The sequence below is a fragment of the Canis lupus genome, chromosome 38 (genome assembly GCF_003254725.2).
Source record: "Canis lupus dingo isolate Sandy chromosome 38, ASM325472v2, whole genome shotgun sequence".
In the NCBI taxonomy this organism is placed as follows: Eukaryota; Metazoa; Chordata; class Mammalia; order Carnivora; family Canidae; genus Canis; species Canis lupus.
Genome location: NC_064280.1, coordinates 17,566,130 through 17,710,308, shown reverse-complemented (window position 1 = coordinate 17,710,308; position 144,179 = coordinate 17,566,130). Strand labels below are relative to the sequence as shown.

General features: G+C 41.0%; 2 protein-coding genes and 1 long non-coding RNA gene across 9 annotated transcripts; 2 read left to right on the top strand and 1 right to left on the bottom strand.

The window, feature by feature from the left end:
- The first annotated feature begins 51,900 nt into the window (after nt 1–51,900).
- Nucleotides 51,901–54,893, top strand: LOC112642885 (uncharacterized). Its single transcript, XR_003125482.3, has 4 exons — nt 51,901–51,953; nt 52,473–52,571; nt 52,709–52,838; nt 54,711–54,893. It is a non-coding gene; the product is annotated as an uncharacterized LOC112642885 (long non-coding RNA).
- A 19,064-nt stretch (nt 54,894–73,957) lies between these two features.
- On the bottom strand, nt 73,958–143,946 carry FAM177B (family with sequence similarity 177 member B). 7 transcript variants are annotated; one of them, XR_007409145.1, is made up of 13 exons: nt 143,670–143,942; nt 138,215–138,549; nt 137,833–137,899; nt 135,503–135,600; nt 134,633–135,206; nt 132,948–133,065; nt 113,048–113,302; nt 109,271–109,368; nt 89,001–89,074; nt 85,282–85,432; nt 84,680–84,885; nt 81,399–81,505; nt 73,958–75,298 (listed from the first exon to the last, which is right to left on the bottom strand). XR_007409145.1 is itself a non-coding variant. In XM_025420931.3 (5 exons), the coding sequence occupies exons 2-5, from the start codon at nt 138,383–138,385 to the stop codon at nt 132,889–132,891; spliced, it is 513 nt and encodes a 170-aa protein (XP_025276716.3). In that variant the 5' UTR covers nt 138,386–138,549; nt 143,670–143,946; the 3' UTR covers nt 131,313–132,888. The 7 variants fall into 7 exon arrangements, 2 of the variants coding, with proteins under 2 accessions (XP_025276716.3, XP_025276714.3); XR_007409146.1 differs by lacking the exon at nt 132,948–133,065; XR_007409147.1 differs by lacking the exons at nt 113,048–113,302; nt 132,948–133,065.
- On the top strand, nt 80,995–95,561 carry LOC112642836 (flavin-containing monooxygenase 5-like). The gene is made up of 8 exons (XM_049106900.1): nt 80,995–81,129; nt 84,542–84,730; nt 85,363–85,525; nt 88,764–88,906; nt 89,811–90,010; nt 91,618–91,970; nt 93,769–93,841; nt 95,196–95,561. Exons 1-8 carry the CDS (start codon nt 80,995–80,997, stop codon nt 95,545–95,547), a joined length of 1,608 nt encoding a protein of 535 aa, XP_048962857.1. The 3' UTR covers nt 95,548–95,561.
- Nucleotides 143,947–144,179: the final 233 nt, after the last annotated feature.

Genomic DNA, 144,179 nt, shown 5'->3' with positions numbered 1-144,179 from the left:
CAATACAGCTGATAAACAATGGAATAAATGCTAAGAGCCATGGTCTTGTAGCTGGAAACCTTTGCTCTGGCCCCTCAGTGTTTTGTCTATGAATTGGAAAGACCTGATCCACTTTACGCAGAGAGAATAGTTACCAGATAGTGTACGTGACAGCATTTTGCCAACCAGTCACAGCACAAATGCTTATTGGGCAACTAACACATGGCAGCCAATGGCAATCAGTCACTGGAGGTTGCTTCTTTTAATTCCTATAAACCTCATGGTGGATAACCCCATGCCCTGTGCCCTCTCTTCTGAACCTGCACTTGGGATGGAAGGGTTTATCTTATACCATAGTTCCTGGGAAGTTCCACCCTGACTCACCGTATTATTATCAGACAAAGCACTTTCTCATTTTCCCATCTAGCAAATGAAGGCAAAGATAACTTGTCTGGGAAAGCTCCAGGACAAAAGTCCTATCTGGACCCCAAGCATTATTCAGGAAAAAAAAAATCCGATATGGATGTGAGTGGAGTGTTGATTTTTAGCAGCTCTTAACAAGTGCGCTGGTGGGTGAGCAACACCCAAGGAAAAGCAATCCACACAGACATTTTTTTAAAGATTTTTTAAAAAAATGTATATTTTTTTTTTCGAAGTGGCAAGGGCTTTTATTCATTTTTAAATGTTATTTGTTTGTGGACTAAGTAATACACTAACAGCATTCACATTTCCAAAGATAAAGGGGTGTGAAGAGAAAATCTCTTTCCCAGTTGTTTCGTTTCTGGAGACAACTAATGACTGCAGTTTTTGGTTTATTGTTTACTTTACAATAGGTCATGGAAACCCCTTCACATCAGTATATAAAGGGCTTCCTTGTCTTTTTTTAACAGCTACATAATGCTCTGCTATGGGGATGTAGCCCAATTTAACAAATTTCGTATTGGTAAGCATTTAGATTATTTCCAATCTTTTGCTATTACAGAAAATTATGTATTAAATAACTTAGTACACACATTATTTCACACATGCTTGAGCACACATATAGGATGACTTGAAATTGTTGCATTAAAATACAGGCCCATGTATGATTTTGATGTATATTGCCAGATTGCCCATGATGGTGTTGAACAATTTAACCTCTCATTAGTAAAATTGGAGTGACGTAAACCATGCTTGTTTCAACAGCGAATTTAACTTGATTTTGCCCAATCGGACAGGTGAAAATGTTATCTTTATATGAGTGAACTAGAACTTCCTTCATTTTATTTCTTTTTCTGAAAACTCTCTCTTTTTTCCTGTTGATATTTTTCATATTAATCTGTAGGAACCCTTTACGTGTTATCTGAATTGCAATTTTTTCCTAAAGTTTGTTTTTTGTCTTTCAACTTTGCCAGTGTTTTGTTGTTGTTTGGCCATACGGAAGTACTGGATTTTATGTATATACCAATCTTTTTTTTATGGATTCTGGCTTTTATTTTATATTTCAGAGCCTACCCTATTCTGAAATTATATTTAAAAATTACCTAACAATTTATTCTTCCATGCTCAGAATTTTCTTTCCCTTTCTTATTTCTAAAAATGTTATCCATCTGGAATTTATCATGACAGAAGGTGAAAGGTTTGAATCCAACTGTAATATTTTCTCCCCAGAGCTTCTCAATTGCTTGAACACCATTTATTGAATGGGCATCTCTCTCCACCGATAAGAGATACCGTTTTAGCTTATACTAAATTTCTTTTTTTTTTTGTAACCTTTAGTGGCTCCTCATCTCTTTTATTTTTTTCCCTCTTTTTTTTTATTGGTGTTCAATTAAAAATGTATTTATTAATGAGAGATACAAAGAAAGAGAGAGAGGCAGAGGGAGAAGCAGGCTCCATGCAGTGGGACTCCATCCCGGGTCTCCAGGATCAGGCCCTGGGCTGAAGGCAGTGCTAAACCGCTGAGCCACCCAGGCTGCCCCACACAGACATTAGAACCACTTGAGATGCAGAGAGGAGACCAGGCCTCACCTGACTGTGGGGAAGGGTGCTTGCTACCGTTGTAGGCCCTGAAACCATTACATCCAAGGGAAGTGGTCCCCCAGGGCTTTCCTGGGGCAAGGGTTGGCACCAGCTAAAGCCAGGAAGAAGCGAGTCTGCTGGGATGCCCTGAGGATGCTGAGCGACACTCTGTCCAGATAGCAGATGGGCGTGTAGAGCAGAGCAGGGGACGCAGACTGGATCCTGCAGCCAGAACACAGTCTTGGCCTCACCCCGCCAGGCGATGCTGTTAGAAGGAGAGGAGCCCAGCATTCATCCCCCTGATCCATAATATGCCTTTTCTCGAACACACAAGCATGGCTGTATTTACATGACCCGGAGCACCAAGAGCTCTCGAGACTTGAAACCCCATTATTACAAGGGCCCTGGCTGCATGCCAGACTACAGACCTGAGGTTTTCTCTTGCAGCCTCACACCTCAGTGAGGGAGGAAGGGGCCCACGACTTATAAGGAGCACTGTTCTGGCTTTGGGGTGCTCCTGCTGGGAAGCAGGAAGCATCAGAAATGCTAGGAATACAGTGTGGAGGGAGGGGTGGGTAAGAGAGCATGGCCTGGGAACCAAGATGCTATGTCTGGAGAAGGCTATCATCTCAAGAGGGAAAGCCTGGAGCTGGAGTTCTGGCTGCTGACATCATTAGCCATGTGACCTGGCACAGGTCAGCTCCTCTCTGGGAGGCCGGTGTCCAGGTCCAGCGTTCTGGCCTCGGAGGGTGCCCGTGTCCCTGGAGCACTTTGCCAAGTGCAGACCGCTGTTGACACATCAGGAATGAGGCTGTGCTGCCAACAGTGGTGAAGTGGCCAAAAGAAGCAGGCCCCCAGCATCTCTGCACCTGGGTCCCTACCGGCACAGTGTGGATGTGTGATTACTTTTGAGGGGTGAATGATGGAAATCACTGAGCTGCAGGGGACCAGAGCGGTGACAGGGTTCGGCTGCCCTGGAAGAACGAATGACCGAGAGCGAGTCGAGCCTGCCCCACGTCCAGGCAGATGATACATGAAGCCCGAAAACGTTCAAGTATGCTCTAGATCCATATTTTTCTAAAATTCAATGCTATATAGGTCTCTTTTATTTATTTATTTTTAAAGATTTTATTTATTTATTCACGAGAGACACAGAGAAAGAGGCAGAGACACAGGCAGAGGGAGAAGCAAGCTCCATGCAGAAGCCCGATGGGGGACTCCAGGATCACGCCCTGAGCCAAAGGCAGAGGCTCAACCGCTGAGTTACTCAGGCATCCGATACAGGTGTCTTTTAGAGGAAGAAAACTTTCTGTGGATCCATAGGACCAACTTAAATTATGATTTTGCATGTGGTTATTTATTTAAATTTAATCTGCCAACATACAGTACATCACTACTTTCAGATGTAGTGTTCAATAACTCATCAGTTGCATGTAACGCCCAGTGCTCATCACATCGTGTGTCCTCCTTAATGCCTGTCACCCAGTTACCCCATCCCCCCACCCGCCTCCCTTCTTCAGCGACCCTCAGTCTGTTTCCCAGAGTTGAGGTTGGGCTATGGGGTCGGAGGCTGGAGCAGAAGACTTTTGCAACGATGTGCAAAAAGGATGATGGTGGTTCAGACCAGCATGGCAGCAGCAGAGGTAAAGAGAGTACTCAGTCTCCACAAATGTGTTGAAGAGCCAAAGGATTTCCCCTTGGTTTAAATGTGGAGTGTGAGAGAAAGAGAAGAGCTCAGAGGCTCTGGTTTGAGCAATTGAATGGATCTAGCTGGTTTCCCCCAACTGAAATAGAGGGACAAGCGGGCAGGGAGGTTTTTTGGAGATTAGGAGTTCAGCTCAGTGTGGGTGGCCCATTGGCAGGGTGATCATACAATTTATTGTCCAAACTAGGATACTTTTGAGTATGGAAGAGAAAGGAGACAATATGAACAATCATGGTGGAACAACAGGAATCATCTGGACTGAGCCAGTCCGACCAAGATATGTAGCCATCCTACCCAACATCCAAGTAGAAATGTTGAGTAGGCAGTGGGCTGATGTTCGGGAGAGAGGTCTGGGCTAGAGTTATACATTTAGGGGTTGTCAACTTAAATATGATAGTTAAAGTTCTGTGATTGGGTGAGATCACTAGGGGAGTGAGTATAAACGAAGAAGAGAAGAAGACCAAGGAGTAGAGTCAGAGGCATTGACAACGTAAGGACAGGGACACTCCCACTTTGAGAGGTCAATGAGAAGAGGAGGAACCAGCAAAACCTACATATGTGAACACAGAGTTCAAGGGGCAGGATTAGGGTCATGAGGTTTTCTTCAGAAAAAAAAAATGTTTTGAATGCTTAAATTAATATGTTTTAGATTATCATCAAAATATAAAGGGAAAATTTTTAAAATCACTTACATTCTCAAGAATATTCCTGGATCCCTGGTTTGAGAGACTGTCACATTAATCAGGAGCAGGTACCCATGGCACAGATGGCTACTACTGGTCCCCAGGCAACTACTGTTTGCCTTAGTATATTAAGATTACCATGTGATCTTCTTGGGTCCTGAAAATAATCCCTCATTTAGGCAAAGAAAGACAGTCACATCCCATTTTATAGATGTCAGAACTGAAACACTGAGTGAACCTCCTGGTCTTACTTCTTTAAGTGCAGGTATCTGCCTCTTGAAAATCAGTTTTTAGATCTGTCTGTTTTTTCTTCTTCACACTGGCCTTTTACATACTTCCTTTAAAAGAAAAATGTTCAAGATTTCAAGACTCTACTTCTGCCCCCATCCTTTTTAAATTTCTTGTTCCTACCCCATGTAAGACTTCTAAACTAAAAGTTCTCATCCCCAGGACCCTCCAGACTCAAGAAGCTGGGATATCTCCTACCCCTCTCACCTCAAAAAGATTCTCTTCTAAGAATTTCTGTTATGTGACCAATTTTTGAGTAGGAGCCACTTTCTCTGTGGAACTGATAGCTCTCCAAACTGAGCCCATTTTCAGTGGATTAGCCTATAACTCTGGATATGGGTCCTCTTGCTAATGAAGAACAGAAGATTCAGGATGAAAAGATGGTTGGGTTCTCCATCTTACTGCCCAGGGGAGTGCTGTGTCTTCATGGAGGATGCTGTGGGTTGAGAGACAAAAAGGCCTGGGCTCTCGGGATTTGTGTCAACCACATTCCTGAAGGCATCCATTTCCCAATACTCTGGTTTGGAGTTCAGGCCAAGATCCATCTTGCTGTGGAGTCTACTAGGGATTCTTTAGGAAATAATGAAAAATCAAAAGTGTATGAGGTTTGGATTCGAATGATTTGCAACTGAGATTTTTGTTTACCTATTTACTAGCTGTGTATCCTTAGACGGATAACACAATCCCTTCCTACCTCAGTCTGTTTGCCTATAAAAATGGGTATTACAAATAAAACTTCACGGCATTATGGGAACAAATGGGACCAGTGTGAAAGGCACCTAATGATTAAACATTATACAAGTGTCAGCTGTCATTATTGTTGTTGTTATCAGATTTAATATATTGAGCAAACATGAGTAGATTAGTCATGACCAGAGGTCTAGAAGCAGCTGGAGAAATGGAGAGGAGCAGAGTTCCAGGACTTTTTCTCTTCTGTCATCACAGAGATGCTAACCTAATAGAAGGATTCTTCAAGTCAGTAATTTCAATTTCCATCACTGCTGATAAATACAGGGATTTCCTTTGATTCTCTGAGTTATATTATCTCCTTTACCCCAAGTCTGAACCTGGTTGACTTATCATTTGCTTAGATGGTGCCTTTCTTCAGAAAGCTCCATTTATTCATTTATTTATTCAATAAAGGTTTGTGGAGTTTCTGCTCTGTGCTACACAGTGTGGGGCACACAAAACCTAATCACACTTGGACACTCCCCTCAAGGATCTAATGGTCATGTGGCAAAGATAGCTAATGTAGGTCATTATGGCAACAATGATACAGGCCTATCAAGGGCACTGTAACAAGGGCACCAATGATAGGGCATGGGGACGGGGGTGGGGAAACAGTGCTATTTTGGCTAAAGGACTTCAGAAAACTTTCACTAAGAAGATGAAATGGGACCTGACAGCAGGCAGATCAAGGGGTAGAGGGACAGCATTTTCAGCCCAGGAGGGTAGGTTGAAACAAGACAGCGGAGGTCAGAGGTTCAGGGAAATGGAAAGCAGAGCAGTATCGCTGAAATTTTGTGTGTGTGTGTGTGTGTGTGTGTGTGTGCCCATGGGAGGGTGGCTGGGGAGGGAGACAGAGAGAGAGAGAGAGAGAGAGAGAGATTGAACATGGGAAGGAGAAAAGGCTGATTGACAATATCCTTATTAAATAAATGGATAGCAGAGACAAAATGTCTTTCCCCTTTCACATCTTGGCTTTTCCTGAGACTGATGATTTATCTACTTTTGCACACTTCATTCTAGTGCTGCTGGCTATAGGCCAAGCACTGTGCTGAATGCTAAGGATTAAAAAACAAGAATAAGACACTGGTGATAACAAGGACACTCAAAATCTTGACTTCAAGCACGAAGTTCTCTCCTTTCAGCTAATTTACTCAAGTATTAACCTTTGACCCCATTAAGATCACCAGTCCATTGGCCATACCAGGGTTTCCACTGATCTGACTGACCTTCAGCTGTTCATTTCCTCTTCACCTGAATTCCATATTCTGGTGTTGCTGCCACTCCTTTATAAAAACTTAACTTCTGGGACACCTGGGTGGCTCAGCCTTTGAGCATCTGCCTTCAGTTCAGGTCCTGATCCCAGGGTCCTGGGATTGAGTCCCACATCAGGCTCCCTTCTCCCTCTGTGTCTCTCATGAATAAATAAATAAATAAATAAATAAATAAATAAATAAATAAATAAAATCTTTTTTTAAAAAAACCCTTAACTTACTCCCCATCCTCTATGCTAATCAGCTGGCAAAGTGCCACCTTGGTTAAAACCAACTGTTCATCTACTCTACACCCTTAGTGGAGAAGCTGAGCATCATTAAAAGGAAGGAAAGGAGGGAGGAAGGAAGGAAGGAAGGAAGGAAGGAAGGAAGGAAGGAAGGAAGGAAGGAAGGAAGGAAGGAAGGAAGGAAGGAGAAAGAGAAGAAAAATACACATACAACTCTGTTTGCTCAACTTCTTCCAATTTATGACCATAAATCTCAAAAGAATACCCTACATTGGCCAGACAATCCAGCTACATTTTTCTAAATGTAGAAATTCACCTTCCTACTTTCTGAGATTACTATTTTATGCCTTCCTTTTTTCCCTCCAATTTCTGCCACCATCCCCCAGCTGACGATCTTGCTTCAAAGATATCTTTGGTAGAAAAAAAACGAGGTCATTCTCAAACAGATGATTCTTCCAGACTACTGTGTCTGTGGCCATGGATGCTGCCTCCCTGCCCTGTCACAATGGAGGACACACAGCTGCTCTATCTCTCCTTCTATGCTTTGTTCCCAATGCTTCTTATCTTCTCAAGAGGTTTGAGAGAAAAGAGGACAGAGAATTATATAAGTTTTCTAGTTTCAGAGCAGATCAATGTGATATTTTTCCAATATGGTCCCCCACTCCCGCCCCTTGGAAGAAGGCTCTATGACTTTAAATAAGTGACTGAGCCTCTGAGTCTCAGCTTGCTTGTCCATACAGCGGGCCACATCTTCTGATTTATGACAGTACGCTGTACAGGTATTCATCTCCAATGACTCAAAATAAGAACTTTGGATGAAAGGACTATTTAAAGAGGTGTGGGCAGAGTTCAAGCGACAGACGAGGTGAGGCATCTCTGGTGAGGCATCCAGAGATTAGCCACAGTGGGAGGCAGCTATGTCCCCAAGGACTCGAAGAGCTGGTGTCCCTGGAGCTGGAGAGGCAGCCAGGAGGCAGGGCAGTGCAGGGGAGCTGCAGCCCTGGAAGTGGGAAGCTAAGCAGGGGGAGCTAAGCTCTGTCCTTGCACCCCTCCGGTCCCCTGAGGCTGACTGTTGGCCAATCCAGCAGAAGCCAGAGGGAAGGGAGCCTGGGCAAGGTGGTACAGAGTCAGCCTCTGGGGGGCAGAGAGTGGGTGGCTCAGAGGTGAGCCCACAGCCTGCAGGCCCCTGAACCCAAACTGCCAGGACAACTTTGAGATTATTGATTTAGTTCACAGACTATGATGTGGGTTCAGGGAAGGATATCCAAACAACTCTCAACTTCTTATTTTTCTATTGCTCATCTTAAAGCCATACCTTTCCCTTTCTTTCCTCCTCTCTTTTCCTTTTTTTTTTTTTTTCTTTTTTTTTTGAAAGAGAGCCTGGTTGTTGACTAATTGTCAGCATGGAGCATGCATTTGATGCTCTCCTTGGAGATTCTCATCTTTGCAGTCAATCAGCAGGCTTCACTCCCAACAATATTAGCATCCAAGATGGTGAGATAAACAAGCTCATTAAAAAGCAAGTTGTTACACGCAGCAAACACCTTAGACTAATAAAACTTGGCATCCTCTGTGGTACACCCAGGGAAACAGTATTAACAGCCTTGATAGCAGTCTGCATTTAAGAGAAAAGCCCAGAAGGTAGCTAGTTGATCCTGTAGAATTATTCAGGCAGCCTCATCCATGTATGGCACCATGGGGAAATGCTGGGCCTGTGAGCTCAGAGGTACAATGTTTAGATAGCACACTTACAGGAGGAGATTTTCACTCAGTTAGGGAGACTTTTGCATTCATTTAACAAACATCAATGGGGTATCCATGACATGCACACTGCTGGCTACTGAACACATAAGCTGTTGTCCCAGCCATGAGGGGCTCACATTCCTCTGGGTAGCATAAGCTGTTGGTAAACAGACCCAGGATCTAGGGAGTTAGCAATGATAGAGAGTTTCCCAGAACGAGCCTATGGGACACAAAGAAGGAATAATTAGCCCAATTAGGGCTGGATACAGGGTGAGAACAACTCTTTGGGTCCTGTAGCTTTTTTATTTATTTCAAAGAACAGTTACTACAACTCGCATGGGAAGTTATGTCTAAGAGCTTGATGGCCTGGTCTTTCCTTTCACCTGGAGACTAAATGAACTTATGGGCACCATATTTTGCTAGAGACCATGTAACTTGATGCAACTTAGAAGATGGTCCCCACCCCCAGGCCTAGAACCATCCCTGAAGTAGTGGAAAGCCTTGGCATGCATATGGCATCCATGCTGGTGCTGACTGGGATGTCATGTACTGAACTAGAGAAGTTGGGAGAAGTTAGGAGTCCAGGGAGAGCAGGACACAGAGGACTAATTGGGCTCAAGAGAGAAGTGGGTTGAAATGATTAAGATGAGATTGGTTGTTTTCTATTAAACTAGTCTGATTGAGGAGAAATTTTGGAGGTGCAAGGTCTCCCTGGGCCTTTCAGGGAAAGCTTGGACCTGTCTGATCTTGGCAAAGAGTCCCTGAGTAGCCTGTCCATCTCTGAAAAGCTGAGTGTTGGAGGGAGGAATCTAACCTTTCTTGAGTCCATATGATATGCTCTACAACTCTGATTGGTGTTTAGCTTATCTAATGTTCCCATAACCCCATGAAAGTAGATGTTTTGTTTTGTTTTGTTTTGGTTTTTTCTTTTAAATCTCACCTTGAAAGGAATTGGAGGTTCCAGGGGGCATACAGAACTGGACCAAATCACAGAGGAGGTAAGAGGAGGTTTTTGAGTCAATACCTAATTGATCCTCCTTGCCCCATATCCTACAGATTCTGAGCCAGGTCTGGGTAACATTTTGGCTCAGCATTTGCTCTAAGGTGGCCGTGTTCCCATGATATCCTTGGCATATCATTTGATTGGTCAGAAAAGAATGATAATGAGCCAGCATATTATTGAGCTGGCCTGCCCCAGTCTGTGTGTAGGTTCTTAGGGGACTCCTGAGACAGACCATGGAATACCCATGGGAAGCTACTTGAGGAAAGAACAGCAAATCCGCAAGTCTCAGAGTCAATGTAGAAGGAAAGGGTTGTGAAACAGCCACATTTTTGTGTGATTATCATTGCAAAATATATTGATCTCTGAAGAAAGCAGAGATTTTGGCTAATTTTTCTAGAAAACATTCTTTTTCACTTGTATCTTCCTAAACTGGGGTTCCTTCTATTAATCTCTATTGAGGTCATGAGATTAAATCTTTTGTAATAGGCACTGGATCATCTAAAAAAGAAATTATTGGATCTTTTGAGAGAGGCATCGTGTCTGTTTTTCTGTATCCATAGCATTGTGTACCATTCCTGATCGACTCCCAGTAAGTATTTACTAAATTAATGAATTCCAGAACCATTAACTAGAAAAGGCTATCGGTACCATGTATGAGTTCACAAATGGTTTAGGGTGGGAAGAACAAGATTAGTGGAATCTAAGGTAAATTGTCACTGATGCAAACAGACACATGGCATTGCTAGAGGTCCCTCATGTCTCCCCTTTCTACCCTCTTCACTTTCAATGGACCCCAAGTGGAGGGAGGGAGACAAACATGGAAAAAGACTCTGATAAAAGGCAGGAAGTGTATTTCTCTATTTACTTAAGCCTTCATGATTTTTTTCATCAGTATTTTGTAATTTTTAGCACACAGACTCCGTACATGTTTTGTTCAACTTATACCTAAGAATTTCACTGTTTTTGTAGTGATTATAATTGGCATTGTGTTTTTATTTCAGTTTCATATGTTTGTTGTTGGTACATAGAAACACTATTGACTTCTCTTATGTTGATCTTGTATTCTGTGATCTTGCTGAACTCCTCTATTAGCTCTAGGAGTGTTTTGGTGTATCACTTGGGACTTTCTGTATATCTAATCCTGTGATCTATAAATAGAGTTTTAATTCTTCCTTTCCAATCTGTAGGCCTCTCTAGGAGTCATAAGAGTCAGATATGTTTTCCTTATTCCTGATCTTAGGGAGAAAGCACTCAGCCTTTCATCGTTATATACTATCTTAATTGTAGGTGTGTTTTATAGATTTGATTTATCAAGTTCAGTAAGCTTCCTTCCACTCATAGTTCACAGGGAATTTTTATTATAAACAAGTAATAAATTTTGTCAAATGTTTTTCTGCATCTACTGAGATAACCACATGATTTTTCTTCCTTAGTCTATTAATATGGTGGACCATATTGCTTGATTTTTTGAATGATGCGCCAGTTTTGCATTCCTGGGGTAAATTCCACTGGTCATGATATATCGTCCTTCATTTATCACTGGAATTGATTTGATACTATTTTGTTGAGGGTTTTTGTGTGTATGTGTGTGTGTGTGTGTGCCAGATCACGAGATATATTAATCTGTTTTCTTAAAATATTTTTGTCTGGTTTTGATATCAGTATAATGCTGGCCTCATAATATGAGATGGAATATTTCTCACCTCTTCAAATTTCTGGAAAGGATTATATGGAATTAGTATAATATCTTCCCTAAATGTTTGGTAGGATTCATTGAGTAAACCACCTAGGCCTGGAGGTTTTTTTGTTATAAAGGTCTAACTATACATTCTATTTCTTTAATAGAGTAAGAATTGTTCAGGTTATTTATTTTGAATGAGTTTTGCATTTTTCAAATAATTGCTTCATTTCTGCTAAGGATTCAAAATTATGGATATGAAGTTATCACAATCTTCCCTTATTATTCTTTTAGTGTACATGGTATCTGTAGTGACGTCATCCCTTTCACTCCTGATATTTGCAATTTGTGTTGTCTTTTTATCTCGTGCAGCCTGGCTACAAGTTTGTCAATTTTGTTCATCTTTTTAAGAACTAGTGTTTAGTTTCATTGATACTTTCTGTTGGTTTTCTCATTTCAGTTTCATTGACTTCTGCTTTTGTCTCTATTGTTTCCCTCTTTTTTGCTTTGGGTTCGATTTGATCCTTTTTTTCCCTGCTTTTTTAAAATATAAGCTTATATAATTTGAAACTTTTCTTCTTTTCTATATAACTATTTTTTAAAATATTTTATTTATTTATTCATGAGAGACACAGAGAGACAGAGCAAGAGAGGCAGAGACACAGGCAGAGGGAGAAGCAGGCTCCATGCAGGGAGCCTGATATGGGACTCGATCCTGGGACTCAAGGATCATGCCCCTGGGCTGAAGGCAGCGCTAAACCACTGAGCCACCCAGGCTGCCCCATCCCACACATTTTGATGGGTTGTTTTCTCTTACAGCTCTTGCTGTTTATCCTTGTTGCCCAGTTCCACAATGGAGGCTACACTTGGCTCAAAGGTGAGCGAAAGAGGACAGATATCCCCAAAATCTCCCCTTGCCAGTTATTCTTCACCCTTTGACATCCCAACTCAATTTGCATGCTAATGTGAACTCTCAAAGTCCTCAAGCAGTTGGGTTTTTGTTTTTTTGTTTTCTGTTTTGTTTTGCTTTGTTTTAATAATAAATTTATTTTTTATTGGTGTTCAATTTGCCAACATACAGAATAACACCCAGTCTTCATCCTGTCAAGTGCCCCCCTCAGTGCCCGTCACCCGTTCACCCCCACCCCCTGCCCTCCTCCCCTTCTACCACCCCTAGTTCATTTCCCAGAGTTAGGAGTCTTCATGTTATTTCTCCATGCTAATGTGAATTCTCAAAGTCCTCAAGCAGTTGGGTTTTTTCACTGCGTTTAGAGTTTTTCACTATAATCAGTGGGATATGGGCTGTGGAAGGCTAACTTCATCTTCACTTTGGCCAGCATCCTGTCTGATTCTGAGCTTCCGTCAGATACCTAGTACAAAGCTACAGGTTGAAAGATACTCATCCATATGGAACTAAACCTATGCACTAACTGCCCTACCACCACCACAATTACCACCTGAGGGAAGGGGCAGGGAGTGGCATGTGGAAGATGTCTTCTGTTCCCAAAGGAAAGAAACTGCCTCTCATGCTTTCTAAAGGAATAGAAATCCTCAGGCTGCTTTCAGACTAGAAGAATGATGCAAAGGTGGCATCTGCCCCACAAATATCACAGCTGAGAAGCTCTGGTCAGCAAGCGAAGAGAGAAGTAGGCAGAGAAGTCTCTCTGAATAAACACTAAGTGTCCTTTGTGGATACTCCAATCCAAATGATATCTCTCCTTCTTTCATTCTTTTGCTATCCTTCCCCTCTATTTCCTTCTCTTTATTACTCTGCCCATGCTTAGACAGTGGTCTCAAAATTTTAATTATATATCTCTATAATTAAAAGCAATTTTTAAGGGTGCCTGGGAGGCTTGGTCAGTTAAGCAGCGTCTGTGTTTGGATCAGGTCATGATCCCAGGGCCCTGGGATGGAGCCCTTTGTGGGGCTCTGTGTGCAGCAGGAAGCCTGCTTCTCCCTCTCCCTCTGCCCCTCCCCCTGCTCTGTTCTCTGTCTCTCAAATAAATAAATAAAATCTTTAAAAGATATTTAGAAAGAAAAAAGTAATTTTGAGCACTCATTCCCCAACACATACACAAATTATCTAATTATAACAAAACCATCTACAATGCTTGCTATATGTTAGGCACTTCCCTAAGCCTAGGTTAGTAGATAGATCGCTGTTAATATATCAAACAAAAATGAATAAAATTAACTTTTGCTTTAATTGTCTTAGATGAAAAGTACATATTTATAGAAATTCTAATATTTTCTTCTCATACCCCTGTGGGGCATCTTGCACACCTTGAGGTTATATGCACGCCCCACATTTGTGACCACTATTTAATCTACCCACTTAGAGCCAAGCAATGATCAGCCTTTGTATTGTTCCCCAGGTACCTGCTATGTTCCAGATACCTTTGTTTCACGTACAAGGAAACTAAGATTCAGAAAGAAATTTCATGACATGCTAATAAATTACTGGTACCTTTGTGGTCACACTGATAATAAATGGTACCTCTGGGGCTTCATCCTCCAGCCATCCAGTTCTCTTTTACCCCAATTCCCCAGAAATGGGATTTTCTTCAGCTAATCAGGATCCTCTTAAGAAAGAAATAGGAGGTGGTGGCAAGACAGGGGACCTACAGTTGCGGGTATTCCAGGGGTCTCCCTCATAGAAGGTAGAAGCTCCAGATCCCCTGGAGGGTCAGGAATCTCAGATCAAAGGAGGAAATTACGTTCTCCCTCCCTTTCCCTGAAGTCCCCGTCTCTACCTTCCTTCCCAGTGTGGCACCAGAGGGACAAGTGGCTTCTCCCATCACTCACCGCCTCTTCCTCTCCCCTCTGCCTTTCTGACAACACCTATCAGCTCTCACCAGCCTCCTCAATTCCAAGCTGTTCCTTGCAAATTCACTAATGAAATTCCAGTTTCTTTTGTAATTGTATTTTAACATGGTTCATGCTCTGATACCAACCTTAAATCAAACTCTTTGCAGAAAGACTATCACAGGGTGACAAGTTCCTTTCTGCATGCCTCATTACTGAAACATTTATTCAGGGCTTCCTGGATGCTATGAATGGCTGCCTCTGAGTGCTGCAATGACTTAATCCACTACAACCAAAGGATTTTAATTTCCTCCCCTGGGCTCCCCATTTTGGTTTCCTGCCTGAGTTTGTCCCTCATTTTGGATGCACAGCTCTGGTGGGACAGTGGGGCTTCACTTGGGTCTAGAGCCTGTAGAGGGCCTACTCCCGTCCCAGAGCCTGGGGCACAGATCATAAAAGCAGCCTTCAGCCCTGAGCCTCAGTGGTTTGTCCGGATTCTGGCCAGCTTGTTTTCTCATCGTGGTATGTGCTCTCTCCACAATGAAGTAGAAAATGTTAAAGTAAGCTCTCAGAGACAGGAAGGCATGATGGTAGCTTCAATATTCTTAAAAGCCCTGGCAAGAGATCTACATCCAAGATACTTTCCAAATATTTGTTTAGCAGTTGAGAAATATGGTGGACTCATTCTGACATGAACACAGGGCCATGAGGGTGAAGCTGCATGAAGACACAAGTATGACCTGAAGAGGACATGAGAAGCAGCAAATTCTGGACAGGGACATTTGTTTGGGTTTCTCAAGGGGGGAAAATATGACTCAGAAGATAAGCATAATGGGATTTTTCTTTTCATTCCAGAATTAGCAGCTGGGACTCGAAGAAGACATGGAAGATCAAGGGTCCACACATGGTTATTTCAAGATTTTATTTACTTATTTTGAGAGAGAAAGAGAGACAGAGAAAACAAGCAAGAGGGAAGAGCAGAGGGAGAAGGAGAAGCAGGGAGCCCGATGGATGTGGGGCTCGATTCCAGGACCCTGGAACCATAACCTGAGCCGAAGGCAGACACCTAACTGACACCCAGGCACCCCAAGGAGGTACACATTCTAACAAGAGTCAGAAATAATTAGAGCCAGACAGCTTTGAAGGCTTCATAAGAGGTAAGCTGTCTTTGCTCAACTGTTACATGTTCATTGAACAATTTGACCTGAAAGACACAGGAACATCAAACAAGATTATTTCTTTTTTTTTTTTTACAAGATTATTTCTAACAACTGTCTTCAACTCTCCTCTGCTCAGTCCTCCTTTCCCTCCCTTTACCAATGCCTCAGGCAAACCCCATAGTTTTCCAGTTATTTTCAGTTATAACAAAGTCCAATGTAAGAGGCCCATCCTTTGCTCCAGCTTGGCCCCGACCTACAGTCCCAACAACCAGGAGGGAGAAGAACCTTCGTCTCTCTCCCTCTCCTCCCTCTCCTAGTTGCAGCTTAATGAGGATTGGGATTGAGAGGCAGGAATAAGAGAGAGGACAAGGGTCCTCCTAGGTTGCTGGCCATTGCCCATAGAAAAACCTTGGAGGTGGTGAGTTTGGAGACAGACCAAACCATAAGAGATATCCAGAATTCAATTGGATGCCAATTAATTAACCCATTTGATTAGCTCTTACAGATGTAAGAATTTTGTGGCCTAAGAGGAAGAGCTAGGCAGGAGTGCATATAAGTATCTCAAGGGCTAAGTAAATACAAGTGTAGTCAAGTAAAGAAGCAGCTGGGGTGGGAGGTGGGGGGATTCAGACATCCCTCAGTGGCCTGGGACCTGGATGGTAGGGGCTCAGATGGTTATGTTCTTCCTGAAGCCTGATCACCTTCCCCCTTAACAATTGAGAAGGCATCCTCCAAAGTTGTTGGATGATTCAATTATTATCTAGTGAGGAAGCACATTTTTAGCCTTGAGCACATTCACAAGTATACCAATGTTCATGAAAATTAAACCCATAGTACAATATTTTTAATAAGGAATCTATACATATTTGTATTCCAGGTATTTTCACTGTTTAAAAGAATCTGGCCCAGAAGACTACATGGTCAGGGGTGCTTGGCTGGCTCAGTTGGTGGAGCTTGTGACTCTTGATCTTGGGGTTGTGAGTTCAAACCCCATGTTGGGTAAAGAGATTACTTAAAAATAAAATCTTAGAAAAAATAGTAGGTCAATCTTGTGATTCTAATTCAAAGCAGTTAATTGAGTAATTAATTTGAGCTTGAAACTTTAGGAATCTTATTAGGTATCATATTTGTATTAGAGTATTTAAGAAGTCTTAATTTTTACCTTTATTATAAGCTTAATTTATTAGATCTGTCAGTGTTACTCAAGTACATAGGGAAGAAGCATTTTTGTTAAGTCAAACATCTGGGAAAATTAAGTGTATTTAATAATTTAACATATAAATGCAACTTAAAATATTAGAAGAAGTTAGACTAAGTTTGTAAATGAGACCTAATGTTAATCAAAGGCCTTTTAAAAAGCTATTGTTAATGATTGCTAGAACTATAAATAGAATAATAAGATCTGTAAGCTGAATTTAAATGTTGCACAAAGAGCTGGATTTTTTTAATAAATGGAATATTAATTTCGAAGTCAAAGTAACCTCTGAATAATCTTTCCTGTGCACCCAATCTGCCCTTGACAGCCGTCTGTCAGAGTCCTCGGCTGGCTGTGGCTTCTCCTCGGGCTTACACTGACTGTCCCCAAAAGCCCTGTCTGTGTGCAGCAGGCCTGAATGCAGTCCCTTGGGAGTGGGGTGGGTGAGGGGCCTGCCCACCCCTTAGCTCTCCATACTCTGATCCAGCATCTTCCAAGAACGTCCTGCAGTTCCGGCTCCTAGGGCTGTCTGAGCTGCAGCTCTGCCCTCTTAGTTGGGGTAACAGCAAGTTTCCTCTTCAAACCTTCCTCCTTCTCCAGCATCTGCATGCGACCTATGGTGGAAACACAGGCTGCTCTACCAACTTGACCTACCTTGATATTCATCCTTCTCTCTCTTCTTCCCCCCTCTCCCAGGTACCCACTATTTCAACAAATTATCTTCTTGGGGTGCTCTCACTGAGTTTGATGTAGAGAAATAACCCACAAGCTTGTGACTCATGACTTCGGTGATTGTCTCAATTCCTTTCTACCATCCCCCAGGCTTTTCAGTAGACTAACAGGAATGCGTGGGTACTCGATGGTTTCCATTAGGCAGAACTGGACGCCACAAACCACTTGTTTAGAGCACACAGGTTGGTGGTGGCTCCTGTACAAGCACATCTGGTGTCTGGACCCTAAAATGAGACCAGGCTGCCAAAAAATGTTTAGATGCAAACAGCAGGACTTCTTTTTCAAGCATCTCTGGAATGGCCTTACTACTACTCAGAAGCAACATTTGGAACCTGTTGCTGTCACGGAACATTCTCTCTCACTTTGCCTTACCAGCTCTCACTTGAGTTCCGAGCCACAGCTGGGTACCTGGCTGTGAGGATGCTATGCACAAGGACTCTGAGAAAGCTGCTTTCCTTTTATTCCAGATTCTGCTTGTACCTTCTAAGAGCATAAACTTGAGTTCCCCTACGCCCACTTCCCCCAAGACGACCAGGCTCTATTGCAACAGCCGTGGTGGTCAGTATAAAAGCAACGTAGCTAATGACACATATATTTATTGAGCGTGTATTCAATAACAGTGTTAAAAATGCTTTGCATGTGTTAACTCATTCGGTTCTTATAACCACTGCACTTCTATGAAGTAGGTACTGTGATTACCCCCCCATTTTGTAGAGGAGGAAACTGAGGCACAGAGGAGTAAGTAACTGGCCCAAGGTCTCACAGCTTGGCCAGGACTGGAGTCAGGATCTGACTCTGCCAAGTTCCCTAGATCTCGCAGTTGTCATACTTTTTCATACACCCCTGGTCTCAGAAATAACTAGGCTTTCTTAGAACTAAGGTGCCTGCAGAGAATCAGCTTGGCTCAAACATCATCAGAGAATTCCATATTCACTGGAATCAACCAATAAGAATAAAGCAAATTTTCTTCATTTTACAACCATAATGCTCCCCACAATAAAAAGATTCCCTCCGAGTGCACTGAATATGGCATTTAATTTGCCAAGTCTAATTTTCCAACAGATTTTCCAGAAAAGGTCTCCTAGTAGAAGAAACTCTCTTGCTTTGCAGAGAGGAAACTCTAGGGTGAGGTCCCACAGTGAGGTGCTATTGGTAGAGTCAAAAAGGGAATCAAGTTTAGATTCAACCCAAGTTCATTGACTTGTGGATGCATTTAGTAAATCCTCACCAACCACAAAGACAGGAGGGAAGACATTTAAATATGCTATCTTTTGGTAAACAAACAAACAAACGATCCCAGGACATTATGATGTCTGGTTCATTTAAAATCTAATTCTTTCTCTAATATTCCATGTAGGCAAGGCAAGAATTTTGTGAAGTTAATTAGTTCAAGTGCAATGCCAAGTCATAGAGTAGAATTTTCACTTTCACTGCGTTAGTCCTTTCCCACTGCTTTAGAGCAGAAGTTAAAGAAACATGAACCAATAGTTTGTCAAAACCCAAGAGATGTTACCAATTGTATTTAAAAGCATGGCAGTCAGAAGCTGTCAGGGGCACCTGGGTGGCTCAGTCGGTTAAGCATCTGACTTCATTTTTGCTCAGCTCATGATTTCAGGGTTCTGGGATAGAGCCCCACGTTGCCACGTCGGGCTCTGTGCTGATGGTGGAGTCTGCTTGAGATTCTCTCCCTTTGCCCTTCCTCCACCTCAAAAAAAAAAAAAAAAGAGAGGGGGAAACTGTCTCTGGCACAGTAAAAATTCCACAGCATGGTCAGGAAGTCTAGGGTGTTGGAGAAAGGAAGGAGAAGGGCTGGATCCAGGGAGTGCTAAGAAAGCAGTTTTGGTTAGAAGGTGGTGGTTGTTGAATGAGGGGAATTGGAGGAAATTTATTTTTACTTCTGACAAAAAATGTGACGATTGAGTGCATAGTGCCTGTGTTGAAATGTGAATAGAGTAGGTTAGCACAGACTCTGAAGCTGGTTTTTTAGATTTGGGGTTTTTTTTAACTGAGATATAATTGACAATACATTATGAAGCTTAAGGTGTACAACATGTTGATTTGATACATTTGTGTACCGCAATATGATTACCACCATGGCATAGCTAACACCTCTATCATGTCACACAATTATTATATCCTTTTTGTGAAGAGAACAATTAAGATCTAGTGTCTTAGGGGGTCCCTGGGTGGCTCAGTGGTTTAGCTCCTGCCTTCGGCCCAGGGTGTGATCCTGGAGACCCAGGATCGAGTCCCGCGTCGGGCTCCCTGCATGGAATCTGCTTCTCTCACTGCCTTGTCTCTGCCCCTCTCATTCTCTCTATCTCTCTCTGTGTCTCTCATGAATAAATAAAAAACCTAAAAACAAAATCTAGTGTCTTAGCAACTTTGAGGTTTATAATTATATAATCACTATATATTGCATATTAACCTAATATTTATATTATGTAAGATATGTATTAATGATAATACATTTGATCCTTGAACAACGCAGAGGTTGGGGTGCCAACCCCCACACAAAAATCCACATATAACCTTGATTCCCCCCAAACTGAACTACTAGTAGCCTATCTTTTCACTGGAAGCCTTACCAATAACATAGTCGGTAAATATATATTTTAGATGTCATATGTATTATATGCTGTATTCTTACAATAAAGTAGGGCTAGAGAAAAGAAATGGTATTATGAAAATCATAAGGAAGAAAAAAATACATTTTTTTCATCTTTATGGATTGTCAAAATTTATTGGAAGTAGTAAAGAATACTGGCTCAGGACAATAGCTATTTACTTATCAGTACAGAAGTATTTTAATATTTTTTATATTTGGAAATTTTATTTTTTTAATTTAAGTTCAATTAATTAACATATAGTGTATTGTTAGTTTCAGAAGTAGAGGTCAGTGATTCATCAGTTGCATATAACACCCAGTGCTCTTTCCATCACATACCTTCCTTAATACCCGTCACCCAGTGACCCCCCTCCCCATCTCCTCCCCTCCAATAACCCTCAGTTTGTTTCCTATGATTCGGTCTCTTATGATTTGTCTCCCTATTTTCATCTTGTTTATTTTTCCCTCTCTTCCCCTATGATCCTCCGTTCTGTTTCTTAAATTTCACATATGAGTGAGATCATAAAGTAATTGTCTTTCTCTGACTGACTTATTTCATCTAGCATAATACCCTCTAGTTCCAACCATGTCGTTGCAAATGGCAAGATTTCTTTCTTTCTTTCTTTTTTTTTTTTTTTTGATGGCTGAGAGGTAGTCCATTGTGTATATATATCACATCTTCTTTTTCATTCATCTGTCAATGGACATCTGGGCTCTCTTTAACAAATGATGTTGGGAAAAGTGGACAGCCACGTGCAGAAGAATGAAACTGGATTATTTTCTTACACCATCCACAAAAAATAGACTCAAAATGGATGAAAGACCTAAATATGAGACAGGAATCTGTCAAAATCCTAGAGGGGAACACCTAGGGGAATACAGGCAGCAACCTCTGCGACTTCAGCTGCAGCAACTTCTTGCTAGACACATCTCCAAAGGCAAGGGAAACAAAGGCAAGAATGATCTATTGGGACTTCATTTAGATGAAAAGTTTCTGCACAGCAAAGGAAGCAGTTGACAAAACCAAAAGACAACTGACAGAATGGGAGAAGATATTTGCAAATGTCTTACCAAATAAGGGGCTAGTATCCAAATCTATAACTAACTTACCAAACTTAACACCCAAAGAACAAATACATAATCAAGAAATGGGCAGAAGACATGAACAGACATTTCTCCAAAGAAGACATACAAATGACACATGAAAATGCTCAACATCACTCAGCATCAGGGAAATGCAAATCTAAACCACAATGAGATACCACCTCACACGGTCAGAATGGCTAAAGCGAACAAGTCAGGAAATGAAAGATGTTGGCGAGGATGCAGAGAAAGGGGAACCCCCTTACACTGTTGATGGGGATGCAAGCTGGTGCAGCCACTCTGGAAAACAGTATGGAGGTTCTTCAGAAAGTTGAAAATAGAGCAACCCTACGACCTAGCAATTACACTATTACTGGGTATTTACCCCAAATATATAAATGTAGTGATCCGAAGGGGCACTTGCACCCCAATGTTTATAGCAGCAATATCCACAATAGCCAAACTATGGGAAAAGTATATTTATAGTGGTGTACTGTATTTATTGAAAAGAAAAACCTGCCTAGAGGTGGACCTGGGCAATTCAAGCAGGTGTTGCTCAAGAGCCAACTCCAATTGCATTACTGTTACAGTCAGTATTGTTGACTATAATCTCTATGAGTAGTTCTCCAGGATGGATTCCTGGATTTGAATCCTGACCCCTCCACTTATTAGCTGCGTGATCTTGGGCAAATCTTTGGACATTTCTGCCTACATTTTCTAATTGTACATTATATATAACCTTTTAGGGTTATTGGGGAAATTAAATAGGCTAATGCATATAAAGTGCTTACAACAGTGCTTGGCATAGAGTAAACAGTATGTAAATAGGTAACTTTTATTATTGTTAAAGATAGATTTTTTAAAAGATTGATTGATTGATTGATTGATTTGACAGAGCAAGATAGCTTAACCAGGGCAAGCAGCAGAAGGAGGGGAAGAAACAGGCTTCCCACTGAGTAGGGAGCCTGGTGTGGGCTCTATCCCAGGACCCGGGGATCAGGACCTGAGCCAAAGGCAGACACTTAACCCACTGAGCCACCAAGTGCCCCAAAGATATATTTTTTTAATCAGGGTGGTATTGCCTTTGAAAATCTCCAGCAGTGACATACATTCTGGTCCATTGCACATTTTGGAATGGTCCATCCAAAAGTGCAGGCATGCGCTAATGCTGGTTGATGGCCTAAGGTCCAGTGCAGCTCTGGGACTTGAGACTTTTGGGGCTTCTCTTTCTTGGGGCTTCAAGGTGCGGCTTAGAGACAAATGCTTCAGTCACTCAAGACTATGGCGCCCTCTAGTGCCTGATGAAGGCTGATGCTCTCATGTGCTCCCCAGCGCCTCTGAACCATCTGAGCAGCCCTGAGCAGAGCATCGCCCCACCCTCCAGGGCTGCTGGGAAAACCCTGCTGCCTTATCTAAGATCCACCCCTTGGAATCACTTAGAGACCTCACTGTACATCTTCCATCTGCGACTCTTCACCACCAGCAGCTGCAGTGGCTGGTTAGAGGCTCCCTGTCTGCGACCCGCTTTCCACCACCAAGTTCTTTCTCTGCATGGTTGGCAGGGTGGGAGAGGGGCACGGTGGTCATGTGCCAGCCAGTAAGGGATATGCCCAAGGCAAATGCTGCAATAAAACAAAGTCCATAATTGCTCAGGTGAAGACGCCAGTGTATTTAAGTGGGAAATGCGAGTGAAGAGCACCCTGTGGGAGTTTAGAAAGGAAGAGATCTAGGAGGTCACTCCTCTTTCAAGTCATTGTATAAGGTTACATGAAGGAGGCGGCATTGCAAGAATGTTTGGATGGTTGGAGAAAGAACTGTTCGATGTAGGGTGAGTGGGAGAGGGTGGGAGGTAGAGCCTGAGGTGTAGGTAGGCTGAGAGAGAATGAATGGAACCTTCTTTGAAGTGGTGAACATCATGCTTCCTCAATACTCTCTTTATTTCTTCCCTCTGCTGGTCCTCATGGCATTAGAGATGACAGGGAAAACGGGGTGGGTTAGGGGAGAGAATGAAAGCTCCCTTTATCCTTGTTACTCTCCTAGGGTGGAAGTATGGGAGAGGCAGACACAACCAACTTTGATCAGAGTAAGGTTCTTGAGTGGGCGAGTGTGGTCTCTTCCAGCCTGAGTATTTTCCCTGAATGTTTCTCCTTCTTGTGAACAACAACCACTGGTCACCCAAAGGGATGTGCCTGCTGCTTGCCCCCCATATACCTAGATACAAGGTGCAGTGTAAGGCAGCAAAAGCAGCACACAACTGAAGCTTTATCTGGGCCCCTCGACTAAGAATGGTGACGCCAACAAGCCTACCTTTCCTTCTTCACTGCCATCTTGGCAATGTCCACCAACGCCATGGGAAGCACTGAATTATCTTGTGCGTGCTTGTGTGTGTATGTTTGAGGGGAGGATGCACGTTAACACTTACCATATATCATTAATTCTAAGATGCAGGAGGTTTTTTTATTCATGTGTATTCACATCCCAACTCTGAACTTGAGATGCTTCTTACATGTGACATTGTATTTCATCATTTAATTGATGTTATTTTTTATTGCTTCAGTAATATATAAATTTATAATAAAATTGAAATCCATCTTATAATTACTGACATCTTGATGATTATAACTGATGAAATCTCGTAATAAGGAAGTATCTCTCCACCTACATAAGCCCCAAATCCCTTCCGGAAGCTGCTCTTCCCAATGCCACCCAACAATTTCTTTATTTTATTTTATTTTATTTATTTTATTTTATTTTATTTTTATTTGTTTTACTTATAAATTTATTTTTTATTGGTGTTCAATTTGCCAACATATAGAATAACACCCAGTGCTCATCCCATCAAGTGCCCACCTCGGTGCCCGTCACCTAGTCACCCCCACCCCCCGACAATTTCCAGTGCAAATGTTATTCTTCTGGACGACTGTAACTCAGCTCTAAGGCATTAATCTTTTTAGTGGATGTCAGGGTGGTCTGCCCAGATGGCTTCCCCCAGCACTGAAGCACTTGCAAATGTTGGTCGGCAGCTCTCAGATGAACAGAGCAGTGTCCCCACTGGGGCCAAGCCATATCTAGTGACTGGTTGATGTGGGGATAACTTTAAAGGACCATCCAACTCCAGAACTTCCTGTAGGATTGGCTAGGGGCTTTATTACAACTGCTCTGCAGTTCAACTTCTCCCTTTGACCATGATGCTTCCTTTACTCCCTCACGTGTGATCACGGCAAGAGCATTTTCCTGCATGCTCAGTTTCATCCCAGACCTCTACTTCTCAGGGAAACTAACCTGCAAACAGTTGGTACCAGGAGTATCCTGAGAAACTCTACTATGGGATTTCAGAACTGGATCACCTGCTCATGGATGGAAACGGGATAAGGGTCTGGGTTATTATAACAGGTAAGCCCTACTCACTAACAGAGGCACAAATCAAGGGTGAAGGATCTCTAGAAGGGGCTGAGGGGATGCATGGAAGAGGAAGATGATGAATGGAGACTGTAGCTTCAAGACAAATTGCGGTGGCAGGGCCTGTGGTTTATGGCACTAACCTTCCTCTAAAAAGTTTCTATCAGAAGAGACCTGACAAAATCCTGGTGGAGCTTTTCTCAGAACGTAATATATGAAGCAAGGGAGTACAGACAGCAGAAGAAATGGACTGTGTACCATGCAGCAGCCCTCAGTACCCCCACCCAGGACCAAAGCACTTGTTTTCCCAGCTTCTGGGGATGCTGGTAGCCAACAGCTCTCAATGAATCCCTCTGGAATCCTTGTCCCCAACTGAATGGGTCTTGCCCAGGGTTAACCACGAGATCAGACCGCCTTCCACGATTGTTCACTGTTTCCCAAATGCCTCTCCTCCTTCTGACCCAGAAACCTTGTAGGGGCCAGATTTAGCTAGACTAGGTCCTTATTAAACAGAAAATGTTATTAATTTTAGGCTTTAAAGTGGGCTTGACAAAAATAGTGTATCATCATGGTCAAGAGCAGAAGTTTAGGGACACCTGGGTGGCTCAGTCGTTGGGTGCCTGCCTTCAGCTCAGGTCATGATCCCGGGATCTGGGATCAAGTCCCGCATCAGGCTCTTTGCGAGGAGCCTGCTTCTCCCTCTGCCTGTGTCTCTGTCTCTGTCTCTCAGTCTGTGTCTCTCATGGATAAATAAATAAATCTTTAAAAATAAAAAAGAGCAGAAGTTTAGAACAGGCTGCACTGGGTTTGAAGTCACTTTACTTTTCTGTGCCACAATCTCCTGTCTGAAAATGAGGCTGATAATAATGCTTTTATCTCATGGGGATGTTAGAAGTTTCAACTTTGACCATGTATGAATCATAATCTCTAGACATGCAATAAGCAATCAGTCTAGGATTGATATCATCATCATCATCATTATTAGCTATCTTATCTAAATTATTAAGCTCTGTCTTCTACTTCTCCAGGCTGGGCTACACAGAGTCTGTATCTTTCTCTGGAGAGCCAAGTGAAGTGTCTTAAGCCTCTCAGTAGTAAGTTCTCTGTAAAGTATTTTAAAAATTCTTATTTTGTCAAAGGACTCCATTAAGATAGTTAAAAGTCAGCCCATGGGATGGAAGAAAATATTTACAATACTTACATCTGACAAATGACTCAGATCGGATAAAGAACACCTACAAATTAGTAAAGAAAAAAAGTCATTTCAATAGAAAAATGGGGGATCCCTGGGTGGCGCAGTGGTTTAGCGCCTGCCTTTGGCCCAGGGCGCGATCCTGGAGACCCGGGATCGAATCCCACGTCAGGCTCCCGGTGCATGGAGCCTGCTTCTCCCTCTGCCTGTGTCTCTGCCTCTCTCTCTCTCTCTCTCTCTGTGACCATCATAAATAAATAAAAATTAAAAAAAAATTCAATAGAAAAATGGGCAAAAGATCTAAACAGAACACACCCCCTGAAATAGCTAACATAGAAGACCCTAAGTGTTGGGAAGATGTGAAGCAAATGGAGCTCTGTTTAGTGCTGAAGTTAATGTCAAACAGTGTTTTCATTCTGGAAAGCTGTAAGCATCTACTCAAGCTGAGCACATATACCCCCAGTGACCCAGCAGTTCCATCCATAAGCATAAACCAAAAGTGATGGGTGCTTATTTTCACCCAAAATTTTTTAAGAATCCTCATAGCAGTACTTTGCATAATAGTCCCCTCAAAAGGGAAAAAATGGAAATTGGCCAAATACTCATCAACATTCGATAGGGTAAGCACCTTATGGTATATTCACACAATAAAACTCTACACCGCAATGAGAATGAATAACCAAAAAGCACATAGAACAACAAATCTCATAAACCTCATGTTGAGGGGAAAAAGTCAGACACAAAACATACATGCTATAGAATGCAATTTTTATGAAGTACATATTATACAGAGTGAAATGGTGGCCACCTTGGAGGTTCTCATGACCTACAAGGAGCAAGGTATTGGCTTCTGGGTGCCAGTAATGTAGTTGTTGTTTGAATCTGGTGTTAGTTACATAGATATGTTGCATTTGTGAAAATTCATTGAGTTTTATATCTACATGCACTTTTATGTATTTATTTGGACCTCAATAAGCATCACGTATACATATCTAACTTCTTCCAGGATGCTCATGCATTGGCAGAGACAAGGTGGACACCAAGTTATATTTAAATGCCACCATCCTCCTCCTCCTCATCATCATCACCAGAGAAAGCGATCTGAGAGTTTGGTGTGCGTGGACAGGAATATCATACAAAAAGGAAATAGAAAGTTTAGAGGAAAGATTTGGGATTTGTCCTTGAACTTAGGGCTTTGTTCTAATTTCTTAGGCCCACCAGGATTTCTCTAGGCCTCAGAGCACTGAGCCAAGGGCTTATTTTGGCGGCTGTCACTGACATATGCAAACAGGCTAAAAGCTTTCCCCTGGCTTCCTAATGTGTTAACAAAGCTGACTTATAAGCAGCAATTTATTTTTATCAACATTTGAAGCTTGATAGTGCAGATGATGTTAATGATGACAGCATATTGATGAGCCAAATTAGAGACTAGGCCTGGGTGTGAGTTGGAAAGGAAGAGGCACCTGGAGAACGGGGCTGGCCGACGATGACTCCTGCTGTAGTAGAGTCCCTCCCTTCCCCATTTTGCTGTCTTCATCCTGCATCAATATCCCTTAGCCACTGCCTACCAAGGACCAGCTACTGCTCTTCTTCCCTGTCTCCAAGATTTCTGCTTCCTGCAACTCCTAATCTACATCCAAAAAATGACTTGTCTCTAATGGCGATTGTCAGTGGCCAAAAGCTAAAGCAGCAGCCCTTGGAAACAAGATGCAGGGGCCTTGCATCAACCCACAGATTCTGCAACATACGCATGGCGTCCACAGCTACCTGGGCATCACCACACTTTTACTTATGTTATCTTCCTGGCTATGATCAAGGACGTGGACTGTCTCAAAAATTTATTTCTAAAAAGTGTATTGCTAAAAGAAAGATTCTTTCAACACATTTTTTTTTTTAGGATCCAAGGGTTAGGCCAGAAAAACACAGGTCATTCCTTCTATTTTGAGCCCAGGTCCTGAAGGCAGCTACTTTTGTGTGAAAATCAGAACAAAGTGTGCCATTGGTAGCCTCATGACCCTATTGGATTTCCCAAAAGCAGCCACCAGAGTGCTTCAAAGGTCACTTTGAAAATGATTAATTCACTAAAGGATATTCCTAATGAAGAGCTCATGATAATTCTTTATTTATAAGAAGGAGAAATTTATTAGAAAGTTCTTTTTCTATATGAAGTCATGGTCTCAAATGTATCTGACTTGGGAAAACATCACAGATGCCATCACTCCGGCAACTTTCCTTCAAAAGTGTTCTTACCCATAAGCTTATCCCCCCAAACTCACCACTGGCTTTTTATGATATTCATCAGAACTTTTGTTTTTCTTTTCCATGCATGGCCAGAAAAGCAGAGGATTTTAAGGAAACATACTCAGTCTTTTGAATTTAGCCCCATGAGTGAGTGGCCTCTTACTCATATATTTGGTGAATGAGATGCAAGAGAGGTAATATGGCAAGAGCATGGCTGAGGTATCTGGAGGCCTCATCCTCGTTCTCCTCTCATAAGCCATGTGATATTGGGTTGGTTACTTCACTCCCCTGGACTCTAGTCTCCCCCTTTGAAAAACAGGGAAAATTCTTCTACCTTCACATTTTTGAGACCCTCATAAGGTATACGAAAGTGATTTATAGGGGTGCGTGGATGGCTCAGTCAGTTGGGTCAGGTCATGGTCTCAGGATCCTGGGATTGAGCCCTGTGTTGGGCTCCCTGCTTGGTGGGGAGTCTTCTTCTCCACCCCTCCTTACCCCTCCCACCTGCTCATGCTCTTGCTCTCACTCTCAAATAAATAAATAAATAAAATATTTTAAAAAATAATTTATAAACTGTAAAATGCTAGCCAAATAAAGAAGGACCGTTAAAATTTTCATGCTTTTCTTACCAGGCTCTAATTCCTCCACTATCACTTCTGTCTCCATCACTTCCCGGGGAGTAAAACTGATTATAGCTTAGAGAAAAGGCCAGCACCAGGAAATTTTCATCTTAATCCTTCTGCTCAATTTCCACTAAGGGTCATTCATCAATATTAAAGTTTGAATTTTAATTTTAAACACCATAGTTCCAGGGAAAAGGAAAGGTCTCTTTTGTCTTTAATTCTGCTTATTTGAGAGCAGACACTGGGCCACCCACTAGTAATGGGAATTCAGGAATCTATATTCTTGGAGTCATGTTTTTCCCTTGACAACCCAAACATCCATTAACACAGGCCTCCTGGTCTCAATGACTGCAGAGACTCGAAGCGAGGCTTATGTGATGTAATCGCTAAGTGATATTCTTTGAAACTTTCATGGCTATGAATTCCCTCTATTTCAGGATGCTGTGTGCTGTTGTGATGTAACATTTATTTTAATGGCCCCGGAGATGCACTGAGCAATAGTGCAGCAAATTAACACCATCTTCTGGCTTGCCTGAGACTGTAAAAGGCAATTTGAACCACATTTGGTGTTTATAATTATTTTGTAATCCAATTTGCAGAATTGCAACAATTATTGGGTATGTAGATAACATATAAATCTTAATAAGAGATTTTGGTTCCTTTTAGAAGACCCACATACTTACTTGGGCAATGGAAGAAGAAAGAAGGAGGAATATTTATCTGACTGTCCCTGATGTGATCCTCTCTAGGTTATCAGGGATAAGCAGCAGAAAAATTCATGACAGTGAATGAGAAAGAGGAGAGATACTCTATTATTTACTCCTGTCAGGGATAAAAAGTTCACCATAGAGACAGAGGCTCACTTCGGTCATTGGGATGTATAAACATTTTACCCATTGCAGACTGTACTTGGCCTTCTGAAACCTTATATTAACTGAAGTCTACCCCAGAACAGCCTGTGATGGGGAGCTATCTTCAGAAATGGTTTTACTTTCAGTGGCTGCCCATGCCGACCTGGTGGGGCAGCCAGATAAAAGCACCCGATTACTTTCTTCACATGGAGGGCAGTTGGCCCGTAGAATTGCTTAATACTGCAGCTACCTTTGCACAAGCAGGAAATATATCTTTGTGGCACTAAGCCTTGGAGACTGGGGGAGTCATTTATTATAGCAGCATAACTGGATTAGTCTGCTCGACTGCCATAACAAAATATAGACTGAGTAGCATAATAAGCAAGAGAAATTTATTTGCTCACAGTTCCAGAGTCTGGGAAGTCCAAGATCAAAGTGCTGGCTGATTCATTTCCTGGCAGGTGGCCACCTTCTCTCTGTGTCCTCACATGAGAGAGAGAGACAGAGCCAGCTCTCTGGTGCCTCTTCTTATAAGGGCGCTAATCCCGTCATAAGGACCCCATCCTCATGAATTCCTTGAAGCTCAGTCACCTCCCAAGGGCCCCTTCTTCAAATACCGTATGAGCATCAACACATGACTCTAGGGGAATCACAATTCAGTCCAAAACAATAATCTCACTTATCCTGCTTGATTCCATAAGGATTTGGGGATTTCTTAGCATCTTCATACCCTCTTATTAGGGTATATGAAAATTTCAACAGCAGTTTTACCTCTGCACATGCTACTCTGTCTTCCTTTGCTGTGATGGAAATGACCTCAGTGGAACCTCTGGCATTATACTCAATGAAGCATATCATTAACTATCTGCTAAGGTTTCTAAGGCTCCTAATGTCCCACTCTCTGAATATTTCTTTTTTTTTTCTGTGTTCCAGTTTTTATGGTTTTGCAGCAGAATGCCTGACATGAAACATAATTGCAAATATTCGGTTGTGCAAAAGAGAACAGTGCTTAAGTACAAATAGAGACATGACTCTTTTTTTTAAATAAATACTTAAACACAACCCGGGTCCCACAAGCACCTGGACTCTACGGTCTGTTGCAATTCTGCAACACCTGGACTCTACGGACTCATGGGCTGAGCTGCCAGCCCATGGACCCTCGAAGGCATCATGATTGCCCTCCCCCCTCTCTGAATATTTCTACCACATTTTCTCCTAAGAGGAGAAAGACTAACTAGGTTCTAGTCTGAGTGGAGGAAAGCCAGCATTTGCATGTCCAACCAGTTTACATTCTCCTTGTCTCCCTCTTCTCTCTATAATCAACTAAGATGAGTAAAATAGGCTTTCCGCTGTCTCCTCCGATCTAGCAAGATTTCCCTAAATCACATACTTCTCACTTCCAAGACTTTGCTCTCTTCCCTTGGGCCACAGGGTAGGTGCAGGGAGAGAAACCTTCTTATTGATAAGAGCAAATAGAAATGTGATATCCATGTTTCCATTGTATGCTTGTACCGGCTTATTTCATGAATGTGATCTTCACTATTAAGTGATGAGGTACGTCAGAGGAGGGATTGGGTCCGTTTTCCTCACATTGTATCCCTAGACTAGTTCATACCCTCACACAGAAAAGGAGAGCTTTTCCTTAAGAATGGAAATGGGTCCACACTGGGCAGGTGCCCGAGACCTCCAGCTGCCTTCTATTGATCTAACACATCCTTCAGACCTTTGGCCAAGGCTTGGTTCAAATACTATTCCCCCCGTCACCCCTTTAGCTAGAACAAAAAATACATAACAACTGGTGTGATAACACTCATCTCATTCTACCTTAACTTGTTTCTATGACTATTTCCTCAGCTAGTTGTGGAGGGTAGACCTCCTGCATTATTAAGCTTTGTTTATCCCTCCCTGTCCTTACTATCCTCAATGGTGCCTAGCTCATTGACTAGTCAGTGTTGGGTAAACATCTGTTGAATTAAAATGAATTCCCACTGTCATTTTCTCTCTAATTTCTTAAAAATAGAAACTATAGAACCCCATACTGTTTCTACATGATTTTTTGTGTGTCTATCAACATCATCTTTGATCTGTTTGCCAACCTGACATCTGAGGATGTCTAGCATAGTTCTAGCACAGAAAAGGCTCAAACAATATTGTGTTGATAAATGGATAATGAGGTCTATAGGGGAAGAAGAAATTTGCCTGGAGTCCCACAGTGGCAATTGGAAGCTACACTTCTTGTATGTCATTTAATTCTGGATCCACGCTTCCTCCTCACTCAGCGTTCTTTAGTTTAGCAAACATTCATTTAACTTAGTGGAATAGAGAATAATGCAATATGGACAGAGTTACAAGATTGGTTCTGTATGAACACCTGGCCTGGCTCTATCCCACAGCCAGAGACTGGATCACGCACCATACCCATCTATCATATAAAGGCAAGATCCAGTTACAAGGGTTCAGACAAGAAAGTGGCAACTCTCAGTGGATGAACCACAGATGATATGTCCACAGCATTACTTCTGTAAAAGAAGCAATCTTCTTCCCACTAAATGTGCTGAATTCACAAGAGGAGCATTGGCTGAAAATCCATTCCATGACCTACTGACTAGCCTCAGAGTGGCTAAATCCCTGCTAGTACTCTGGAAGCTCAGTGCTCATACCTACATGTGTGCTATCAAAAGAGCCTCCCACTTGTCCCTATGAAAATGCTGACACCATTCTCCAAACCATTCTCCATACTGACTCTAGAATTTTCCTTGAAAAACAGACAAGCAACCACAAAGATTTCATGAATTTGATTATGAAAGTAGCTCTATTCATGAGGGGAAAATGCAGGATTCCAGAGTGGGGAGGAAACATCAGGGGGCCTAATTTAGTCTCTCAATTCAGGGTATAAATCATACTCCTTGATTCTCTTTCTAGTGGGAACTCTCTAGTGAAAGGAAGTCCTCCTTTCCATCTTTGGATGCATGTGGCTGATCAAAGAATCTTTCTTGAGGAGTGGGTATGATACACAGAAAATGTAAGCACGTAGACCATTTCGGTCCCATCAGCAATTAACAAGATAACATTGAACATAACCACACATGGGGAATTTCCAAATAATTAGTGGAAACAGTTTACAAAAACTTCAGCTTAGAAATTCCTTTCCCATGAACAACGAGGCACCCTTACAAGGTTTGCCTTCCTGCATGAGCACAGGACATAACATTCAGCATCTCTTTCAGGTAGGCATCAAAGAAGAGCCATGTCTCCTTACACACAGATGTATGTATAATAATAGAAATAGAAACTTCTAGAGTCAGGACACCTGGGTGGCTCCGTGGTTGAGCATCTGCCTTTGGCTCAGGGCATGATCCTGGGGTTCTGGGATTGAGTCCTGCATCAGGCTCCCTAGAGGGAGCCTGCTTCTCCCTCTGCCTGTGTCTCTGCCTCTCTCTGTGTGTCTCTCATGAATAAATAAGATCTTAAAAAAATAAAAAGAAACTTCTAGAATCAAAGAACCATGGATTATTGGCATAATGAGACATAAAGCCTAACTCTGAGTAATTATGAACAGAAAGAGAACTTTCTGCCCCTGGTCTATCAAACCTGATACAAGACAGACACAGACTGGCATAGAAATGAGGGATGCAGGAGGATAACAATAGGATACAGAGAAGAGAATTTCCAGGCCAGACCAACATGGAAACAAGCCCTTTGGCAAAATCTGACCAAGATTTCACCAGCTGTGGTGCCTGTATCTAGCAAATGTTTATTGGGTACCTACTATGTGCCGGGAACTATTTCTAGGGCCTGAGGATTCAGCAGTGACCGAGTAGTGGAAGAGTCCTTGCCTTCAAGGCCACCACTCCAGTGGAGGGAGACAGAAAGCAAAATGAGCAAAAATACCAGATTATAACAAGTGGTATCAGCAAATCAAAATAAAGGGATATAAAAGGGGATGGCTTGGTGGATACTTTAGTTTGGATGACCAGGCAAGGCCTCTCCAAGGGGACATAATGCTGAAAACTTATGTCCAAAAAGAATGCATACTCTGGAAAGCAGGGGGAGGAGTCTTCCGATCAGAGAGAGCCCTTAATGCAAAAGTCCCACCATGGGAAGGAGAAAGGGAAGCAAGGCAGCTGGACTCCAGCATCGAGGGGAAGGCGAGGCCAGAGAGGCGGGGGACCGATGATGTGAATGCAAGACTGGGTTCGGGGTTCAACACCACTGTCATCGCAGTGACAGTCACTGGAGGATACGCAGGAGAGTGACGGGGTCTGTTTTATTTTGGCAGCCCAGTGGAGCACACAGCTGGAAGAGGGATGGGGCAAGAATGGAAGTGGAGAGGCCTGTCCGGAGCTGTCAAAGTCCTCAGGTGACAGGCTGGGGGCTGGAACCAGGATTACAACAGTGAAAATGGAGACAGATGAAGAGGGCTCCAGATACATTTTGGAGAGAGAGGCAGCAGGACTTTCTGACACTCAGACTGTGGAGAATCAGTGCCTGAGCAGCTGGATAGAAGATGGTATTTAGTGGGATGGCAAAGTGGAGAGCAGGGCAGGTCGGCTTCAGCACACCTGTAGATGCCCCACTACCCTAACCGTAATGACCTCCTCGCCTTCAGCCTCCCAGCCTCTACTTCTCCAGGGGGAAACCCCTGCTCCCACCTGCCCCAACCCACAAAAGCACCTCTTCTCAGCCTTTCCTTTACTGAGCCTCACCCTAAGGAACTAAGGTGCTGTCCTGGCTGTTTCTTTCCAGAGCCTCCGAATCAGGCTTTGTGCTGAACAGGGGCACCCTCCTGCAACACAGGGCGAGCATGGTTTCTGGGGAGCCCGTGGGCACCCTCACACTTGCTCTTCCAGGCAAGCACACCAAGAGCTAACTACAACACCAAGGAATTCCTTTTCAAACATTTCTGCCTCACCCTCCCAGGACGTATTTCCATTCAGTGACACCATGAGACAACACAGATAAGGTGACAGGTACCCACAATTACTCAGGGTACTGTTTTTTTTTTTTTTTTTTTTTTTTTTTTTTTTTTTTTTAAATTTTTTTTTTATTTATTTATGATAGTCACAGAGAGAGAGAGAGGCGCAGAGACACAGGCAGAGGGAGAAGCAGGCTCCATGCACCTGGAGCCCGACGTGGGATTCGATCCCGGGTCTCCAGGATCCCGCCCTGGGCCAAAGGCAGGGGCCAAACCGCTGCGCCACCCAGGGATCCCCTCAGGGTACTGTTTACACTAATCCTATTAGAGCTCTGGATGCTGTGGGCTCGATTTAACCTTTCTATACAGAAACTCCCAAATTTCCCATGAAGATATCCCATGTTTGCTAACTCAAATCCCTTCCAAACTTTGATTCTTCTATTTCAAAAAAATGATCACAGTAGCTCATGTTGTGTACATGTCAGGCATCTGGCTAAGCACATTACATGGATTAGCAATTCGAGCCTTTCAACATGCCTATGAGTAGCTACTCTAATTATCACTGTTTTACAGATAACTGGACTGAGGCTCAGAAAAGTTAGGTACTTGCTCAAGGCCACATAGCTAGTGGGTCATAGAGCCAGGCCTTGAGCCCAGTTCTGTCCTCAAAGCCACCATGCCACAAAAAAACAATGAGCACATGCGTGCACGCGCACACACACACACACACACACACAGCCACTGGCACACAAAGTTTTTTACATGTAAAGACATTCATTGCCACATTGCTTATAACAATGAAGAATGGAAATAAAACATCGGATAATCTTGGAGGACTCAAACCAAGTTACATAAACTCATCTGACAGTTTGCAGCTATTAAAAATCATGAATTTGAAGTAAATAAGTACTGTGGGGAAAGTCTTATTATATTATACATCCAAAAAAAACCCCAAATGACGTAACGATAGCGTTGGCAAAATTTCTAAGACATCTGGACCCCCGGAAGAGCTTGATAAAGGAAGGGCACACGCCAAAATCTTGACAGTGATTTTCAACCCCGGTGGTTGGATTATGGGCAAGTTTCCTTTCTCTTCTCTTCTCTGTATTCTCCGGTTTGTATGATGATCATCAACCCCAGTGCCAAGCGCCTAAATGCATTATCTCACTTAATTCTCACATCAGTGCTCTAATCGCCAGCTAACAGGTGACTTGACACTGTGCACAGGTAGGAAGTGAGAGAATTTTAAATGAGACTGGCTCCAAAGCACACAAGACAACTGTCCTTACATGCTGTCTCTCCACGGCTTCTGTGGTCAGAAGAATAAAGCCACAGAAGATAAAGGATGGTGAAGAGAGTTAACTACCCACACAAAATGCATGCTGTGGACAATATGTGGATCCATTGAGACCAAAATGTCCAGAGGGGGAAGTAGACTTGGACCATCCCTGCGAGAATAGATTAATCTTTCATATTCCTTACAGGATTCAGTGTATTACAAATCTTAAATAGAATTGTGTTCAAGCTTTTGGTTTCTAGAATGGAGTGGGGTGCTCTGGAAGAAATCCGGGGGCCTTCCTGTAGGAGACACAGAACGTGCCTTTGACTGAAATGCGCTCTGGCCGCTTGGCCCAGAATCACACCCCACAGCATCACTGACAGAGATCCCCAATGGTGCACTGCCTCCGAAGCACAAAGGACTCTCTTGTAGAGAAGAGCTCCATTTCAATTAAATAGCACATGTATACACGGCTTCAGAACCAGACAGAAAGGCCTCGACAGCATGACTTCGGTGGAGAAAGAGATGATCTTAGATGTGGCTGGAAAAGTATTGCCAATGTACAGAGTCTAAACACCTAATGTATGCAGAGCATAGTAGCTGCTTAGAAAAGGGGTGGGTGGGTGGGTTGAGGAAATGAATGAATGATGCATGAATATAAAAACTTTTATATGCTCCTTCACACGGGCATGGCCAGGTTACTGGCAGCTCAGTGGATAAGGATGCTGTGTCTCATGGTGCTAATATGCTTCTCCTATCCCAGGTGCCTTTTATAATTAATCACGTTTACAGGTGGCTCGTTTGGTTAAAACAAAGTCTATGCAAAGGTACCCAGTCTAGGAAGACATCATTTTGCTTTGGAAATTAGTGCTGATAGACTGTGGATGAGTGGGGATTGGCCCTCACTCCTCAAGCCTGCTCCTGTTACTTGTGAACCGATACGCATGGGGAAGTGAGGAGCCTGGGATCTCTTCCTTAATCATGCTCTTGGCTTTCAACACAAAGACATTAGGTGTCATCCACAGAACTCCAGGGAGGTGAAAAGGCCATCTGGGATTCTCTAGAGGGCAACTACTTCAGCCCTCATATCTTTCCTTGCTTGCCATGTCTTATTGCTTTGTCCCTCTTTTTGTTCAACAGCTGTTTCCAGAGACAGGGGAGTCAACTACTTTCTTTTTTGAGAGACAGAGAGAGATAGAGCAAAGGTAGGGGCAGAGGGAGAAGGAGAGAGAGATTCTTAAGCAAGCTGCATGCCCAATGTGGAGCCCAACTTGGGACTCAATCTCATGACCCTGAGATCTTGACCTGAGCAGAAATCAAGAGCTGGACACTTAACTGACTGAGCCACCCAGGTGCTTCAAGAGTCAATTACCTTTCTTGAAGTGCAGTTAAAATTTTGTGTAATGTCAAGGGATCGTAGTAAAATAAGGCTTATGGATCATTATTACACATGCTTCTTTAACCTGCTTCCTTGGCAGATCCCGACACTGAGTATTTTATGCATGCTAACTCTTTTCTTTGCCACAACAAATCCTATCACATCTATGTAATATTATCACCTCTGTTTTATAGGTGGGGAAAACCAAGGCATAGAAAGATCAAACAACTTGTCCAAGGCCACAAAGCTATTCAGTGATAGAGCAGGGAATGGGAACCCAGGTAGGCTACTTGTAGTATTAACCTCCCAGCTGTGCTGACTCTTTTCAGAGGTGACAGGGAGTTTGGTTACATCTCACACTTTTACCTGTCCCTAAAAATCAGACCAGTTTGTGAAATTCCTTGTTCTCTTTATAATGGTCCTCATACTGCTCCTCTGATTTATGCAAGCTGCCCGAATTTTATTACAGCAGTTGAGAGGCCTATCCAAGTAAACCCACTATCAGGTGTGAAACCCTTCTCTTGCTTAGCTCAGTTGGCAGAGTGGTAGATTGATTATACTTAGCATAAGTCCAACAGCAGCCTGACCAGGCAGTTACAGACAGGGAAGCACATGACCAGACATCCTCATTCTCTAGTTCTGGATTTATTTTCCAGAAGGAAAAAAAGATACACCTAAATTTATTCAACTCCCCTGCCTATTTTTCCTTTCTGTGGAAGACTGGCCAGTCCACTCTTTCTCATCCAATCTGGCCCTCCCTTTGTTAGAAGCCGGTTAGCCTGGGGCACCTGGGTGGCTCTGTGGTTGAGCATCTGCCCTTGGCTCGGGTCACAATCTCAGGGTCCTGGGATCAAGTCCCGAATCAGGGTCCCCACAGGGAGCCTGCTTATCCTTCTGCCTGTGTCTCTGCCTCTCTCATGAATAAATAAATAAATAATCTTAAAAAAAAAAAAAAAAGGAAGCAGGTCAGCCTTCTAGAGTGAGAAGTAAGTTTTCTGCCCCTTGTGGGTGGTTCTCATTTGCTCAGAATACTTTCCTCTACTGCTTCACCACTGCTGGATCCTTACCATGGCCCCCTTGTCATGCTCTCACCTGCTCAGAGGATCTCGCCTACCAGGGGGCTCTGGCATCCTCCAACCTCAAGATCTCAGAATGCATAGCTGGGCACTTTGGGGCAAAAGAGTCCTGGCATTAAGAATGGACAAGTGATGGGACACCTGGGTGGCTCAGCAATTGAGCGTCTGCCTTGGGCTCTGTTCGTGATCCCAGAGTCCCGGCATTGGGTCCCTCATCGGGCTTCCTGCATGGAGCCTGCTTCTCCCTCTGCCTATGTTTCTGCCTCTCTCTTTCTGTGACTCTCATGAATAAATAAATAAAATCTTAAAAAAAAAAAAAAGAATGGACAAGTGAGAGGTGGATACAATGGTGGACCAAATAAATTCTAAATAATATTCTGATTTCTGCCCTCTACTTATCAACTTTGAAGGAAGCAGTCATGAAAATCCCTCACTTGGAAAGCATGATCATGTGGCCACTCTCTCAGGATCCAACAACAGCACACCATGCCCAAGCATAGAATTGAATGGGTTGACATATGCCACTTTAATGCAGGGTCATTAAAAGGCAAGCAAACAAAACAAACAAACAAACAAACAAACAAAAAAGGCAAGCAAACAAAAAGCCAGAAAACCAACATTGCCACAAATTTTTGGTCCAGGCATTTCAAAATCCATGGTCTCCTCCAATCTTTGTTATAATCAAAGATGGTGGGTATTACAGACAACACATTACAGATGAGGGAAGTAATGGTGATCAGATGTAAATAGCTGTTCCGGGTTACATGTTTAGTTGATGCCAGGTGAGATTTGAACCTGGGTTTGTGACCTTCATTATAGCAATCTCTTGAATTCACAAGTAATTGTTCAAGCAAGCACCAAACTTTTGCAGCAGGGTTTACTTAACATTCTCTACAATCAGATGACATTTTCAGATACAATTATTTTCCATGAAGAGTAGATTCATCAAATATAATCATGAGTATAATCTACTTGATTAACCTTCTCCTTCCCAATTTCAGATAAGCTTTGGTGGAGCTGTCCTCGCCCACCAGACTGGCTTCCATGATTAAATGCAATGCCGCTGGGCTGCTGTGGACAGAGTCTACGTTTGCTGAGCACCTGATCTGGAGGACCAGCTATATTATGGGGTTTTCCTACTCCGTGTATCGAGATTCATGCCAGAAGGTCTTTGAGGGTAATTCTAACTAGTTTTATTTGAAGACCGTTACCTTGCCAATGCCCATTGTCTTCATAGATGTCTTTCCTGACTCAGTCTCATGTGTTTATCTTTAGCCAGTGCTTGATTCCCACTTGCCTGGACTTGTAATCATCTCCAAAGTGGTCTGGCTCCAATTTCTGAATTTTCATGCAATTAGTTTTGTTCCAAAGCATTCTTTCCCCCACCTAAAACCATAGACCATACCTATGGAAAAGTGCAAGTTCTTAATATGTATTTAAAATCCTTGAAATGCCTGTTTTACCATAATTTTTTAGATGTATTTCTTTTTACTCCCCCTCAAGATACTTGTTCTAATCAAACTGGCCCCTTGCTGTTCCCAGGATATATTTTATCACTTCCTACTCTGCTTCTTGCCACATGCTGGGCCTGAAGTGACCTTGTTCCTGTCTTTGCTTGGTGACTCCTTCCCCTTCCTAGCCCAACTCAGGTTCTGTCCCCTTCTTGATACCTTTCCAAGCCTACACATTCTCTCCTTCATCTTGGCTTCTCTTGTATTTTAAATTGTTCTTTTACTATTACAGTATTTAATAGTCTCAGCCTTGAATTTTAGTTGCTTATAAGTAGGAGTCTGTCTCATTATTCTGTAATTTCTGTAAGGGAGGGACCATTTCTCATTCAGAATTGTATATTCTGCAAAGCTAAGCACAGCACCTTGCTAATCACAGGTATTCAGTAAGTGCTTGATGACTTAAATATATTCTAATAATTTCTGAATATGTGACAAAGGCTATGGAATCATTAAAACTGGATGTTTAATTTTTTTAAGATTTTATTTATTTATTCATGAGAGACACAGAAAGAGAGAGAGAGAGAGAGGCAGAGACACAGGCAGAGGGAGAAGCAGGCTCCACACAGGGAGCCTGATGTGGGACTTGATCCCGGAACTCCAGGACTATACCCTGGGCTGAAGGCAGCGCTAAACCGCTGAGCAACCTGGGCTGCCCTAAAACTGGATGTTTAAGAAGTAAGAGCTAACAGGTCATAATCTCAAGGTCATGAGATCAGGGTCATGAGATCAATGCCAAAATAAAACAGACCCCTGCTTAAGATTCTCTCTCTCCCTCTCCTTCTGCCCTTCCTCCATTCGTGCACATGCGTGAACTTGCTCTCTCTCTCTCAAGAAAAAAAAAAGAACTAAAATTATTTTTATACTCTGCTGCCCTACTGACAGAATGTTATGTTTGACCAGGTGCCTTCTTTAGTAGAACTCCTTCCAAAATACCAAATATCTCCATGCAAGGGAACTCACTGTCATCTGCACCTTATTCTGGATGTCACATTGCTCCTGTCTACTTGATGAGTATTTCAGTAGCTATTGGATAAAAGCAAAATCATTTGACCTAATCTGAGGAAAATCCATTACCATGCTTTGTTATGATCTGCTTGGCTTGGAAAAACTATGAGTTGTTCTTTCTTGGTAATTGGACTCTCTAAACTGTCAATAAAATATAATTCATGTTATGAAATTGATTACTGGAGGCCCTCAATGCTCACGCTTTGCTTTCCTCCAAATACTCTTTTACCTATTTTCCACTTCTGATAAAAAATGACTTGTTTGAGTAATAATATACATGTGTATATACATTATATCACATCATATAACACATGATATATATCATATACACACATTAGTTATATGTGATTTTATATGTATCAGCATTGAAAGAATGGCCAAAGAATGGCAAGCTTTGCAAGATAGTGATACATTTTTAATATAGGGTGATCTTAGAATGAATGTGCAGGTTCTATGCAAATCATTTGTGAAATTAACATATGATCTTTTGGGCCAAATTGTGCCAGATCGAGCCCAAGAAAAGTGTCCTTCAGGAGCACATCACATACTTCTGTTATGTATCTCACCAGAGAGCCCTGTTTGGTCTGGGCTTATAGATAAGGAGGCACATGAGGAAGTTGAAATATGTCCTGACAATAATAACAAAAATGGTAAAGTAGTGGAAAATATGAAGAAGAGGTCACCAACATGGATTAAATACCAGTGAGAGGACCCCTTTAGAGGCAGGGTTTTCAAAGCAACATCTCCATCTGCAACCAGCCTCCTTCCCCGACCCAGTGGTCAGAGAGGTCTTTTCTACAACAGGCAACCCTCCTGTATAGTTCCACCTGGACTGGGTACTGACTTCTTCTCTGTTGAGACTATCCAGAGTAACTATGCACTGTAACTACGTATAGTGACTATACATAATGACTACACGTAGTAACTACACATGGTAACTCTACCCCTCCTTTTGTCTGTGGTCATGAGTGTGACACTTGCTTGTGACTCTGTCTATATCTCAGGGGTCCTTCATCTTCTGTGTCATGTTCCCTGATTAGAATCTGGTAAAAAGCGATGTATCCTCCACTCAGAAAAATGTACATACACCCCCAAAGCTTTGCATGGAATCTTGAGGCTTCACAGTCAATGGATTCTAAGCTCACAAACCATTCACTAGATTATAAACTCTATGAGGGCAGAGATTGCACTTTATTCATATTTGCGTTACCAGTGAACCTAGCAAATGCTTGGTAGGGGCACCTGGGTGGCTCAGTGGTTGAGCATCTGCCTTTGGCTCAGGTCATGATCCTGGGGTCCTGGGATCAAGTCCTGCATCAGACACCCCACAGGCAGCCTGCTTCTCCCTCTGTCTGTGTCTCTGCCTCTCTCTGTATATCTCTCATGAATGAATAAATAAAATATTTTTTAAAAAAAGAAAAAGAAAGAAGTGCTTGGTAAATGCTTGACAAACTAATAAAATAAGAAATTTTGGACAATTATTTTGGAGAAGAGGGACCTCCCACTCTATTAGTTATAAGACTGTATTACTTTAGTTCTTACAGCTGTTGGTCTCTGAAACTACTGAGTCAAACAGGAGAAATAGGATGCCCCTTACTAATTGATAACTGGACATTTGAGCTGGCTGTAAGGGGAGCTTCACCAGTAGGAAGGTTGATGCTTTCATACTGAAGTGAATTTAAAAGGAAGGTGAACTTCTCTGGGTTGCTTTTAGAGCAATGTTCTTCTCTACTGTGGGACAGATCCACTGAAGTGAGGGGAGCTAGTCAGTGATGGACCAGCCTGGGATTCCCATGGATGTTGCTTCCACCACATATGGGGGCTCTGCAAACCACAGACCTCAAAATGGACTCTGTCCCCCAAGGACTTAGAGACCGCATCTGAGATGAAACACCAGACTGAACAGAACCCCAAATCAGACACACACTACGTGGCCAAGGCAACAGTAGGGGCATGGGGAGGAACCCACTTGGAAGGTGGGGTAGGGGCTACATTTAAAGAGTTTGATGATGAGACATGGAAGTCTGTTCCAGACAACCAGGAAAGCAGGATAAAAGGAAGCAACAGCATGAAGCGACACCTGCAGTAGTAACCAAAGTACCTTTCCATTCTCTGCTTACCTCCCCAGCCTGGACTCCATTCTCAGGGTTAAGAAGAAACAAAAGCCATCCCAGAGACCCAAGGGGTTTTGCCAACATCATTCCAGGGCTTAGGGTTTCCCAGAAGCTCATAGTGTAAAATCCAGTGTGGCATGCATCCAAAGAAGAGCATGTTCTGAAACAGAGAATACTGTTGGCAACTCTCTATTTGCTTTTTTTAAAAAAAAAAAAACCTATTTCCTCTCTATGACTTTCTCTACTTCTCACTTTCTCTTTTCACCACCTTTTCTTCTCTCAGTTACCCTTTTTTTTTTGTTACTTTTCCAGGTGTTTGGTGTATTGGGAATGAAAATATCCTGGTGCTTCTGCCAACTGCATGATCTGGGGCAAGTCACTTCATATTTCTTAGCCACCTGCTGTCATCTGTTAAGTAAGGACATTAGACTAAATCGTCTTAGTTGTGATGGTCTATGGAAAGCTAACGCCTACCTCCCTCTCCTCTTCTCATTTCTCTTATCTCAACTTCTGGACCCTGGAGAAGGCATCTCTTAGGGCTAAAGTATTTTTTTAAATAGCTTCTGGTACACAGCAGATACTTACTAAATGTTTATTCGATGTATGAATATGACTATTTTACCATTTCTACGTGCTAATGTGGGCTCTTATTCATATTTGATATTTATTATTTATGTGTATTAATATTCAGTTATTGAATAGATTTTTTTTAGCCTTTGCCACGTCTCAAGTGACAGCTTACCCTGTAACTAAGGATATGCTTTTCAGCAAGAAAAATAAAGTTCCTGCTCTCATGAGACTTAAATTTGAGTAGGCAAGCAAACAAAAGTGTGTGTATCCTATACACAAATTATATATATATGATATGTTAGGGAGTGACATTTAGGTTAAGAGTTGAATGACTAGGGCCGCCTGGGTGGCTCAGTTGGTTAAGCATCCGACCTTTGATTTCAGCTCAGGTCATGATCTCAAGGTTGCGAGATTGAGCCTCCATTGGGCTCTGCACCGGGTATGGAGCCTGCTTAAGATTCTCTCCCTCTCCCTTTCCCCTACTCTCTGCCCTTCCCCACCTCCCACTCAGGCACACATGCACTGTCTGTCTCTCTTTAAAAAAAATAATAAAGCTGAATGATTGGGAAATGGCTATGTAAATTCTAGAAGGAAAAGCATGCCAGGCACAGAAAACAGCTTGTTTAAAAGTGTGTTTAGGGAATTTAGGAAAGCCAGGAGGCTCTTGGAATTCGGAATGAGCCCAGCATGATGGAGGAACAGCAAGAAAGCAAGTAGGCTGCAAAGAAGGGGAGGAGAACACCATGAGGGGTCAGAGGAGTAGCAGGGGCAGGTCATGCAGGGGCTGGATTTTAGTCTAAGGGCAGTAGGAAGCCATTGGATGGTTTCTTTTATTTTTAAGATTTTATATATTTATTCATGAGAGCCTCACAGAGAGAGAGGCAGAGACATAGGCAGAGGGAGAAGCAGGCTCCCCATTTGGAGCCCGATGTGGGACTCGATCCCAGGATCCCAGGATCATGCCCTGAGCTGAAGGCAGACATTCAACCACTGAGCTACCCAGGTGACCCCATTGGGTGGTTTCAAGCAGGGAGTTATGAGATCCAATTTACATTTTGTAAAGGTGACTATATACTGTGTGGAGAATGGATTGAAGGGCCAAAGTGGAAACATTGAAACCTGGTTAGAGGCCATTGCAGAAAACCAGGCAAAATTAAGTGGTGCTCTAGGGTGGCAACAGTGATAAGGAGAAATAAACAGATGTTAGATACTTCTATCATCTATGGCAGAGTCCATACAGCCTGCCATTGTGTTGGTTATGGGGGATGAAAGAGTGAAAAGAATCACGGAACTTCCAGTTTGGGGCAAAGCATCTGGGGGGATAGTGATGCTACTTCAGTGAGGTAGAGAAGGTGGTGTGGCTGGGGAGCAAGTTGGAGGGAAAATAAGAGACATATAGAAGCACAAAACACATTACCGGACACTAAACAAGTACTTAATAATAATGGCTGTTTTTTATCTAAAATGGGATCCCACGCGCGCTCGTCCCCAGCTCGTAAGATGTCCCTGCTGGGCATTCGCATCCACATTTTATTGATGACCCTACTGACTTTAAGAGAGACTAAAGAAGGTGCTGAAGACCACTCAGCTAAGAGAAGGAGTCAGGATTGGAACCCAGATGGTCCTATTAAAACCACACTGCCTCCCAGCCCCAGGCAGTTTATCCTCTTGGTCTCCATCCTGTGTCTCAGATTTGTACTAAAGTTGCTGTCCCCTGCTGTTCCTTCAATGTAACCACTGTGGTTAGGAAGCCGCCATGTTCAGTTAAACTCAACAAAATCCATTGAACACAGACTCATAACAAGACTCTATAGAAAGAGTTTGTAGAGGATTTATATGAAGAGGAGACAGGCTCTGCCCTCAAGGACTGTGGAAATAACAGACTTTTTTGGAGCAGAGGAGTGAAATGCTTTAAGGAGCATGAAGTGGAAACGAGGGAGGGGAACCCCCAAGGGAAGTAGGGCAAGCAGGGATTAGGGACTGCTTCTGCAACGCAGGAACATTTGACAGGGACCCTGAAGGATGGGGTGGACGTTGTGGGAGAAATGGCCCGTTCACACCGAAGCCATAGCTTGAGTCAGAGCAGAGAGAGGTCAGGGGGTCTCTAGAACACAAGGGGATAAATGACTGCGTTCTGAGCATGAACACTACCCGGAGAACCACCTCAGCCAGGCTCTGTCTCTGACCTCTGAGTGACCTCAGGCAAGGCATTTAACCTTTTTGAGACTCAGTTTCCTTTTCTGTAAAAGAGTGATAATAACAACATTTACTTCACAGGGTTCTCATGAGATAGAAATGATTTGATGAATTTAAAGTGCTTAACACAGTTCCCAGCTCACAGGAAGTGCCAAGGGATAGAAAGCCAGATAGCTGGAATCAAATCTTGGATGGCCTTGAATGCCAAGTTGTAGCTTTACAACTTTATTCTCTAGGCTGCGGGGATCCATCAAAGGGTTTCTGAGCAGGGGAATGACATGAGGCGTCTTCCAGAGGTAATTCTGGCCTCTACACATAGAGAAATAGAAAGCAGGTGACCAGATAGAAGCCATCAAATTTTCTCACTAAGGTGCCCGGAAATTTCCTGGGATCCTGTGAATGTGTGTTTTGCCTTGTATCTTCATTCATTTACAAATGTTATAACTACACATCCCACTGAACTGGAGGCTGATTTAACATGTTGGGAAGGGGCTCTGATATGGCTTTATTTACTGACTGAATATCTCAATTTTTCTGGAAATGCTTTCACGGCAGAAATTTGCCTAGTGTAAAATGTCACACTAGCTAAGACTGGGGTTCACCAGACAAGACGTACTTCTGTGCAAATATTATGCCAAAGTTGAGATGAGGAAAAGAGTCATTCTTCTTCCCTGGAATGAGGACAGATACAGTATCTAGAGGGGCAAATAAAAAATAAGTTTTCAGGGCTTCATTGAATATGTAGATTAACCCAGAAGCGACCCCACAGCTCCTATAAAATCTTTCTCCTGGCTTTACCCCAAAGGAAGGTAAAAAATCTAGGAACACGAAGTGATCGGTGTGCTTCCTTTTGTGTTTTAAGAGGATTTGTGTCTTTTTCGTCACAGCTGCCCTTTTACCATATTGATTTTTTTAACCTGAATTAGTGAGATTATTTGTTCATAAATGTTTTGTGAGCGACTTCAACAATAACTCACAGGAAAATTGTTCCAACAAAAATCAAGCAACCTGACTCACAAAAACAACACTTGCTACCTGCAAAGAAATGCACACAACCGCTTTTCTTTGAGCTTCATAGAAGCAGAAGTGAGTGTCCAGAACCCCAAGTAAAGTTACGAAAAGAGGAAGTGACATAGTGCCTATGAGCCAATCTAATACAGCACCTGCGTAAATGTTGCTTTTTTTTTTCTTTTTTTGCAAGGTTGCTTTTCATTATTATAATTATTGTCCTGTTTTTGTAAGCAAGCATTTACTGTCTTCTTTTAATATACATCCTCATAACACAGTCTTCTAGACAGGGAAAAAAAATCTGTGGCTTGATACGTTGGACTGTGACCTAACTTAGGGTAAAAAAACAAATCTTATTACCTCGTAAATTTCTTCCAGTGATTTCTTGGTTTAATTTGAATTCAAAACATGCAAACTCTTCCAAGAGAATTGCATGGAAGCAGTTATATTGGGATGTGAAGGTATCTGATCTGTGGGCTGTCCCTCCATCTACCACTGCTTGAAATCACCGTGACTCTTTTATTGACTTGATGAATGATTAAGTCCCAAGGGTGGCGACTTCTTTGCAATCTGCTTACTTAAGCTCAAACTTACACTTTCTTTTTTTTTTTTTTAATGTTTTCCTGTTTATTTGTCCTGCTGTTATCGCAGTAAGATAATGGTCTCTGCTTTACCACTCCACTTCTGTGTCTGTGATCATAAAAAGCCTGATGGATCAATATGAGGCTTTTAATGTACTTTTGCTGCCTTTTTCATTAAAGGTTTGCAGTCAGAGTATTAAAATGCAGGGGAGACGTAATCTCTTTCTAGCATTGGGTTCCCAGGAAGAGTGCTTCCCAGGGAGGGTGAGAGTCTACACATGGTGGCTTTCATGACACAAAGCAATGGAACCTCAGTTCCAGCAATTTTATGGGACTCTTTCTTTCTGAGGGATCAGAGATTGCCGAGCAGATGTTTGCGGCAACTTTCATGTGCATTCTAAAGCACTGTCTTTGTTTGAATGTTTAGTTCTCATTGGGAGGAGAGGCCCAAATCAGAAAGGTTTATTCCAATGCACCTCAGGGTTGTGCTGAAATGGTTAACCACAGGCTCAGGGGGGAAGAGGATACCCCTGATTTGCAGCACTGGCTAATTTCTAAGGTGGAAATACTCCCACCAAGGCCACTCTTAAACTACCAAATGATATCCCCAAACGAGGACTTGGGAAGAGGTGCCCACTAGCACATCATGACATGCTAGTTCCACCACCCAAGTATAGTACATACAGATAACCACACGAATGTGTAGATAACAGTAAAATGCAGTGAAATAATTGGGGAGTGATGGGTTTTGCATTTTCGTTGGCTTCAGTTTTAACGAAACGCACTCAGTTGTAAGTTTACATAAATTTTACTAATTGGTCATTAGTAGGCTTAATAATCGGCTTGCAAAATTCCTAGAAACTTAACACCAAGCTGATTCCGAGGGGCTGGTGCTCCTACTTTTCTGATCAAAAAAGCACCTTTTCCTAGGTAAATGATCACCTCTACAATGCCTCTGGCCCTTAGGGGAGAAATGCCTGCAGCCACAATCTGGAAAGCTGACTGCTTTTGCAGAAAGCACTCCATAAAACGAAGTCAGTTGTGGGAGCAGGCTGTGCTTACTATTCAAAGGGCACATCACCTGGCCAAGTGCTTGGGAAGGCTCCAGAAGCATGGCCATAACCCAGCCAGCCAGCAGTGGCGTTTCACTATGACAGGACAGGGAAATTGTACAATAATTCTGCCTTGAGGTCCAACCGAAAGAAGACATGAAATGTATTTATTGTGCTATATCCTGTTTGCTTGTGCTGTTCTTTTAATGGGATGGGGGGAGGGAATTTGACTTTAGATCAGTAATAAGAGTTTTCCACATTATTTATTCTTTCTTTCAGGGTACATTTTCACACCATTTACTGAGGTAAGTCTGTCTTTGGTAATTTATTCATGCGTTCATTCTTTGCATATTTATTGGATCCCTATGGCATGCAAGATGTGGTATTAGACAAAGGATATTCAAAGTAAACTAGTCCCTTCTGTTCTGGATGTCACAGTCTAGTGGAGAGACAAATACATATATAAATCACAATTTAACATATTAATTTCTTTTTTTAAGATTTTGTTTATTTGACAGAGAGAGAAAGAGCACTAGCAGGGGAGTAGCAGAGGGAGAGGGAGAAGCAGGCTCTCCATTGAGCAGGGAGCCCAATGCAGGGCTCCATTCCAAGACCCTAGGATCATGACCCAAGCCAAAGGCAGATGCTAAACCAACTGAGCCACCTGGGCATCCCTAACATATTAATTTCTTAGTATAGAAACAAGCAAAGTGTATGAACAACTGGTTAGAACTGTTAACAAACTTTTCCCTAAAAGAATTGAGGGATTAAATAATAGTTTAAAGAAACATCTCCAAGAGGTGCATGATGAAGAAGGACCCACATTTCAGGCTATTTCCTACATGGATTCCCTGCTTCTGTTTTGGTGACACCCCACTGGTAGTGGCCTCTGAGTTGTTCAGCCAACACTTGGTAGGAAGGGCTCAGTGCTCAGTGCTCTGACCTCATGGGATTCAGGTTAGCCTTAAATCATAGCACACAGCATAGCGAGCCAAAGAAAATGGTTTTTTTCCGGGACACAGACAGCCATAGTGCAGCCATTTTGGAAAGCCATAGATGCTCTATTTCCTTTTCAGGGGCTGGGCCACTACCTTCTGCTTCTCTCTCATCTCTTTTCTCTCTCTCTCACCCCCTCTCTCTCTCTGCTGAGCAATATCCTTGTTTTACCTCATCCATGGCCCATAAAAACTCCCTTAACCTCCTCAGTAACACTGAATCTCTCCATATGCTCCATCCCTCTGAACTCTCCCTCTCAGTGCTAGCTTTGGAAGGATTAGGAGCTTACTCGGTACAGGCAGCTGAGACCAGGGCTGGCAAAAGACACACACTGTCCAGAGCATGACTGCTTCAGACCATAGAGGGCCCAGCCAGGAATCTCCCAGAAGGAAGTGTGGGTGAGTAGGAAGGGAATGCTGGGGAAGAGCACCGGACGGGAGGTCAGCCAGCCCATGTATGTAGCCTTGTTTCTCTGTTTGCCACTTGCAGACCTTGAAAAATGCTTACTCTTCAACTAGCCATGGCTTCCCTCATGAGGGAAATGAGATTGTATGAGCACTTGGCCTACCTACTTCTTCTAAGGGTCATGTCGAAAATAAAGTGTCACCAAAGTACTGGAAAGATAACTAAGCATCAACCAATGTCAGTTGGCTGCGAGAATTTATCTATGGATGTTTTTTAGAAACAGCCACAGTGTGGGCAAGCTCAGAGGCAAAGCACACAGGCACTTCCATGAAAACGTGGTAGGTGGGAGGGGAGAGGGCAAGACTGGGCAGAGTGGGGCCTGGAGACACTGGCCTGCTTCTAGAGGCAGGTGGAGACTGTGCATTCCAGGGGAGGCCCCTATCTGCCTCCGGCTTATTCAACTGCTGTTTCTCCCTTTAATCTCTGTTCTAAAAGAAAAGATTCACGGCAGCCGCCCTCTCAGTTTCAAAGAGAAAAAGTACTTTATCAATGTTACAAAAATCTAATAGAAACAGAAAGAAGAGAAAAAGGGAAATCGATGCATAAACGAGGGCAATAGTAAGCAGAAAGGAGAGTAAGACAGAGTCACATCAAATCAGGTACCTCATAGCGGAGGCATCCAGGCTGGAGTCCAGATGGAGAGGCCCCGGGCGGAGCATCCTCCCCTTGGGTGAGGCTTCCGACTGACCACCCCCATCAGGGCCATATTTATCAGGCAAATGATGGAGTCCGAAGTTAAACATTTGTTTGCATTTGCGGTTTGGAGCAAGCTTCCTCTGGAGACACGATTCCTCTGTTATTATGTCTTTACATCTTCAAGGCGCCTGGGCTAGGTGTGTTTGCTTCCCCTCCCAGATTCCATTCCAGGGGGTCAGCCTAGCCTGGAGTTGGACGGGATGCAAGACAACGTTTATAGCTCTTGGCGTCCAGATCAGAAGGGCCAGTCCTGACGTGGAGACCAGCTAATGTCAACTAACCAGGCTCCTGAGGTCACTTATGCAGCATGAGTCTCACAAGCAATATTCTCTCTTTTCAAGAAAAATTATGTACATATTTTTAGAGAGAGAGAGAGAGTGGGGTAGGTGGGGAGGACAGAGGCAGAGAGAAAGAGAGAGAGAATCTCAAGCAGACTCCCCACTGATCACAAAGCCCAATGTGGTGCTTGATCTCACAACCCTGAGATCATGACCTGAACTGAAATCAAGAGCTGGACAGTTAAAATGACTGAGCCCAAGGCAACGTCACTTAGGTTTCAACAGAAGAGAGCCATCTGTTTTGCCTGGACTGCTATGCTCTGCTCCAGTGCTCACTCCAAGAGGAACATAATAAGAGAAGAATAATCAGAACAGTAAAGAGTCAGGCAAATGCAGGATGGTGGGTGTTTAAAAACCGCTGAAGCTATTTAGGCTGGAAAATATGTGTTAGGGGCAGGACAGGAGCCCGATCAGTATCTTGACCGCAATATGAACTTCATTGAAAGATGGAATCAACACCATGTGTGTTCTTGTCCAGCAGGACAAGAGCCAGTAGGGAGAAGTCCCAGGGAGGTGGGCTTGACTCGAAATAAGAAGGGATTTTCCAATAAGGAGTCATATCTCAAAATGAAATGGTCTGCTTGGTGAAGTAGTGAGTTTCCCAAGTCAGGAGGTATGTAAGGAGAAACTTGTGACCATTAACCAGGGCTTTTCAGATCAGTGGTTCTCAACCTCCAGTGTGGTAAGAATCACTGTGAAACTTTTAAAAATCAGATTGCTGGTTCCAGCTCCCTGAGATTCTGATTCAGTGTGTCTGAAGTGGGAGCCATCGATCCGCATTTGACAGAGTTCCCAGGCTATGCTGCTTCCAGTCTCCAGATCACATTTTATGTAGCAAAGGTTATATTAATATATAACGTAAGATAGGACCAGACCATCTAATTTTCCAATTTTGATAGTCCATTGTGATAATGATAGAAAAAGTGTAGTTCACTGGATGAATTTAGATATCACCAAAACAAACTTGCTCTGTAAAAATATATATAAAATAACTTGATGTGTATGCTCTGGCAAATCAAATTTCTGCTAACATCAATTGATGTTGTCTATCATAGAAGGACCAATGGAGAAGGTGACCATGGAACTATATAAATTTTAGTTTTAAAGTAGGCTCACTGGGATGCCTGGGTCGTTCAGTGGTTGAGCATCTGCCTTCAGCTCAGGGCATGATCCCGGGGTCCTGGGATCAAGTCCCACATCAGTCTCCCTGCAGGGAGCCTGCTTCTCCTTCTGCCTGTGTCTCTGCCTCTCTTTGTGTGTCTCTCATGAATAAGTAAAATTTTAACACCTAAAATAAATAAATAAATAAATAAATAAATAAATAAATAAATAAATAAATAAATAATAAAGTAGGCCTGCTATGAAACTATAAAGCTTACTATACAACTGTGTAAATGCAATGGAAGAATTGATGTAAGCTTGGTGTTTCCTGAATCTAAACTATTTTCAATTACTCTGCTTCCGCAGTGTTTCCATAGCGAAGACTCTAAGAGTCCAGAGGAATTGATGGGAGTGAGAATTCCCGTGATGGCCAATGGAATCCTGGTGCTGGCCCAGTTGTGAAGCTCAGCCACATTGTAAGCACGTCTGGTTTCTTAGAGTTGTGTCTTGTTGACCTGGCATTTCTCCCCTTGCCTGTGCTGGTGCACAAACTGAGGATTACCGAGATTCAAGGCTTATTTGTATGGCTTTCCACTGGGAATGCATATCTATGGATAAAAGGCTACAGAAGTTTTGAGCATGTTAGTGGAGCCAAGTGGATACTCTATAGTCATGACCAGAAATTAGCCTGTTGCTCTTTATCAAGATCTTTGTCATGATCTCTAGCAATTAATACACCCATGTCGTAAAAGACTACATGGTTTACAAAGATTGAAGCACAATTATATGTGCAGATGTTAAAAGATATTCATTGAAAAAAATCTAATTGTGGGACCATGGGCATTTGTGATCCCCCATATACCTCTGATTGTACACGTATATGCTGTTTTAGGAAGATACAAAACACTTAACAGTGGCTTCCTCTGGGAATAAGGATTGGGTATGTGTGTATATAGGGGGTAGTCTTTCATGTTCCATGGATTTTTTTTTAACAGAGAGACTGAGTATAAAATACTGGTGAAATAAAATGGCAGCGACTTGGACAACTAATTCAAATCATCACTCTCCTGTCCTGAGAGGCATGGTTTAGAAAGGTATCTATAGTCTGCAAAGAAAATTTAGAGGGTTCAGAATGATCTAGATAGTTGACTTCCATATTGCAAATTTTCCAAATAATTACTTAACATACCTCCCACTTTGAGGTCTGTGAATAATTTGTGCATGTGTGTAGTTGTGCTTATTTAGTATGGTGAACAGAGTGCAAACAGAGCAGCTGTCGGAAACATGCTGAGCAATTGCACAGTGATCCAGTCATACACTGAGGGGAGCCCACCCACCAAGGTAACCCATCTACACCAATGGTGAGTTTTGTCAATGTCTAAGCTTGCCCTCTGCTGCCTCTTGTGGGGAAATCACGATGCTTTAAAACAATGTCCTCTCTGACTAGGGTTCAGATAATTCCTTCACTCCAACAGTATTAATTGGTCACCTACTATGTGCCAGGGGCATGTGTATGTCATCATATGTGATACTTTTATATCTATTGAATAAGTCTATTTACTTTCTTGTGTGATTATTTTCTTATTAAAACTATCCATTGTAGAGAGGGGGGAAAGTCAAAAAAATGATTGGTAAACAAAATTTTACATTTGTAGTGTAAGCCCTGATAGGTTTTCTTTTTCTTTTTTTGTAATGCAAGTGATAAGCCAGCCATTTCAAGGAGGCATCCACTTAATGAGCTGGAATAAGCACATTGTCAGCCACATGGCTCCATAAAGAGCCAGGCTGCCTCTCTGCACTGAAGTTCCTTTGTTTCAGAGATCTTGGCTGATTTTGCTAACTTACCATTTGGGCCACTTGTCTTTTCTCTTCCTCATGCTTTAAATCTCCATGCTTTAAGGTTATGGATAATGAGTAAGCCCTCAAAAACTTAGGTCCCCATTCTCAACCCCAATAAAAGCAGAACCTCTGGCCAGTGAGCACTGTCTCTCTTTCTCTCTCTCTCTCTTTTTAAGATTTTCATTTATTTATTCATGAGAGACACAGAGAGAGGCAGAAACACAGGAAGAGGGAGAAGCAGGCTCCCCATTGGGAGTGCTATGCAGGACCATGCCCTGAGCCAAAGGCAGATGCTCAACCACGGAGCCACCTAGGTGTCCTTTCCTCTCTTTCTTTCACTGTCTCTCTACCTGTGATCTTGCTGTGTGATAGTAGGTGTGTTGCATAACTTCCAGGTCTTCTAAGTAATAAAACTTTATTTTTTTCAAAGTTTCCAGATGGTTGTTACTCAAGGGCATCTTGCAGTCATAAGAACCATGAGGATTGGTCCAGTTGGAACATTGGTTTGGAAAGGGGACGTGTCTGTGGAAAACTCACTGAGGCCCCAGGGAGGGCCCTCAGGCATTTCCAGCCAATAGCATTTCCTTCAATGATAGGTTGACACTGGCACAAAACAGTATCTTAAAGGAGTTCTGATAGTAGTTTTTTGGACCAATTAAACTAGGTAAAGGCATGTAATAGATGCCATAGCATTTTAGAACTAGGGATAGCTTAAGAAATTATGTAGTTCAACCCTCCTTTATTTGAGAGCCAAGAAAACCAAGGTTCAGAGACAATACCAGCTGGTAGAAAGGCAGACAGGAAAGTAGAAAAAAAATGGCCAGCACTAAAATTTATATCACCTTGTTCATTGATTTGCCACATTTTCAACCTGAGAATGAAAGAACTAATCAAAAAGAAAAAGGATCAAGTTGTAATGTTTGTTTTTTTTGTTGTCACTGTATTTTTATGTTTATGCCATGACCACTGGTTTGAAAAAGGGAACACATAAAAACTAACACTATATGTAGAGATATATATTTAGGACTCATGCACAGGGAAGTAAATAGCTGACATCAGAGAATAGACAAGAACACCAGAGCTGAGCCAAGAAGTAAAAACAAGGAAAACTGATCCCCAGTCCTTTGCAAGGTGTGTGATTTGGGAGGTCAGGGCCAAGAGAAAATGCCTGCACCAATCCAGGCCTGGAGTCTGGCAGAGCTCAGGAGACTGAGAGGGTGAGAGAGCCCATGAGCTGCTGGGGCACTCGATATGCACAAGGCAAAAGCACTTGATCTTGAGAAGCCTATTGATGAGCAGGACACACAGTTACACTATGCAAAGGTTGTGAAGTCTTAATTTACCAAGTCTTTTTCTTTTCTTCTTCTTCTTTTTTTTTTTTTTTTTTTTTAAAGAACACACACTAGAGTCTGGGCAAGAAGAGTCGAGGCCTTTGTGAGCACAGGCCAAGTCTTCAGCCAGGTCCCTGAACAACGAGGTGGCGCAGTCATGCTCCAAAGATCCAGCAGAAGGAGGTGCTGAAGGGTGGGGATGGATTCTGGCTCTTGCCTCCTTTCCAGCCCAATACAATCTTTACCCTGTGGAGTTGACCTGTGGTTCTGTCTTTATCAAAGAGACCATGTAACTTCTATGTTCTTTGTCCTATCCAACAGCTGCCCTGACTACCCCACTTTGAACATGCTCCTGCTTTATTCCAGGTGTTTCTAAGCACCAGATGAGAGGCTTGGATATTGAACCGTGTGTAGGACACGCTCCTTTTGGTTTGCTTTAATGATGCATCAAAAAGACCATGACGGCATCTGTGATGATAACTGGGCAGAGAATAAATTAAATTCAAGGTTGCAATCATGTAGACTATGGTCCGAAGCCTCAGAAAAGGTATTGATATGACCCTGTAGGGTGCATCTTTCTCAGCTGACATGATTATAGGAAATGGAAAGGACCAAAACAGGCTTATATACTCTGCAACCCATACCAGTAACTAATGAGACAGGATTGGAACTAATCCCTCAGAATTTATTGACGCTTAATTTTACAGATAATTCTCACCATGGGTTGTCTGGTTTGTCAGGCCAGAGCAATAAATGAGAAGGGAATTACTGTTGACTTCAGACTCAATGACAAGAACTGTAATAATGACCAGAATAGGGAGGAGACATTAAAACCTCATCATAGTACTTGGGCAGTAATTAAGGTGCTTAATGATGAGAATGAGCAATAAAAGCAGTTTAAGTTATGTTCGTTACACACGGTTCAAAAAAACAAAAGTGTGATAAATTTTAGAAATATTTTTGTCAAAACACAAAGTTAAAAGTAATGGGATTAAAAGCAAACAAGGATTTCCTTACCTGTGTAAATTTCAGTGCCCCAGAATTCTGTTTGCATGACTGCACCTGATAAATGAAGCTTCCCTCTATGTATACAATCACTACTACCAGGTGAAAGTTGGCTGAAGATCTCAGCACTTGGCAAGAGCTATGTGCTAGAGCCGAGGTATCACAGCAGAGAGAGAAGGAGAGCTGGGTTGTTGTGATGAATACTTGATCAAAGTGGAGAACCAGGATCAAAGTTGAGAATGGGACCATCACATTCTAGCAGTGGCCTATACCTCTGTCTTGCACTAGTGGAGATAGCTACTTTTTTTTTATATATATATATTTTTATTGGTGTTCAATTTACTAACATACAGAATAACCCCCAGTGCCCGTCACCCCTTCACTCCCACCCCCCGCCCTCCTCCCCTTCTACCACCCCTAGTTCGTTTCCCAGAGTTAGCAGTCTTTACGTTCTGTCTCCCTTTCTGATATTTCCCACACATTTCTTCTCCCTTCCCTTATATTCCCTTTCACTATTTTTTATATTCCCCAAATGAATGAGAACATATAATGTTTGTCCTTCTCCGACTGACTTACTTCACTCAGCATAATACCCTCCAGTTCCATCCACGTTGAAGCAAATGGTGGGTATTTGTCATTTCTAATAGCTGAGTAATATTCCATTGTATACATAAACCACATCTTCTTTATCCATTCATCTTTCATTGGACACCGAGGCTCCTTCCACAGTTTGGCTATCGTGGCCATTGCTGCTATAAACATCGGGGTGCAGGTGTCCCGGCGTTTCATTGCATTTGTATCTTTGGGGTAAATCCCCAACAGTGCAATTGCTAGCTACTTTTAAGATGAAGCCTTTTGCACTCGATGACCAGACTGTGTTCTCCTGGCTTTTTACTAGCTTCTTTGTATGATAATGGCCCTGTAGAGAAAGAGAGAGAGAAAGAGAAGAGGAAAAGCATAACTTTGGGGTCTTGACCTTTCCTAAAGAACATTTTCATCTCATATGCGGGAACAGAATTCAGAAAAAAGCATACCCAATGAAGTTCCTGGAATGAGTAAATGGATAAGTGAATGTATGCATGGAAGGAAAAAAAGGCTAATACGAGTCATCTTCCCTGGTTTTGCAGATTCCCAAACTCTCAGACATCATTGCCAGCCTTCCCAACCACATCATTTATGGTGGAACAATGGTCAAATCCAAAATGAAATAATTCATAGAAATAGCCATCATTTTTGAAGAATAGCACTGCAGAGAATACTGACGTGGTCATCACTACAGGATATACCTTCTCTTTTCCTTTCTTTGGCGATTCTGAGAATAGCACTGATTACCAAATATCCCTGTAGCATGGCATATTCCCACTTCATTCCCAACTCCGGCTTTCATTGGCTTAGACCAGCCAGTGGGAATGGTCATACTAACAACAGAACTCCAAAAGTGCTATTTAAAGGTGAGAAGACAGGGGCACCTGGGTGGTTCAGTCAGTTAAGCATCTGACTCTTGATTTCATCTCAGGTCATGATCTCAGGCTTGTAGGATCAAACTCTGGGTGGGGGAGGTGGGGGGTTCTGTGCTCAGGTCAGAGTCTGCTCCAGATTCTCTCTCCCTCTCCCTCTGCTTCTTCCCCGGATCACGTACTCTCTTTCTCTAAAATAAATAAATAAAATCTCTTTTAGTCTTGTTGACTGTTTCTTTTGCTGTGCAGAAGCTTTTTATCTTGATTAGGTCCCAATAGTTCATTTTTGCTTTTGTTTCCCTTGCCTTCATAGATGTATCTTGCAAGAAGTTGCTATGGCCAAGTTCAAAAAGGGTGTTGCCTGTGTTCTTCTCTAGGATTTTGGTTGATTCTTGTCTCACATTTAGATCTTTCATCTATTTTGAGTTTATCTTTGTGTATGTTGTAAGAGAATGGTCTAGTTTCATTCTTCGGCACGTGGCTGTCTAATGTTCCCAGCACCATTTATTGAGGAGACTGTCCTTTTTCCAGTGGACAGTCTTTCCTGCTTTGTCAAATATTAGGTGACCATAGAGTTGAGAGCCCATTTCTAGCTTCTCTATTCTGTTCCATTGACCTGTGTGTCTGTTTTTGTGCCAGTACCACACTGTCTTGATGACCACAGCTTTGTAGTACAATTTGAAATCCGGCATTGTGATGTCCCCAGCTTTGGTTTTCTTTTTCAATACTCCCCTGGCTATTCAAGATCTTTTCAAAATCAATATTCAAGATCTTTTCTGATTCCACATAAATCTTAAGATTATTTGTTCCAACTCTGTGAAGAAAGTCCATGGTATTTTGATAGGGATTGTATTGAATGTGTAAATTGCCCTGGGGAGCAGAGACATTTTCACAATATTAATTCTTCCGATCCAGGAGCATGGTATATTTTTCCATCTCTTTGTGTCTTCCTCAACCTCCAGAATGGGAGAAGATATTTGCAAATGACATATCAGATAAAGGGCTAGTATCCAAGATTTATAAAGAACTTATTAAACTCAACACCCAAGAAACAAAAAATCCAATCATGAAATGGGCAAAAGACATGAACAGAAATTTCACCAAAGAAGACATACACATGGCCAACAAGCACATGAGAAAATGCTCCGCATCACTTGCCATCAGGGAAATACAAATCAAAACCACAATGAGATCCCACCTCATACCAGTGAGAAAGGCTAAAATTAACAAGACAGGAAACCACAAATGTTGGAGAGGATGTGGAGAAAGGGGAACCCTCTTGCACTGTTGGTGGGAATGTGAACTGGCGCAACCACTCTGGAAAACTGTGTGGAGTTTCCTCAAAGAGTTAAAAATAGAGCTACCCTACAACCCAGCAATTGTACTGCTGGGGATTTACCCCAAAGATACAGATGCAATGAAAACCTGGGACACCTGAACCCCAATGTTTATAGCAGCAATATGCACAATAGCCAAACTGTGGAGGGAGCCTCAGTGTCCATCAAAAAATGAATGGATAAAGAAGCTGTGGTATATGTATACACTGAAATATTCCTCAGCCATTAGAAATGACAAATACCCACCATTTGCTTCAACATGGATGGAACTGGAGGGTATTACACTGAGTGAAGTAAGTCAATCAGAGAAGGACAATCATTATATGGTCTCACTCATATGGGAAATATAAGAAATAGTGAAAGGGATTGTAGGGGAAAGGAGAGAAAATGAGTGAGAAAAATTAGAGAGGGTGACAAAACATGAGAGACTCCTAACTCTGGGAAATGAACAAGGGGTAGTGGAAGGGGAGGTGGGCGGGGGGATGGGGTGACTGGGTGACAGGCACTGAGGGGGGCACTTGCCAGGATGAGCACTGGGTATTATACTATATGTTGGCAAATTGAACTTCAATAAAAATATTTTTAAAATAATAATAATAAAAATATCTTTAAAAACAAAAGTGAGAGGACAGTAGTAGAATGAATCTGTGGTTTCTTTGCTGCTGATAGACACCCCGAACCAAAGGAGTATGAAAATCAATCCAGTTTAAATTAAAGGACTGGAAAATTACAATCACTATTACTATGAACTATTTTTTTCTTTTAAAATAATTCCATCTTCCAGCCAAATTTTATTTAGCTTAAATTAATAACAAGGACATATTTTCTCTCTCACACTTTTTTAAATAAATTTATTTTTTATTGGTGTTCAATTTGTCAACATACAGAATAACACCCAGTGCTCATCCCGTCAAGTGCCCACATCAGTGCCTGCCACCCAGTCACCCCCACCCCCCTCCCACCTCCCCTTCCACCACCCATAGTTCGTTTTTTTTTTTTAAATAGACTCTATGCCCACCCAGCATGGAGCCCAACACAGGGCTTGAACTCACAACCCTGAGATCAAGACCCGAGCTGAAATCAAGAGTCAGACATTTCACCAACTGAGCTACCCAGGTGCCCCTCTTTCTTCCCTTCCTTCTTTCCTCTCTTCCTCTCTCTCTCCCTCCCTCCCTCCCTCCATCTCCCTCTCTATTTCTCCCACTCTATCTGTCTTTCTTTCTTTTTGGGGAATTCAAAAGGCCTAAAAAAGAAAAGTGGAAGAAATCCATTCATAGCGATGTTACAAACATGAAGGACTTCCCCATCCTTGTCCATGCTGAGCTCTACACACAGCACGAAAGTAGCCGGAATCAGGAGCCAGCACCAGCCTCACACCAGTGCTGTGAGTTCCACTTAGAATTTTCATACAAATTTTTTCTGGATCACAAGTTCTCCTTGATTCTTTTTCTATCTATCCTATGGAACCAATAGTAATTAAGGAACCAGAGAAGGGAAAATATGTTTGTTTTTTTCCACCAGTTCTGGTTAACTCCCATCTCTGTTGCTAACAGAAAAGTCAGGTGTGTGTTTTCTTTCTAGAGTTCCTCTTTCAGGTCCTTTCAATCAGCTATGGACAAGCTCAGCACCTGAGTTTCCCTTTTTTTTTTCTTTACTTTCCCAAGCATATGCTATCTTTCCCTAGACCCCTCCTTGTACCATTTATTCTTTCATAGGCCTAAACATGTTACCTTCCTTCAAGGATGTGATGGCTGACATCGTTTAGAGAAGAGAGGCTTTGGGGAGAAGGTAGGGCCCTTTCCCAGCAGACAATTACTGCAAACAGCATTTATGGGCTTAGGGAGGTGGGGTCAAAGGAAAGCAAAATCTCTGAGTCAGATTTTAAACGAAACTTCTAACATCAGGGAGGCAGTCCCAAGCCCGTCCAAAGCTAAGATTGATAACTCATTATTGCTTACTCTTACACTTACTCTGTCTTGGTTTTAATATTCACATATAATTTGGTTACCCTTTAAGCCAAGAGAAAATACTTCATAATGTGGAAATAAGAAAAACAAAGCAGAAATTCACTTACGAAACAAATATCTGAGAGCTTACTGTGCATTGGGAACTATGCTCGCCAAATGGGAGAAAGGTGGCAATAATAGAATTCCCACCCACAAGGAACTGCCAACTGACAATAATTAAATGTTTGCCGACCGAAGATTTCTTCACACAAGCTAAGACCACAAATGTGTCCCAGGAGAAATTTCAAAAGTGGCAGGAATCAGTTGAATGCTCTAATCAGGAAAAGACCTAAGACTACCAGATATTTCCTAGGTTCCTACTCTCTCCTTTGGGAGACTTCTGTGCAAGTCTGTATTTAGGCAGGGGGATGGGTGACTGGGTGACAGGCACTGAGGGGGACACTTGACGGGATGAGCACTGGGTGTTACACTATATGTTGGCAAATCAAACTCCAAAAAAAAAAAAAAGAAGGAAAAACAGGGGTGCCTGGCTGGCATAGTCAGAAGAGCAGGTGACTCTTGATCCCAGGTTCATGAGTTCAAGCCCCATACTGGGTGTAGAGATTACTTAAAAATAAAACATTTAAAATAAAATAAAATAAAATAAAATAAAATAAAATAAAATAGGGGGAAAATAGTGAGGCACCTGGGTGGCTCAGTTGATTAAATGTCTGCCTTCAGCTCAGGTCATGATCCCAGGATCCTGGGATCAAGCCCTGCCTCGGGCTTCCCACTCAGCAGAGTCTGCTTCTCCCTCTCCCTCTGTCTCTCTCCTTGCTTATGCTCTCTTGCTTTCTTTCTTTCAGATAAATAAATGCATTCTTTAAAAAAAAAAAAAAGGAGGGAAAATAACCTCAACCCTTAAAACAATAGAAAACCAAATTCAACCTTCTGTGGCCAGATGCTCCAAATGAACTCTTAGATAATTGTGGGAAATAGTTAAACAAATGTCCACTTCACACCTAGAGATGTACTGAAACCTACGGAGGCTATAAAAAGGTCCACAAGCCCTGGTCCCTGCTAACACGCAGGTTAGGCATCGTCAAGAACACGAGACTCCATGTGCATGAGAGATACCCCCAGACAACATGTGCAGCACAGAAGGCCATGGTAAGAAATTGGTGAGGGCAGGAGCCCCAGTGGGGAGAGATGGGGAGAACTTGAGTGGTCACGAGAGGGAGGGATTCAAGCCTCATCCTGAAGTAACACTTGTCTGTGCCAATGGAAAGACGGGCCAAGCATCCCAGGATCAAGCGTGGCCCCAGACGCTCCAAAGTCATGAACAGTTTCTAGTCTCTCCGCGCAGTCTCTTCGCCCGTGTGGTCCACTCTTAGATATCTCAGAACCCTCTGCACAGGCTTCCAGAAGGATTACATAAACCACATGGACACCCTTACCTCTCTGGTAGGAGTGCAACCCAGTTTGCTGTCTCTATTCATCACCCATCCCAATCTAGCATTGGACGTTTTCTTTGCGTCATGTACCTCACACCAGTACCACCAGCAGAGACTGGAGAAATGGGGCACAGAGCCCACAGAGCCATCCTGACCCAGAGAGAATGGATTCTCAAACCCACGACACCTCAGGAGGCCCATGAGTACACCTGCCAATCTCTTAGGCCAACCCGGTTCCATTTTGTCTGAGCCAGCCTGGCCATCTCAGTGTTTATGAATACCAGCTATTAACATGACAGATTGGAGCCAAGGCTACAGGGGACCCCCGTGTCCCTCTACTTCCAAAGGCCAACCCCACTGCCTTTCAGTGGCTTCATTCCCCTCACCTGGCTTGCTCCCAGAGAGAAATTTACCCATCACAGATCACTAAGAGAGGAGGTTTGACTGGGTGTTATCACCGTCCTCTGTCATTATGTATTCAAGGCTCACTACACACATGTCCCCAACAATGGTAATCATGTCACACTGCTTGAGCATCAGTCAAAAGATATGTACCTCATGGAATTCTATTTGATTAGCATCCCCATTCAATAAGAGCAATCAGATCATGGTTGCTTCGACCAAGTACCTCTACATATCTATTCCTAATAGAGAGGAATTTGAAAGATATCCACTCCCCATAGTGTCTGGCAGGATTATTCCATAATTGTAATTGCCCATTATTCAGCCAACACATAAATAAATGAACATTTATTTATCGACCATGTGCTAGCCACTTTTCTAAGTGCTTTACACGTGTTATGTCATAAACATTACAACAATATACACAGGGGAAGAATTCTTCATTTCTTTTTTATGGAAGACATTAGCCCCGATTGCCCAGGGTTATAAGACTAATAAATGGTGGTTCAGCATTTGAACCTGATACCAAAGCCAGTGTTTTTTGCTGTACACCACACCATCTTTTTTTTTTTCACACTATCCTTCATTATTTTCAATGGATATTTTTCAGGAGTTTATATACTGGAATATTTAAAGCCCTACTAGCATGACATGTATTTTCTTTATTGCTGATTACTTGCTGAAGCAAGCAAATTGTTACAGGGTACCTAGGCAAAAGATGCATTTTTCCAGCAACACATAAATATTTATAATAGAATGCCTTCTTGAAACTTCCTTTTCCATATAATTTACAAATTGCATATTACAATGATATGAAGCCAGAAACATTGTGAAATAAAATTCTATTTCCTAAGGTGCAAATGTTTATCATCTCAGTCTGTTTAGAACGTTTGAATAAAAAAATTGTACATTTTAAAGACTTTTTGGTTAAAAGCCTTCTTTAATGATGAGTATGAGATATATATATATATATGATGAGTATATATATATATATATATATATATAGAGAGAGAGAGAGAGAGAGAGAGAGAGAGAATCAACTTCCAAATTCTGGCATCCAGTAGAATCTGAGGTCATGAAAGTGTAAACTGTATTTTCATATTGTAAAATATTTGGAAAAGCATCTATAAGTCTATCAATCTCATTGTAAGATTCATTAAGGTTGTTCATCGAATATTCCTGGTTTCCTCTCTGACCACATAGTAGGGAGTTAGCTTCTTTGCCCCCTTTGAAGTTGGACCTGACAGTGTGACTTGCTTCAGCCAAATAAATGCAAGGAGTCACATATTTCATTGCCACTTAGAAGCTTTAGGATATCGTGCCAATCACATCTTTCCTCTGGCAAAGTTTTAAAAACTGAGGCAGCAGGTGTGAGGATGGAAACTTTCTCAGACTGGGTCCCAGAGTGGTTACAGCGAGCACAGGCTGGTCACATAGGATGAGCATTTGTTGTGAATCACCGATAGATGGGAATTGTTTGTGTAGCACAACCTTGCTTATGGTGACCGATGCCAGCAAGGGTTTCCATTTTTTCATGTTCCCCTCACACTTTATGCACCTAAACATACAGCTTTCTTTACATGGACAAAATCATAATACACATAACTTATCTTTGACACTTTTCAAAACATATTGTAAACATTTTCTCAGCTTTTTCTCAACACCATGTTTGTCATTTTAATGGTTTTATAGTAGCCTATTATATCAATATGCAATTATTAACTGCTTTTTTCCATTATTTACATTGTTTCTGGGGTTTTTTTTCTATTACAAAAAAATGCAGCTAAAAGTAATTTTGCACATGTAGCTTTTTTTTTTTTTTTTTACTTATGATAGTCACACAGAGAGAGAGAGAGAGAGAGGCAGAGATACAGGCAGAGGGAGAAGCAGGCTCCATGCACTGGGAGCCCGACGTGGGATTCGATCCCGGGTCTCCAGGATCGCGCCCTGGGCCAAAGGCAGGCGCTTAACCGCTGCGCCACCCAGGGATCCCACATGTAGCTTTTTTAATCAAAATTATTTTCTCAGGATAAAGGAAAGAAATTTTTGTTTGCCTTCCAGTTTTATAGCAAGGTCTTTTATAGTCAAACTTATAGTACATTTTTCTCTTTATTTTTTTATTTTTAATAAATTTATTTTTTATTGGTGTTCAATTTGTCAACATACAGAATAACACCCAGTGCTCATCCTGTCAAGTGCCCACCTCAGTGCCCACCACCCAGTCACCCCCACCCCCTCGCCCACCTCCCCTTCCACCTCCCCTAGTTCATTTCCCAGAGTTAGGAGTCTTTCATGTTCTGTCTCCCTTTCTGATATTTCCCACATATTTTTTCTCCTTTCCCCTTTATTCTCTTTCACTATTTTTTATATTCCCCAAATGAATGAGACCATATAATGTTTGTCCTTCTCCTATTGACTTATTTCACTCAGCATAATACCCTCCAGTTCCATCCACGTAGAAGCAAATGGTGGGTATTTGTCGTTTCTAATGGCTGAGGAATATTCCATTGTATACATAAACCACAGCTTCTTTATCCATTCATCTTTCGATGGACACCAAGGCTCTTTCCACAGTTTGGCTATTATGGACATTGCTGCTAGAAACATCGGGGTGCAGGTGTCCCGGCGTTTCATTGCATCTGAATCTTTGGGGTAAATCCCCAACAGTAGTGCAATTGCTGGGTCATAGGGCAGGTCTATTTTTAACTCTTTGGGGAACCTCCACGTAGTTTTCCAGAGTGGCTGTACCAGTTCACATTCCCACCAACAGTATAAGAAGGATCCCTTTTCTCCACATCCTCTCCAACATTTGTGGTTTCCTGCCTTGTTAATTTTCCCCATTCTCACTGGTGTGAGGTGGGATCTCCTTGCGGTTTTGATTTGTATTTCCCTGATGGCAAGTGATGCGGAGCATTTTCTCATGTGCTTGTTGGCCATGTCTATGTCTTCCTCTGTGAGATTTCTGTTCATGTCTTTTGCCGATTTCATGATTGGATTGTTTGTTTCTTGGGTGTTGAGTTTAATAAGTTCTTTATAGATCTTGGAATCTAGCCCTTTATCTGATACGTCATTCGCAAATATCTTCTCCAATTCTGTAGGTTGTCTTTTAGTTTTGTTGACTGTATCCTTTGCTGTGCAGAAGCTTCTTATCTTGATGAAGTCCCATAGTTCATTTTTGCTTTTGTTTCTTTTGCCTTCGTGGATGTATCTTGCAAGAAGAGAAGTTACTGTGGCCAAGTTCAAGTACACTTTTCTTTAAATTGGTATAAGAATTTTAGTACTAATGAAATTGAGAAAACATTGCCTTTTCTGTTGTCATTCTTTGAAATCGCCATGCTAATTGGTTCAAAAGATAATGTCCAGAATATTCTGAAGCCATGTTCACAAAGATGTCCTTCAAAGATAAAATCGAGTCACACTCTAAACCTCACTTCCTGATGAACTACTTGATCATAGAATTTTTTACTTACTATAAATGACTAAAAATTATACGGGTTTCTGCACTAAATGCAGCTGAATTGTTTCTGCTGAGACCTAATTAGCAATGTTTCATCCACATGTTGTTCAACAAGGGAAGCAATATTTCTATAGAATCTTTTATTGTTGGTAAATGTGTTCATACTACATTAATCCTTGGGAAAACCAGACTGGTTGCCTGGCCAAGAAACAAAAAAAACTCTGCTTTCCTCACTTTACATTGATCACTTTGATGAATAAAGCAGTTTTATTTCTTTTAACGCATAGACTATATATCTGAGATTGTCTGCCACTTTCATATTCTCAGTATTTTATATTTATCTGACACTATTTTCCAAGGCACTCAAAGTGCTTCTTAGATATTATCTCATAAATGCTCTGTAGAAATGATGAAGTCAGCACTTTACACAAGTATTTGAAACATTCGGAGCCACCATTTGTGAAATATTTAACCCTGCCAGGCTTCTGCCCCTACTTTGCTTTTCCTCTTCCTCCCACATCATACTTATTTTTAGTTTTCCCTTACATTTCAGTGCCTAAGAGATAAAAACATCACACCCAACACCCAGACAGTAGACATAAGGGCTGCCCAAAGAGTGGGGGACCTTCTTTTCTTGATGTTCACTGACTTAAGAGTCTTGATTACAGGCCAGACAGCCTCTGACATCATCAGATAGGCACTCACACCATGACTTCCCATGGTGGGCATTACCTCCAGCTTGGAGACAAATTGCTGAATGACCAAATGGTGACCTTAGGTCAGCCACAGGATCTTTTTAACATCAGACTCTTCCCTGTAAAATGGAATGAGCTTCTGTTTCACCCTTCTCAGAGAGTGGCTGAGAGAATCAGATAAATAATGCAAGCAAAAGTGCTTTGAAATCATCTAGGTACAGAGAGGAGTTAAGATGGTAGAGGAGTAGAGGGCCCCTCAGTTTGTCTCATCCCTTGAATACAACTAGATAGTTATCAAATCATTCTGAATACCCAAAAAATCCATTGGAGGTCCGAAATCATCTATGTGCATATATGACCATATCAGTCTAATAAAAGAAATCTGATGGTATTAGTACATGCTCTACCACAGAAGAAACCAAAAGATTTAAAAAAAAAAAAAAACTTATTCCTCCAAACAAAAAATCTTAGGTTAGGTTATGTCCTACTGCAGGAGAAAATAACATGGGAAAAAAAAACATTGTTTAGAGAAATAGATAGAAAACATTTTATGCTGACAGGTATTTTTCATAAATAGAAACTATGTTCTTTAGATGCCTCATTCTAAACTAGCTTCCTGCCACCCATCCCAGTGATTCCTATAAACTGTGAGGCACTGGATTTGTTGCCAGAAGGCCTGAATTAAAATCTGGGGTTTCTCCTTTAGTGACATCGAGAAAATCACCCCATCCTTCCATGTCTGCTTTGCTGATAATAAGTGAGAATACCTGTAGTATATACTCCCAAGGATCAAATGGGAAATTGTACATTGAGAACATTTTGTAAATTAAAAAGCAAATGACCCTCTTACAGCATCCATCTCCACAAACTCAAAACAAGTTTTAAAAAGGATATCATGGGGCACCTGGGTGGCTCAGTCAGTCAAGCAGCCAACTCTTGATTTCCGCTCAGGTCATGATCTCGGAGTCCTGGGATCAAGCCCGGCATCAAGCTCCCCACTCAGCAGTGAGTCTGCTTAAGAGTCTCTCTCTCTTTCTCTCCACAACCTCAAATGAATAAATCAATCTTTAAAAAAATAAATTACAAAGGACATCGTTAGCCAATTAAGGTACCATTTCTAAGTCAAGAAGAACTTGATCACCATCGAATGTTAGTAATAAGAGGAGAACAAGATTAGGCCACCATAGCCGGTAGGAGCGTAGCTTCTTCACTTCACAGACGAGGACTCTGGGATGGAGCTACCCTTCTTCTCCATGACCCCTCACCAGAGCAGCTCTAAAATCTCCAGGCAACTTCCAACTACCAAAGGCCATAGGCACTCTTAAATCTTTCCTGGCTTTAGTCTTTTTTTTTTTTTTTAAACCATTTGCTGCATAATTGCTCCCTCCTCCTTTGAACTCCTCTCAGATTTTGGTGTTACCACATTTGCCTGACATCTTCCTCCTTTTCTTTTCATATCTAGTTTGCTTATTTTTCTGAGTTCTTACTCCTCTGTCCAACATCAAATGTTAGTGTGGATGCAGTGCAGCCTTTTTCACACTTATATAGAGTTTATGACATTTCAGGCCCTGCTCTAAAGACTTAATCAATATTCAGTCATTTACACTCATGACCACTCTGTAGAGGAGGTACAGATCCAGCCGGGGAATGTGAGGCACGGGAAGGATATGTAACTTGCTTTGGCACTTCCAACTGTGTTATGCTCACTCTGCTTATACTCCTCCATGGGCCTCCTGACTTCTGACTTCATTTCATGGGGTAAGTTCTCATGGGGTAGTAAGAGCTTTCCCTGCCCTGGGCTTTGTAAGATCTGTATCCCAAATCTGTACATCTAGACTCAACCCCACTCCTCAGCTTCACATTCCAACCACTCAGGAGGAGGGAATCTGGATTTACCATGGGCCACACAAACATAATACAACCCCAACTGAATTCATTGTCTCTCCACCCCAAACTTCCCAGCACCCACTCTTCATGTCTCTTTGCTTCTTTGGGTCTATTTCCCCATCTGTATAATTAATGGGTCGAACTAAATAATCTCCACAAACATCCTTACTTTAACATTCTCTGATTCTCCAAACATCTGTCTGTTTTAAATTTTCCTTAATTCATTCAATGCTATAAGCAATCATTGAGCATATTCTGTGACCCAGACCCGGGGCAAACACCGGTTAGGAAGAAAAGATCCCTGCCCTCGAACATGGACAGGAGACCCACGTGCCCAAACAGGCCAGTAGGTGGGCATGTCACCATGGAACCAGCTGCCAAATCCAAGACCTGCCTGTCAGCAATGCCTGCGTCTCCCTCACCAAACACTCCACCAGCCACTGGGCTCCATATCTTTACCTCCTAAACAGCTATCTTCTCTGCAAACTCTGTCTGCGCCTTCATGATGACTCAATTTGTTCAGTGCTGGCTGACCAGTGTCCCTGCCTTTGTAGTTTCCCCACTATCTACAGCATAATCTTTGCAAAACCCAAAATCTGACTGTGGCACCATCTTGTATTAAAGCCTCTGGTGGTATCTATTTGTGGGAAGACTCTCTCATGGCAGGTGCCCTCCTCCTCAGGCCCTGGAGCCACCCCAACCCCTTTGCTCTGCATTCCAGGAGGGCTCCCTGGGGGTCTTGCAGTTCCCTGCACACCTGGACCACCGCTCACACCTGTGACTGTGTATATGCAGATTCCTGTTGGTCTGCCTTTTACCTCAGTGATAAATCTTTATTGAGTCTTAGAAACTCAGCTCAGCTAGCACCCTTCTGAGAAAACTTCTCTGCCCCTGCCTCTCTTGGAGTCATAAATTCCCTTTTCTTGTGCCACTTCCATTCCTGAAGTGTATTTATTACTGCCCATAACACACACCATTATAATTATCACTTGCTGTCCGACCCAACTAGAGCAGAGGGCTATCCAGAGTGTGGACTGTGCTGGGTTATCCCTGTGCACCAGGGATGCCTGGATAGCAGTGCATAATCGGCCCACAGTGAAGGTTTGCTGACTGGATGACCGAGGGGCACTACTAGGAAAAGCTGTATGGACTGGATATGTTTGAATGTGCCAACAAGAGTCCAAAACCTAACATCACAACAATACAGTAAGTTTCGTCTACACCACTAGCCTGGGAAGAAAGGACAGCAGAGGGCAGCTCAGGGATGAGTGTGAGAGCCAACAGTCCTCGCTCACATGTGTGGGGCTCTTCTGTGCTTCACTTCTCAAGCTCATCTCCCAGACAGGGGATGATTTAATCACATTGGACTCTTTAGACACAGGTGCAGAGCAACATGTACCACCTTTCCCCAGTTAGGGAAATGGAATTCAGTCTATGCAGCAAGAAAACTCTATGGAGGCAAAAGGCTAACTGACTCAGGCCCTTAAGTATATAATTAGAGGAATAATCTCTCTGAGGATTGAAGGTGGGGCAAAGGCTTTATGTGTCAGAAGGGATAGGCAAAGTCTTAATTCATTGTCCTGCCATTCTTATGTCCTCCCTTGCCTCAGCCCAAGAGGGCACGCAGGTTCATGGGGACTTCCTGGGATCTTCCCCAAATCACATGTATGCTCTGGGCAATCTGAAGGTGGCCCTTAGGTGAACAGGGTAAGAGTGCTTTAGCTAGCAATCTTTTCTATTCATCCACTCACGTAGGTGTCAAGCTGGAAAGACAGGCTGACTCCACCTGTAGCTAGCTAAGCCTTTTCGAAAACATAACCCCATCTTCTCAGTAATTTTGTGGCAGAAATAGGGTGAGCCTTTGGCCATGATACCAGGAGTATAGCCGCTAAACCAAAGCTCAGATATTATAGAAGAGTAAACACAGTAGCTTTCTCCTCAGAAGATTAGCTTCTGGATTTCCTGGGAGTTGTGCAGCTACTCAGCTGATGAGTGAAACCCCAGCTCGATTCTGTAGATCCTCCCCACCACCTCCTACCTGCATCAACACACACCCAAGGCTCTGGCCTCTGTTTGGATTCGTGGGACACCAGTGAACACCACATTGAAATGTATGAGCTGCCCTTACTTACATTCATTACCCTCATGCATGTTCCAAGGGCAGGGAATTTGTCCTACTTAACCATATATTCCCAGGGGTCAGCCCAGGCTTTGGCCCCTAGAATATAATAATCATTGCATGTAGAACAGGTGAATAATGAAGAAAAGTTTAAGAGGAGAGAGGTAGAGAGTAAAACCTGGAGATAGTTCAGGGAATTAAAGAATGCTAAAATAAGAATTTTGTGGAAATTATTTAGTTCAGCTTGTTAATGAGGTAGCTAAAGCCTGTAGTAAGGAGGCTCAGTTATTCTTGGTGAGATAAGAAGCCATTGAAAAGCTTTGAAACAAGTGACTTATGAGTTCGCCATTCTGGACTCACATGGCTCCCAAATAAAGGTAGTGCTTCTCACGTTTTAATAAGTGGACCCTGTTAAATGTAGGTTCTTGGGCAGTAGGTCTGGAAGGGCCTGAGAATCTGAATTTCTAAAGAAGCACCAAGTCGATATAGATGCTGCTGGTCTTCACGCCACTCTAAGCAATGAGGGACCAGGAGACTACCTCCTTTTTTGGTATATTCTTTGCATGGCAACCTAGAATGCTCAAAACTTCAGCTTGTATTTGCCCGGTATATCTTTTCCTATACTTCCACTTCCAATCTTAAAGGAAGTTATAAGGAAATGGAATTTAGTCGTCAAGCTGAGGTCTTCTGGTATCCAAGGAAAGATGGCAAGGGCATAGAAGGTCAGGGTTAGTTTTGCTAAGCCAAGATCAGGGACACAAAGTCAGAGTTGAGAGCTGTTGGACAAGCATTCTAGTTTAGGATCACCAAAAAAGTGGGATCTTTATCAGAGAGGGGCTTGAGGTTTTAAATACCAGGCCACGAGTGATAGCATCTTTTATTTGTATTCACCCAGATGCAGAGATTGACTTTGGTGCTCCACTTGCCTGCCTCTCCAGAGGGTTCTGATGCTTTCAGTCCATGAATCATCAAATACTACCATACACCCAACTATGCCAGGCACCTTGCAGCCACCGGTAACACAGCAATGAACAAAGAGAGACCCTGCTCTCAGGAGAAGAGTACACACACACACACACACACACACACACACACACAATCATTTATACAAATGACAGACTTGCTAGGGAAGACCAGTGTGAGAAGAGGGATTGAGAAAAGGGCGGCGTCTCCAAAATCTTTTGCCTCTGACTGTCACTGAGTTTACTTCGTAACTAGAAGCCAAAGCTGAAAGTGGAAACTTGCTTCTTGAATATGACCTTTTCCCTTCTCTGGAGCTTTTTAAAAGTCATCACTACTGTTACATTTAATCCAGCCTTTTTTTGCAAATATAGAATTATTGCTTGCAAGAAGTAAAAATATTTATGAGTATTTTGTTCAATCTATTTTGTTTTGTTTTGTTTTAGGGGCTGTCCTTGAGGTTACAAAATATATTATTAACCTAGTGCACTCTCAAGTAATGTTTGTTGTACAAATATAACCCAGTATACTGTAATGTCCCACTTGGTCTTTTGTTCCATTCTTGTCATGCATCTTACTTCTACATATATTTAATCCTCACACTACATTGCTATTAGCTGTGCCTTCAACCATCTATTATCTTTTAAAGCTATAGTTTCATTACAACAATACTTTTTTATATTTATCTCTATATTTATCATTTTTAGTGCTTTTCATTCCTTTTATACATCTAATTTTTCATCTGGCATAATTTTACTTCTTTCCAGAAAACTTCTTAAAAAAATTTTTTTATAGTGAAGATCTGCTGGTAAGGATTGACTTCAGTTTTTGGTTTGATAAAATCTTGACCTTTATGTTTGAAAGTTATTTCCACGGGTTGGAAAATTCTAGGGTGACCTTTTTCTAAGTATTTTGGTGATGTGCCCCATTGTCCTCTGGCTCACGTAATTTCCGATAAGAAGCCTGCTGTCAACCTTATCTTTGTTCCTTGAATGCAATATGCCACTTTTCTCTGGCTGCTTTTAAGATATTTTATTTAGCACTGGTTTTCAGCAATTTGATCAGGATGTCCCTAGGTGTGGTTTTCTTTGTTTCTTTTGCTTGGAGTTTAATGAGCTACTTGGATCTATAAGCTTATAGTGGTCTTCAAATTTGGATAGTAACCGGCCATCATTTCTTTAAGTATTTCCTCTCTCTTCTCTCCTTCTGAGACTCCAGCTATGCTATATTAGTTTCTCAGTGTTTTCCTATAAGTCACTAATGCTCTGCTCATTTTTTCCTGTTTTTTTTTTTCTCCCATTGCCCCATTTCAGGTAGGATCTATCATGAGGTCTTCAAATTCACTCATCTTTTTTCCCACAGTATCTATTCTGTTCTTTTTAAAAAAGATTTACTTATTTATTTGTGTGTGAGAGAAAGAGAGAGAGAGCAGGAGAGAGAGACAGAGAGAGAAGTGAGGAGGGGCAGAGGGAGAGAATCTCAAGCAGACTCCCTGCTGAGCATGGATCCCAATGTGGGCTCAATCTTACAACCCATTAGATCACGACCTGAGCTGAAACCAAGAGCCAAACACCTAACCTACTGACCCACCCAAGCAACTCTATTCTGTTTTAATCTCAAACATGCATTCTTTCATTTCGGCCACTGTATTTTTCATTTCTAAGAATACCATTTGGGCTTTTTTTTTTTTAGGCCTTCCATTTCTTTTCCTCATGCTATGTTTTCCTTTACAGTTTTTGAGAATATGCAGCCTTGTATTCAACTTTAGGGAATTTAGCTCTGATAAACACAGAGTGAAGCCCAGAGGGATGTTCAGCATTTATTTATTTTAAGCTCCTTAGTGATTTTAATGCTCAACTAGGTTTGAAAACCACCAAAATAGGTAATCTTCTAAGTAATAAAAACTAAATTTGTAAGTTATGTTCCATTTTTGAAAATATCTTTAAGTATAGCTGTTTGTCTAAACCATATCATAATTTTGTGAGGTTCATATTCATATATTATCATTCCTACTTTACACATTTTTAAAAAGAAGCATTGCTCAGATTCACACAAGTAATAGCAAGAAGGGAGATGAGCAATTCTCCTGACCTGTAGTTCAATGCTTTTCCTGTATGCAATGTTTCCAACTGCTTCATTTTGGGTATTTAGTTTCTGTTGGAACACTTGATGGATTTAGCTGTCTTTACAGTTAAATGCGTGATATGACTATCAATTATATATAACCTATAACTTTACAGTCAAAATGGGTCTATATATGTATGTATACAAATTAATTACTTAAGATGTAACAAGAAAATAAGCTGCCGCTTTTTACCTTTCTACTTTCACTTCAAGAGGTCATAAAGGAATTGAAGATGTTGATTTTAGGGACTTTACCTCCTCTGTATCCCACAAAATTGTGAAACCCTTAGTTTAGAGACATTTTACCTTGTCTGTTCTTAATTAATTATAACAATCTCATTGCCCATTAAATAGACTCACTGGTTTTAATTAACTGAAGAAATATTGGCAATGATTTTAAAGAGCCAGTAAGATTTAATACAAAGTTATTAAGATGTGTTATAATGTCATGATTCATTACCATGAAATATAAGGTAAAACTTTATTAGATAACTTTATTATATAACCTTCCAATCTATTTTCCATCAGTTACAAGGCAAAACTTGAGTTAGCACCTGAGAACATGACTACAGGAACCTGGGGGGTGGATTTAGTTCTTAGACCCTCTCCCATAATTAGATGTACCATAAGGCAATTCAGGAGTTGTGTTTCTGACTAAGGGCATGAGCCAAGACAAAATTCTTGGAACAAGACAGCTGGAGAGTTTTTCCATGGACTTCAGCATTTCATTCATTGAGTGTCCTCAAACTTTTGGTTTCTAAACCCTTTTGATAGAATTTCACCATATGTGTGATACTAAGTGGGTCTCCACTTGGTCGATGTTTGAGAACAATCCTAGGTCAGCATTTTACATGCTTCTTTCTTCCCACCCAAGGATTTGTTTCCCTTGCTTTCTATTTTAGATCTATTAATATTCATTTTATTTCTAGGGTTTCCTTAACTGTAGAGTGTGATATGGATCCCTCAAAAAAGTAAATTAGGTCCTTTCCTTTTGTTTTGAGATTTTTCATTCTGTGAAATGGTCAGGGAGTAGCAATAATAACACAGGTGCAGAGATCTCATGGCCAAGATCCCAGATCCAGCTCCTAAGTTGATTGGGGATGCTACTAGACTTTTTCACCTTCAAGAATATTGGAGCTCATCAGGTACACTGCCCTTCCCTGAGAACATTTCATTTTCTATCAATTTTACATCATCCTTCAATTATCAATATTGACTAAATAAATAGCCAATAAATATTTACTGCCATCTCTTATGTGATAGCATTATCCCAGGCATCCCAAAAAAGGAAAAAGTTCTTAAATGCCTTGATCTTTTGGCTCCTTTTTTGATCATTTAAATTGGTGTTGTTTAGGGTTTCCTAAGACTTTTGTAAGTTTACCATCAACAAGGATCTTTTGATGTTTTTGCATCTCATATCCCTTTAAGGAAGATGAATACTTGGATATTTTCCCCCAGAAAAATGCAAATTCACCCATGCACAACTTTTGCATACATCCTTGGGAGGTTCAAGGACTCATGTATCCTATCTAAAACACCTTGAATAGCGTGGGTTTAAGGTTTAGAACTATAGACATAGACATTTCTGCATATTATTTTCTGAATCTCAAAGAGGAGTTTTGAGCCAAAGGAGATAGAGCAAGGGGCAGGCAAGGAAGGATTACAAAAATAAGATGATGAACAGAATTTTACTTGAGCTTCTGGTTGTTGTTCACTTTCAGCTGTTGTGCAAGCTTGTCTTGAAGCAGTACATTGATTTACATCCTGAAGCCAGCTCCTTATCCCACTGGGAACTGGTTGGCCTAGCTCTGCAATTAGTCCAAAATTCTATTTAATTTTTAAAACTAATGTACCCTACAACGTGAAAAAGAACAAAAAGCTACAAATCAACAGAGATCAAAAGTTATAAAATGAGATTACATATAACACTAGCTTAAAATTTTGAAATATGTAAATGAATAATCTTCAAAGAAAATAATAGTTGTATATGAAAAAGTATAAAACCTATAAAATGAAAAGTTTAAAAATAAAAATTATTTCCAAAGAATAACTGGGCTCTGATGATTGCCCAGGAAAATTGGTATTAGTTTTCAATATACAAATAATACCATACTATGTATCCAAAGTATAAGGTAAATAAGAAAGCTTCCTCATAACCCTTATAACAAAGATAACATAATCTTGAAAAAGAACAAAAAAGGTAAGCAATACACCAATATTAGTTGTGATTTTAAATCATTAACAAAGTTTAAGAAATAAAATCCAACATTTTTAAATACTAGTATATCGTGACCAAGTAAGATTTAATGTAGAAATGCAAATATGGTTCAATGGGAAATCTATTAATATAATCCATTACAGCAATAGATGAAATTAGATAACTATATGATTACCTTAATTGCTTTAAGAATGCATTTAACTAAATGAATACTGTGTCCTGGTTAAACATACACACACAGAGACAGAGCTATCAAGAAAAAGAAGAATATTTCCTTAATATGATTTCTGTATCTCTCTTGAATAAATAAATAAAATCTGAAAGAAGGAAAATTCTCAGATCGGAAGCCAGTATCATATTCAAGAGTGAAACACACAAGGAACATGTTCAGTAACCACTTCTGTTGGAAATTGTTCTGAAAATTTTAGACAATTCAGTAAAAGAGAGGAAAAACAAAGAGAGGAATATTCCTTTTCTAATATTCATTAGAAAGGGAAAAACTAAATCATATTATCATTTTGATTCTTTGATTATTTATTTGGACTGACATAAGAATCTATGAGATATTTAGAATAAATGAGAGTTTGGGAAATGATTGAAATTATATGTGTGTGTATGAACTATTAAAAAACATTTATATACTTTCCTACATAATATGTCAATAAATTATATATATATATGTACATATATATATATATACATACACACACACACAACTATTAGCTGATGTGCCAGCAATAAATAAGTTTGAAAATATAATGGAAAAATCAATAATACCAATAATAATCAGATATGTAACTAGAAATCAATAAAACGTATCACAATGAAATTAGTGAACCCATGTAAATAACACTTCCCTATAGGATACACAAAGGATATGAATAAAGAGAGAAGTTCCATGTTATAAAGATGTCAGTTATTCCATAATTAACTGCTACATTTAAATAAAATTTTATTTCTAGGAATGGTGAAAAATTAATCCAAGTTTCATCCAGAAAAGTGAATTTGATTTAAAAAAAAAAAGTCAAGAAAATATTGAAAAAAGAAGAGTAATAATTGGAGGCTGCACAGGGAAATATCAAAAATCTTTTAAAGCAACAATATTTAAATAGTGAGGTTTTGATATCTGAATATAAAGAATCATTAGTGGAGCAGAATATGAATATCTGCAATAAAACAAAACATATAAATATTGAGGATGTTATAAATATGACATTTCCATTGTGATAGGGGAAGAATGTCTTGTTTGATAAAATGGGCAGAAGCACCTGGTGATTAATGGGAAAAAGGATCACAATGAAGTATTGCTTCACACCCTATCAAAATTGAACTCTGAGGGCCCCTCGGTGGCTGAGTTGGTGAGGAATTCGACTCTTGATTTTGGCTCAGGTAATGAGCTCAAGCCCCACATTGGGATCCATGGTTGGTGGGGAGCCTACTTAAGATTCTCCCTCTCTCTCTGCCCCTCACCCTGCACCACTCGCCTACGAACATACTCTCTCTCAAAAAAAAAAAAAAAAAATCTAACTTTGGAACTATCAAAATGTTAAATAAAAATGTAAAAACATAATTAATATGGATGAATAATTTTAGAAACTTGAGATAGGGAAAATTTAGGAGTATGACATGATAGCCAATAACTGTAAAGGAAAAAACATATTTTACTTGGTAAAAATGGAGGAAAAAAATCTATGTAATTTTTAAAAGCTAATAACAAAACAAGAAAAATATTTGGAACACATACAAGAGGAAAAATGGTTCCTATTTATAATGTAAAAAGATTTCTTTAAACAAAAAGGGTAGAAAAATGTAGAAATTATATTATCAAATTCACTAAAGAAGAAACACAAATGGATCAAAAATATATTAGTGGAGTTCAGAGTCATTGATATTCAAAGAATGGCAGATACCATTAAGAAAATGGAATATTTGGGAGTCTGAGTGGCTCACTGGTTGAGTGTCTTCCTTTGGTTCAGGTCGTGATCCTGGGGTCCTGGGATCAAGTCCCATATCAGGGTCCCCACATTTTTAATCATCATGAAACTACTTTAATCTTTATTAGAAACTATTTATCAGAGATCTTAAAAACTGTTCCTCAAATGCCTTTGGACTCAGCCATTGCCGATGTAGACATTTACCCTAAAGAAATAGTCATAAATAGACAAAAAATTATGTATGAGTATGTTACTGGTCTATCGCTCCCCCTCCCTATCCTAGCTTTGGTGAGAATGCTCCATCAATTGGAACGCGTTAACGCTCATTATCTATCATCCCAGGCAATGAAATGTTTTCCCATGTTTTCCAGGCTTCACTATAGATCAATTTCCAAGCTGAATACTGTCTTAATGAAGTTCCTTCCGGGCTTCTCAGTACCTTCAATTTAATTAGACTTTGTGAGACCAACACAATTACTATGTTTAGAAAAATTTGATGACCTGCCAGCTTCTTACCTGAACCCCAACTTTCTTACCTCCACCCCATCAGGCAAAGAGGAGAGACACACGGGGAGGAGTTTTTGCAAATTAGTCATTGCATAAAACTCACCCTGGTGGGCTCCCTCAGTGTTGGGAAGAGCACAGGAGCTGTCAGTCCTCTCCGAAGAGGCAAGGATTCTGGAGCCCATCTCTTTACCCCAGTGCCGGGAGACCTCAAGAACAAATCTGCTTTTCTTTTTCTTCTTGCTACAGGTTAGTCTTATGACATTTACTTCGTACAAGACATGGAGGCTTAATGGAATTTTTACGTTTTTGTTTTATGACATGTAACTGCATGATTAGAAAAATTTCCTGTGTTCTCTATAAGCGATCAAAAGCAAAAGGGTAACTAAGGAGTAGAGAATATTCACAAGACTTCATCCAAAGAGCAACTCATTACCATTTCTAGTGGGGCAGAAAACAGGCTGGGGCCAGCGTCGTCTATACCTATGGAGGGAGATTTGGCCCACTGGGTGTCATTTGGGTTTGTTTCAGGTGAAGGGCTAAAGAGACAGAGGTGACAGGGCACTGGAGTTTAAGGGGAGCTACTGGAGGAGCAAGAGGATATAAACGATCAAGGAGACAATAAGCCTCACTAAGCACAGGTTGTATGGACTAATAGGCTTTTATTGCAATAGTCAGGGAATTTGAATACCCAGGAGAAGAGTATTTGACTTGATATTTCTGACATTTGAAAGGTGATTTTTCAAACAAATGTACATATCGCAGTGAAACATAATAGCTTTGGCATTTAAAAATGAGCACTGAGTATTCGGATTTACTTTTCGAATAAACAACAAATGCAACATTCATTATCCATGTATTTCTGTTGATAGTGATTTCTTTGTTAGTATGCACTCATTTTGCTACTTCGTGATCCAGGGTTCTGGCTGATACTACAATCCTGCTAAGCACTTGAAAAACCTCTGCATTAACTGCTGTACTCAGGAGGATTATTTAGGTACTTGCTGCTGTCATTGGGTAAATTCATTGGTTATTGCCTCTGGATACATTTTCAAGCCGTAGCAACACATCAATGGTACAGGGTTAGGTTAATAAGCCTTAATCTAAAAGAATTTAAGAAGGAACTCCAGATTAAAAAATAGTCTCGTATTTTAATAGCTGCTCTAATCCACTATGATAAAAAAAAAAAACTGTTAACATTGCCGTACAGAATTCGATTCTGTTCCTCCTTCAAAGAGAAATTCATATTAAAGGGGGGAGGTTAAAAAAAAAGGGGGGGGAGATACAGGGAGAAAGTCACCAGATGATAGTTAAGGGGGCCTCTCTTAAGAAAACTCTATTTCCGAGAGAAGGAAAGAAACAAAGAAAAGAAAGAAAAAGAGAGGAAGGAAGGAAGGAAGGAAGGAAGGAAGGAAGGAAGGAAGGAAGGAAGGAAGGAAGGAAGGAAAAAGAAAACTATTCCTTCAGGTTCAGCTGAACAGCAGAGGGTGGAACAACCCTGTAGAGCAGATAGTGTCTTCGGAGGCACTTACAGGTAAGTGGCATCTCTGAGCACCTATTGATACTGTCCATATATTTCCTTTGCTCCATCCTTTGAAAAAGTGCACTGCCTGGTCTGACCTCTAGTACTGATCCTGACTCTGACACTGATGCCTAATACTTCCTCTCCAACCTCATCATCCCCTCTACCCTTTTGGCACCTACTAAAACATGTCCCTTGCTTTTCTTCAAAAATGTCCAGCATGTTTCTGCCTCAGACTGTCTGCTTGGAATTCTCTTTCGGGTCCCCCACCGGCTGCTTAAACATCATGAGGGAGCCCTTCCTTGACCATGTTACAGAAAACAATACCCTGCGTCTACATTCCCCCATAGCCCCTACCCTGCTTCATTTTCCTCCATAGTTGGCATCATCGGCCGGCTTACTACCTACTTACTCCTTTGTTTATTTTCCACCTGTTTTCAAGGCACTATGTCAGATCTATTCACTGCAGTATCTGCCCAACTAGTGTCTGGCACATAGTAGATACCAGTAAATGCTTATTGAATGAATGAATGAATGAATGAATAGCAGAACATTAATCTTTGATATGAAGACAGTTGGACTACTTTTCTAAAGACTATCTACATGGGTAGCTTGCGCTTCGCCCTAAGAAGAGTGTGATGAGTGATATTTACTTGAAGGAAAGCTCTGTGGCAGTTTTCTTCCTGCTCTTGCCACTTCAGACCCTATCACAGGGCCAAAGTAGGGATTCTCTGGCCTAAATCAAAAGTAAACCATGCAAAACAAAACAAAAGTAAACCATGCAGAAGTACCCAATGTGAGTGTTTCAGCAAGCAGATAGTAGTAGCAGAAGGAATTAAAAGTCGGTTTGGGCAAAATCTGTGTATGGAGTGGTGTGTGTGACTTTAGCAGTCAAACCTTTTTTAAAAAAAAATTATTAATTTGACAGAGAAAGAGCACACAAGCAGAGGGAGGGGCAGAGGGAGAGGAAGAAATGGGATCCTAGCTAACCAGGAAGCCAGATGGGGGACTGATCCCTGGAGTGCTGGATCCCAGGACCCTGGGATCATGACCTGAGCCTAAGGCAAGCGTCCCCCCACCACATTTTTGTCTTAGAAGCACTCTACTTTGTACTTGAAAATAATAAAGTCTTGTGTGAGGTAGGGTTTTCTGCTGCTCAGAGAGCCTTCGAATTGGAGAACAGCTTTGAGTAGAACATTTCTCAAATGCATTAGTTAGCAATTTTCAGGGAAAAAAAGAGCTCTGATGATCTTGCATTATAGAAAAAAAATTCCATGACAATAAAAATCTGCTTTTCTACTAATAAATTCCCTGATACAAGACACAATGCCACCAAAAAGAATTGCAGTGATTGGTGCTGGGGTCAGCGGATTGGGTGCCATTAAGATCTGTCTGGAGGAAGGACTGGAGCCCACCTGTTTTGAAGGAAGCCACGACATTGGAGGACTGTGGCGCTACGAGGTACGTTTGAATAGACTACACTTCCACATGTGTGATGACATCTTTTCCATATCAACGAAATAGGAATGCACAGATTTCAGCAGTAACGTATCAACTATTAGTATAATAAGTATTATTTTTTATTGGTGCTTGCACCTGTGCATTGAATCCCAATCTTTGCCTCCCCCAAGGATGATGCTCCAGCTGTCCAGAGTCTAGCTCCCTGAAGGAGAAGCCTGTGCTCACTCTCTGCATTGTCCTCCCCCTGGGGCCGTCTACACCATCCTTACCTGATGGGCTTTCCAACCTGTCCAGAAAGCTGCTCTTGCTGCTGACACCAAAGTGGTCAAAGCAGATGGACTTCCTGGGCTGAATTTTCTTGCTTTCTTGAGGGACTCTAAAAATGTCAAAAATCAATGTCTTTTTAAAACACTTATTCCCCCCCCCCCAAAAAAAATAAAATACTTATCCCTGGCTTCTGTTATTTCTCTCTCTTTTCTTCTCTGCTTTTCCTACCTATATTTTCCCACCTGGCCTCAAAGTGTAGCTGATTGTTCTATTCTCAATCCTCTGGCCTTTTACTTTTTGCAAGTCCCTTAGGATTCTTCCTTAGCATCTTTGGCTTCAGCTACCTCATATATGCTAACACTTGATCTGTAGACTTTTATCTTTGGCCTAATAATATATATATACTAGTAAGGGCAGCTAACACTCACTGTCCCACAGACAAACTCTGACATCTCAAGAGCTTAGCACAATAACAGTTTTTGTCCTTCATCAAGGTCAGATGTGATTAAGTGGTCCTTCTCCAACTTAGTTATATCCCTAGACCACATGGCTCTGTGGCCCCCAACTTTACCATGGGAAGTGGGGAAGAAAGGTAGCAGTACACCAGCTCTTAACTGCCTAGATCTAACCTCGGTGGTGGTGGCTGCCTGCTTTTGCTGACATCTGGGATGTCTTGCCAACACCTGGTTGGTTTTTCAGGTCTTTCATTTTTGTGTGTGAACAGTTCCCTGCATTACATTCCTGGTTTCAAGTATTGAAAGTAGTTTCCATGTTTCTGGTTGGACCTTGAGCAATACAGACACATCTACAGGAAATCTTCTCCAACTTCCAAGCCTGATGTCCAAGCACCCTGTGCACACGGGCACTATTAGTTGTATCACACTGTATGCACTTGTTTATTTCCTGTGTAAGGTTTTTAAAGCATTTTATGTGCATTATTTGGTCTTCATAACAACTCTGTGAGGTAGGCAAGCCCTTATTTGCCAGCTAAAGAAATAGATTAAGAGAAAAGATTTGATGTCAGTTTCCCTTATCCAAGCAAGACAACGATATATCTCAAGGACCACGTCAAAATGCCACAAAATACCACAGCAAGCCATCTAATTTCACTAGTCACGCCCATATTTTTTAAGGTTTCACTTAGGAAAAAATGCTGCTCATATTTGCAGAAACTATTCCTATCAGAAGGGGTGTTTTTAAGATATGTGCACTTCGATACAGTGGCCTTTATTAAACAATGCTCTTCATTTGGAAGAAGAAAACACATACTTTGATCTGTTCTTAAAGTTAATATACCTTAACAGGAATTAGATTCCATATATCCTGGCTTCAAGTTTAGAATATTCATAGTGCATGCATTACTGATTCCTTATGTCACCAATAATATACAAAAGATACAGGAAAAATTGATCTCCCAATTGTGTTTTCTGTGTACATATATTAAAATGATTACATTTTAGGACTATAGTAAATTCTTCTAGGAGAAAACAGCATATTGTAAGTGATAGGGTATTTTTTTTTCTTAGCCTTAAATTAGATATCTAGCTTTCATTCTTTTTTTAAGATTTTTTTATTCATTCATGAGAGACAGAGAGAGAGGCAGAAACATAAGAAGAGGGAGAAGCAGGCTCCTCACAAGGCACCCCATGTGAGACTTGATCCCAGGACCCCCAGATCACGCCTTAAGCGAAAGGCAGACACTCAACCACTGAGCCACCCAGGTGTCCCTCTATTCTTCATTTAAAAAAAAATCAGGAATGGTTGCTAAAGCATATAACAGATATTGTGTGTTGTATGCACTGCTGTTATAACCTGAAAAATGAAGATGATAATGTGCTTCACAGGATTGAATTAGGTAATATATATGATTATATGTATATCATATTACATATAATAATATACATTAGTATATATAATGCCATAATATACTAGTATATAATTATAAAAATATGGTATATTACATATTATATATTATACCATATATACTATTATGTATAATTATAAATATAGTTATAAAAATAATATATTAGATATAATTATAATTATATATATTTAATATATAGCTAAATAATTATATTTTGCATAGAAAATTAGAAAATAGGGGATCTCTGGGTGGCGCAGCGGTTTGGCGCCTGCCTTTGGCCCAGGGCACGATATTGGACACCCGGGATCGAATCCCACGTCGGGCTCCCGGTGCATGGAGCCTGCTTCTCCCTCTGCCTGTGTCTCTGCCTCTCTCTCTCTCTCTCTCTCTCTCTGTGTGACTATCATAAATAAATAAAAAAATAAATAAATAAATTTAAAAAAGAAAATTAGAAAATATAATATAGAATTATAAATTATATAAATATAATTATACATAATTATAAAATTATATATAATCATAAAAATTATATGCATATTTGCAGTATAGAATTTTGTATATGATGTATATTTTATAATTATATATAATTATATATTCCATATATGATATAATTATAAACCATAACACATTGAAAAGCACTAAAATACTATTTCCTGTCTGTATGCATATAGATAAGTAGATAATATATAGAACGATTCTGAAGGATTGAGAGACTGAAACCAGAAGGGTATATATATATATCAAAACATTTAAAGCAATCACCAAGAATGATATTCGTCTCTGTGATTTTTCTATAAAATTCTAACTAACGTGCTGTTGTAATTAGAAAAAAATTTTAAAAGGAAGAATAAAAAGAAAGCCTAATGAACTGACACTCTATTATTTTCTATTCATCACTACAAACAGCGTGGACATCTTGTATACCCTCTGGCTGGGACTCTGACCCCATCAAGCTCTGTCGGCAGAGAGGCAGCCCTATCTTCCTCTGTTTATTTTCATTCTCTGGTATTCTACATACATTTTTCTTCTCATGTCCTTTTCATGTTCTTTCTTCACCTTTTCATATTTTTTCTTTTTGTTGCCCAACAAAACTATTTGCTCTTTTAAACTATTTATGACAAGGTATCTTACCTCTTGGGAAAGTACTGGAAAAGCAACTTTCCTTTCTTTGGAGGAATTCATCCCAGTAACTTCATCACTTGACAATGAAAGGAGTCAACTTTTTTTTAACTGTTACTCTTATATTCTAAAAAACAGGGAATGTCCTTTTTTTCTTGGTAGGAGAAGGCTAAGAGTAGCAGGCCGAGTGTCTATGAATCTGCCACTAGCAACACTTCAAAGGAGATGACAGCCTACAGTGATTACCCGTTTCCCGATCACTTCCCCAACTACTTGCACAATTCTAGAATCATGGAGTACCTCAGGATGTATGTACAACACTTTCACCTACTGAAGCACATCCAGTTTCTGGTGAGTGGGGCAGGGAGCACTCAGCTTGTGCAGAACCTTCTTGGTCGGGTCAAGAGCCAGGCCAGAGTGAAGGGCAGTAATGCACACCTGTTCAGTCTGGGAGGTTATTCTACAGGCATCTCCAGTGAAGTGAGCAGGATCTCCCTCCTCATTTCCTTCAGGAAAAAGTAGGATAGATTGGGTGAAATGCCAGACTGTGCACCTGATGTTGGCTCACCACCAACTACATTTAGAAACACAGCTGGGCACACACTGGCCTACATATCTACTTTTTAAAAGCCTTGGTAAAGGCTCTTGGATGGCTCAGTCAGTTAAGCATCTGACTTCAACTCAGGTCAATCCCAGGGTCCTGAGACTGAGCCCTGCATTGGGCTCCCTGCTCGATGTGAAGCCTGCTTCTCCTTCTCTCTCTGCCCCTCCTTGCCCCCCATTCATGCTCTGTCTCTCAAATAAATGAATAAAATCTTTAAAAACAAAAACAAGCCTCGGTAGGAAACAAGCTTTAAAGAAACTCTTTCAAGAAACCCCAAAGGAGAGTAGTTATAACCAACCTTACTCACTGAGGCCCAAATTTCGGGGACAGGAGGTAATGGGGAATAGAGGCTGCAAGTCCAAGTTTGTCTTATTCCCAGTCAAAGGTGTGCAGCGTGAGGAAGCGCTCCGACTTCTCTTGCACAGGACAGTGGGATGTCATAGTTGAGACTGCAGGAAAGCAGAAATCCTATGTCTTTGATGGGATTATGGTGTGCAGTGGCCTTTACAGCGACCCCTTCTTGCCACTCCAGAACTTTCCAGGTATGTCGCACTGAATGCTAAGGTGATGTGGGGTTTTATCGTTGTTGCTTATCGTTATTTTTGAAGACAATTTGTAACTCTGAAAGCCACCTTATTTTCAAAATAAATATTTTTTTCTGATTATAAAGCAATGCATGCTCTTTCAGGGTCTATGGAAATAAAACAATGTTATAACATTGAAAATTAAAAATTACTAATACTCTATTGCCACAAGTTCTGGGCTATTTTGAGAAAAGTGTTACATTTTTCCAACTGGAAAATAAAATGCAGGAATTGTTTTGTGTTGGTAATAGTTGGAGTGAATACGGGGTACCTGGTGGGTTCATTTGGAAGAACATGGGACTCCTGATCTCGGGGACACGGGTTTGAGCCCCACGTTGAGTGTAGACATTACTTAAATAAGTAAATAAAAACTTTCAAAATAGTTTCGAGTAAATAGTAGAATCAATGGGACAGAAAATAAATTACGATTTAGCTTTATTCCTGAAAGTGTATGTATGTGCATAACATGATGAATATAAATAGCCATGTACACGTCTTACACGCTACTGCAACGCTATTGTTTACTATCTGGGAGCTTAAGCACCTTGCATATGGGGAATAGTGTGGGAATGGTCTACCTGCACAGCATCTCCCTGTTTATCTCTAGGAACGAGATATACACTCAGTCTTCTCAAAAAGGGCTAAACCTGTGACTCCTTTGGATTTCTCAGGAGAGTCTAGACTCCTCTCACTTCCATTGCAACGAGTGTCCGTGTCCCAGTGTATGAGAAGATAGAGAAATTTAAATTGGTCAAGAGAAATCTATTAGCTGGTTAGTTAGTTAGAAATTTAAATATTCCTGTATTCATTCATTCAACATTCATTCAAGGAACACCTATCCAGCACCAGGTGTCCAGAGGCTCAGCAGAGAGCAAAACAGGCAAAACCCCTGTCCCTGAGGAATGTGTGTGCAGTAGATGGACACAGACAAAAATGGGATAAATATGTGAGAGGTGATGACTATGGAAAAGGGAAAGGATATTAGGGATGGGGGTTGTGGTGCAAAATCAGACGGAGCGGCCAGGTAAGGGTTCCAGGAGAAAGGGACATTTGAGCAAATGCCCAAAGGAGTTGAAGACGTGATACAGATATCCAGAGAAAGCTCACTGTGCAAAAGGAAGAGCAGATGCAAAAGCCTGGAGGTGGGAGTGTAGCTCACAGGTCCAGTGTGGTGGGAGTGAAAGAGGTAGGAAGGAGAGATGCCAGAGAGTAGACAGACAATGAGCCATTGTTTGCACTCTGGCTTTGACTTTGAGTGAGGTAAGAGCTGTTAGGAGGCTTTGAGCAGAGGAGAGGCATGCTCTAATCTCTTCAGCTGCTGTGTTCATAGTAGTTGGGGAAGGAGGTGGTAAGGAGGAAATGGAGAGACCAGGGAAGAGGCTCTTGCACTAATGCAGGTGAGAAATGATGGTAGTTTGGACCAGAGGGGTGACAGTGGAGAAATAATGAAGTGCTTGGATCCTGAGTATAGTGTGAACATAGAGATGATAGAATTTGCTGATGGACAGGATGCGAGATGTAATAGAGAGGTGTCGAGGATAGCTCTCATGATGTTGGTCTAAGCAACTGAGTTGCCATTTTCTGAGATAGGCAGACTGCAGGAAGAGCTGATTTTGGTTGTATGAGGGAGAAACATTGAGGAGGCCGCAAGATAATAAGGTTGAAGAGATGTTCATTAAAAATGGGAGAAGGAGGGATGCTTGGGTGGCTCAGCAGTTAAGTGCCTGCCTTCAGCTCAGGGCGTGATCCTGGAATCCTGGGATCGAGTCCCACGTAGGACTTCCTGCATGGAGCCTGGTTCTCCCTCCACCCATGTCTCTGCGTTTCCCTCTCTGTCTCTCTCATGAATAAATAAATAAAATCTTTATAAATAAATAAAATAAAAATAGGAGAAGGTGGGCTGAAATTAAAGATTTTTTGAAAGATTAAAGATATTTAAAGAAGAGCATCAAACCTATTTCTCAAGTCCTATAAAGGAACATTTTAAGGGATCTTTATACCATTCCATTAGCTCATACCATGAGCTAAGTGAAACCATTTCCATTTTACACATTGCAAATGTCACTGGTAGTGAAAAAGCTGAGATTTGTGCCTATGCTTGTTTGACCTCAAAACCCCCCTTTCATTTTTGACCCACAGGGCAAAGGGTTCATTCTGAAAGAGAAGAGAAATATTTTCTCCTGGGGAAAGGAGACAGAGGAAGGATGGATGAACACACAGTAACTTTTAGGTGTTGAGAAACTCACTTAAGATCTTTGTTGTTTCATAAAAATGAGAGGAAAGGTTGTCTTCAGGAAATGAGAGGGATTACAGTGGGACCAAGAGGAGGAGGAAATACTGAAAGAGCCACAGTGAGAAATCTGATGGACTGTCCAACTTGCAAAGATGGAGTTTGGGAAAAATTAGATCCATGCCAGGAGCTCACAAGGACTGATTCCAAAGGAAAGCTGGAGTTTGGGATCAGATTCTGTAGGGAGAAAGGAACATGGCAAGGACTGACCCTCAGTCAGGGCTGACTAGAGTGTCAGTCATTTGCTCCAGCATCACAAGAGGAGCAAATGAAGCCCATATGTGCAGACCCCAGTGTTGTTTAAAAGATGAAATTTTGTAAAATCAACCAGCCTTCATTGGTTTGCCATATGAGGTTTTTGTTTAAGTCAGAGCAGATTTTTAGGCAAAAAATGAAGTTCCTACATTCTAAGTTCATACATTAGCTTCAGATCCTGATGGGTGATGTTGGTGCATTTTTCCCCAGTAGAAGAACAGAGTGAATAGTGCTGGTGGGAAGGGTGTACTGGACCTAGGAAGAGATGGAAACATCTAGACAAGGATGAAGCTTGGGTGGAGAAAGTAAGACAGGAAAATGGGTCTAAGGCAGTTGTTGCAAATAACAAGAATGAAGGATAAGGAAGATGTAGTACTTAAATTAGAGCCAAATTCTTTGAAGATTTGGCAGGGTTTAGGGAAGTAAAAAGGAGGCAGAAATTAGATGTCTGAATGTAAACATGGAACTTACAGTCTAAAACAAAACTGTGTGAGGATTTATTCTAATGATGGGCAGACATTATCCACAGCCCCACATTTGTAGAACAACAAATGAGACGTTTAAATAGGATGGTCTTTGAATTCAACAATAAACTGCAAAAAATAATGTGAAATAATGACCAAGTCTGGAGCAATACTTTCTTGCCCACAGGAATCAAGAGGTTCAAAGGTCAATATATTCACAGCTTGGAATACAAGAATCCAGAGAAATTTCGGGGGAAGAAAATCGTTGTGGTCGGCATTGGAAATTCTGGAACTGATTTGGCAATTGAGCTCAGTCACGTAGCTTCACAGGTTTGGTTCCTAAAATTCTCTTTCCCCGATGTTACCCTGTCCACTGCCCTCTGAGATGTCAGCATTGTGTGAAATATGTGTCAGGTGTACCCACACACTGCTTCAATCCCGATCGTTAATGACCTCTTCACACTTGTTTTCTTGGTAGACATCTTGGCAATACATTTTCTGAAAAGAGAATGGAATAAAAATAAATATTTCAAATTTTAATGACTGCCATATTGCTTATTTTTACCAGAGAGTGTAGGCTTCATCAGCTCAGCCTACAGTTACAAATATGAACCACTTTAAATCCCTTTCCTTTTCCTTTTCACCGACTTGACACTTGATACCTCCCCCAACTGATTCCTTCTGTACTTACATTTCAAGGAATACAGATTAACTAAGTATTCTAAATTCCGTAATATCATAATTGGCAGATGAATGGTGTGTGTGAATTTGTTGATCTCTAGTCTTCCTGCAACATGTTTGTCCAGGATTTGCAATTTAAGAGATGGCAGGCATCAAACACTGCTTTGGAGAAAGGAGAGGAAGGATAGTGAGTGAGATCCAGAGGTAGGCCTGGGGAGCTCTCTGGGACTATAGCAAACAAGTCAGATGTGTAATTTTGTGTGACTCTAATTATCAATCTGTCTTTGAAAACAAGCAAGAGAGTCCTTATCCATTTCTCATGAGCCAAATGAGAGATATCTGTGATTCAAAGACCATCCTATTTAAACGTCTCATTTGTTGTTCTACAAATGTGGGGCTGTGGACCGTGTCTGCCCATCATTAGAATAAATCCTCACACAGTTTTGTTTTAGATTGTATGTTCCATGTTTACATTCAGACATTTGAAAAACTGGGACAGGAAACTCTTAGATTTCAAGGCATCTATTTTTCATTTATTTGCATTCTCTCCTAGGTGTTTCTCAGCACAAGGCGGGGTGCGTGGATTTGGAACCGGGTCTGGGATAACGGAATGCCCGTGGACACTGTTCTCTTCACTCGTTTTAATGCTGTCCTCACCAGATTTTACCCCACATTCTTAATCAACAGATGGGCAGAGAATAAATTAAACGCTCGATTTAACCATGATGTTTATGGTTTGCTACCTCAACACAGGTATGTTCTAGGATTTTTACAGAGTAATTTTGTCTCTGCCTTTAAACCCTGGTATAGTTAAGTATTTTTTCTTTCTTTCTTTCTTTTTATGTTGGTATAATGTAATCCCTATCCACCTATCCACTGTGAAATATAAATGTGGAAGCACATAAAATTGACTGTGTACAGCCTACATAAATTTAATAAATATTTCTGGGTCCCTACTATGATCAAGTAGGTTTCTGGGTACTGGGAGTGGAAGGACAAGGCCAGGTAGAGTGCTAGCTCTTGCTGGGCCTCCTTTCTATTAGGAGAGAAACCAACTAGTCAATACATAATGTAATGACATGGAGCAATATGTGCTATGAAGAAATAGTAAACAGAGTTGGGGAGAGGAATCTTTTTTAGATGAGATAGTTCTGGAATACTCACATGATGAAAAAGCATATGAATGCAGACCTGAAAGATGTGAGGAGGTGAGTCCTGAGAGAATATCTAAGATGAGAATGACATTCTAGGGGCGCCCAGGTGGCTCAGTGGTTGGGCATCTGCCTTTGACTCCGGTCATGACCCAGGGTCCTGGGATCGAGTTCCACATCGGCTTCCCTATAGAGTCTGCTTCTCCCTCTGTCTGTGTCTCTCAAAAATAAATAAATGAAATCTTAAAAAAAAAATAACATTCTTGCAGAAGAAACACCAAGTTCAAAGGCTGGAATGAGCATAATTTATTCAAGGAAGAGCAAGGAACCCAGTGTAGCTTGACTACTAGGAGAGGGCAAGTGGTAGGAAATAAGTTCAGGGATGTAGGCAGAGGCCAGGTCACAGAGGGATTTTTTTAAAAGATTTATTTATTTATATTAGAGAGAGAGCACATGTGGAGGTGGGGGAAGGAGCAGAGTGAGAGAAAGAATTTCAAGCAGACTCCCCACTGAGCACAGAGCCAGACTCAGGGCTTGATCTCACAACCCTGAGATCATAACCTGAGCCAAAATCAAGAGTCACTCAACTGACTGAGCCACCCAAGCACCCTCAGAGGGATTTTTAGGGCTACAGCATGGTCATAGCTTTGGGTTTCATTTTTAGTGAAACAGAAACCCATCAGGATATAACTCTACATTTTAAAAGGATCACTCAGGCTGCTAAGTGGAAGAGAAATTGTGGGAGGTCAGAGGTGGAATCGGAGACCTACTAACAGTATTAAATAATGTCAGTAAAATTTATAAAGATGGTATTTAGGTTCTAAAATAGATGGAAATCAGAACGTGATCTGATTTTCCTGTTCTATTATGAACACTTACACCAACTGCTCTTAACAATCTCTCCCCCAAAAAATTGTTTTAAAGAAGTTAGATATCAATATTACCATTGGTATAACTTTTATTACCACGTTTTGAAATCTTCCCTTTGCATGTAATAAGCATTAAGTAAATGTTATTGGCAGTCTAATAAATACAGAATGTTTATTCAGTAAATAATTCAGAAAAAGTATTGAGTAAAAGAAATCTTTTCTAAAACCAAAATGTAAGTCTTTTTTTCCTTAGCTCAACTAAAAAACATTTGAAGCATTTTCTGAGCTCATTTCTAAAAAGACACATTAATTTTCCTGGATTTTAATTTTTATTCTCCAGATTTCTGAGCCATCAGGCTACTTTCAGTGATGATCTACCCAATCACATAATATCTGGAAGAATTCTGATAAAACCAAATGTGAGAGAGTTCACGGAGACATCTGCCATCTTTGAAGATGGCACAGAAGAGGACCTCGATGTTATCATTTTTGCCACAGGATACACTACTTTCTCTTTCCCCTTTTTGGAAAATAATTCAACAGTTCTGGACAGCCAACGCTCCATGTTTAAATTTGTCTTTCCTCCTCAACTAGAGAAACCATCCCTAGCTTTCATCGGCATCCTCCAGCCAGTGGGAGCCACCATACCCACATCAGAGCTCCAGAGTCGATGGGCTGTCCGCGTATTCAAGGGTATGAGCTGACCTGTGTAGTTAGAGAAGGCCATCGAGATAGTGTGACTTCACAGACATTGTGAAGCTCTTCTGCTGCAAAATATGTCTGAAGTTAACCTTTACAGTATCCAAAATTGTGCCACTTGAGTATTTGTTACTTTAGGGTTTGATAGCTATTTAACCTGTAGGGTTCTGATATGAAAATGAAGATTAAATATATAAATATCTAAGATGAGAATGACATTCTAGGGGCACCCGGGTGGCTCAGTGGTTGGGCATCTGCCTTCGACTCAGGTCATGATCCTAGAGTCCTGGGATCAAGTCCCACATCGGCCTCCCTACAGAGTCTGCTGCTCCCTCTGTCTGTGTCTCTCATGAATAAATAAGTGAAATCTTAAAAAAAAAATAATAACATTCTTGCAGAAGAAACACCAAGTTCAAAGGCTGGAATGAGCATGATTTATTCAAGGAAGAGCAAGGAACCCAGTGTAGCTAGACTACTCGGAGAGGACAAGTGGTAGGAAATAAGTTCAGAGATGTAGGCAGGGGCCAGGTCACAGAGGGATTTTTTTTTTAAAGATTTATTTATTTATATTAGAGAGAGAGCACAAGTGGGGGTGGGGGAGCTATCGTCAAATGACAAGTTATTGGCAAAGAATTCTTTAGAGCACTTCAGGGCAGGATATAGTATAGGAAGTGAGGGCAGTAAGAAGAAAGGTTTCAACCTGAAGCATAGATGGGAAATAATAACTATTCTACTTCCCAATGTTGCTAGAATTATTTTAATGAGCCCAAATTAAAGGGAGCATTTTGCCTGTCTCTCATGTTCAAAATAAAAAGAAGACAGGCAGAGTCACAGAATTATGAATTGTAAATTATGTGAATTATGAGAACTATGACAGAATCACAGAATAACCAGAGGAACACGACAGCACAATTAAAAGAGCAGGAGCTTTGATAAACCCGGGATTAAAACCAAGCTCCTCCATGTACTGACTGCATGATCTTGTCACATTCCCTGACCTCCATAATTTTCTCACTTATAAAAATGGGAATATTTGGGGCACCTGGGTGGCTCAGTTGATGAGCATCTGCCTTTGGCTCAGGGCATGATCCTGGGGTCCCGAGATCAAGTCCTATACCTGCTTCTCCCTCTGCCTGATGTCTCCTATCATTAATTCTAAGGTTGAGAATGAATTGATGAAAACAGATTTAAAACCTACCTTTATGGGAGGCCTGGCTCTTGGTCTCAGGGTTGTGAGTTTGAGGTTGGATGTAGAGTGTGCTTAAAAACAAAATCTTAAAAAAAAAAAGCCCTACCTTTATGAAATTATGTTAATCACATTATAATGATTCTGCTCATTTATTTGTTTCTCCTTTAAAAAGTTCCTGGAACATCAAGTCCCTCATCAGGCTCCCTGCGGGGAGCCTGCTTCTCCCTCTGCCTATGTCTCTGCCTCTCTCTCTGTGTCTCTCATGAATAAATAAATAAAATCTTTAAAGGTCAGCCAGAATGAATGGGTAATGGGACTACACACACACTATTTTGTATCTTGTCAGTTAGAGTATGACTCCTTTCAGTCCATCCTTTTTTGTGGGCTTTGAGGTCTGCTAGTCAAGATGCAAACTCATCAGAGGACATGCTTTTGCATCCGTAAGGCATGTGCACCCAATAAAACAATGAGTGGAGGGCATTCCAGAATAACTCCTGGATCTCTCCCCCACTCTTGTGCTACCTCACTCATGGTGTTCTCTACCAAACTGACTCTACTCAGGGTATTCATTTCTTTTGGAACCTCATCATCTTTCTTTCCTAGGATTGAACAAATTACCTTCGGTGAGTGGCATGATGGATGACATAAGAAAGAAGAGAGAAAAAATTGAAAAAGAGTAAGAAACTTGCTTCTTAGTGAAAGTCAATTGAAAGTGTTTAGGTGGGTGGGATGCCTGGGCAGTTGAGCCTCTGCCTCAGGCTCAGGGCATGATCCTGGAGTCCCTGGATAGAGTCCCGCATCGGGCTCTTGCAGGGAGCCTGCTTCTCCTTCTGCCTGTGTCTCTGCCTCTTTCTGTGTCTCTCATGAATAAATAAATAAAATCTGAAAGAAGAGAAAGAAAGAAAGAAAGAAAGAAAGAAAGAAAGAAAGAAAGAAAGAAAGAAAGAAAGAAAGACGGAAAGAAAGAAAGGAAGAAAGAAAGGAAGAAAGAATGAGTGTTAGGTGGAATTGCTTGCCTATCAAGCATTCTTTATATTTTTCTTTTTTTTAATCTTTTTTTCTTTATATTTTTCTCATCATAGAACCTGAGTCTCTTTGCCTAGATGAGATCTCAAATTATCAACTTCTTCATTTCTTCTTAAGCATAATATAAATGTATGGAATATTTGTGGGAAGAATGGATACAGAATAATTCAACACAGAAACTTTAGAATTGTGTTTAAAATTCATGTAATGCTGGATAAGCATACAATTATAAATTTATGTCATAGCATAGCCTTAGAGGTGCAAAGTGTATAAAAATGTAAGATGAAATGAAGGGTTGTTCACTCTTCTAAGGAGTTGGAAAGATAAATCAATGTGAGAAATGAGTTGGCAAATCATTACAGAATCCAATTAAAATTCTGACATGAAGTCAGAGGCTCGGAGGTTGTACCAAATCTTCTTAATAGAAAATTATTCTCAACCTTTGGGGTTGGAAATAAATTTCTAAAAAACAAATACCTGTTGAGAATCCATCGTGTGAGAGTCACAGCTTGTTCTCTTTGATCAAGGGTTCATCCTAAAAATACTCACTTATGCAGTAGCTGGTTTAAGAAGGTCAGCCAGGGATTGCATTTCAGCAATACCAAAAATCAAATTAATTAGGTCACACATACCTAAATAACTGGCCTGTACAATTCATATTTCCCACCAATTTACCAAAAGGAGATTATATCCTGAATGATAATCAAATGCATGGCCAAAGTACAGAAGATTTCAGGAAAGAATATCATTAATATGACAAAAATCTCCTGAAACCCACCTATCACTATCCAAGACCTTTGGAAGGATTTGAGAGTGAAACATACAGTGTGTGACTGACTATTTTGTTAGAAACCACCAAGAAATTATCAATAGCCATTAATTCTTTTCCCCATAGATTATCCCTCATACAAGATCCACTGATGTTTAGAGGAAATTGTGCTTGGAGGCATGGGAGTTGTCATCGGACTTGAGGTTTTTAATTTTTTTTTCCCTTCTGATTTCAGATTCCTGAATAATCCTCGTGACACATGCAGAGTGCAGTACGTGGATTACATGGATGAAATTGCCTCTGAGATAGGAGTGAAACCCAACCTGCTCTCGCTCTTCCTGTGGGATCCTAAACTGGCTAAGGACATTTTCTTTGGACCATGCACGCCTTACCAGTACCGCCTGCAGGGGCCAGGGAAGTGGGCTGGGGCCCGGAGAGCCATCCTGACCCAGAGAGAGCGGATCATCAAGCCACTGAGGACTCGTACCCTCAGCCATGACCAGCCCCCATACTCTGTGCCATTTTGGCTTAAAAGTATCTGTGCTGTTCTTCTCTTTGTTCTCACTTTAATCATTATTAAAGGATAATCCTATGATCGTTAGTCCATTAGAGTCGAAGAGTGACACACACTAATTAAGAGACAGGCATGTGCAAGTGTTTATCCCTCAGTTCAGACTAGACCAGTACAATAAATTATCTGATAATTCCAAAAATTCTCTTGCGTGAGTATCTTGGCCAAACTGGAGATTTTTCTTCAACAGAGATTTCAAATGAAGTGGCTTGTATGAAACTTTGCTTTGGAAGTGTAAAGTTAATTTCCATAATGTGACAGATGTTCTCCGTTATGCCAAGTTCTCCTAGGCCCTCCCTTTATAGTAAACACATGGTTTGTCAGCTGTTTGCAATTGGCAAATTCTTGATTTTGCATGGAAAGCACAGCCTAGGAAAAAGTATCTCTTCAAACAATCTTGAATAGCTAAGAAGGGACAAAGTCTTCATCAGAAACCTTCTCTTCTAGGGTCACCTTCTATAGAATCATGGATGTGGAGGTAACAGAGTACTTGTGCATGGGTTTATCAGGGATTTTTGAGGGTATTTTAGGAGATGGAGATTGCCACGGAGGAAAAAAGAAAGAATAATATAAGTCAGGAAATGTACATAATTTTGTGTTCTCTTAAAACTATCGAAACATGAATTCTACAGTAAACATACAAAATTCTATAAAAACATGTAGGGGAATGTGAGAGGAAAAAGTTATATATATGTATATGTATATGTATATATATATATATATGGTGAAATGATTACCATAACCATGGTAATTAACATATCCATCATCACACATCAACACATTTATTTTTGAACTGAGAACACTAAAGATCTATCCTTTTAGCAAATTTCAATAGTATGAAATTCAATAAAATATTTAATAATTCAGTAATACAGTATTATTAACTAGAGTCACCATACTGTATATTAGATCTCCAGAACTTATTCATCTTATAACTAAATCTTTGTTCCTTTGACCAACAGCTCCCCATTTCCCCCCAACCATCAGCCCCTGGTGACCACTCTTCTATTCTGTTCTGATTCTGAGAGCTCAATGTTTCATAATTCCACATACAAGTGAGATAATGCAGTATTTGTCTTTCTGTGTCTGGTTTATCTCATTTAGCACAATATCCTCCAGTTTCACCCATTAGGTCACAAATGGCAGGATCCCCTTTTCTAAGGCTGAATAATATTCAATTATATGTATATACACGCACCATATTTTCTTTATCCCTTCATCTTTATCCCTTCATGAACACTTAGGGTGCTTCCCTATCCTGGCTTTGTGATGGGCACTGTGATAAACTTGGGAGTGCAGATACCTCTTTAAGATTCCGTTTTCATTTCCTTTGGATATGTAGTCACAAGTGGGATTGCTGATCCTCTATATGGGAGCTCTATTTTTAATTTTGGGGGGAACCTCCATCCTGTTTCCTACAAAGGCCATACTGATTTATACTCCTACCAAGCGTGTAAATGGGCTTCCTTTTTTCAAGGCTCTCGATTCTTCTCTTTCATATCCCATATCTAGTCGAACAGCAAATCTTAATACCTTCAAAGTAAATCCAGAATCACCACTTCTCATCACCTCCACCACTGCCACCATCTTTTGTTTTTATCATTATAACAGTCTCCTCATCATACTCCTTGCTTCACCCCTACTCTTTGTGGTTTATTCTCATTAGAGCAGCCAAATGATATGTTTAAAACATAAACCAGATTATGACATAGCCAAAATTGCCAGTGACTTCCCTGTCACTCAGAGTAATGGCTAAATCCTAACAATCCTACCAGTCCTTTCATGACGTACTTCCCCACTGCTTCTCTGATCTCCCCACCACTGCTCTCTTCCATGTTCATTCCTTAAACAGACCAATCCTACTCTCCCTCCACGGTCATTGCACTTGCTGTTTCTTTTCCTGGAACTCTTCTCCTCCTACATATCCAAAAAGCTCACTCCTTCACCTCCTTCAGGTCTTTGCTCAAATGTCATCTTTTTAAGTGAGACCTTTCTCTTTTTGTTGTGTATATCATATTCCATTAGGCAAAACTGTGAGCTTTTTTGTTTGCAGGTTTGCAAGGTTTGGTTCTTTTTTCTTTTTAATTTTTTAAAAATTTATTTATTTATTTTTAGAGAGAGGGAGAGCAGGGGGAGGGGCAGAGAGAGAGAACCCCAAGCAGACTCCCTGCTGATAGTGCCCGATGCGGGGCTTGATCTCATGACCTTGAGATCATGACCTGAGCTGAAACCAAGAGTCAGATGCCCGACCAATAGTGCCACGAGACATCTCCTTTTCTTTTAAGATTTATTTATTTATTTTGGGGGGTGGGGAGGGTGGGCATAGGAAGAGAGTGAGAGAGAATCCCAAACAGACTCTCTATTAAAGGCAGCTAGGCAATTGATCCCAGTACCCTGAGATCATGACCCAAGCCAAACTCAAGAGTCAGCCACTTAACCACTGAGCCGTCCATGTGCCTCGTGCCTCTGGTTCCTTTTTTTTTTTGAAGTGAGATCTTACCTGACTACATAAAATAGCAATTCCCATCTTCCTTATCTTGCTTTAGTTTTCTCGCCATCATAATACATTTTAACTGTGACTCTGTTACCTATTTCTCTATCTCCCTCTTCCACATAGCAGACTTTCCCTATTCTGTCAAACAGTTGCTGGCACAAACTAGGAGCTTAAAAAAGATTCGTTTAATAAATAAACAAATGGATATTGTCCCTATTCTCAAAGAGCTCAAAATTTAATAGAAAAAGTAACCACCTGAACAGACGAATAACATTTGAACATTGATGCATCTGTCTATAGCAAATATATGAACCAGTGCTGTGGGAATACAGAAGACAGAGCAAAGAACTCAGAGAAGGGGAAGAAGTGAGGAAGGAACCACAAAGACAGGGAAAATAGACTTGGATCTCGAAGGATGCCTAAGAGTTTATTTCTGGGAAAAGAGAAGGACATCAATTATGCAATGGAGGAGTGAGCAGCCTAGAATGCTAGCACAGGGTATGCAAGAGTGCATGACAGAAATGAGCCCAAAGAGGTGTTTTGGAGACAGAAATGGAGGAACTTCTGCCCCCCACACCTACCCCCACTCCCTTGGTTCATCTGGACCGGAACCAGAATTTCTCATGTCCCTACCCTGCATCCAGCTTCCACCACGCATCATGCTATCTCCTAAAGAGCCAGCGGAGTTAAACTTCTCAAAGGCAGGTCTAGACATCATTCCCTATTAAAACTAATTGTCATTCATTATTGGTTCTTTGAACCAAACTCAACTCTTTAGCTGACATAAAAAGGTTATAAGTGAAGTGAAATTTTCCATTTTTTTGTGTGTTTTATTTGTTTAGTTTGTTTTGTTTTCCTACCTCCTAAAATTTTCCATTTTGTGGTGTTTTGTTTGTTTGCTTTTCAACCTCCTCAAATATTCCATTTTTATTAAAGTTTTTTTTCATTTTATTAACCCAGAAATGCCATACTGGGATCCAAATTAACATCTGATACAAACGCTGTTTTAGTAGTTCTGGTCTGGCCTCCTGACAAATGATCTCCTTCAACAGTAGTTCTCAAATTTCAGCGTGCACCAGATTCTTCTAGAGAGCTTGTGAGAATACAGATTACTGCATTCTGTCCCCAGAGATTATAATTTGGTAGTTCTAGCGTGAGGCCAAGAACTGGCATCTCTAACGAATCCCAAGACAATGTTGCTGCTGCTATCTGGGGGCCACCATTTGAGAGCCATTGTCCTGTGACAGCTATAACCATGTGATTAACTCTGAAACCATTTAATATGTTCATGGGAAGTGAATTCCGCCAAGAATGTCAAAGTATGGTTTTTAGAAAAAATGGCAGCTTCTGCTCATTCATCCTGGAGCAGTTGCATAGACAGATATAGAACGGCAGATACCAGACCCACAGGGACCCTTGGGAGAACCAGCCCAGCACCCTCTTTAAGTGACCCACAGAGGTGTTCTCTGTTTTAACCTCATCTGAAAGACCTAGGGAAAAAAAAAAAAAAAAAGAAAGACCTAGGGAGAGATTCTTCTTGGTCACGGACAATCCTTTCTGAGGCCTGGTGCCAGTGGGCCCATGAGTGGCTACAAAACACCCTACTCTATCAGCCTCTACATATGTAACACCTACCTCAGAGCTCAATCAAGGCTCACAGCAAATACTTATACCTGAACGATCAAGTTCCACTAAACCCAAATACGCTGGAGGGGTTCAGTGCCAATGGAAATAACTTTTGAAATGTGTTTCTTGCCCTATGCTTATCCTGGATCTTTGATGGTGTCAATTTCAAAGAAACAGTAATTGCATGTATACTATAATTTTTGACATCAGATAATACTTTGTACAAAATCCTTCAGAGGTCAGAAAGTTTTTAATATCCTTTCATTTCCAAGAAATGAAGCAGATATGTTAAGCTGTCTGGCCTGAGGCTGTACACTGAGTCACTGCCAGGTGTAGAGATTAAAAACCCTAGAACTCTAAGAGTTCCATATTGTGCCTGAATCAATACAGTTGCCCAGTCACTGTTCCCTCACTTTTCCTGAAGAAATTACTGAAAGAATTGAAGAGAATCAAGAGCTCAGAAATAAAGAAATCACGACATTAGACTGAAATTATTCTCTGAAACCATCTAAACATAGAAATGTTTCATAATGACTTCGGTTCAGAGTACAATACTGAACACAAATGTCAACACTGTTTTCTGGAAAAACAAGTTACATAATGACCATGGTTTTAAAAAATAACACTGTTGGGGTGCCTGGCTGACTCAGATCAGGTGCCCCAGAGCACGCAACTCTTTATCTCAGGGTCCTGAATACCTCAATACCTGAGCCCCACCTGAGGTATTGAGATTTCTTAAGTAAATAAATAAACTTAAGGGGCACCTGGGTGGCTCAGTGGCTCGAGCATCTGACTCTTGGTTTCAGGGTCTTGGTCTCATGGTCCTGAGATAAGGGCCCTGAGCCCCCATGCTGGGCTCTGTGCTCAGTGTGAGGTCTGCTTGTCCTTCTCCCTCCTCCTCTGCTCCCCCTATCTCGCACACACACTTGAACTCTCCCTCTCCCTCAAATATATAATAAAAATCTAAATAAATAAGTAAATAAATAAATAAACTAAAAAATAATATAAAATAGGAATGGAAACCTGATCTAAAATGTCACATTTTGTTAAGACAAGTTGGGATGGAGATGAAGAGAGAGAGACTAAGCTTGTGCTAATTTACCAGTCTTACTAAGGACTGCTCAAAATCTTTCCTTGTAACCACACTGCGGTGACTCTGAGATACCACTGGGGGTGGGGAATGTTTCTTCTTTAGCTTTCATGGCACCTTCTGGTAGTTTGCTGTTCTCTGTACCCCCTGGCAGTTTGCTTGTTAGGGTCTTCTCCTTGGCCATACCTGACACGGGCTTTAGGGACTCTGTCTTCCTTCCTGACTAAGCAGCTTTTCTTGTCTATTGTCTACACCCATAGATGGCTGGGAGTCCAACCGTCATTTTATCTCAAACTGTCCCAGTCTGTTTTCATTTAGGCAGATGGTTCTTTTGACAGCACAACTCTCTCAAACCTTTGCTTATCTCTTCAGTTCTTGCCAGCTGCAAGTACCAAGAGCCAGCTTGCTGTATTTCTTTGCCTCCCCACACCCACACACACCCCTGCGTCCTCTGTCTCTCTTTTCTCTTTCTCCACCCCATCTTAAGTGGATTGCAAGCTCGTCTGCTCAATTGAAAGGATTTACTGAGCACCACTGCCAAGGCTGGATCTTGACACTTTAATCCACTCAGAGGTTTTAACAATGAGTGGGATGGCTCTCCCCTTAATTTGATGCCTCCCAAGACTGAGTTTTAATCAGCCTTGGTCACTCAAAGGTCTTCCCAGTTTTATAATTTATTTATTGGATTAAGCAGCAGTTGCCTTTTCCAATCCCCAACTTTTAAATTTTTTTTATTCCTCTTATTCTTGCTTGCTAACTGGCCAGTTCTTTTCTGTGCTTGTTCCTTTCTTACGGTACTGAACCAACTAAGAGCAATCAACACACATTCCTGTTTCTACACTCCCCAATTCCAAGGTGGGGATTCTCCCCACAACAATTCTCTGACACAATAAGCAATTCTCTGACACCAGGGGGTGTCCTACAATTCAATGAAATTCTGACCCTATCTTATTAAGAGACGACATGAGATCCTCATGGGCGCAGTCACACAACCTTGCCCCTACTTCAGATGCCAATCACAAGTCCGGTTTGTCTGTGCTTCTGACTCTATAAATCAAAGATTCCAAGACCTTCTCCCTGGCTTTGATTAATTTGCTAGAGTGACTCACAGAACTCGGAAAACAGTTCCAACAGCCAGATGAAGAGATACATAGGGAGAGTTCCTGAACAACGGAGCATCTGTCCTTGTGGAGTTTGGGGCCTGTTGCGCTGGCAAGTGGAGGGGTTCCGGTTTACAACCTGGAAGCTCTAGGAACACCATCCTTTGGATTTTTACAGAGGCCTTGTTACAAAGGCATGATTGATTAAATCATTGGCCATTGGTGGCTGATCCAACCTCCAGAACCTCTCTGGAAATTAGGGGGTGGAAAGGAGAGTCCCAACCTTCTATGCGGGGTTGGTTGCCCTGGCAACCAGCCCCATCCTTAAAAGCGGGCTAAGTCACTCCATTAACATAACAAAAGATACTTTATCACTCTCATCTCTTGGAAAATGCCAAGGATTTGAGGAACTCTGTGCAGGGGATGGAAACCAAATATATATTTCTTATAAATCACAATATCACCATTCCTAACATTGTTTTCTAACCTTTTCTCTAGGTTCTAATGCAAGAGACAGCAAACTTTCCATAAAGGTTGGGATAGGCAATATTGTACCTCTGCAGGCCACAGTCCTGCAGCAAGTACTAAGCTCGGCTGCTATAGCTCGAAGACAGCCAGACAGTAATGACATGGATGAGTATGGCTGTGTTCCAGGAAAACTTTATTTATGGGCACTGAAATTTGAATTGCATATCATTTGCACATATTGTGAAATGGTATTTTTCTTTTGACTTTTTTTCAATCATATGAAAATGTAAAAACCATTCTTGGCTTGCGGGTTGTATGAAAACAGAGAACAGGCCAAATTTCAGCCTGTGGGCCGCAGTTTGCTGACCCCTCTTTAGAATTCGAAGTTGCTTCATGACATGCATTCCAAGTCATCACGGGTGACCATTTAACCGAAAGTCTCGGCTCTAATTTGGATCATTAATGTTTTCCTTGAGTTTTGGCATGGCAGCATCATATTTCGAGGTATCAGTTTATCACTCAGGATGACAGATTTTGCTGTCATTCAAACAGTCCCCAAGTCTCATCAGCTCAGAATCACAAATGTTTATTTCAATGTATATTGTGGCAAGGTCAGCAGGAGGGTTCCACACATCATAGTCAATCAGGGACCCAGGCTGGTAGAAGAAGCTCCATCTCTGCTCATCCCTGCTTCCAAAATTGTTGACACATGAGAGTGAACATGGTAAATTGGGCATTCATTATTCAATTACTTCCTAAAAGTGGCATGTGTCACCACCACTGGCATATTACTGGGCACACCTGACTTTCAAGAAGAAAAGCACAATCCTATCACCATTAGGTAGAAGAGTTTCCCAGGAACTCTGAGAACTAGAACATGTTTGAACAGTCCTGATGACCTGGACACAGGAATAGGTTACAGAATACTTCCAAAAACTTTCACCAGTAAAACCAAAAACAATAAATACAACTTTCTAAATACCAGAGGAGAAAGAAGCAAAGACAGCATTGTCTATATAGTAAGGATAAACATGGATACCTTAAAAAATGGAAGCCAAAAACCACAATGATGGAAATAAAGTCCAACTTATCACTTTTGAAAATAAATGTAAATGGGTTAAACTCTCAAACTGGGATGCCCGGGTGGCTCAGTGGTTAAGCACCTGCTTTCAGCCCAGGGCATGGTCCTGGAGACCCAGGATCGAGTCCCACATCAGGCTTCCTGCATGGAGCCTGCTTCTCCCTCTGCCTGTGTCTCTGCCTCTCTCTCTCTCTGTGTGTGTCTCACGTGAATAAATAAATAAAATCTTTTAAAAAAATAAATAAATAAACTCTCAAACTGATTGAATAAGACAAAGTCTAACTACAGATGATAAAACAAATGACACAAAAGGTTAGACCAAGGAACAGCAAACTATGTCTCATAGGCCAAATCCAGCCCAGTCCACTTTTGACTTTTATAAATAAAGTTTTATTGGAACTCAACCATGCCCATCTGTTTATGTACTGTCCATGGTGGTTTTCTGTGGAATATTAACAGAAACCGTATGGCCCACAAAGCCTAAAATATTTACCTGCCTCTTTACAAAATAAAAAGTTGACTGACCTCTACATTAGACAATGAAGGATAGACTAAGATATAGAATACAAATAGAAATAAACAATTATTATAATATTAATAAAGTGGGATGAAATGTCAGCCTTCACTAAGTATATAGAAAATTCCTGTGTGTTAATGAAAAGGAAAATGAGCTCAGAGTAGAACAATTCACTTTTTTTTTTCAATTTCTTTTTAAACTACATAATACTCTGCTTAAGGTAGAGGCTTATTTAATTTCCCAAATCATAATTCTTCCTTTATAATCATGAAGGTTAGATAATAGTTGTTCTTCCTATCTAAACCAATTATTCAATATCTAATTTGCCTCCTTTCAAAGACTGGTATTTGAGTAAACCCCACAACACAATACTGTGGACACAGTGTTTGATAATGCTGGAATGAATTTTTTTTTAATTTTTATTTATTTATGATAGTCACACAGAGAGAGAGAGAGAGGCAGAGACATAGGCAGAGGGAGAAGCAGGCTCCATGCACCGGGAGCCCGATGTGGGATTCGATCCTGGGTCTCCAGGATCGCGCCCTGGGCCAAAGGCAGGCGCTAAACCGCTGCGCCACCCAGGGATCTCTTGGTTGAACATATGAAAAATTTTAGGGAATTATGAATAGCATGCATTTACAACATACATAAGACCTTAACAACATCATTAAACCAAAATACTTTATATAAAGTGTTTCTTTAAATTAGGTAAATGCAATTTTTCTCCATCTTTACACTATTCTTATATTGGATTAAACTTTTTAAACTACAATCTGAAAACATGATAGCTCACCTATCTGCAATATATGCTCCTCTCTTTTAATGGGTTGGAGGGCTCTATCCTAGTTTGAAGGGAATTCTCCACTAAAGTTAAAGTGAGCTTACATGCTCTGGAAGAAATCAGTTCCTCTAATACATCTGGGTCATCGAAAAAAAGAGCCCATGTATCCATTACACATATTTCAATCCACTGCTAAGTTTTAGAACATCTATGAAAGATGGTGTATACATCCATGAGTTCCCCCAGGTAATTAGTATCATGAAATGGTGTCTTAATGTTGACTATCCTTCCCCAACACTCTTGGACAATTTGTTTATTGGAAAAAAGCAAGACTGTGACACATCCCCACCCCCCTCCTATTTATTCCTCTCACAAATATTTATTGAATGTCCACTGTATATATTAGCCAAGGTTCTCTGTTCAGAGAAACAGAACCAGTAGAATATAAGTAGAGAGATAAACAGATCTAGATAGATATCTATATATAAAGAAACACAGAGGCAGAGAGAAATCAATTATAAAGGAATAGCTCATGTGATTGTGGAGGCTGGCAAGTCTGAAATTTGCAGGCAGAATGGAGACCCAAGAAAGAGAGAATGTGATAGTCTTGAGTCTAAAGACAGTCTAAAGGCAAAATTCATTCCTTCCTGGGGGACTTTAGTCTGTCCTCTTAAGGTCTTCAACTGGTTAGATGAGGCCCACAGATAAAATAAAGAGCAATCTCCTACTCAAAGTCTACTGACTTAAATTCTAATCACATCTAAAAAAATACCTTCACAGAAACATCTGGACTGGTGTTTGACCATGGGCACCACACCTAGACAAACTGATGCATAAAACTAACCATCATGCTTACTGCATGCCAGGCACTGAAGACAGAAGTGGGCAAGGCTGACAGACCTACGACCTTCAGTAGCACAAGAATACAGATTCACAGAGCAAAGTTGAATTAATACAAGATAGAGAGCAAACATATATACAGACATGGAATGTGAAGAGAGCAGGACTTAGGAGATGCAGTAAGGAAAACTTGGCCTCAAGGTCACTGATGTGGGATGGGTGTGTTGCTGTTCACTTGGGTTATTAAAAGTTGACTTTCACACAGTGCATACACATATGGTAAAGTACATGCACGGAAAATGCTCAAAGAGTAGCCACCTCTCCTGACTACATCTCCATCTTCTTCCATTTCCATCTTTTTGTAAGACTCACTGAGAAAATAGACCAAAATGCATACCTTTGTGGAAGTGCCATTCAACTTAACTACCAAGACTTGGCCACTTGGCCAGCTTTTTTCTGGTGACAGGCCCAGTGAATTCCAACCATTGCCCTGAATTGCATGCTGTGCATTTTGCTTCACTAGAATCACATATGTGACTTTGCATGACTGTCAGTCCCTTTTACAGAGCATGTTAGCCTCATATGACTTGAAAGTGATCTTTGTAATTACATAATCGCCACAAACCTTCCCTGGATATATCATAATCCACTTATGATCCAGAAGGAAATACAAGTGTTATGTTAAACAATTGTTGAGCAACAGAGAATTACTCAAGAGTCAAGAGAGTTCTGAGAGGAACAAGGGTTTGTCTGAGTAATCTGATGATGTCAAGACCCTGCAAGTCCCAGAGCTGAGAGGAGGTGATTCCACTGGCTGGGCTTAGCTATGTTAAGTCCCAGGCACTCCAACCTTTATGTCTTATGTTGTCCCTCTGTGATCCTGTATTTTCTCTTTCCTCCAACTGTTAAGCTGAGTTCTCAGATTTATTTCATAAGACTTCACCTACTGTTCCTCTAGTCCCTCACCGTGGTAACTTTCTTCAGATTTCCTAACAACTGTTTCAGCTTTTCGCTCACCAGGGACTATATACGACTCACTTACACACAATAATTCAACGCAAAGAACACAAGCTCTTGCTCTTGATAAATATCTTTTAGGGACAGAACACTGATCCTTGGAGAAAAGGGGAAGAAATAGATATATTTTATATAGATTTTTTAAAGATTTTATTTACTTATCAGAGAGAGAGAGAGAGCACAAGCAGGGGCAGAAGCAGAGTCAGAGGGACAAGTAGACTCCCCACTGAGCAGGGAGCCCAATTCCCAGGACCCTGGAATCATGACCTGAGCCAAAGGCAGATGCTTAACCAACTGAGCCACCCAGGTGCCCTTATGTTGATTTTTAAATAGAATATTGATTCTGTTCCATAAAATAAGTTTGTAGGCAAACTCTTTTTAAATCACAAAATTATTTTACATCTTTAATTCTAAAAACTTTTTCCTCCTCATATTACCATCATCTTAAAAATATTTAATTAATATGATGCCTTGGCACCTTTGTAAATTTAAACATTGTATATTATCATCCAGGTAATAAAGCAGTCAGTGGGAATGTCAGCAGGGAGAAATATTGTTTAGAAGTCCCTGAAGAGACTCACATCACACTCCAGGTGACAATGGTATAGAGCCTAAGCTGCAGAATTCAATATACACAGGTGCTTCAAAACGTTATTAAGAGTTAAATACGACAGATCTTGAGGGCATCACAATTAATTAAGTGAAATAAGTCAGAGAAAGACAAATACCATATGATTTCACTCATATGTGGAATCTAAAAACAAAAAAAAGAAAAAACAAAACAAAAAAGGAGCCACAGATACAGAGAATGGATAGGTGGTAGTTGGGGAGGGGTGATGGGCACAATGGGTGTAGGGGTTCAAAAAGTACAAATAAATAAGTCCTGGGGATGTAATGTACAGCATGGTGACTGTAGTTAACAATACTGAACTGTATATTTGAAAATGGCTAGGAGAAGAGATCTTAAAAGTTTTCATCATAAGAAAAAGAATTCTGGGGGCAGCCCAGGTGGCTCAGTGGTTTAGCATCGCCTTCAGTCCAGGGTGTGATCCTGGAGACCTGAGATCGAGTCTCGTGTCGGGCTCCCTGCATGGAGCCTGCTTCTCCCTCCCTCCCTCCCTCCCTCTCTTTCTCAGAATAATGTCTGTCTGTCTGTCTCTGTCTCTCATGAATAAATAAATAAAATCTTTTTTTAAAAAAAGAAAAAGAATTCTGTGCACTATGTGAGGTAATGGATTATTACTACAGTGATCATTTCACAATATATACAAATATCAAATCATTATGTTGTACTCCTGAAACTAATATAATGTTATATGTCAATTATGCCTCATTTTTTAAAAAAGTTAAATCTAAAAGTGTAACTGAAGTTACAATTGCTAGTTCTATCCAAGGACGATTCTAGTGAAAGACCCCTTTGGTGGATAGTTCCAGTACATTTTTTTCCTTGGCAAGATAAATAGCATTTATTTGTACTTCTAAATTAAGAAGACAAAAATTGAAAGATTGGGTGCCTGGGTGGCTCAGTAGGTTGTGTCTGCCTTCAGCATAGGTCATGATCTCAGGGTCCTGGCATTGAATCCTGCATCAGCTCCCAGCTCAGCTAGGAGTCTGCTTCTTCCTCTCCCCACCACCCCGTCCCTCCCCCAATTCATGCTCTCTCCCTCTCTCTCAAATAAATAAATAAATAAATAAATAAATAAATAAATAAATCTTTTTAAAAATTGAAAGATTCCTGGGCCAAAAGCACTGGGAGCATCAGATTTTATGATTATTTCTCCCACAATACAATTATTCAAACATTGACATTATAGCTTCTGGATTTTTTTCTTTCTTTCTTGCACTTTTATTTTGTTCATTTGTTATTGTACCCTTGTTGGTGCTTAGCAGACTGTTCCACCTTATGACTGTTTAAAATATATTTGTTGAAAGCAGGAAACCACACATGTTGGAGAGGATGTGGAGAAAGGGGAACCCTCCTGCACTGTTGGTGGGAATGTGAACTGGTGCAGCCACTCTGGAAAACTGTGTGGAGGTTCCTCAAGGAGTTAAAAATAGACCTGCCCTACGACCCAGCAATTGCACTGCTGGGGATTTACCCCAAAGATACAGATGCAGTGAAACGCCAGGACACCTGCACCCCGATGTTCATGGTAGCAATGTCCACAATAGCCAAACTGTGGAAGGAGCCTTGGTGTCCATCGAAAGATGAATGGATGAAGAAGCTGTGGTTTATGTATACAATGGGATGTTACTCAGCCATTAAAAATGACAAATACCCACCATTTGCTTCGACGTGGATGGAACCGGAGGGTATGATGCTGAGTGAAATAAGTCAATCAGAGAAAGACAAACATTATATGGTCTCATTCATTTGGGGAATATAAAAAATAGTGAAAGGGAATAAAGGGGAAAGGAGAAAAAATATGTGGGAAATATCAGAAAGGGAGACAGAACATGAGAGACTCCTAACTCTGGGAAACGAACTAGGGGTGGTGGAAGGGGAGGAGGGCGGGGGGTGGGGGTGACTGGGTGACAGACCCTGAGGGGAGCACTTGATGGGATGAGCACTGGGTGTTATTCTATATGTTGGCAAATTGAATACCAATAAAAAATAAATTTATAAAAATAATAAAATAATAAAATAAAAGATATTTGTTGAATTCAAATTTAATACAGACATGGAATTTTCCAACTAGTTACTATAACATAGGCTACTACCTACTGAGAAGGTTCTGTGTCCCAGGCACTGCCCCAGAGAGATGGTTGGTTTGTGTACTCATAAGCGTCAGTAATAGGAATGATTGATGAAGATCCGATTGCCTGAAAGGGGAAAGGAATAGTACAACTTTTTATAGTTGGAAAATCTTTTGAAAAAGTAAGAAATTGTTTCCTCATTTATAATAGGGAAATTCCAGAAAAATCTAAAATGTACAATAATAAATTATATAGTGGAAATGTCTGCAGCCATTAAAATCCATTAATTCATTTAACAAATATTCTGAGAGCCTCTATGTACATGGAAATGTATTCAGAAAATTGTTAGGTGATAAAGAAGTTTATTTTTTAAAAAGATTTTATTTATTGACTCACAAAAGACAGAGAGAGGCAGAGACACAGGCAGAGGGAGAAGCAGTCTCCCTGTGGGGAGCCCAATGCGGGACTCAATCTCTGGACTCCAGGATCATGCCCTGAGCCACGCTCAACCACTGAGCCACCCAGGTGTCCCAATAAATGAAGTTTATATACTATAAATAGTACATACAAATTTAGATATATATATATTCTTATTTTTAGTAGATTTATGCAGAAGTAAGAGTAATGTATCATGATATCTACAATATTTTCAAAAGATTCAGCCAAAAGTATGCCTGTGTGTGTGTACATGTGCATAACAGAGAAAGTGAAAGGGACAAAATATTAACAACCAGTGAAGCTAGGTGAAAGGTATACAAGTGTTCATTATACTATTCCTTCAGCTCTTTTTAAGTTTGAGAATTCAAAAAAAAATTACAGAAAAACATATTCTCTCCAGCGATTTATCTATGTGCCACAGTTGGGCCACAAATTTAACTTTTATTAATCAAACCAAAAAGGAAAATGTAGATAGGCAAATCATAGAGCTTATGAAATAAAACAGATTGTTAAGAACAAAAAATATACTCAGTATTACAATGAGGCAGTTTTTATGGGGGAGTCCTTTCAATGAGGATACTGTGTTATAAAAACAATATCCTTCATGGCACCTTTAGGCTAACTGCAATAGGATCTCTATTCTCAGGAGCCCATTCATTGTGATCTGGTTCCTCATCTTTCACTAACAAGGTTTATTACCATGATGAGAGTCTATAATCACGTGTGAAATCAGGACAACTGTTACAATACCAAAGAAGGTAGAAGAAATGATAATTTATTGGTTAGAAAAAAAATCCCAAATGAAAAAGTATAAGAACACTAAGTGAGATCCTACAACCTCTCCCTGGCTTCCAGCACCTTAATAGTCTCTCAGGAGAAATGAACAAAAATGGAAGACTCTTCACTATTAAATGGGAATCATCATCAAGATTCTTGATGTAGAAACATGAGATCCTAAGGTGATTTATCTAGGAAATCTACTAGTATCCCATCCTTAGTAACAGGAGAGATACAGTTTACCAACTAAATTCCATATAATATCTCAATTGCCCTTAAGGATTCCTAGGTGAAAAAAAACAAAAACAAAAAACGTTCTATTCATTCTTCCTAAACACTCAATTTATTAAGTCCATGGTTCCATGAAACTTTGCTTTTCCTTTTGGCTAGAACGTTTCCATTGGAAATCTGTGAGTCCAGGACAAGACCACAGGATTTCTATCACTGAGTCTCAACCTCACTGAGACAGTGGCAACCAAGATATTATGTTACCTCAAAATAATGGCAAGATATGAAGATGAGATGGAATGCCATGATCAATTCCTTATGAAGCATGAGAAGGCTATTTGCACTAGGCTGGACCATAGTACAAATACCTCACTAGTCAAGACCCTAACTTGTTAGCCCATTTAGGGGCAAGATTGTCACCTGTATCCTAGTATCCTAAGAATAGCTGTGACTAGGTCTGGGGCTTGTCTCCTACCTCCATCCTTAGTACATTTATTGTCACACTACCATTTCTACGGAGCCCCCCTTTTTGCTTTTTCTTTAACCTTTCTAGTAAAAGCTCCTCTGCTTTTCCTTTTCACTTCCGTTCATTTTAGCCTAGGCAAAAATTCCAAAGAGTTAGTTTGATTCCTTATCCAACCAACCAGCACATACACAAAACTTGCTAAGTCATGACTTAAGGAAATAGGGCAGAAATTACTTCAGAGTAGTAGAGCTGGAAAAAAAAAAGAATAGTAGAGCTGTTTGGGGGTTTGTGTGTGTGTGTGACTTTAGTATGGTTAACCTCATACGAGAAAATTCAACAGGGACTTAGCAGCCTAAGTCCTAGTCATTTCCATATAATTAGTATATATTGCATTTATATAAGCTTATTAGATATATATTCATTTATTAATGAGTATTTTTCAGAAGTCACACTTCCACATATCTGCAATTGGAAGTTCACATCACCCTAAACACCTTTTCTGAACTTCTCTATGGAAAAGAAAATAAAAACTTCTAAATAGTTTTAGAAAATATTCTAAAAACTCAAAATTATAACAGCTGCCCAAGATTAGCTTCTTTCTCTAATAAATATTAATGATTTTCATTTAACTTCTGAACAGAAATTTTGAATGATTTGAGTTCATAGCAAATTTTGAGATGATTTGAGTTTATAGCAACCTTATAACTTTGTTAAAAAATAAAGAGAAAGAGGTTACGGTATAACGCTGTAAGTCTGAGGCAATTTTTTCCTGAATTAGTTAATTGTCTCAACATTCTCCCATTCAGTTGGCAGATTCTCTGGTAAATCTGTGACTACACCTACTCAAGCAGTAGCAGAATCTAAGTATATTTAAAATGTTTGATCTATTTAAGAGGCTCTCTTGGAGACTTCTGGAGATTGGGGCATTCCCCTTATTTCACATTTCTGTATATTTGTCATCTAATTCTCTGGAATTTTCAAATTGTTTATTTCTGCAAGAAGCAGTATAGTTTAGTTTCTAAGAAGTCATGTTCTGGTGCCAGAGAGCCGAAGTTCAAATCCCAGCTTGGCCATTTCCTGGCTCTGTGACCTTAGCCATGTTATCTGCCCTCACCATGTTTGGTTTTCTCATCTGTACATTGAAGGTGATAATATCTCGGTCTAAATAAGCTAATACACTGAAGATGTTCAAAATGGTACCTGCCATGAGTAATCAGAAGGGTACCTGTGTTACTAAGTGTTCACTATTATTTCAGCCACACTTCTGTATACCCAATCCATTTGTGATCCTGATTCAGTATTGTTTAGTGTTTTTTTAAAAAAAAAAAAGTTTCATATGAAACCAAGTGTTGGTTCTCAAGCTCCTTGGGAGCATTCCAGGTGTAATCTGAAACTGGCCCCTATGTTCGGAGGGCAGGGAGAGACCCAAGAAACATGCAGCCCCTCCAGGATGGTAGGTGGCAGTTTTAATAAGCAAGGGAATTTACATATGAGGCTAATCTTGGATGACCTCCCCACACCCACCCACCAAATCTTAAACGTTTATAGAGAGGCCTTAACTGGGGTTAGTCGGGTATACTGGCCAGATACTCTCAACACCACATTGCTAACTCAAGGCTGTGTCCTTGGAGCAGCCTCTGGGAGTGGGCAAGGCAAAGGGCAGTCGTGACCCAAGGACAGGGGAGAGGGTGAGGAGCCTCTGATTGCCCAGAACCAGCTCACAGGTCAGCTGGCGATCACAACCCCTCAATGACCTCTCCAACACCATGGTGATCTTCAAAGTTGGCAAGCTCATTTGTGTTTCCAATTGATATCACGTCAGAGTTCATTGAGAATCTCTACATTATTTCTTTTGCAAAAATGGAGTTGTACCATACATATTCTTTTGTGACATACCTATTCATTATTTCAGCGAGTCACCCATACTTGACACTTGTGCTGTTCCAGATTAATCCCCCATTATTGTTCTGACCTAGGTTCAACTCTTTCTTTTTGGGTGGTGTGAGGTCTTTTCTGAGCAGAAGTTTAGGGCTGGTTGATTTGTTCAGCTTCCAGTTCATTACCCAGTTTGGGGTCACCGTTCATTGATTTCAGTTCCACTTTGTTACCCTTTGTCCTACTTCCAACACCTGATTCTTTGATTGGCTGAATCTGTAAAGTACATGGAAAACTATAAGTCCAATACTTCCTATTTTTGTCCTACTGGCAGAGGTTTATTTATGGGCACAACACTTCTCAGGATACCTCCTCATTCCAGACACTTCACAATTCCTCTCCACCCCACCACCTCTAGTTCAAGTCCACTATTTTCTGAGAATTGCTGTTTATGAATTCATTCGAAAAAGAAGGCTAGGATATACTACTTTAGCTGCTTCGAAAAAGCACCACAAAGTTGTGGCTGGATAGACAGCTTCCAGGCATCTGAGTCTGAATGGCCAGTGGGGAGTAAGGGCTGCGATCGCGTTCTGCATTGGGCTCCCCACAGGAATCTTGCTTCTCCCTCTGCCTGTATCTCTGCCTCTCTCTGTGTGTCTCTCATGGAATAAATAAATAAAATCTTAAAGAAAAATAAATGCCATGGGTGAAGCGGGTCAAAGGTACAAACTTTTAGTCACAAGACAAATAAGTCCTGGGGATGTAATGACATGGTGACTACTGTTACTACTGTTGTATATTTGAAATTTGCTAAGAGGGTAAACCTTTAAAATTCTCACCACAAAAAGACTGTAACAATGTGTGGTGATGGATGTTAACAAGGCTTATTGGGATCATCTCGCAACATATGCAAAAATCAAATCATCAAAATGCACACCTGAAAATACCATAATGTTATATGTCCATCATACTTCAGTTAAAAAAAGGAAAAAAAAAAAAAAGGCAGAGGCCTCAGCACCCCTGGTTTGTACACACAACTTCCCCTGGTTTTTTTTTTTAATTTTTATTTATTTATGATAATCACAGAGAGAGAGAGAGAGAGGCAGAGACATAGGCAGAGGGAGAAGCAGGCTCCATGCACCGGGAGCCCGACGTGGGATTCGATCCCGGGTCTCCAGAATCGCGCCCTGGGCCAAAGGCAGGCGCCAAACCGCTGTGCCACCCAGGGATCCCCTTCCCCTGGTTTAAGACATTTTCAATAAAAGATAATGCTTCTCACTCATAAATAAGAAGTATTTAAATGTAACTTTGACAAGATAAATTCCATTGTGCCATGTGGTTGGTCATCAGGATCCCTCGTGTTTTCATAATTTCTTTCTTTTGTGCACTTTTTTGATAATTTTATTCATCTAAAAAAGGAATGTTTTTATGTTTAAATAAGTTATAGCAAAAGTCTGTACAGTAGTTGATATATCCTAAGTAGTTTTCAGCTGCCCTGTCTCAATTCCCCAAAAACAGAAGCAGTGGGAGGCGTCTCCACCTACATAGTGGCTGAAAGCCTCACACTCCAAAGCCAAACTGATGGGTTCAAATCCCAGTATTTCCCCTTATTACATGTGAGATCCGGCAAGTTGCCTCAACCCACCGAGTTTCCATGTCCTCCTCTGTGACACATGGATGCCAGTCCCCACCCCACAGGGGAGTCAGGAGGATGAAATGAGTAAAGCATGTGTGACACATCTTAGCACAACACCTTGCATTAGGTGCTGTTAAGATTACTATGCTCTTTCTGATTCATTCCTATTCTACCAAGGAGGTCAGAAATGGAAGTTAGATCTTGATTTTGAGAAATACTGTGCACGAAGCAGAGACAGCAGGGCAACAGAAGCCCCTCAGCCTCATGTAATATGCCTGAAAGCTTATCCAAGCCAACGTGACAAATCCTCAAAGAAAATACTTTTAAACTTCCTTAAACTCTCCAAACCTGCACTCAGAGGAGTGACCACATAGTTTTCTGAAACCAAGTGCCTCCTGAATAGCGATAGTGCTTCAGCACCCTGAATATGCCTGTTAAAAATGTTAATTTTGTTGGGATGCCTAGGTGGCTTAGTGGTTGACAGTCTGCCTTTGGCTCAGGGTGTGATCCCAGAGTCCCAGGATTGAGTCCCTACATTGGGCTCCCTGCATGGAGCCTGCTTCTTCCTCTGCCTGTGTCTCTGCCTCTCTCTGTGTCATGAATAAATAAGTAAAATCTTTAAAAAAAAAAAAAAAAAAAAAAGTTTGTTTCCTTGATGTTGTTCTTTTTAACTATTTTTAAAAAATTTTTTTAAAGATTTTATTTATTCATTTGACAGAGAGAGAGAGAGAGAGAACGAGCACAAGCAGGGGGAACAGCAGCCAGAGGGAGAGGGAGAAGCAGGCTTCCCACTAAGCAGGGAGCCCAATATAGGACTTGATCCCAGGACCCTGGGACCATGACCTGAGCCAAAGACAGATGCTCAGCTGACTGAAGCCACCCAGATGCTGCCTCCCTGATGTTGTATGAAAGTAAAAAAACCAAAATTTTGTAAACTGACCAAAAATAGAATTTTTATTATGCATGAAGACATGGATCAAGGTCCATACATGCCTTTTCCATTCCAAAGGGCTCTGGGCCTGGCAGCAGCAGCGTGTGAGTCCTGGGACAGGCTACGGGATATTCTGCTACCCGTGGTTCCTCTAGACATTTTAGGCACTGTAGGGTGAAGAGGCGACCCCAGGCACTCCATCCTCCATATGGACTCTGGGATCTGTCTTTTCAGGATGAATAACCTATCAGACTCCACTAGGAAGCCCTAACCAAATATACAGTCAGAAGTATGCATTGCTGAGAATGGCTCAGTCCACTCCAGGGAGACCCCCTCATAATTAGTGGATTCTTTCATAGGACATGAAATAACCTCTGAAATACCCTCTCCTTCTCCTCCGACACCCTCCAACAGGGAACTGTACCCAGTGGAAGCTCAACACACACTTCTGCCCAAGTATCTCCTGTTGGGTAGGCCATGCCCAAGGAGAAGAAGTAAGAAGTCAGATTATAAGCTTAGTACTTTTGACATGTGGTTTTCCCAAAATCTTCGAAGGAGTTTGTTTCAAAATAATGATACGTATAAATATGAAACAATTTGAAACATGAACTAATTACAGTCTATATCATGTCCTTTAGGTGCCCAGAAGCCTGAACATCCCTTCATGTTTGAGATAATGAAACAGGTACATGCAGTTGCCTGGCCTAAGGCACCACAGTTAGGAGGGATTAAGAACCAGGAACACCCCAAGTAGATCTTGTGATTTGAATCACAGCTGCACTCTCTGTTTCCAAGGACTTAAAGGAAATCCTTAGAAAATTGGTGACTCTAGGGATGCAGGAGGTGGGGATACCAGCTGCCTTGCACCATCTGCCACAAGGCAGCTTCACAGTCAAGCAATGACACCAGGGCATCACAGGCCCCCCGTTTCCCCAGCTGATTGGAATTTAAGTGGGTGGCTCATAGCTTAATACCCCAGCTGGATCTAATTCAAAGCGTGACTAGGTCCTTATATTCTCAGAAAATCCTTCCCTTAGTTGGTTAAGGCATTCTGTTTAATTAGCAGACAAAACCAGTTGAAGCCTGCACCTACTCTGCACCCCCAAGAAGCACTGTGCTAGCAGTGTTCTCCACTTATGCAATTTCATTCCCCGTCTATTCATTCATCAGCACAACAAACATTTATTGAGCTCCAGGCACTGTCCTAAGCATTAGGGATCCAACAAGGGACAAGAAAGCCAAAGTTCCTGCCCTCATGGAGCTATATAGCCTAGGGGGTCACAGATACTAAACAGACAGAAAAATATAATGCCAAGGAGGGGAAAGACCAGAAAGAAAAATAAAGTGAGGGAAAGGAATGCAAAGTGACCAGGGGTGGGGGGTGGTGAGGTGCTGCTTTTCAAATAGAATGATCAAGGAAGGACCCTCGAGGGAGAACCTTTCAACAGAGACTTGAATGAGGGCAAGGAGCCAACTACGGTGAGCAACTTGGGTGTCTTCTGGATACGTGTAAACACCCAAACAATTTTGCAGCAAAAATTGAAACATACCATACCTGCTTTCTTGTAAACTTCTATAATTTATTCCAGGAACCTGACAGTTGGGGGACTTTGGTTTGTTTCAACATATTGGAATTTATAAAAAAAAAATCCTGATCAGAAATTAATTATCTATGAGATGGTAGATAAGGAATACTTTAGATAACTAAAAAGTCTAAAGGCTGGGAAAGATGTTGATGGTACATCCAAACATCGCTATCATGTGGACCGGTTTGCTCCTAGCCAGTTACTGCACGTCATCCAGAAGACTCCTTTATAGCACCTGTGGGTTCCTCTGCTGTTGCTTCACACCCATAAGCACCACCATCACCTCCGTGATCGATTATCGCCTAGAGACAGTATTACTCTATGAGCCAGTTCAATACACACGAAGTGATTCCAGGTCTATTCTTCTTAGCACTAGAAAAAGCATCTGAGTAAGACACATCATCTGCCCCCCCCCTTTTTTAAGATTTTATCCATTTATTCTTGAGAGACAGAGAGAGAGAGAGAGAGAGGGAGGGAGAGACACAAGCAGAGGGAGAAGCAGGCTCCATGCAGGGAGCCCGACGTGGGACTCGATCCTGGGACTCCAGGATCACACCCTGGGCCGAAGGCAGGTGCTCAACCGCTGAGCCACCCGGGCTGCCCTGGCTCCCCTCCTTAAACAGACACATCCCTCACTGAAGATAACACACAGCTGGAGCCTTCCTAACCCCAGGACGTTCTACTTCTACCCTCTGTCCTCAGGTGGTCCAGTGTTCCATCCACTCCCTGACACACCCTTTACTACTCATCAAATCCCAGTCTCAAAAACTTGAGAAGATGAACTAGACACATGGCACAAGAAGTACTGAATTCCCACGGGAACCTAATCCACACTACGACCTAGTACAAGGGGCAGGGTATGAGCTGAAAGAAGAGTCGTGGGAGCCTGGCCACAGCATCCTTCCTTAATGAATCATGGCTTTTCAGGGAAGCCAGGGCTCTGCTGTACCAGGGTTGGAAAGCCTAAAATAAGACAGATACTTTCTGCTCATCTCTTTAAGTGGGCCAACTCACTGGGCTGTCACCCCAACCTCTCCACTCGCCGTGTCGATTCCCACCTATACTTATCCCTTGGCCCTTACGTATAGCCCCTGGCCCATCTCCATGGTTGCCTCATGTGCCCACTTGCTTGGGTGACCTTCAAAATTCCCTTCCAGTTATTTTAGATGTTAGCTTTGTAGTAAAGTTTTATTCTGTTCACTCTCCCCAACCCCTCCACCACCAAAAAAAAAAAAAAAAAAAAAGTGCAAAACTTTATTAAACACACCCATCTGATATCTTTTCAGGTGAGGACAGCCTCAGTTCAACTAAACATACAAACCTTTGCAAAGTTGAAAACAAATGTATAAATAATATAAACCAGAGTAATAAATATTTCCGTAGGTGTGCCGAATATGCATGGTCATCGTCAGGTAATTTGTATAAAAGCTTTCTCCCTTCTTTTCCCAGAATGGGGATGTCTGTGAAATGTGAAACTGAAGAATTTGTTCCAAATCGGAAAGAGAGCTGGAGAGAGAAAAACAGGGAGCAGCAGGTGGGTAGAAAAGGCATCGTTGGAATCTTTCTGGAAACTTGTTTTTTGTTTTTAAAGATTTTATTTATTTATTCATGAGACACAGAGAGAGAGAGAGAGAGGCAGAGACACAGGCAGAGGGAGAAGCAGGCTCCACCGCAGGGAGCCCGACGTGGGACTTGACCCCAAGTCCCCAGGATCAGGCCACCCGGGCTGCCCTGGAAACTTGTTTTTATTGCTAAAACAGGCACACCGCTTCCACCTGGTGGCATAATTGTGAGTCACAGGGGCAGTTTTCCAAGGTAACCAAGTCCCTTTTGCAGCTGTATTTGCAAAATTAAGATTATGAAACTCGCCCTATTATGCCGTCTCGTGTGATCTTTCTTTTTTTTATTTATTTATTTTTTATTGGAGTTCAATTTGCCAACATATAGCATAACACCCAGTGCTCTCCAAGACAAACCTATAGAGCAGATGAGTAGCAGCAACGCCTATGGACAAAAACGGGGACAAGACAGGGCCGACCCAGAATTTTCTGAGACGACGGAATGTTATAAACTCATTCCCTGGATCAGGAACTTCTGCTTCTTCCATCGTGTTAGGTTCAGTGTCAGGCAGATCTCTCAAGAAGCCCGAATGAATACCCAGACTGATGGCAGGACCGAAGGGGTGAGCTGAGGCAAAGCAAACATCCATGTGGACACTTCCAGCAAAATGCTTGCTAGAGACACCGTGATTATGTGGACTTTATATAAGCAAATAAGTCACGTAATTTCCAAGGAAAGCCAATTAATTTTTTATCAGCTATTCTTAGTTCCATTGTTGTGTGTGCATGAGAAAGAGAGAGACAGAGAGAGAACAAACTGAAGTCAGGAGCTAGAGACAGATGAACCAGGACTGGAGCCCGGTCTCCCCACCCAGGGCCTGGCTGACTCAGCACCTGGTAATTCCAGGTGCCACCAGCCCAGAAGGGCAGTGCTGGATCCCATATGGGCCTTCCCCTTCTGGACAGGGAGGTAATTGTGTGGGAGGACTTCAGAGCCCTGTGCACCAGATCTGCAAAGCCAGAGGGTCAGGAGCATCCCCCCAGGTGGTTGCTGCTGTTAGTAAAGGACAGAGACCATGTCTTTTTTTCCTCTTTTTTAGCCCTACCATCCAGAAAAGTAAGTAGCACATAGCATGTGCTATGAACATTTACTTGGTGAGTGAAAAAAAAAATTCCAACCATAAGGGTTTTAGAAGAAGCAGGATTATGATCACTAAGCAGATGAAACAGGGTGAACCCCACTGAGTAAAGTTAAATTTGGGACACATCCTTTAAAATGCTCTCTCTGCCATGTATAATTAGTGAATACTGAATACCCCTTTGACAGGTAGGAAGGCTACACAGTTGCTCCAAAATAAGGCCATGATCTAGGTATTTTTATAAAGTGACAAGAATATTTCTTTTTTTTTTTAAGAATATTTCTTTTCACTGCTGACAACTGTTTGCATTTTTCCCTTGTGAAGTTAACCTAATCTCGTACCTTGTCATTTTCTTTCTCCTGCAGAGGTAATCCTCTGTCTATAAATGTATACAATCATAATCCCATGAGCTTCACAAAGACAGCTCAACAGTTTTGACGGAGTAACATAATATTTAATAGCTCAAGGGGTAGCTGACAAAGAAGTAATTAAGAGAAACAGATTTCACAAGCAGATAGGACGTCTTTCTGTAGCACAGTTTGCTAACTACAAAGGTAGGACTTAAATCTAGAGATAAATATCCGAGATAATTAGTTCCTGGGCCCTTGCAAAAATAAGCTAAAAATAAATTTGAGCTTAAAACCTGCTGAATGTAATTAACGTCAGTTAAATCTCAGTGGCCTTCCTTCTAGCTTTTTGTCATTTTAGAAAAGCTGGCATTAAAAGACAATCAGAAAATGCTAGAGTATGTTCAAGTTTAGAGCATGGAATTTTTTCAATATTTGTGATTACTGGTTTACAATATTCCAGACACCATCCTCGGCCCTGGGGCACGAAGATGAATGAGATAGATAATGGCCACTGCTCTCAAGACATTTACAATCTAGGGCAAATGAGCTTGTGATTCTATTTTTATAATAACGATTCAAAATTGAGGAACTCTGTATGAGCACAGATCTCTGGAAGTTTATTCCGTAGCACCTAGCAGGTCTCATTAAACCATTCCAGATGTCTATGCTCATTACTCTTGGCGAGAGCTGTGATAAACTAAATGTCTACTGGAACACTATTAATAATATGTACCTTTAATAATTAATAAAAACCATCAAAAAGAAAATCAACATCTAATAGATGGCCAGTGTAAACACGATCAAAGCATTCATTAGTCCCGTATCAAATGATTAAAAGTTGATGTATTAGGAGCCAAACTACAAAATCCCCTTAAAATTTTCTGGGAGAGCTCACAAAATCTGTGGGATCTTTGAAGTCTAGCCACATTCCATTATGGGAGGATGATTTGAGAGAAAAGATTCATTTTTCTTAGCAGGACTCTTATATCTGTAGCCATTTAGGTGTCCACAGCAACATAAAAATGCCTCATTTATAGTTTCTTTACTAACTGTAAGGTCCCCCCTGCCTAATGCAAGTCTCCAGGTCATGTTAGTGGATTAGACTTGATTTTTAGGCCATTGCTGCTTTTTCCTTTCCTCTCAAAGCAAAAATACCCCCACAAAAGATCATGGACATAGAGTCTGTGATAATAGTACAGACATACGATCATGCTGGTATTAGGACTTCAGTGAAGTAAAAGGCAACCTATTCCAAGCATTCATCTCAATACAGCAGGAAGCCAGCAGATCTGCTGCTGTGACAACTACAGGCAAAGCAAAATGGCTCAAAATGGCCCAAATGGCTCAAAATGGTGCATACTGTCCAAGCAGTTTCCACTCTTGCTTCTGGCCTTTCCTCTCTTGCCAAGTCCTGGCTCTCCCTATGGGAGGTAACTAACAGTGAGGTAATTGACAGTATAAAGGTTACAAAAAAAAGGAAGGATTTCAAAGTCCAATTTCACTCTTGACTCTAGAAAAATGCAGGTTGAAAATATTTCAGAAACACATCAAGGTGGCCGCTAATGAAGATTGACAACTTCTTGGACACCCCCCCACCCCTGCAAAAAAAGCAAAAACAAAAAGCATATAAAGTAAAAGGAAGGAAATACTTTTTTAAAATTTTATAACACAGGAAAAAGAAAACACAACAAGATGACAGAAGAAACAGATTTATATAAATTAAGGTAAATGAATTAAAACATTACAGTAAAACAAAACAAAACAAAACAAAAACCCTCCCTTATGTTGGGTTAAAATGTGAAATCAAACTCCAGTTGTTTAAAGGAGTCATATTTAAGACGAAGTGGCCCATATAGCAACTTCTTACTAGACACATCACCAGAAGCAAGGGAAACAAAAGCAAAAATGAACTATTGGGACTTCATCAAGATAAAAAGCTTCCACTCATGGGACCCTGAGTGGCTCAGTAGGTTAAGTGTCCTTCGGGTCAGGTCATGATCCCCGTGTCCCGGAGTCGAGCCCCACATTGGGCTCCTGCTCAGCGAGGAGCGTGCTTCTCCCTCTCCCTCTGCTGCTCCCCCTGCTTGTGCTCTCTATCAAATAAATATAAATAAATAAATAAATAAATAAATAAATAAATAAATAAATAAATCAATCTTAAAAGAGAGAGAGAGACACTTGGTGGCTTAGTGGTTGAGAATCTGCCTTTGGCTCAGGTCATAATCCCAGGGTCCTGGGATCAAGCCCTGCATCAGGATCCCTGCAGGGAGCCTTCTCTCTCTGCCTCTCTCTGTGTCTCTCATGAATAAATAAATAAAATATTTGAAAAAAATTTAAAAATTTAAAAAGCTTCTACTCAGATAAGGAAACAATCAACAAAACTGAAAGGCAACCTACAGAATGGGAGGCGATATTTGCAAATGATGTACCCAACAGAGTTAGTATCTGAAATCTAAATAGAACATATCAAACTCAACACCCAAAAATCCCCAAATAATCCAGTTAAGGAATGGGCAGAAGACATGAATAGACATGTTCCCAAAGAAGACATCCAGATCACTAACAGACATATAAAAAAAAAATGTTCAACATCACCCATCATCAGGGAAATACAATCAAAACCACGATGAGATACCACTTCACACCTGTCAGAATGGCTAAAATTAACATCAAAGTAAACAACCGATGTTGGCGAGGATGCAGAGAAAGGTGGGAATGCAAGCTGATGCAGCCACTCTGGAAAACAGTATGAAGGTTCCTCAAAAAGTTAAAAATTGAACTATCTTACAATCCAGCAATTGCACTACTATTTACCCAAAGGATACAAAAATACAGATTTGAGGGGGTACATGCACCCCAATATTTATAGCAGCATTGTCAACAGTAGCGAAACTATGAAAAGAGCCTGAATGTCCATCCACTGATGAATGGATAAAGAAGATGTGGTCTCTCTCTATATATAATGGAATATTAGTCAGCCATCAAAAAGAATAAAATCTTGCCATTTGCAATGCAATGGATGGAGCTAGAGTGTATTATGCTAAGTGAAATAAGTCAGAGTCATCAGTTGCCAACCACCAAAGTAATAATTGATTTAGGTAGGTGTTAAAGAAGGACATGCGGTAAGGGCAATATTGTTTCTTGATCTGGGTTTTGTTTTAATGGGTGTGTTTAATTATGAAAATGTATTGAGCTGATATATGTGTACTTTTTTCAAGACAAAAATTTCAGTAATGCCCTTGCTAGCAAGGACATAGAACATGGACATCCTGAGTCTTGTTGGTACTAAGATAACATAGTATGACTTTAAATAAAGAATTGGGGCAAATCTGTTCCAAAAATGTCCATCAATCCAGTAATCTATTCCTAGGGCATTACCTACAGAGACACGTGTGTGAAATTGTTGCCTAAAAGGATAGTCATCTGGGCATTGTTTGTGAGAGTAAAAGCTTGGAAGCAGCTGTTGCTCTGCACCGCTGTCCCTTTAAATCTATCCCGTCAACTGGAACTTGAATGAAATCTCAGACAAATCTCAAAGTTTTTCTGGTCACTCTCAGCCCTTAACAAATAGATTCGCTCATCAGATTCACTCATAACATTTCCAGACCAACTGAATATCAAAGCTTTAATGAATCATCCAGTTTTAAGTCCCAAGTTGAGCTTCTCTTGGAAGTTGGCCTCATTAGTCCTAGGGTAATACAACCCCCTCACCTGTGAAAGAAGTGAAAGCAAGTGACAGAGCAAATGTGCAGTGTGTAGAGTATGTTAACATTTGTGAAAGAACAAAGGGAAAACATAAAGTTATGTATGAATTGTCATTACCCAAAATATTGGTAATAGTAGTTGTCTCCAGAGAGGAGAACCAGGTGTCTTATACCTTTCTATACCTTCTAAACTGTCTACCATGTATGTCCATTGCCTAGTCAAAAAACAAATTGGATAAAGAAAGAGATTCATACTATATTGTTGAGCAGAAATGACATAACATTACAATCCTATTTTTATAAACCACTTACATGTGGATTTTAAGCAAGAATTTGATTTTATTCTCCACTCTATGTATTTCTGTATTGTTTTAATTTTTCAATGAGCTCATGGTTTATCGATATAAAAGATATTTCTGGTTATAAAGTATGTAAATAAGCACATTTTGAAGTTAAGGGAAGCTGTTTAGGGTCAGTTTTCTGCTCTACAGGGTGCATTTGGATTGACAAAATACGTAGTATAAAAACAAAGCCAGCTACAACTAAATATGTAGCCTGTTATTATGCATACAACGTACAGCTCCACTTAATCTGATTAACAAATCATTGTGTCATGCCACTTTTACTGAAGATGATTCATAGTGTTCTCAAACACTTTTAAAATCAGACATTTCTGTTTCTGGAATACAAGTTAATCAACCACTTAGAATGTTTTCCTCTGTTTCTCAGCTGCTCAGTAGGACCACAACCTCTAATGGTTCACCAAACACAGTCTATACTGGTGAAAAGGTCCCAGCCATGAGGAAATCACAATAAAAGCATAATCGTCAGGATCCAGACATTAGAATTAGAAGTCTAAGCATAGCTGCAATTGAAATGCCTATGAAATCCCATATTGTATCATCCCGTCTAAAGCAAGGATAAGCAGGGCTGTGCTTAAGGAAACAAATAATAAGACAAAATTTTGTATGATTGCAGAATAAAAAACATTTTTAACTGTGGTATGCATTGTGTATAGTCAGAGGATTTAAGCCTGGTTGCCTCAGATAAATTCTTCTGAAGTCACTCCTACTTCACAAATCTACTGCAAGCGAAGATGTAGTTTGTCCAGACTCAACAGGCTTCTAACTATTTCTACGACACAGATAAAGGAAGTTTTCTTAAGTCCACAGTAGCTTTTCTTCTGAGATTCAAGGACACTGGCAAACACTAATTTCAGAATCAACCAATAATGATATATTCATTAAATAAATGGTATGCATACAGGTAAGTTTACTGCTCTAAGGCTCTTTCAAGATGTTTAAACATAGAGAACACCTAAAACCATAGCCCTTGCAGTCTTCTGATCTAATGGGATAGATAAAAACATACTAAAAAAAATTTTAGTCCAAATATAAAAGACACTTATTTAGGAGAAACTATATGAAATATGGATATCTGTAACTGTGAGCACCTTCTATTAAAGAAGAATTTGGGGGAGTTGTGTTTTTTTAATTTTAGATTTTGATTTATTCATGAGGGACACACAGAGAGAGAGAGAGAGAGAGAGAGGCAGAGACATAGGCAGAGGGAGAAGCAGGCTACCTGCAGGGAGCCTGATGTGGGACTCGATCCCGGACTCCAGGATCACAACCCGAGCTAAAGGCAGATGCTCAACCACTAAACCACCCAGGCGCCCCATGATAAAGAAGAATTTGGTGTAAGAGAATCTATCCTGAGGTTTAGCTCAAGGAATTCAGATATTGAATGAGCAGAAAGACTTGCTCATAAGCAAAATCTGTAGTTATTATGTTTTAATTAAATGAGCATTTATTATGGTCTCAATTTGCTCATGGAATAATGGTGTCATTATATAAAGATGATCATTTTCAAGACTCATGGCCTTTAGAGTGCCGAATAGAGAGTCTAAAACTTGAAAACAATCAAAACATCCTTAGGAAGGATAAATAAATAAATAAATAAATAAATAAATAAATAAATAAATAATCTAGACAATGTAATATTATTCGGCACTAAAAAGAAATGATCTATCAAGCCATGAAAATGCATAGAGGAAACTTAAGTTCTTATTAGTAAGTGAAAGGAGTTCATCTGAAAGCCTTCTTATTATGTGATTCCAACTACATGACTTTCAGAAAAGATACAACTATGGAGACAGTAAAAACATCAGTGGTTGTCAGAGGTTAGTGAAGCACAAGGGGTGAATAGGAGGAGCACAGAGGATTTTTAGGGCGATAAAACTATTCTGTGTGATACTGTAATGGTGGGGATCCTTATAAGTTTATCCAAACCCATAGAATGTAAAACAAAAGTGAATCTTAACACCAACTGTGGCCTTTGAATAACGATGTGCTGATGTAGGTGCATCAATTGTAAAAAAAGTACCACTCTGGTTGAGGGGGTGGTAATGGGGGAGGCTGTGCATGTGTAGGGGCAGGAAGTATGTGGGAAATCTTTGTACCTTCTGATCAATTTTTCTATGAACCTAAAAGTCCTCCAAAAAACTAAAGTGTATTTAAATAAAAATTTAAATATAGGTAAATATATATCTGTTGACTAAAAGATGCCCTAGGATATGTAGCCATTCCAAAATGATAAAATTAGCATGTTTACAAGCCTGTTGTTTTTTTAAATAAAAATTTATTATTTTAGAGAGAGAGAGCACAGTGGGGAGGGGCAGAGGGAGAGAAAGAATCTCAAGCAGACTCCCCCTGCCATGGAGCCATAGGCTGGCTTGATCCAACAACTCCCCTTCCTCCCAGATCATGACCCGACTAGAAATCAAGACTCTGTTGTTAATCTACTGAGCCATCCAGGCTCCCCTACAGGGTTCGTTTTTCATCTTTTCCTGTTTCGCCACTTCTGTTCTCCTCAACAAGGGTCGGGATTTTTGCAGGAGTTCTTTCTCTGAGATCCAAGTCACCAAACAGTGGTAGGGCCTGGACTACACAAGGATACTCTCCAGTAAGAGACATCGGGGAGCTGTGATTGCTGGACAAGCCCTGGACCCCATCAGGCAGCCAGTCCAAAGGCAGACTGACAGTTGCCAGTATTAAGGTGCTTTCAGGGGTGGGATCTCTCTGCCCAGGGGGCTGTGCAGGTGGTCCAGGCCAGCTGCCCTCTGCAGAGTGGCAGGGCAGGTACTGCACATGTGCCAACTGCTCACCTCTGGGAAGCCAGACACCTGGAAGGTGGCAGGTTCCTGGAGAGGCCAGTCGCTGGAGCCAGCTGTCACGGATAGGAGGCATCTGCCTAATTCTAAGCTGTCACCTACACAAGTGTGTATATTCCCCCTGGAGGGAAGAGCTGGGGAAAACACGGCGGCCCTGCCAGGTGAGTCACAAGGATGGTTGGGACATCCTCCAATTAGAGACACCTGGGAGCCTTGATTGCTGGAGAACCCTGGAAACCCATTGGGCAGCCCGTCCAAATGGAGGCTGACTGTTGCCATATTAATCTGCCACTTCAGAAATATTTTCCCATCAGGGCACCTGGGTGTCCCAGTCGGTTGAGTGTGGGACTCTTGATTTGCCTCAGGTAGTGATCTCAGTGTCCTGGGATCAAGCCCTGCCTTGAGCTCTGCACATAGCTTGGAGTCTGCTTGAGATTCTCTCTCTCCCTCTCCCTCTGCCCTCCCCACCACCACGCACACACTCACTTGCTCGCTAGCTCTCTCGTCCTCTCTCAAAGTAAATTAAAAATCGTCAAAGAAAAAAAAAGAAAGGAAAGAAGGAAGGAAGGAAGGAAGGAAGGAAGGAAGGAAGGAAGGAAGGAAGGAAAGGAAAAGAGAAAGAAAAGAAAAGAAAAGGAAAGGAAAGGAAAGGAAAGGAAAGAAAGAAAGAAAGAAAGAAAGAAAGAAAGAAAGAAAGAAAGAAAGAAAGAAAGAAAAGAAAAGAAAAGAAAAGAAAAAAAGAAAAGAAAGAAAGAAAAGAAAAGAAAGGAAAAGAAAAGAAAGAAAAGAAAAGAAAAGAAAAGAAAAGAAAAAAGAAAAGAAAAGAAAAGAAAAGATTTTCCCATCTTGGGCTCCCTCTGCCCTGAAGCCATACAGATGGTTGAGGGTCCTCTCAGAGCTCCTTGGGCTTGCAGAGCCCAGTTCAGCCCAAAGTCAGCAGATAAAGTGCAGATTGCTCATGCGTGCATCAGGATAGCCAGGGACAGAGAACAGAGCAGATGTAGGGAGAGGCCAGGCCAAGGAACAGGCTATTTGGAGTACCTAGCATCTACTTAATTCCAAGCCTTATCTTACACAAATATGCCCATTTCCACTGACAGCAGAGCTGGAGGACACTGGACTGCCTTGCCAGGGTGGGGCCAAGCTGACTGGTTGGGGTATCCTCTGATAAGAGATAGCAAGGAGCACTGGTTGCTGGAGAGGCCCCTGCTCCAGGGGGCCTGGTGGGAGAGAGAAATTTGTGTTTGGTGTCCCAGCACAGCTCTGGAGCAAGGGGTAAGAAGAGCCATTCAGTGCCCTGCTTCTGGGCTAGGACCCATTTTAAGAGCAGAGTCACAGTTGTGAGCTCTTGGGAATAAGCACACATCTGCCAATATCCAAGCTCACACTACACAAAGGCTCCTGTTCTCTCTAAAGCCAGATATGGAGAGAATTCTGAAGCCTTTTTTGGAGGGCCTGAGTTGTCCTTGAATGAGACACCTGGGAGCTCTTTTTGTTTAGTGCTAACCTTGGTCCCTATTAGCAGCACTTTTATTTTTTTTTAAGATTTTATTTATTTATTCATGAAAGACACAGAGAGAGAAAGGCAGAGACGTAGGCAGAGGGAGAAGCAGGCTTCAGGCAGGGAGGCAGGGACTCGATCCTGAGACTGCAGATTATGCCCTGGCCAGGGGCAGGTGCTTAACAGCTGAGCCACCCAAGCATCCCTTAGCAGCACTTTTAAAAGGGCATTGACTTTCACACCTTTGTAGCCTCAGTACTATATTATTTTGTAGAGGCATCCCAGGAGAAGATCCAGGTGGTTAGCCCAGCCATGGCATCAGAGGCTTGGAGGGCCTGGCTGCCCAGGGTCTGCTGAAGGGGTGTGTGCTGTGTATGTGCAAGCTAGATGCTAGGCAGTGGTTACCAGAGATTTGGAATGGTTCAGCATTTGTCCTAAGCAGCAGGATCAATGGCTCAGGCTCTTGGGAGACCCAAAACATCTAAATAATTCCAAGCCTTAACCTAACTAATGGTGCCTATTTCCCTTGAAGGCATATCTGAGGGGAACTTGCCAGGTTCTGAGGTTGAAAGTCTTGCCAGGGCTGAGTTTGGGGTTACCTTCCATTAGAGAGACACCTGGGAGCCCTGACTGCCCAAAAGGCCTGTACTCCTGGCGTCCTGGTTCAGGATGGGGAGCTGTGCATGTAGGTCTTGGCAGTTGTCTGAGCAAGGGGGTAGGCCAGCCAGTCTGTGACCCGGTAGCTACCAGGACCTAGTTCAGAGGAGTAGAGACACTGTGGTTGGCTCTCAGGAAAATTGAGGCCTATTAGATTTCCGCTGTTCCTCACCAGCTGTTTGTTGGAGACTTCAGGGTTTACCAAATGGACCTGTCCATAGGCTACACGAATGTACTCACAATGTAGCAGCTGGTTCTCCCCAGAGTAAGTGATTTAAGGAGACCAAAACAGTAGCCATTGTCTCTCTTATCTCAGAAGTATCACACCATGGCTTCTGACATATTCTATTGGTCACATAGATGTCCCTTGTTCAATGTGGGAAAGGCTACATAGGATGTGAGGGCCAGAAGATGAAGGTTATTGGGACCATTTGCGAGTCTGGCCCACAAAGCCTGGGTGTCCTGATAATTTAGCTATCTGGAGCTTAAGGCCAAGAGGAACGTCAAGATTTTTGTCTCTTTGGTTGATAGCACCTGAAACAGTAACTGGTATGTGGAAAATGCACAATTAATATTAAAAGAAGGAATTAACATTAAAGAAAATGTGTACTTCTCTCGCAGCCATAGCCTGATAAGATCTGGGTATTGGTTTCCATTTGTTTTCTTTAGGATATTTAGCTCAAGATTTGATTGATTTGCATATGGTCACTGACCTTAAGGGTAGGCCACCTCCATTCTTTCAGGGGAGAAGAAAAACAGATTGAGAGTATAGTATTTGCTAGGTAAAATTCACTCCTGCTAATATCATCACACTTTGGTTTGCCTTGTTCTCTAGAATCAACACTGAGTAGATATATTCCAGGGTACAGTTAATTTTTAAGAAAAGTAGAAAAATAAAAAAGCATCCATCATACGGTCTGTTTTGAAGCAACTTAGCAAATAAAGCAGGGACAGAGTTTTAGTGTGATCTGACACCTGAGGCACAAATAACCAATGCTTAACTGGTAGGCTTAGCCACTTTTTCCTGCTACATCAAAACCTCAGATTTACTTTATCTTGAAATCAGACTAACAGGGCCTGTCAGATAAAGAACTAAGATTGACTCCTTAATGGGGATAAACCACTCAGATTCCTTCAACCCACAATTGTCATCAGTATTAATAATTACAACTGATATTAAGGTTCAAGTACCTAATTAGAACCATATGCCTTTCCTCAGTTTTCACATTTTATCCTTAGAATGGTCGTGGGGTGTGTCTGCCTACTTCACCTTAATCTTCCTCTCTTGAGAATCTTGCTCACTCAGAAGTAGATCCTATATTCATGTTGTTGCTACATGACTCCACTTCCCTGGTCACAACTGATCAGATGAGGGATGGTCACCTGAGCCAAAAGGCCTGATCAGATTCTATGTCCTGTATGCTTGGAATTGGAACAGAGGGGCAGTGACTTAAACAGGTGAGTTATAAAATGTTATGGATTTGACACCAAAAGCAAAAACAACAAAAGCAAATGCAAACAAGTGGGACTACTTAAACCTGAAAAGCTTCTACCCAACAAAGGAAACTATCAACAAAATGAAAAGACAACCCCGTGAATGGGAGAAAATATTTGCAAATAGTGTATCTTATAAGGAGTTAATGTCCAAGATATATAAAGAATTCCTACAACTCAATAGCCCTCCCAAAAAATCAAATTTTAAAAAGTGGAAAGAGCATCTGAATAGATATTTTTCCAAAGAAGACAAACAGATGGCCGACAGATATATGAAAAACCGCATAATATCGCTAATCATCAGGGAAATGAAAATTGAAACCACAATGGGGTATTACCTCACTCCTGTTAGAGTGTCTAGTATCAGACAAGAAAGAGCAAGAGTTGGAGGGGATGTGGAGAAAAAGAAACATTTGTGCATTCTTGGTGGCAATGTACGTTGGTGCAGCTACTATGGAAAACAGTATGGAGGTTCCTCAAAAATTGAAAAGTAGAACCACTACATGATTCAGCAATTCCATTTCTGGGCATTTATCCAAAGAAGATGAAGACACTAATCAAAAACATATACGCACCATGTTTATTGCAGCACTATTTACAATAGCCAAAACATGGAAGTACCCTCGATGCATGAATGGATAAAGGAAACAGGGTACACACAGAGACACACACATACACATATATATTTGCACAGTGAAATATTTTGTAGCCATGAAAAAAAGGAAATTTTGTTATTTGTAACAATATGGATGGACCTTGAGGGCATTTTTATGCTAAGCGAAATATGTCAGATGAAGAAAGACAAGTACCACATGATCCCACTTACATGTGAAATCTAAAAACTGACCAATAAAAACACACAGCAACAACAAAAATCCAAACTCGTAGGTAGAGTGAACAGATTGGTGTTTGCCAGAGGTGGAGGATGATGAGGGGGTGAAATGAGTGAAGGTGGTCAAAAGGTACCGACTTCCAGTTATAAAATAAATAAATCATGATGATGTAATGATGCAGCATGATAACTATGGTTAATAACGTTGTATATTTGAAAGTTGCTAAAAGAGTAGATCTTAAAAGTTCTCATCCCAAGAAAAAATTTTTCTGTGTGGTGGATGTTAGTTAACTAGACTAATTGTAGTGATCATTTTATAATACAAGCAAATATTAATCATTAGGTTGTACACCTAAGACTAATACAATATTATAGATAAGTTATATCTCAATAAAGATTACAAAATAAAAGAGCTAGGGCACCTCAGGAGCTTATTCTATTGGGTGTCCAACTCTTGGTTTCAGCTCAGGTGGTGATCTCAGAGTCATGGGATTAGGCCCCTCGTTGGGCTCTGTGCTAAGCACAGTCTGCTGGAGATTATCTCCCTCTCCCTCTGCTCCTCCCACTGCTTTCATGTTCTCTCTCTCTCTTTCTCTCTCTCTCTCTGCAATAAATAAATAAAATCTTTAAAAAAAATAAAAAATAGGGCAGCCCCGGTGGCTCAGCGGTTTAGCGCCGCCTGCAGCTCAGGGCGTGATCCTGGGGACCCGGGATCGAGTCCCACGTCGGGCTCCCTGCATGGAGCCTGCTTCTCCCTCTGCCTGTGTCTCTGCCTCTCTCTCTCTCTCCTCTCTGTGTATTCTCATGAATAAATAAATAAAATCTTTTAAACAAAATAAAATTTAAAAAATTAAAAAAAAATAAAAGACGGGATCCCTGGGTGGCACAGCGGTTTGGCTCCTGCCTTTGGCCCAGGGCGCGATCCTGGAGACCCGGGATCGAATCCCATGTCGGGCTCCCGGTGCATGGAGCCTGCTTCTCTCTCTCTCTCTCTCTGTGTGACTATCATAAATAAAAAAATTAAAGATTAACTGTAAAAGATAAATAAATAAAAAAATAAAAGAGCTATGGAGTGATCTTTCTTCCTCACAGGAAAGAAAGATGAGAAATGGAGAGAGTGTTGCTCATGTATGTGTTTATTAGATTTGTTCTAGATGTACTGAAATTTATGCGCCCTTGGGGTGCATAAGATACCTCAATACCCCTCCAAAAAATTCTTTTTTTGTTGCATAAGCTAGTCCAAATTGAATTTGCTGCCTGTATCAAATCTGCTTTATACATCAGAACATTGTGAAGTTGAGTCACTTGCACAGGGCCATCGGGTTACAAAGGGGCGACAGAGCTGAGATGAAATCAATACCATATCGATGCTTGAGTCTGTCATTTATCCCGTACTGCTGCTGGAAGAAAGTGTTTCCCCTTCTCAGCTGTCTTAGGAGGCTCACACCCCTTGAAGTTAATTGTGTCCATGTGATTTGCTGTGGTGGAAGAAACATAATCAAAAGTGACATGTTTTATTCTTAGTGGAGACACTGATTGCGAGTGCTTAACTGCCCACTCCACTTCTGCTTCAGCAGCCCTGAATGCATCACAGTCTGGAGGAATCGTAGGATCAGAGATGCAGGTACCACTGCGCCAACACTCTGGGAAGCCACCTGAACTGACAGTGGACTTCTCACGAGAAGGAAACAAAGTGTTGTTGTTTCAAACCACTGAGGTCTTAGAGTTGTCCTATTATGCCACAAAACCTGTCTTATTCTCATATATTCAACCAACAATGCCTTATTCTCCAGGCCTTCTTCTAGATTTTATATCAGATCAATTCCAAGTTCCCCTTCTCTTAGAGCTATTATTTCAGCTGCATATTCCTACATAGCAAACCACTCCAAAACAATAATGATTTATTATTTCTCGTGATTCTGTGGGTTGACTGGACTCAGCTGCAGGGTTCATCTGCTCCACGTAGGATAAAGAGGTCCTTTATGTGGCTGCATTTGGTGAGGAGCTTGGCTGGGACTGGAATGCACGAGAGTCTTTCATCCTTGGGAATTTCTTTCCATGTGGCCTTTCATTATTGAGAAGTCAAGCCCATTACAAGGTGGAGTTCTTTTTCTTTTTAATATTTTATTTATTTATCTGAGAGAGAAAGAGAGACAGAGCACAAGCAGGGACGAGGGCAGAGGGGGAAGCAGACTCCCCGCTGAGCAGGGAGCCCAATGTGAGACTCCATCCCAGGACATTAGGATCATAACCTGAGCAGAAGGCAGATGCCTAACTGACTGAGCCACCCAGGTGCCCACAAGGTGAAGTTTCTAAGATGACAGGTTTCCATCTGCAGGTGCTCATCAAGCCTCCACTTGCATCACCTTTGCTACTGTCTCATTGGCTGAAACAAGTCATGGGGCCAAGCCCAGGGTCAATGTAAATGGGGCCGTACCATGGCATGAATTCCAGAAGGCATAGTTTTTTGGAGACTTTCAAGGTAACAGTCTATAACAGCCATTAAGGAAGCGTTAACATTGAATATTTACAGTTTTAAAAGTGTTTTCACATTTATATCATTTTGTTTAACAATAACCCTTGAAAAAAAAAAAAAAAAAAAAAAAAAAAAAAAAAAAACAATAACCCTTGAGGAATAAATATATGCCACCCCTATTTTACAAAGAAGGGGACTAAGGCTCACACAACTAGTGAGATAAAATCACACAACTAGTATAAGATAAAATTGAGACTTGACCTCAGGTCTTATTACTGCAAATCCTGTGTTTTTCTATTATATCCCAGCGACCTCTGGCCAGCACAATTTGTGATATCTAGCTATGATTTCCATGTGTGATCTTCCCAGGTTTTAAAATTTTGCTGACAAATAAATAAAATCATCTGTTTTTTCAAATACTTTTTCTAGAGCCTAGATTTTTTTTTTAATTGTGTGTGGGGAAAATGCACCCAATCCTCAAAGACTTTGATGTACAAAGTTACTAGCAATGTTTGCTTATTGTAAAGCAAGCCCCAACTAAGCCAGGGTGGCTTTGGGGAAGCACACACCTTACATCAAACGCTGAAAGGAGACTTATTTAGTCTTCACAATGCCCGAAGTATCTTCGGGAAGAGAGCTTCTTTTCTGTACCCTAGCCCCATGATGAAGAGTTTCAGTCCAAAACTGCCAGATCCAAATTCCGTAGGGCATTTGCATTTCTGTGCAAACATCAATAATAAGAGTTCATAACTGACTAGCAAGACTTGCATCACTGCTGGGCGGAAGGGGGGGCGGGAGTTGACTTGGGGGGCTTATAAAATTGAGAACGCATCCATAATTCTCATTATTGCTTGCTGAATAAATCACAGATCAGCTCAGGAGCACTACCTGTGGTGCTTTGGTCATGGTCACCAATAGCAGTGGAACAGACATCCACAGGAACTATAGTCCTGCTGGCCATTATGAGCTGAAATCTGCTGCCAGGCCCTCCCTGGAGGAGGCGCTCCACTGAGGAACACCCTCTATGATGTCCTGTTGTCTAGTTCCATACTCTTGGCCCCTAGCTTCCAGATGACACCTTTCATTAGGAATCTTGGCTGGCTGGGCCTTTGATCCATCCCCTTCACTTTCCTTGTCACTTTCCTGGTATGGAGAGAAATATAGCAAAGTTTAATTGTAAACTAAATACCTCTGAACTCCTCTTGCAGAGTCACCCCTGTGAGAAGCTTCTTTATCTAGGCAATCTCAGGCTTCATGTTCAACCAACTTCTATACCCCATCTGATGACATTCTGACTTTACACAGAAAAGGCAAATCAGAAGTGTCCTGGGGTGAAATTGTACATGATTACCCGGTGGGAAAATAACTTCTATTGAAGTGGAAGCAACCAATCTTCCCACATCAGGGGTCTTGGTATCCTCCATCAGGATGTCACATACCTTACTTTGTGTCCTATAGTATTCGTTTAACACATACTGATATTTGGGTTGATTAAGGCCAAAGAAGGTAGCAAATCTTCCACCGAGGAATTCACATGCTAAAGGAAAGAACAAGCACTTTTGGTAAGCTGAAGTAAAAAGTAAACCTTAGTGTCAGTTGAGGGGACAAGAGTTTAAACATGCCTGCAGGTGACCCATTACTACACTTACCTTCAAGGCTGACAAAATATTGCAATTGCTCCAAACTCTCAAAAAGTTCTAGGACTCAAAAGGAATTGTTAAATCTTCTATCTTCACATGGGATTACTTCTAAACTGTCCCTTCCATATTGGTTATGTCAGGAGAGATTTTCAAAATACTTACTACCAGGTACAGCATTGGTCCTGGGCAATCAGAATAGATGCTTTGGTTGTAAAAGTTAGGGATAAAGGTTTAGCATTAATAGTGGTTTCCTGAAGTATCTCCTAGAAATGTTATCCTTTAAAACTATAGGATATCTGACACTCCACCCCCATCCCATAACACGATTTTCTGATCCCCATGACCGCTTGTTCCTCTTGGTGTATTACTCATATAGCACATCAGAATGGTGCTCCCCATTTTTAATGGGTTTATCTTTTCAAAAATATCTAGCTCTTTAATCTGCTCATTTGCCACCATGCCTGGTAAATGGATATAAGAGAAGTTTCTAAAATATTAGAATAAATCTTAGGAAGTTTTCTTGTTCATGACCGACTAGAATTTTAAATTGGAAACATTAATTACAGCTTCATCTGGGGGTTAGCTCTCTCCAAAGTTTCTGTGTGGAGACCAGGGTGCTGAGTGCTGGCATATTTATGCTTCCACTAATAGCTGGAAGCCCCCACGCAGATGCACTTGAATGCTACAGTTCTGCTTGGAACCTGGAAGGCAGCTTGATTCCCCTTGCATCCTGACTTTGCCATTTTAAGTCAAAGCCCAACATGGAAATCACTGCAGTACCTGTTCTTCTCATTCTCATATTAACTGCATTGGGTTTTGCTACTTTCACCTGACCTAATCTCCTAAGGCTTTCTACCTCCAAAACATTTCACCTCTTTAATTAGTCTTGACCAAAATAAAGCACAGAGCTCTCTGGCAGATGTATTTTTTCTGTCAGTGTGTTATGGTTGAGGTAAGATTGGTATCTCACTGGATTCCCAAAGTAACTTCCAAATTCCTAACCCTCTTTCCTAAAGTGAAAGCACTTGCTCTTTTAAGGCTCCTACCATCTGACTAAATCACCCCATCATCACTTTTTTACTGTAATTTAAAGGCCTTCCTCCTCTCCTCCACCCCCAGTGACTTTTACAATCAGTCCCCAAGCTGACCTTAGCCATACTTTCATAGCACTCTGAAGGTATTGCCTCCATATGTCAGCATTATTGAGTCACCCCATCAGTAGTCCCTATGCTCCTTCTACCCTGGCAGTTGTGGCAACAAATTGTAATTATAGGCATGCTTCCTAGCCTATAATATCCATTGAATATTGAGTCCCTTGAAAGCAAAGACTGTCATTTGTCTTTGTGTCCCAGGGACCAACATGGTGCCAAACACACATTGACACTCAATAAATGTTTACTTAATGAATGAATGAAGATCAATTCCTCAGAGCTAGAGCTATACTTCATAATTTCTTAAATTTTTAAAGTCATTTCCTCCCTGTTGTACATATAATCATGCAAGTTAGAAGAGAATCAGTAATTAGATGCCGCCAATCATGTTTTAAAGAAAATTGGTGTACATCGAGCAAAATAAAATTTAGTATTTCATGTGTTATAAATAGCCAGCCACTTAGGCCATTCGCTATGTCCCTGGGAAGCATCAATAAAGTTGTTGTTCATAATAGAGTGATTATGATGAAGGGACTTGGAACTGTGTCACACAACAACAGTTAAAGAAAAAACTTGGAAGTTTATTCAGGTGAAGAGTCAAGGGGGGATGGTGAGAGGCTATTATCTTCAAATATTTGAAACTCTGTCCTATGAAAGGGGAAATCTAGACTTGTTTTATATGGTCTTAAGAAAGACAACTAAGATCAATAGGAACAACTTTAAAAGAAGACAAAATGTAAGGTAGTGTTTACTAAAAAGAGTCAGAAAGAGCTGGAAAGGTCTGCCTGAAGGTATGAGGTTCTATGCCTTTGGGAATCTTCAAGCATAGATTAAGAAGGGACCAGGTCATCCCCTTTCTCCAAGATGCTGTGGAGTAGATTAAACTATTGGAAGCCCCAACTAACTCTGAGGGTCTGTAAGTCTATCTTTGAGTATTTTGGACAAAATAAATAAGTAAATAACCTTGGCAGTACTTACTAGAAAATGAGGTGCTTGCTATTTGCTCTGCCCAAAACCATAGGTAGGGCCCCCATGAAAGTGTAGACTGGAAAAAAAAAAAGAGAAAAAGAGAGAGAAATCAAGTTAGACTAGTTGATAACAAGAGTGGTGATACAGAGTGTTTCATGTAGAGGTCTTAAAATGCTTTATATTTATATATTTATATTTATATTCCATTTTCTTTCTCAAAGAGGAGAAATGTAAGGTTATAAAAATTATCAGTTTACTATAAATGGATCTAGAAAACAACCCAATGGGATCAAAGAATTGGCTTAAAATTTTATTTTCTACAAACCTTGCCTGTCTTAACCACTCATTCATTCAGCCCCCATGTTCACTAGTATCAATACCCTATGCTTACAGGATCAAGTGTTGACTTTGTTTCCTGTTCCTCTTTCTCTTCATCTTCCTCCTCTGTGCTATATTCTTCCATGACATCTCCATCAACGAAATGGATAATTCTTTTGGGAGTAGTTCTTTTGGAAGATCCACTCTTCTCTAATTCTGACTTCTGGAAATTGTCTTTTTCCATAAGGAAATAAGACACGTAGTGAATTGGAAACAGGGTACCTTAGGAGAAGTTTATAAAGCTGAGAGGTATCTAGTTATTTTCAATGGATGGTAAAGCTAGACAATTCAGATGTAATCATAGCATGACCTCATCAGTTCTTCAAATCCAACAAGGACTGTTCATTTCTGCACCAAAATGAAAAAAAAAATCAATTAGTAGTGAAAATGTGAACCTCGAATCTCCAAACAAAAATTTCAACACGGTTCCCTTACCCCTTATTAATGATAAAACCAACAAACTCTATTAGGAAGAGGCCATTAACCTGTGGAAATTTCCCAATTATTTCAATAAACAGTGAGGGGCAATATATGCAGTGACTAAGAGTGCAGGCTTTACACAGAGAAGAAAAAAATTGTCAATATACCTAGTAAAGGACTTATTTTCAGAATATGTAAAGAACTATTACAATTCAATAAGTAAAAGACAACTCAATTGAAATGTGAGCAAAGAATTTGAGTAGACACTTTATCAAAAATTTACAGGTGCCAACTAAACTTAGGAAAAGATGCTTAATATCATTAATCATGCAAATTGAAATAATAATGAGATATAACATACTCCCTAGGAGGCTAAAATTAAAAGTACTAATAATACCAAGTGTTGAGGAATAAGTGGATCAATTAGAACTCTCATAAGTTGGTAGTGGGGATGCAAAATGGTACACAGCCACTTTGGAAAACAGTGTGGCAGTTTCTTAAAAGTTAAACATATTCCTACCATATAATTTTGTGATTCCGTGCTCTTCTGGTTCTGGGACCCAACTCCAAGCTGTGGGGGGATTTCCCCTATCAACAAGCAATTCTTAAAGTGTCAGGACACCAACTGGATGTCTTAAAAATCAGCTCAATTCTGGCACTACCCACCCACAGGTTGCATCATATCCCACAGGACTGTCCCTCTTCCCCTAACTCAGAGGCCAATCACAAGCCCAGGTTGTTATTTGTATTTCTGACCTACTGTCTATAAATCAGAGGTTCCCACATTCTCCTCCTTGAGTTAGATTAACTTGCTAGAGCAGTTCACAGAACTCAGGAAACCCATTTGCTCTAGATTACCAGTTTATTATAAAGGATATAATTTAGGAGGAGCCAGATAGAAGAAGTACACAGGGCAAGGTATGGGGAAAGGGTACAGAGCTTCCTGCCTTTCTTGAGCACAACACTCTCAACGAAGCTCCACATGTTCACCAACCTGGAAGCTCTCCCACCCTGTTACTTATTGGGGTTTTTTGTTTATTTGTTTTGGTTTTATTTATTTATTTATTTATTTATTTATTTATTTAGGTTTTTATGGAGGCTTCATTACTTAGGTATGATTGACTAAATCATTGGCCACTGAGCACTGACAATAAATTCAGCCTCAGCCAACTGAAAGTCCCAACCTTCTAATCACGTGTTGGTTCCCCCCTGGCAACCAGCCCTGGTCAAAAAGTCCTCATTAAAGTATCAAGAGACATTTTGTCTCTCTCCACACTTAGGAAATTTCAAGGGTTTTAGAAGCCTTGTGTTAGAAGTGGGAAGACCACAATACATATTTATTATAAATCACAATATCACACATAACTTGATATTTACCTAAAAGAAATGAAAACGTATATCCCCCTGAAGATTTGTATGTGAATATTGACAGCAGCCTTATTTGTAAAAACTGAAAACAATCCAAATGTCCATCAATGAATAAACAAAACGTGATCCATCTGTTCAATGGAATACTACTCCGTGATTAAAAGTATTGGATACTAATTTTGCAACACTGTGAATGAATCCCAAAAGCATTATGCTAAGGGAAAGAAGCTAGACGTGCTGTGTATTAAATGATTACATTTAAATAGCATTTTAGAAAAGGCAAAATTATGGTTGTAGAAAAGAGATGAGTGGTTTGGTAGGGAAGAGAAGATGAGGGAAGAGACCATTACAAAGGGACAAAAGGGAAATTTTGGGGTGATAGAAATGTGTTAACAGATGTTATGATTGTAGCAGTGGTTATTCAACTATCTACATTTGTCAAATCAAATTCCACACTCAATAGTGGTTCATATCTCAATAAAGCTGACAAGTTTTGGAGCTGGACTGCCTACACTTAATATCCTATTACTTATTATCTCTGTGCTTTGGTTTCCTTATCTATAAAATAAGGATAATACAGATTGAGTGTGTGTTTGAATATAGTACCAACCTTATAAAATGAGAATTCGATGAATAAAGACACACCATGGAATTAGAAGAATTCTTAGCAAATAGCAAGTGTCTAGTAAAGCTAGCTATTTTTAAGTACCTATCACATAATAGTGTATATGTTAGGCACTATTTTAATGTGGTAAGCACACTATTGTCTTAATTAGTACTTAATATATTTTAAGATGATATCAGCAAATATGGTAGACTGAGCCAATGTGAAAGACTTCATCTTGTTCCAAATACACAAAATTACGCAAACAAAAATATAAAATCAAGCAGTGCTAAGGCAATAAGAGAGACTGGAAAGAAAGAAGCCTAGGTGTCAGCAAAAGAAGGGAAACTCAAAATCCTAAGGGTGAGCTAAAGCCAACGTGATTCCTGAGGGTTTCTGAGCTATGTATAGTCATGGGGGCTAAAGTTTTATATATTTTTTAAAGATTTTTTTTTATGATAGTCACATAGAGAGAGAGAGAGAGGAAGAGACATAGGCAGAGGGAGAAGCAGGCTCCATGCACCGGGAGCCCGACGTGGGATTCGATCCCGAGTCTCCAGGATCGCGCCCTGGGCCAAAGGCAGGCGCCAAACCGCTGCGCCACCCAGGGATCCCCTTTTTAAAGATTTTATTTGTTTATTCATGAGAGACACACAGAGAGAGGCAGAAACACAGGCAGAGGGAGAAGTAGGCTCCCCACAGGGAGCCTGATGCAGGACTTGATTCCTGACTCGGTATCACAACCTGAGCCAAAGGCAGATGCTTAACTGCTGAGCCACCCAGGCATCCCAAGGGAGCGGGGTGGTGGTGGTGGGGGGGGGGGCTGGAGCTTTCATATGTGTGCAGAGAGTTAGGAGAGCCCAAATCACAGATCCTGTGAATGTGAGGAGCCAACGTGAAACACCTGCATAAAGCTAAGATAATAAAGTACAATTTGATCTATAAAATATGGGCTAGGGGCACCTAGGTGGCTCAGTGGTTTGGCGCCTGCCTTCGGCTCAGGGCATGATCCTGGGGTCCCGGGATGAGTCCCACATCGGGCTCCCTGCATGGAGCCTACTTCTCCTTCTGCCTGTATCTCTGCCTTTCTCTCTCTCTTTCATAAATAAATAAAATCTTTTAAAAATAAAATAAAATATGGACTAGAAAAACTGCCTATTGCTTTACAAAAGTGGCAAAGTAATTTGTCATCTTCTGGCAACATGGGTAGAATGAGTCCTGTAAAAAATATTGGAAGACCAGGCCAATACCAAATGCTGGCTGTAGCCAAATTCATAGTCCACCTGTGCTATGAGGACCCGAAGTGAGGCTGCAGGACCTAAAGGCAGCATAACCCACAGAACTTGTTGGAAACAAGCACAAAGTCACCCTGGAGGGCAACATCAGCCAGACAGGGTACACTGGATCACCACTAAAAACACTTGCTGAGGACGCATTATGAAAAACTTACAAATCACAGGAAGAAACCAACCATCTAGAGGAAGGGTAAGCGGACTGAAAAAGTTGGGAGAGTCCTCACCCAAGAGTTAGGAATAATAGAATGACACAAAGCTTGACAATGAATATGGCTCATATATTCAAAGAGATAAAGGAAGCAAAACATAATACCCAAGAGAAAAAGGTTGATTTGGAAAAGAACTGATCAGAAATTCTAGGAACGGAATATATAGTCAACCTGGGATGTAGACTGAACAGTGACAAAATCTCTCATAACCCAGCATAAAGAGGTATATATATTCCATTTACAGAAAGAAAAGTTTGGAGATGAAGACTGGGTGAGAAAGTTCAATACGACTTGATTGGGGAGTTCAGAAGTGGATAGAATAGGGGACATAATGTTTGAGGAGATAATGGCTATGAATTTTCAATATTTGAAGAAAGACATAAATCCTCAAATATAGAAAACATGAAGAAAACTACTAGGGGTAAATAATAATGAAATCAAACCTAGATCATGGGAATTACAGGAAAGCTTCAAGTTTACAATAGAGAAGGCAGATTGCTCACAAAGGAATGGCAACTAGACAGTGGCCAACCTCCCATCAGCAACAATTGAGACCAGAAATACACGTTTTATGTATATGTGAATGTTCATACACGTATGTGTTGTAAGGACCAAGGGCAGGCTGCCCCAAGATGGGCCACCATGGCATATTGATTATTTTGATTAAAAGTTACCGAAGAGCCAGCCTGTGCAAGAAGGACGCCCAGAGCCTCCTCTGTCCCCCAGCAAGCAGGAAATCTATGTGAAAGTTCCCCTCCCTGAACCAGGAGGCAGAGAGACCTCCCCATCACCAGAGGTGGAAAATGCAGAGCCAAGAAGTCTGTACAAACAACCTTTGTTCCTTTTACTGATTTATACTATCCCAGCCCAAATTCTGTTTAGAATTCCGTTCCTTACTAACTGAAGCTCCGCAAGTTTTGTTCGTCCGTTCAACTCTTCACAGATTTATTGTCTCTCTGTCTACAAAGTATAAAAACTGCCTACCTCGGTCATTTCCTTGGGTCTCAATTGCATTATTGGGTCTCTGTGTGCATGTAATAAACCTTTGGGTTTTTTTTTTTCACCTCCTGTTAATCTGTCTCATGTAAATTTAATTCTTAGTCCAATCAGAGGACCTTGGACATAGAAAAGAATTCTCTGTTCCCTTCAGTCTATGTGAATACATTGCCAGATCTTATTGGTACAATGCGGAGCTTATGTCCTTGTCAAAGGTGGTGAGAGTTGCACAAGGCCCGTCAAGGGTTAAATTTGTCATCTGCAGCGAGGTGACGGGATGGGGGAGGGCAGCACAGGGTCTTCTAAGGAGACTTGAGCAACACACAGGGTCTTCCCTGCCTGACTTAGTGACTGTATCACAAAAAAGCCTCAGCAAGTAATAGAAAAGTTGTTACCATTTAGTGTCTGATGCCAAAGAGCAGCAAAAAGCAACCATTGTAATTTGGTGTTTAAGACCAAATTGTCAGCACTGTGAGAGATAAAGCATAACCTACAACAATAATCAAAAGGAAATAAAAACATGTTTAAAAGCAACTTACCAAAAAAAAAAAAAAAAAAAAAAAGCAACTCACCTACCTTCATCCTTCTGCTTTTTGTTGTTGTTGTTGTTGCTTTTATTCGTTGTTTGGTTCTGAAAGTACTGGAAGTTTTTCAGTAGATGATAAATACATGAAACTTGGCCTGAGGCCACACCGAGCCCTCAAATAAGCTGACGTGGAAGTGTTCTAGTGTGTGTGTCTTACGGGGTGGGACATGTTTGAGTTGTGGGAAGGTCAGTTATACTGTGCATTCCACAAACCCGGTGGCGGTTAAAGTTGTCCAGATTAGAATCGTCTAAGGGTCTTTTAGGAAATTCTAAGGGCAGACCACTTACATCACAATCTCTATGGGTGGAATGTGAGCATCAGTTATGTTTGAAGCTGCCCAGGTGATCCCATGGGGCCGGCAGGTTTGGGGACCAGCGCCCCAAGGGAGTGGGAAGAGACTTAGTAATTTGGTGTACATGAAGCTAGTGCCAAGACATCTTGTGCATGTTTTTTCAAACCGGTTTTTTGCTTTTTACTTTCTGAGCCTTCCCCCCCAAAC

Coding starts and splice junctions, on each gene's coding strand:
- LOC112642836 (XM_049106900.1), top strand. CDS start 80,995: ATGCCACCAAAAAGAATTGCAGTGATTGGTGCTGGGGTCAGCGGATTG. Junction 81,130..84,541: donor GAGGACTGTGGCGCTACGAG/GTACGTTTGAAT, acceptor TTTTCTTGGTAG/GAGAAGGCTAAGAGTAGCAG. Junction 88,907..89,810: donor TCAGTCACGTAGCTTCACAG/GTTTGGTTCCTA, acceptor ATTCTCTCCTAG/GTGTTTCTCAGCACAAGGCG.
- FAM177B (XM_025420929.3), bottom strand. CDS start 138,385: ATGGAAAAAGACAATTTCCAGAAGTCAGAATTAGAGAAGAGTGGATCT. Junction 135,601..137,832: donor AGCAAGCACCTCATTTTCTA/GTAAGTACTGCC, acceptor TCTTTCCTTTAG/CATGTGAATTCCTCGGTGGA. Junction 135,207..135,502: donor ACTATAGGACACAAAGTAAG/GTATGTGACATC, acceptor TCTCCATACCAG/GAAAGTGACAAGGAAAGTGA.